Source organism: Heterodontus francisci, chromosome 20, assembly GCF_036365525.1.
Source record: "Heterodontus francisci isolate sHetFra1 chromosome 20, sHetFra1.hap1, whole genome shotgun sequence".
NCBI classification, from domain to species: Eukaryota; Metazoa; Chordata; class Chondrichthyes; order Heterodontiformes; family Heterodontidae; genus Heterodontus; species Heterodontus francisci.
Window position 1 is genome coordinate 57895463 of NC_090390.1, and position 101351 is coordinate 57996813.

The following is a 101351-nucleotide window of genomic DNA, read 5'->3' on the forward strand; positions in this document are numbered from 1 at the left end:
ATTCTTGGCTTGGGTCGAGGTTATAAAAATGCTCCCTGAGAGCCTGGGTGGATAAGGCCTCCTTTCAACAGCCCTTCTCCCCCTCCTCCTCCTCCATCTGCAAGCATCTCTGTGTTGCCTCTGCTTAATCCTCGTTTCATGCTGCAGGACAAGGGGGATGGCAACTACAGCACCCATGACTGGGAACAAGTGGTCTGACCAGAACCCTTGAGGTCAGAACCAAGGCCTTCAACACGTGTAGTATCACTCCCTGTTGACTTCACGAACTTCAAACAGCTGTAGAAAACTCACAGCACTTCTATAAACTCAGCAGAGCCAGTAGAAATCAATCAGCAACTAACCCTGAAAGTACTTGATGATCCCTTTAAATAGTGCTGGTTGCAAGGGGGTTGGTCCTTTCTGCTGCTGAATGCATGATCAGCTGTATGTATTTAAGAGGGAGAGTTAGCTGGAGCAGCGAGATTGAAAATGGCAGTACTAGTGTCAAATCAGCATTACATAGAGACTGACATCATGATCTGTCTACTCTGCTTACTTTTGGTGCATTCTCTCAATGCCCGTGCTAATGCCCTCACCAAAATGACATCTGGTGCAGGCTGTGCTGGAATGTGCATGTGCAATGTGGACACCATTTTGGATTGAAAACCAAAAATATAGGGGCTAGGGAGATGAATTTTGTGGCCTTTATCTCTGAACAACCAAAATTCAGCCAACATGAGATTTTAGTTGAGGTATAAAGCCAGCTCAGTGTTGATATTTTTGTCTGCAATCTTTGAACCCTTCTCAAAACACACAATAGGAAGATGACACAGTATTGAAGATTGGAGCAATCAAGAAGTCAGCAACACACAGAGCAGTCCTATTCTCCTGTGCAACTGTGTTCATACAGCGGAATTTTACTTGAGATGAAGTTTTTCACGAAGCACCTCCACGTACCATTTAACTAAAGTGTTCATACAATACAAGTGAAAAATAATCTTTAAAAAAATGATAGCTGAGATTATGTGGATGGATTGACTCAGCTCTTTCTCATATTTGTCCATTAGTTATTAATTTAGTTCTTTTGTAATACCTGCCAGAATCTTTGCCTGTTTGCAAAACTCTTGAATGAATAAAAACTAAAGTTTTTGTGAAATTACGATGACAAATCCAATATTTCTGGGATCAAGTATCAGTGTACGATTGCATGCTGTTAGAAAAAAAGATTGAGATAGAGGGCCAAGATATCAATTAGTCACAAAAATGACTTACTGTCAGCTTATCTAAACAGTATTTGAAGTTAATGGAAAGATTTTCTTAGGAAATGATGGGAGAAAATAGCAAATAATTCCACATGAAATATTCCTATTTGGATCAAAGTCAGTCTTTGTTTATAGATTGAACTCAATTTCCTCTTCCCCGTCATATGCTTACTGCTGCTATCTGTGATCATGTTGGATAGTCTAGACTGGAGTGTCAAAGCTTTTTGTCTTTCTGGGTCAGAGAGACATGTACCAAAGAGCCCTCAGGGTCTCATTTAGTCCATATTTCCATTAACTTGCATACATCAAGTTGCAGGTACTAACCTTGCTGTTCTGATTTAGGACTTATTTACCAGTGAGGCAACATTGCTAAAACAGCCTTTCTTAAAGTCTCAGGCCCACTAAATTCCAACAGCATAAACCAGCAAAGAGGAAATATAAGTGCAGAGGGGGTTGACCTGCCTGGGTTTTGACAGCTAGATTCCCAGGACCCAAGGGCTACATGTGATCAGAATACATTCAGTTTGGAAATCCCTGATCCAGACCACATGTATCTCCTCAACCGTTGACAATGTTTCTATATCATTGGCTTCAATATTGGCCCTTGTTAGCTTTTCTTTCCCAGTAAGGTGAAGTGGCTCACCATATTGAAGTCTTTCATCCAGGGCCAGACTGAAATTATAACCGTTCAGGAGATTCAAGATTGAATGATATTTGAGACTGAGATTTAAATTGAGCCCTCTGAATGGGAGCAACTGGATCACTGCACAGTTTAACAGTGGAATTATATATTAGCTGTTATCTAGCACCATTGTCATGCAAAGGTTTGCAAAGTCTTCCAGTATCAACAGAGTTAAACAGCCAGCAATAGTTACACAGCTTGGCTGAGTTTTTAGGACTCCTTCTGGAAGCCAGTTGCTTTTTTGGCACAAAAAGTTAAAAACAGATCCGTTCTTTAAGATGTTTTCAATTCTTTACCACTTTGTATGGTAATACCTTTTCATAGCCTTCCTGTTATTTTGCAAGATGGAAATCTACTTATACAGTCAACTCACCAAAATCTTTATTTTGCATATAGCAAAACTTGATCCCTCATATGGCATTATATCAATTTACTTTTAAAATAAATGGTATATACTTTTTGGTAATTATAAATCTTTGGAATCATTCCTTACTTTCCTTGTCTGTTGGTTCCTTTTTTTATTAAAAGTTGAAAACTGCATGACTTAATACCACAAGCTTGTTCACAGTTACTGAATCACAACTGAGTCATATAGCAGCAGGCAAGAAAAACCATATCATCAGTTTGGTCGGATGGAACTTTTAAACAATTTCAGTGTTTGCAATGCTGGGAAAAATGTCATGAAAAGTTATTTCTTTCACGAATTAATGTATGTTGGCTGACTGACAGGAAAGAGAAAAATGGTAAACAGTTGTTTTCCACGGTCAATACAAGAACCATTGCTTTTCTTGATATATATTAATGTCTTAGATTTAAGCGTACAGGGCACAATTTCAAAATTTGCAGATGACACAAAACTTGGAAGTATTGTGAACTGTGAGGAGGATAGTGATAAACGTCAAGAGGACATAGACAGGAATGGGCAGACGGGTGGCAGATGTAATTTCATGCAGAGAAATGTGAAACGATACATTTTGGTGAGAAGAACGAGGAGAGGCAATATAAAATAAAGGGGACAATTCTAAAGGGGTGCAGGAACAGAGAGACCTGAGAATATACCTTCCATGACGGTGCTTCTGATATGACCTCCTTTTTCCTCAACCGAGGATTTCCCCCCATTCTGGTTGACAGGGCCCTCAACCGTGTCCGGCCCATTCCCCGCACCTCTACCCTCACCCCTTCCCCTCCCTCACAGAACCGCGACAGGGTTCCCCTTGTCCTCACTTTTCACCCCATCAGCCTCCATATCCAAAGGATCATCCTCCGCCATTTCCGCCACCTCCAGCGTGATGCCACTACCAGTCGCATCTTCCCCTCCCTTACCCTGTCAGCATTCCAAAGGGATTGTTCCCTCCGCGGCACCCTGGTCCACTCCTCCATTACCCCCACCACCTCGTCCCCGTCCCAGGGCACCTTCCCCTGCAATCGCAGGAGGTGTAATACCTGCCCATTTACCTCCTCTCTCCTCACTATCCCAGGCCCCAAACACTCCTTTCAGGTGATGCAGTGATTTACTTGGACTTCTTTCAATGTAGTATACTGTATTCGCTGCTCACAGTGTGGTCTCCTCTACATTGGGGAGACCAAGCGCAGACTGGGTGACCACTTTGCGGAACATCTCCACTCAGTCCGCAAGCAGGACCCTGAGCTTCCGGTTGCTTGCCATTTCAACACTCCCCCCTGCTCTCATGCTCACATCTCTGTCCTGGGGTTGCTGCAGTGTTCCAGTGAACATCAACGCAAGCTCGAGGAACAGCATCTCATCTACCGATTAGGCACACTACAGCCTGCCGGACTGAACATTGAGTTCAATAATTTCAGAGCATGACAGCCCCCCATTTTACTTTCATTTTTAGTTATTTTTTCTTCCTTGTTTTTACATTCTTTTTTACATTTTTTACAATCTTTTTTTGCATTTATTTCATTTCATCTTAGTTTGTTCAGTTTGCTTACCCAGTTTTTTTTCAGGTTTTCACTTGCTGCTGTTCGATATTCAGTGTATTAACACCTAATCTGTACTAATTTTGTCTTTCAACACACCATTAACATATTGTTTGCCTTTGCTCCGTGACCTTTTGGTCAGCTATGTGGCCTTGTCCAATCTACACCTTCTCCTTTGTTATCTCTTGCCCCACCCCCACCTCACTTGCTTATAACCTGTGACTTTTCTAAAATTTGTCAGTTCCGATGAAGGGTCACTGACCCGAAACGTTAACTCTGCTTCTCTTTTCACAGATGCTGCCAGACCTGCTGAGTGGTTCCAGCATTTCTTGTTTTTATACCTGAGAATATATATGCACAAATCATTGAAGTTGACAGGGCGGGTTGAGAAAGTGGTTAAAAAGGGCATAAGGGATCCTGGCTTTATAAATAGAGGCAAAAAGTACAAAAGCAAAGAAGCTATGATGAAGCTTTATAAAAGACTTTATCAGCCTTAACTAGAGTATTGTACCCAATTCTGGGCACACCACTTTAGGAAGGATGTGAAGGCTTTGGAGAGGGTGCAGAAAAGATTTACAAGAGTGGTTCCAGGGATGAGGGACTTCAGTTACAAGGATAGATTGGAGAAGCTGGTGTCCTTACAGAAGAGAAGGTTAAGAGATTTGATAGAGGCTTGCAAAATCATGAGGCATGAGGGGTCTAGACAGATTAAATAGGCAGAAACTGTTCCCTTTGGCAGAAGGGTCAAGAATTAGATGATACAGATTTAAGGTGGTTGGCAAAAGAACAAAAGGCGACATGAGAAAACATTTTTTTACACAGCAGGTGATTAGGATTTGGAATGCACTATCTGAGAGTGTGGTGAAGGTGGATTCAGTTGTGGCTTTCAAAAGGGAATTGGGTAAGTGCCTGAAGATAAAATAAAAATTGCAGAGTTACAGTGAAAGCTGGGCGAGTGGGATTAGCTGAATTGCTCTTGCAGAGAGCCAGTGCAGACTTGACGGGCCAAATGGCCTGCTTCTGTGTTGTAACCATTCTATGACTCTATTTCTCTTTCACATGTAAATAAAAGCAGTCTACAATTTTCCAACCCAACCTCAACTATTTTTGCTTATTTATGATAGTGTTCAATATGAATGTACAGCAATACAAAATTTACATTTAGAAAAGCTTTTGAAAATAACTGTTAATCCCTCCAATGGATAAAAAGGATTAGTTTCCTTTAGTGGTGTCCAAAACTGCTATTAATGCATTAGCAGTTTTGTTTACACATCTGGATCTTACTGTTTAATTACTTTGAAGACAAAAAAATGACTGCATGATGATAATTTGTAGACTTGATAATTAACAGATAAACAGTGACTTTATTTCATGATTCTGATATGATTAATATCCCATTTTCATTCTTACTGATATAATATTAGAAGTGCAAGGTGAAGTAGCTGCAGTGATAACCCTTTCTTTTTTTTAATTATTATACCTATAAAGTCCGTAAACAACAAATTTTGAACAAAAGATTATTTTTATGCTCCGCATAGTTGTAGATTGGGAATGAGGCTGTAAACATTCTTCAGTCAGTGTTACAATGAATTTCTAGAATGCTTCAAGTTCTGAAAAAAGCTTCTAATATTGTTAGATTCACAACTTAAAATCTACTCTGTGGAAAGGAACTTCATGCATCAATTGCCATTTTAAAAAGCTGTTACTGGCTTCTGTAGTGAGCATGCTACATAATTTCAAAACTGTCCAAGGATACTAAACAACATGGTAAATTCTTGGCAAATCTCAGACTAAAGGTTGCGTGAGGACATTTTAAGTTGCGGTGTAGATAATGATAGGGACCCTTCTGGAGGACTGAGACCATGATCCCTTGAAAATAATGATCAGAAATTGTATATTAAATATGGAGAGACAACACATAAAAAATAACCTCCATATCCACATGTCATAACGTTTTGGAAAAGAAAGTGCAGGCATGTATTTACACTGCTACAGGCAAGTTCCCACTCCCACCACCAGCACCCCCCCACCCCCCTCACCAATCCATCAATTAGCTAAACAAAATGTCCTGGAAAAGAGCCATACATGAGGGTGTGGAATTGCTATTAAATTACCGACGCCAAAATTGTTGAAACTAGTTAGAACTCTCAGCATTCTTTCTGCATGTCCCAAAATAACCAACATAAGATATTACTAGAAAAAGGAAACTCTCCTGAAAATATTAGTAAATTATAATTAATATGCATGCCAGTGCCTTTAGGGATTTTCATTCAGAATTATTTTAACACTAAGACTATCAGATTCAACAAGAAACTGTTCATTTGAATGTTTATAACAGTATTAATGGATACTGTCTGACAGGAGGGCACTGTGCCTCTCTGCACTCTGTTTGAAATGTTAAACGAGCAATACGGGTAGAAATTACTGATGAATTACTTGTCCATGTTTAGTGTTGCTTTCGGGATTGTCACGGTCCAAAGCAGAATTTAAGGAAATTAGCTGAAATTAAATAGCTTGTTTTTTTTGTTTTTTGTGAAGTCTACTGTCTAGACACTTGGATTTTCCGATCAGATGCCAGCCTGACCAGAACTGGAGCAGAATGAGTTTCACACCCATTCTATGTAATGTGTGTTGATCTCACAATAATTCCTAGGGTTGGCAAGCTCATCTATTGTCAAGTGGAAAATTTAAAGGGTTAGCTGTTAACTCAGCAGGGCAGAGATGTCTTAAAGATCAGGTGCAGAGCAGAAAGACACCTGCATGTTGGATTCTGCTGTGAAAGTACTGCAGCATTGAGATCGAACAGAGGAGAAAAGCTCTTTTTGCAACTGGGGCACAGGGCCTCAAAGAGATCTCTTCAGTCCTAGTGATGGGAAGTGGCCAAGGCAGTCAGTGCCAACTCCAACATCCCATGCACTGCAATTGAATGCCCCCAAAACATTTAATGATTAGACCACATCAGGAAAGGTAAGAGAAGTTAGCAGCAGCTTATTGCTTCTAATAAGCATGCCTGCCACCTACTAGACTCCTTACACTATTAAAGTGTCTGAATTGATTGCCATGAATGTTCATAAGGTAGTGCACTACCTTTGCCCCAGCCTGCACCTGAAATGTTCCTTCATTCACATTCTTACTTGCACTCACTCCTGACCTGAAACATAGGGCTGAATTCTATAAGCCCGCCGCCGCAATAAAAATGGCGGCCCACCTGTGCAGACCACATGCCAAAGAACCGCCGTGATTCCAAGTACGGCTGCTCATTTAATAGCTGGGGTGGGCGCACCCCTCGTGGAAGGCGCAGGCTGTCCGTCCCCAGCAATGGCGTCAGCTGCCTGTGCGCAGGCGCTGACGCCATTTTTAAAGTACTGACTGTTCCACTGGGACATTTAAATATTTAAAGTGAAATTGAATTAAACTAAATACATTTCTTTTGCCCCTCTCCCACCCCCTCAATATCAATATCAATTGAATTAATTATTTGCCCTTTCCCCCAAAACACTTACCTTCACAATCTGACCTTAGCCCCCAAACTGCACAAACTTTAAACAATAACCCTTCCCACCATCCCCTACTCCCCTGATGTCCATTTAACCCCATTTCCCCCTCCCGCACTGATAAACTTACCTCCTCCACCTTCCCCACCAGTGTTGTGCCTCAGGATGGGGATCCAAAGGCGCAGCAGTGCTGGCCGCCAGGGTGAAGATTGGGGTGGGACATCAGGAGGCAACGGGAGAGTAATCAATTCAGGTAATTTAATTTAGTTTTAAAGTGGGTGGTGTTTCAACAAAGCAGAATCCCCACCCTTAGTTCGGCATAAAAGATTCTCAATGATCTTATAAAACAGAACTATGGTCTGGCCTTCCTCCAGCAGACCCATTTAACAGCTGATGAAACTAAAAAGCTATGGAGCGAGTTGATAAAAGGTCATGGGAGTTTCATTCCACAAGGAATAATTAAATGGCGGTCCCATTGCCGAGCGGACATCAGGCCGGGCCCTGCCAGCATCAATGTCCGTGGCAGGGCATCTTCATGCCCCACCCAACCACCCCCCCCACCCCCCGACCATGGATCCTGGTGGCGAGGCCTCTATAGAATCCAGACCATAATTGCTTGTTGGATTCTCTTATCATTACACCCATTATGGGATGCATGTTGTCACTTGGATTTGACTGCAATGTTATGGGAGCAGAAGATAATTCCCACCCTTTGGATTCTTTTTCAAGGAAAAAGACAGCCCATAATGGTTGAAAGAGAGGTGCAATTCAAGAACACCCTTCACCCAAACCTCAGTTCTCTCATTTTGTATGAGGAATAAGTATTATTAATCCTGGAGAGGAATACAATAGGACGGGACGGGGGGTGTCGGGTCAGAGGTAGGAGTGTAAGAAAGCATCTGTTGTCTAAATGTTTATCATGCCATTGTGCTGCTCTACGCATTGTACTCAGTCTATTGTCAGTGAACCATATTATAATCCTCAAGTCACTCCAACTGAAGGTGAAGTGAGCTGCATTCCTCGGGGAAGCATTCTAATCTTTCTTCCTGCTTTCCACTTCTAATTGTGCTGAGGTGAGAACATACAGGCTCCCTCAACCCCAGGCAATATCAGAGAATGTACCTTCACTCCAACTCCCTCAAGCACCAGTGCAGAGGCAGTTAGCCCAGAGCCGTTAGCGAGTGACCCAGAGAGATGTGCACTGAATGACATGCTAAGCTGGAATAAATATGAACAGCTGGTGGTGGTACACAAGGAGGAAAACATTGTTGACCAAAAGATGAGGAGATGTTGCCCCATGGCTGAAGAAAGTGGGAATCTGGCAATTGTGGGTTCTAGTTAAAAAGAGCGTTGCTAGCAAAGCAACATACAGATGGCAGCCCATCGGAGGAACCTACTAACAGGATGTGTCATACATTGGAGGGTGGTTTAACACCATTGTAAGCCATCGCAGGACATGTGGCATTTCCAGGGATATCTGCTGCGCTGGACCTTTTGTTTCATTCATTCATGGGATGGGGGCGTCGCTGGCCAGGCCAGCATTTATTGCCCATCCCTAATTGCCCTTGAGAAGGTGGTGGTGAGCTGCCTTCCTGAACCGCTGCAGTCCATTTGGGATAGGTATACCCACAGTGTTGTTAGGAAGGGAGTTCCAAGATTTTGACCCAGCGACAGTGAAGGAACGGCGATATAGTTCCAAGTCAGGATGGTGTGTGACTTGGAGGGGAACTTGCAGGTGGTGGTGTTCCTATGCATTTGCTGCCCTTGTCCTTCTAGTTGGTAGAGGTCGCAGGTTTGGAAGGTGCTGTCTGAGGAGCTTTAGTGCGTTGCTGCAGTGCATCTTGTAGATGGTACATACTGCTGCCACTGTGCATCGGTGGTGGAGGGAGTGAATGTTTGTGGATGAGGTGCCAATCAAGCAGGCTGCTTTGTCCTGGATGGTGTCGAGCTTCTTGAGTGTTGTTGGAGCTGCATCCATCCAGGACATCTAGAGTGACAGACGCTTCCACAGGCGCTGCAGATAAAATTGGTTGTTGGGGCTGTTACACAGTTGGCTCTCTCCTTGTACTTCTTTCTTCTTTCCTGCCAACTGCTGAGTCTCTTCAACTCGCCACTCTTTGGCCCCGCCTTTATGGCTGTCCAGCAGCTCTGGCGATCACTGGCAACTGACTCCCATGACTTGTGGTCAATGTCACAGGACATTGGAGGGAGTGAATGTTTGTAGATGGGGTGCCAATCAAACGGGCTGCTTTGTCCTGGATGGTGTCAAGCTTCTTGAGTGTTGTTGGAGCTGCAATCATCCAGGCAAGTGGAGAGTATTCCATCACACTCCTGACTTGTACCTGCTGACAGAGGCACTGTGGAGTCTTGCTGCTCATGTCATTAAGGCCAGGAGCGCCAGATTGGAGAGGGTTGGCTCGTCTGATTTCAACAGGCCACCAACTCCTTCAGATATCTGCATGTATGGCGTGTGCTGGGGCTGGGCTGTACATAGCTTTGCAGCATGTCATATAACTCAGTGATGGCTTCCTTCGTAAACCATTGCTCCTGGAGGTGGAAGCAGCTCTGATGTCTATTCTGGTGTGGTGCCAGCAGGTGGGTGTCTTGTGTCTGCTATGTGCCGGACCAGCCTGGGGCCCTTCTCCTTTACTTCCGAAAAGTAGCAATATATGGTAATTCTCAATGGGAAGCCCATGGTGCTCAGACTGAAATGGTGTGGGGCAGCAGGAAAATGGCAGGCCCACAGTAAATGGCATGAAGTCAGATGTAAAAGTAGTTTGCCAGCAGCAAAAAACAAAAACAAATACCAAAATGAAATAAGAAAGTTTCTGAAAATCCTCCTACTTTAGCTGCTGGCTTGTGTAAATTGTCTTCTACACCTAACAAATCAGGACATGCCTTTTACTCAAATGAAAACATGAACTGCCACTAAAGAGGCAGAAAGGATGGCACATGCAATGTCACCTTGTTTTTACTGCTTCACTTTCATCCATCTGTTTTTCCCAGTTATTAGAAATGATGACAGAAAATGTGGCAGGTTTTAAAATGAGTGGTGTTTCGACAAAGCAGAATCCCCACCCATTTTGTGCTCCTGGTCAAACGATTAACACCAGCAGAATGGACCACCAACAATCGGAAATCCTGGGTACATTTTCAAAACTTTCCAGAAACATTCATAGTAAGAAAAGTGACAATGGACTTGTATTTTCACCACCATTATTGATGCTCCAAGGTGATCCATTTTATATATTCCAGAATTGTAATGTCTCAAATGATAATTATAACTTCATATGATGTAAAGGAATATTTCTAATAAATGTGCAAATGTTATAAATTACTTTAAACTTGCCTTGGGTTTTAAGGAAGAAAACTGCTTAGTTCGGCATAAAAGATTCTCAATGATTTTATAAAACAGAACTATGGTCTGGCCTTCCTCCAGCAGACCCATTTAACGGCTGGTGAAACTAAAAAGCTATGGAGAGAGTTGATAAAAGGTCATGGGAGTTTCACTCTCAAGTGGGATACAAGAGCTGGCTATTTTGGTACATAAAGATTTCCCAGGAAAACTATTTAAATTACAATTAACTAGGAGACAGACATGTCTTAGCCCATATATAATTATGTAAAATTATATTGGCAAGAGGAGGAAAGGGAAGTGATGAAGCTCATTAAGCAATTTGAAATAACTCAAACACCCTTATTGCAACATAGAAATGAATAAGTGACCCTCCATAGGGTCCCTGCAGCTATTAAAAGCAGCTAATAATCAATCACTTTAACGAAGTTTCACTTGAGATTATATACCTTACAGTGAATCACTTTGAGACTGAAATAGACGGTTCTTTAAATAATTGTCTCCTCCTTAATTGTTAGAAGAAAGAAAACAACCATAATTGTGCTAACTATAGGTTTACCTCTTTGTTTAATGTGGATCACAAAATATCAGGCTAAATACTTATAAGATTAAAATTAAAATTACAAACATGTTCTGCTTTCCATTCACAATGATAGACAATTTTTTTTCTCCTGGGTGAAACAAAAGGCTTTCCTCCACTGTGTTTCACTAAAATTTGGCTTGGATCCTGCAGTTACAAAATGACTTATACGTGCAGATAGACATATTAGTTACTTAAAATGATTCAATTTCATCTTTCATTTATGCCATGGAACCAGACATGAAAGTGCTCATTCTTCATTGCTATTTATTCTGGCATTGGAAGTTTCATTGGAAACCAGTAGAACTCTCCAAGATACTGAAGAACCACATGCAAGAAACCAGATGGACAGAATTGTACAGTTTGCCGAAGATTATTTATTATCGATTATCAAACTCAACAACTAGGTGATTAGCTTCCTCGAAGATGATAGTCAGGATTGAGGTGGGGGTAAGTGGGATGTTTTAAGGAACAAGGTGACTTCATGATGACCTGCTAGGCAATGGAAGTTCTGAACCAGCCAACCCTCTGTGGCAGACTTGGTAATCTGATGACTCAGCCAGGCAGATCCACAGTATTGCAAGACTTGCAGGTTGATAGGTAAATTGATATTGGCCATTGGCCATTATAAATTGCCCCTAGTATAGGTAGGTGGTAGGGGAATATAGGAACAGGTGAGGATGTGGTAGGAATATGGGATTAGTGTAGGATTAGTATAAATGGGTGGTTAATGGTCGGCACAGACTCGATGGGTCGAAGGGCCTGTTTCAGTGCTGTATCTCTAAATCAAATAAATCAAAAAAATGTTGCTGATTGACAAGGTAGCCCAACACACAAATGGAACCTGGAGCATTGGACCTGTGACTAGAGGCTGGATTTTTTTCCATTCAGCTCCAAATAACTCTGGAGATCAAAACAGTAATGAGCAGGGCAGTCCTGGACAAGCAATGGGAGGTTGCACATGTTCTGTGCTGGTTCAGTTTTAACCGGTTATATATATTTAAAAACGTTTCTCATGCTAACTTACCTATTGATGCATTAGGAGTCTAAAACCAGGAAATTCAGGGCTGCAGTACTAAGGTTTCTCATTATAAAATACAGCCCACTGCAATCTCTCACATTCTTCCTTTCAGTTTGCTATGCTATCTAATTTGGTATCAGCAGCATAGTTTTTTTTAATCATTCCTTTTGCACCTATGACCAAATCAAATATAAATGGAAAGCAAAGGAGATTCCAGTAACAATATCGGGGGCAGATCATGTGCCATATCCTACATGCATTCATTTATCTTTATTCTTCCTCAGTTGGACATTAAAGGTTACATGGCACTACTCAAAAAGCAGGGTACTCTGCTGATCTTCTGACCAACATTCCTCCGTCAACAAATACCAGCAAAAATAGATTAACTGGTGATTCATCTTATTGCTCTTTGTGGGACACTGATGGAACAGAATGACTGTTGAGTTTCCGTACAGAACAACAGTCACTGCACTCCAAGAGAGGAATTTAATGGGGCCCCAGGAGATGGGCTATGAGGTGGGGGCGCGAAGGGCACATCACCTTCCTGTCAACCTACAATTAAGTCGGGGGTGTGAAAGGCTGAAGACGGCTTTCCTGCCCAGAGGATAATTCTGGCCCTTAAGTTGCAAATCACTGTAATTACACCAGCGGCAGGGGGAGCCTCCGTCATGCGGAGATGTTGCCCAATAAAACAAGGTGGCTTCCCTGAGGGGTTGAGAGGGGCCTCCACTATGAGTAATCTGTGTCCCATGGAGGGCCCCCGGTGGCAAAGGGCCTGCTGGACTGACCTTGGTGACCCTACTATTCTCACCTTGGGTCCAGGGTTCCAGTACTGGGCCTGGCCCCAGGCCCGATGTGGTACCAGCAGTGGCCCTCTGATTGGCCAGCAGCTCTTGGAGGCAGGATTCCCATCCTTAAAGGGATGGTGACTCCAGCACCGGGCAGGTAAGTGCCCGAGCACTGTTTGTGACAGGAGTTGGTGGGATCCGAAGGGCCAAGGTGGGGTTCCCCTCACCTTTTCTGCCCAGCCTTGGGACCCCTGCCAGCTCCATTAGATTCAGCCCCAAAAGTGTGAACTGCTTGCAGCTGTTCCAATGGTAAAGTAATTATAGAAGTGTAAGTCAGAAGTTCCATTTTATTGTCATCATAACTCCAACAGAAGTCTGGCAGAAACCACCAAAAATGCACCAGGCCCTTGCAGTTTTCACGATTCTCTGGGTGGCCACATAAGTGGTGAAGCCTTCAACCCATTTCAGGGCCAGTCTGGCATCAGGGGTGGCCCCAGAGCTGAGGCAGGAACTTCCTATCCTAGAAGTTCCTATTTCTCTGCCTCAGCCAGGACCCAGTGCAGGACTGGAGGCTGGAACAAGGGCTGTAGCCTCCAGATGGGTAAAAGTCAGGCCCACTCCAGGAGGAATGGACCCAGGCAAGGAGAGTGTCTTGGACCCAAAGACATGGTGATAATATTTAAAGAAATATTTATTAAATTGGTCCACTTGCCGGAGGGCCGAGGGGAGATTGCTCATATCTTGGGGTGAAGGCCTCGGCCTGGGAAACCCCACCCTCCCTGAATGAGAGATGGGCATTGGACAAGACTCTGTTGCAGCATCCCAGCCACATGTAAATAAGGTGCACTGGCAACTCCGGTAGGGTCAATAGTGAAGTGCACCAGTGGACAGAAACTAAGCACAACTGCTGGGTTTGCAGCCTCCAAATTTTAGGGTCTCATAGCTCTCAAAGTCTACAAGGGAGAATGGAAATCCAACAAGCCTCTTTGCTAAAGCATCCCATTTCTTCAGAAGAAAGAAGAGCAATATTATAAGATTAACTGGTTTTAAGTCTTATTTCAGATCAAAGTTCAAGTTCCTTTACAAGTTTAATATATTAAAGAAAGACTCAATCAATTTTGCATTTTTGGATTCTTTTTATTCATTGAACTAGTCGTAGTCACTTAGAGGAAATGAAATATTACTTTTTATATACAACTCACAGAGGACACACGCCAGATTCAGAGTAATATTCCATTCCCTTTGACTCAGTAGAGGAGAGAATATTTTCTCTGTCCACCATTTGTAAAAAAAATAGCGAACATTCTCTTTTCCAAATGTGTTTACAATTTCACTACACATAGCGTACAAAGGAAAGCTTTACCCATATGCCTTAACCACAATTGCAATTTCAACACTCCCACCCGCTCCCCTCCCCCCTGCTCTCATGCTCACATCTCTGTCCTGGGATTGCTGCAGTGTTCCAGTGAACATCAACGCAAGCTCGAGGAACAGCATCTCATTCACCGATTAGGCACACTACAGCCTGCCGGACTGAACATTGAGTTCAATAATTTCAGAGCATGACGGGCCCCCCATTTTACTTTTATTTTTAGTTCTTTTTTCTTTTTTCTTTTTTATATTTTTTTGTGTTTATTTTATTTTATTTCATCTTAGTTTGTTCAGTTTGCCTACCCACTGTTTTTTTTCCAAGTTTGTGCTTGTGGCTGTTCAGTTTTCAATCCATTAACACCCTATCTATACAAATGCTTTGTCTTTCAACGCACCATTAACATATTGTTTGCCTTTGCTCCTTCTGGTCGGTTATTCTCTGTGACCTTGTCCTATCTACACCTTCTCCTTTGTTATCTCTTGCCCCAGCCCCGCTTTACTTGCTTAAAACCTTTCACATTTCTAATATCTGCTAGTTCTGAAGAAGGGTCACTGACCTGAAACGTTAACTCTGCTTCCCTCTCCACAGATGCTGCCAGACCTATTGAGTATTACAAGCATTTCTTGTTTTTATTTCAGATTTCCAGCACTGCAGTATTTTGCTTTTATTTGCCTTAACCACAACTTCATCAAAACATCCCCTACTGCACCACTGTTTATTTTTTAGTGAGCGTGAAACATTTTGACGCATGTCAGCCATAATTAGGATCTCTCTGAGTGCAACTTCCAATCAAGCGTTAATCTGTTTATAATTATAGCCTGTTTTGTGCTGTTGACTCATATTACAGCACTTTAAGACTCCAATAGTCAAGAGAGGACAGACTCTCAGACTATCAATTTGATTTATTGTACAATCTTCTAAAAATGCAGGACACCTTCTAAACAACTTTATCTGTATTTTCTTCCCAGGGGCTTTCTATCTTCTCAACTGGGCCCTGAAAAGTCCCCATGTACACACCACTCCAAACTGGTGTCATGCTAGGCCCCCACCTGCCAAGAATGAGACACATTAATTTTGTCATGAACATTGATTTTAAACCAAGTGAAGAAAGGACTTGTTAAACAGAAAAGATATTTGCATATTAACAGACGGTGCTTAGAAGGACCATTCCCACCACAGTCAACCCACAATGGACCTTGATCACCAGGTATTGTGTGTAAGAGGAGCATTCTGGAGACTGCTAAGGTGATACAATCCAAGACGTGGTCAGACCAGTTAGTCACATGACTAACCTGCTTGGCAACCTGGGTTTTTCTGAATTGTACAAACAGTTTGAACTCAGAGTGTCTGCTTGCTCCTGGACTAAAAGACATCTCCAGGCTGGCTCGCCACAGCCTCTCCTGTCTGCTCCCATCTCTTTCGCACAGAACTCCAAATCCACTGAAGACACATGAACCCCAAGAAAGAAAAGTTTCCTGCAGTGAACAAGGTTTAAGAAGAATACTGGGCCCCAATGAAAAGCAATATCTACCTACAATCAAGGACTCTACAGTGAGCTTGAAGAACCATAACAAAAACTGTACAGATATTGCCTCAAACTTTTCCACTTTATTTTTCTTCCGCTCTTTTCTGTCTCTATTTGCATGTGTGTATCGCGTATGCATGCTAGGGTGGGTGCATCGTGTATCCGTAGGCATCAACCGAATTAGAGTTTAAGTTCAAGTTTAATAAATTTCAACTTTTCTTCTTTAAACCTAAGAAAACCTGTTTGTGCTGGTTGTTTTGCCTTATAATTGAAAAGCGGTAAACAAGGATTCACCAAGGGGGAGCTAAAAACAGTGTGTTTAAAAATAAAACCCTGTTACGATAAGACCAAGTGAAGGCTGAGAGGGAACCCTAGACACCTTTCTCACTGGGTCAGAACACTGGATTATACCTACCCAGATGTCCACCTCACATGCCCCATCAGTCCTAAATTTGTATTTTGTTACCTTGAACATATGGGCTGCAAAACTTGTCCCTGTAGCACTGCTGGAGTTAACGCTACAGTAGCCGGAGCAGCTAAAAGTCATGGGTGCACTTCTGGGCATTTCCAGCATGACCATGCTTCTGAGAACACTAGCGTGGATATGTCATGCATGCGCCAGAAACACATAGAGTGGGCGGAAACATTAGAGTGTTGTAAAACAACCTCTAAGGCTGATTTGATGCATGTGCAGGTCCAGTTAATGCCCTCTCCTAATCCCTCCAGCCAATCATACATTCAGCTGAACGAGAATCTCGTCAGTAGCATTATTTGAGCGGCCACCGATCCAACTTGCAGGTGAGGTGCTTTTGACTTACTTTTGCTCTGGCAAAGTTTGTAGAAGTACTGTGTTGTGTTCTTGGAGTAGTTTTGGTGACTTGCTGGCTTATAAGGGAGCTTTGCTGCATCCTGACAGGGAAGCCAGAGGAGTTTTCTGACCTGTCAACAGAAAGCCTGCTGGGGTTATGGGGTCTATAGTTGCAGTCCCTCTTGGGCTGCAACACAGCAGGAACATGGAGCACAGGCAACAGAGATGGGAAGCTGTGCACAGACAGAGGAGGACAAGGGCTCTCAATAGAAGGCCATACCAATCAAGAGTCTTCAGGGAGAACTTCTCCTAACTTCACCTCAACCAAGAACAATGTCTGAGGTGCCTATGATTGAGCAAGCAGCTAGGCATTGAACTGTGACACCTCCTTCAACATGGCCTACAACTGCACAGAAGGATGAGGACAGTGCTGCTAATGACTGTAAAGGGCCTTCAATTTTGATGCAAGTGGATCCTTCCAGGCAGGAGCAGGCGAAATAGCCAACATTTCACAGTTCCCTCTCCATTGCTGTATCAGGTAACAGAGGCCCTGTATCCCAGGGGAGAGGACTGCATCATATTCTCACTAACCAGACAGAAGCAGAAGGAGCGAGCATCTGGCTTTGTGGGTGTAGCAGGGTTCCCAATTGTCCAGAGTGCAATCGACTGCATGGATGTGGCTCTGCATACCCCACATGTAAGCGGGGAGAAGTACCAGAACCGCAAGGGTTACCACTCCATCAAGGTGCAGTTGGTGGGTAACCATGTGCAGAACATCACATCAGTGAATGCCCGCTATCCTGGCAGCAGCTAAGATGCCTTCATTCTGAGGCAGTCAGCTGTACCCTCCATCTTTGGGCCCGTACAAAGAAACAGAGGCTGGTTGCTTGGTGATAGGGATATCTACTGTACACCTGACGCATGACCCCCAACCGCACCCCCCTCCTCCAGCTGAACACATGAGGACATTGCACCTATAACAAGAGCCATACAGCAACAAGTAACTTCATGGAGCAACCTATTGGCTTCCTGAAGCAATGGTTATGTTGTCCAGACCTCTTGGTGGGGGGAAGCCCTCCAGTGCTCACCAAAACTGGTGTCCAAGTTCATGGTCATCGAGTCATAGAGTTATACAGCACAGAAACAGGCCCTTCGGCCCATCGTGCCTGTGCCAGCCATCCAGCACCCAACTATTCTAATCCCATATTCCTGCACTTGGCCCGTAGCCTTGTATGCTATGGCATTTCAAGTGCTCATCTAAATACTTCTTAAATGTTGTGAGAGTTCCTGCCTCCACCACCTCTTCAGGCAGTGCGTTCCAGATTCCAACCACCAGCTGGATGAAAATTTTTTCCTCAAATCCCCCCTAAACCTCCTACCTCTTACCCTAAATCTATGCCCCCTGGTTCTTGACACCTCCGCTAAGGGAAAAAGTTTCTTCCTATCTAACCTATCAATGCCCCTCATTATCTTGTATACCTCAATTATGTCCCCCCTCAGCCTTCTCAGCTCCAAGGAAAACAACCCTAGCCTTTTCAGTCTCTCTTCATAGCTGAAATGCTCCAGCCCAGGCAACATCCTGGTGAATCTCCTCTGCACCCTCTCCAGTGCAATCACATCCTTCCTATAGTGTGGTGACCAGAACTGTACACAATACTCCAGCTGTGGCCTAACTAACGTTTTGTACAGCTCCATCATAACCTCCCTGCTCTTATATTCTATGCCTTGGCTAATAAAGGCAAGTATCCCATATGCCTTCCTAACCACCTTGTTTACCTGTGCTGCTGCCTTCAGTGATCTATGAACAAGTACACCAAGGCCCCTCTGACCTTCTGTACTTTCTAGGGTCCTACCATCCATTGTATATTCCCTTGCCTTGTTAGTCCTCCCAAAATGCATTACCTCACACTTTTCAGGATTAAATTCCATTTGCCACTGCTCCACCCATCTTACCAGCCCATCAATATCTCCCTGTAATCTAAGGATTTCCTCCTCACTATTTACAACAACACCAATTTTCGTGTCATCTGCGAACTTACTGATCATACCTCCTATATTCATGTATAAATCATTAATGTACAGTATGAACAGCAAGGGTCCCAGCACTGATCCCTGTGGTACACCACTGGTCACAGGCTTCCAATCGCAAAAACAGCCCTCTGCCTCCTGCCACTAAGCCAATTTTGGATCCAATTTGCCAAATTGCTCTGGATCCCATGGGTTCTTACCTTCTTAACCAATCTCCCATGCAGGACCTTATCAAAAGCCTTACCGAAATCCATGTATACTACATCTACTGCCTTACCCTCATCAACACATCTAGTCACTTTCTCGAAAAATTCAATCAAGTTAGTTACACATGATCTCCCCCTGACAAAGCCATGCTGACTATCCCTGATTAATCCCTGTCTACAGCATCGCCATCATGAGGGTGCAGTCCTTGTCAGAAGGATTCGGAGGCCACATTGGGAGACGAGGCAGAGGGGGAGGAAAAGGAGGGAGAGGAGGCAGGAAACAGGCAACCGGGACCCCTTTACTCCACACAGGATGACCACGAGTGGCTACTGAGACTCCAGTTCCCCAAAGACATCATCCTATCATCATTGAGTTCCGAAGAAGGGTCACTGACCCGAAACGTTAACTCTGCTTCTCTTTCCACAGATGCTGCCAGACCTACTGAGTGGTTCCAGCATCCTATCGTCACCATTGTTTCACAATTCCTCACCTTTCAATCCACCTGCTATGCACTATCGCATGTCCTTTTGGTTGAAATTCTGAAATCGAAGTCACCAGCAAAAAAAAATTCCATTTTTACTTTATCCAATAACACATCTCATAGTACATACAAAACTGAATTATCCACCCTTGTGCATTATCTTAGTGCCTGTTTTGCAGGTGCCTTTACCTGTCCTAGTGTTCCTATGCAATGTTACCTCAGTGACAGCAGCACAGCTGGTGGAAGTTGCTGACTTTCAGTGGGGGAGACTGCAGATGGCCTTGCAGGATGATTTTGAAAAACTCTGGGTCTTGATGGCCCAGCTTCAGACTGAATCATCTCAGCATGAGTGGCAGCAGTCTGAGCTGGCTGACTGACAGGCAACAGCAAGGATAAAGGCAGTGTGGTAGTGGTGGGAGCATGAATGCTGTCATCCCAACAGTATTCTGTTGGAGAACGGGTTGCTGAACTATGGTGGGACCCTTTGAGCACTGACATTTGCAGCCATGATGCTAGCAGTCTGAGCCTGCATGGCAGAAAACAGGGATCTCATGACCTCAGTCTGAGCCTGCATAGCAGCACTGAGATATTGGGTGGCTTCTGTTTCTCCCACTCCTGCTCTGCTCTGCTCCTTCCTAGTGTGGGCCACTTTGTCCTGCAAGAGAGAGGGAAGAATGTCAGTTGTTGTGTAATGCTGTGTTTGGGTGACAAGCCTACCATTGGGTGAATAGCTGGAGGTATGTGGAAGCAGTGAGAGGCAGGTGTGAGGCTGTCAGCATTGGAAGGTGCTTGAGGGGGAGGTGGGGTATCTGAATGTTAATCTTGAATCCTGAGTGCCAGGGAGTGCTGAGGGGTGAGTGATTGGGGTTTTGTGTATTTAGTGGTAAGTGAGGTTGCTGGTGGGTACGAGATGCCCTTTGAAGATGCATTCGCTGATCTTGACCATTGTTAAGGAGCAACACACTGTCAATTCAGTTCCGTCACTCCACAGGTCATAGCATATTCAAAAAGTTGGGTTTTTTGACCCAACTGGAAAACAGACAAATTAAACACTCTAGTAACTCCTGGAATAAAACAGACCAAACCAGGTATCTTTAGACAGCAACAAATTAACTATTTATTGAAACTAAATCTTAAACACTATTAAGATAAACCTATGTCTAAAGATCTTATAACTTCTTATTACAATCTAACTCCCCATTCTCACACATACACTCAAAAATAACAGTAGTTAACTGGTTTTTTAAAGTGCTGTTTTTAAAAATTAGCTGTTTCTTAAGAATAAATAAGTAAGTCTTTGTGGGTTACATTCCTGATGGATGAGGTATTCTAATGTGGAAATAGTCAAAGGCCACTCGAAATCTTCACATGGATTTGATGCAGTAGTCGATTCTTAATAGGCATTCAACTCTTTGGCTGCAGCAGACATCAAACACTGGTTAATTCCAAAAAAATACAATCGGTCAAGAGAGATTCGATCTTGAAGCAAATACTTTCTGGCTTGGAAGTAAAGAAAAGGAGTTCTGCAATACAAACGGTCTCTTAAAAGAAAAGGCTTTTTTTTCTTTCCTTAGGAAATTAACTTGGCCTGTAGCTCCTTGTAAAATTTCTGTTGAGAGAGAATAAACAGCTCCTTTCTCTTCAGTACGCTTCGCTGGTGAGTCTGGTTTAGACCAGTTTTTGCCAGTTTTGCACAGTTAAGTGGAAACATTATACCATGTGACCTCTCTCTCCTACTGTCACCTAGGGTAACAAGTGCAGCTGCAGGCATACTGTTCCTTAGAAATTCCAGAACTTTCCCTTAAAGGTGCATTGTTTTTAACAGAGTCTTAAAGGCACACATTGTTTTAATCTGAAGAGAAAAAAAAGATACAGTTCCGTGACACCACCATGTCAGGTCATTGGACTTTTGGTGGCACAGATGCCAGTTTCCCAGGGCCAGACTCTGGGAATTGATCTCCCTAGCAACCTGTTCCCATTCCCTTCTCCAGAGAGTGTCTTGACCCTGGCAAAAACATGACATCCTTCTCTTGATCTGTTGTACTAATACCGCCTGTGCTGCATTAGAAAAACCGACAGTCCTTTCTTTTGCATGTTGCTTTATTTGGTGTGCTTCTCATTGTAACCAATTCCTCCACACAGTCAGCAGCAATTCTGTATAATGAGTGCAGCTCCCCTGTAAGAGGGACAGGCTGCCTTTAAGACAAACAAATGAAACGAAACACATGCTAGCCACGCAAACTGCTGTGCCCCTTTCAAGTGTGAAGCCATTCAGCAGAGCATTCTGTGCTGAACTGCATGTTGATGTCATTTAAATGAGGAGGCAGCATGATGTTTGTGTGCTGCCTACATCAACAGAACCAGGCACAGGGTAATTGCGCATTGTGACTCCCATGCCTGAAAATAGGCCTAATCCAATCTTTCACCCATTTCCTCTTGTCATAATGTCATGATTTACTTTGAAGTATTTTCCAAAATGTACCTTTCCTGTATTGTTTATTATTTTGTATAGCTCTCTATCTGCTCTCAGTGGCCTATTTTCAAGGCTAAAAAGCCTAAGCTTTTCCAATCTTTTCCCTAACTTAGTCCTCTAATGCTCGAGATCAATGTCATGGCTCTACTCTGAGCTGTCTCCAAAGCTTGAATAGCTCCCTTGTGCCTTAGAGACCAGAACTAGACATAGTTCTCAAAGTGTACACTGCACTTCAAAAAGTAATTTAGTGTGTGGGAAACATTTTGACATAAAGATTACGAAATAAGTGCAGGAAGATATTACTCACTGCACTACAGATTACACAGCATGTCTGTACATTATCCTACTGTGAAAGAAAACTGTTTAAAATTATTTTTGTGAGGCCGGAAAGAGCAAATGTAAATAATCTGGGCTGCCACGGCACCGAGCATCCTCCGTCCACCAACACGATCCCCCATCAACTTACCTTTCCATTGTCCAGGTGTCCTCCAAGCTGCCAATATTGCAGCAGCCTGAACTGCATTGGGATCCCCATTTGGTGCCCACAGCTCACTGGTTTAATTAAATGAGGCCCAGACCTCAAAATGACTCCCCTGGAATGGGCGGGCTGCTGGTGCACTCTGCTGTCACCCATTCAAAAATTAAAATCAACTGTAGTGTGCACCTTGAAAAGTATTCCTCACTGGAGATTTTCTGAGGTGGTGGGGTGGTATTAAACTGTGTGATCTAAGAGTTTGCAGATTCAGTCCCAGGTATGCAATGAATTACCTCATGATTGAAACACTTAAATTGACCTCAGTATCCCCAGTCTAGGAAAAAGAAGAAAAATCACTGTTACTTTTCAGTAATCCCTATTAGAAAGTCCATACACATGGTGAACAGACAGATCTGTATTCAACTGTGATAGTCCCTACAAGTGAATGAACTGCCAATATGCTAATTGCAGAGTCGCACAAGAAGAATTGTCAGGTGAGTAAGCTATTAGAGGACAGCAAATATAGGAACATAGGAAATAGGAGGAGGACAATGCCATTCGGCCCTTCAAGCCTGCTCCACCATTCAACTAAATCATGGCTGGTCTTCTATCTCAACACCATTTACCCACATTATCCCCATATCCCTTGATATCTTTAATATCTAGAAACCTATCGTCCTTTGTCTTGAACATAGTGACTGAACCTCCACAGCCCTCTGGGGTGGAGAATTCCAAAGATTCACCACCCTCTGAGTGAAGAAGTTTCTCCTCATCTCAGTCCTAAATGGACTACCCCTTATTCTGAGGCAGTGTCCCCTGGTTCTAGATCCCCCTCCCAGCCAGGGGAAACATTCTTCCTGCAACCAGCCTGTCGAGCCCTGTACGAATTTTGTAAGTTTCAATGAGGTTCTTTTCTTTTTCATTGTATTTTCACTCACTATCTCTTCTCCAATGTCCTCCTCCAGCCTTACATCATCCCCTCCCTCAGCATCCCTCACCCTGCACCCCAAATCTCTGTTCCTCCGACTCTGGTCTCTTGTACATCCTGCTGCCCCTTTCATTACCACACCATTGGTAGCCATGCCATCAACCACACAAGCCCTAAGCATATATACAACTACACAGTTAGCTTTCGAGGAGAACATTGAAAAAGAGTATAAGCGCGTGTAGCACTTTTTACAAGCTTAGGGTGTCTCGAAGTGCTTTACAGCCAACAAAGTTTGTATTATCAGTAGTCACTGTTATAATGCAGGAAACACAACAGCCAAATTTTGCACAGCAAGACCCTACAAGCAATGAGGTAATGACCACATTATCTGTCTCAGGTTTTGCTTGAGGGTTAAGTATTGGTGAGGACACTGAGGAGAACTTCACAGCTCTTCCTTAAATAATACAATGGAGCCTTTCACCTGTGAGGACAAATGAGGCTTCAGCTTAACGTCTCAACCTACAGATGATACCTCCGGCATTGCAACACTCCCTTAGTATTTCACTGGAGTGCCAAACCTAGATTATGCGTTCAAGTCTCTGAAATGGGACTTGAACCCACAACCTTTTGACTCAGAGACAAGAGTGCTACCACTGAGCCAAGGCTGACATCAAAAACAAAACACTGGTGTTTAAAAGATTTATTGAGTGTGCAAGATAACTTGATCCATCTCGTGAAAAGTGATTTCAGGTTGAGCCCTGTGAACCCATCACGATGATGAGATGTGATCACAAAGAAGTTGGATACACTTACTCAACACGTAAAGCAAGTGTATTAAATAATCTCCTGCCAAATTCAAATTCATCAGGGCATGTTTTTTCAGCTGCAATGGTTCAATGTAATGTCCACATGCTATTTTGTATGTCATTCATCACGGAAATGAGAATTACAACATTGGAAAACACTTAGAAAAACAAAATATTTTCAGTGTTGCCTTTCCAAGAAGGCAAATGATTTTCATGTCTTCCGCTTTTCATTTCCTACCCAAGAGGGCAGGCTTCTGAAAGTGTGTGAGAGTAGTCTCGCTTGACTTGTTTTCCAATTTCCCATCTCTTCTGTCATCTAGGAAACATCTGACTTTTTCTTACAGCCTTTCTTCAAAAGCATTACATCATTTGTGAAATTATTAAGCTTTCTTCCATTGTTTATAGAGGCATGGCACAATTTCATTAAGCATAATGAAATGTATCACTGCATTAAGAAGGTTATTTTGTTCCATGAAAATGGAACAAAAACAGAAATGATTGGAAACACACAACAGGTTAGTCAACATATATATATCTATATATATATATATATATATATATAGAGAGAGAGAGAGAGAGAGAGAGAGAGAGAGAATGGGAACAGAATAAGAGAGATTGGCCCATTGATCATCTCTCCTCTCCATTTATGCTGAATGGCCTGCTGTGTTTTTCTAACATTACAGTTTTTGCTTTTTATTTATGGTAAAATGACTTTTTTTTAAATAGGTTTGGAAAATATTCATATTGTTTAAACATATTAACTATATCAAGGGAAAGATATCAAATTTCTAGGTTAACTGTCTGATGTGGGTCACCTTATTTGGGGAGAATGGAGATTCTCCTGCAAACAATGTTCAGTAGAAACACCTGAAGAAGGCTGGGAACCAAATAATCCTACTTCCTAAACCTTCTGCTGCACTCCCAACTCTCAGTGGGAGGGCATCAGGAAACCCAACAGAAATTTGAGGCCACTGCTACCACCACCCTCCCTGGCATATTATCACAACCATTTGCCATCCATTGAATGAAGAAATTATCTCGAATATCAAATTGAAATTTACTTACCACTATGTCCTCTGGTCCTACTCTCATGGTTTACTTTAAAATAGAATTCTGGTTCACCTTGTGTATATTTCATATAACTCAACTTCGTGAAATATTTTGACTATTTATACAAAATGTTAGCTCTTTAAATATATATAATATTTAAAAATGTTTAAATTACCATCTCATGAAGTACTGTATTTTAATTAACCTTAATTTACTACATTTCCCATTATAGCCTAAGTATTATGCCTGGAAATTCTGTGTTCTCGCAGATTCTCACTGTAGCTTCAGTGGAGGAATAAAAGACCTCCCAAACAGCATAAATGATAAAAAAATGACTGCCTTTACCATTTCTCTGGACATCTATCTCATGTCCTGCTGATGTTATGGTGGGAGAGCAAAGGAACTGTTACAAAACTGCAGGTTGGAAGAATCATTCTCTTGTGCTCATCCTGGCAAGAAATTATATAATTGACTCTAATAATTTTAACAAGAGTCGTCTGGTGCTAATTCTATTTTTCCTATAATTGAAAGAAAATTGTGGTCCACTTATGTTTGAATTGGGTAAGTGATACTAATCAGATGGTCCATTATTCCTGTGACCTTCATGGATGAGATTGCTATTTAATGGGCTACATCTAAAAGGTAATCACTCATTCAACACCGTGTACAAGAACTTTTGTTCACTTTTTCTCCATCTCCCTGTTCCATATATCATTATCGGGCATTATCTTCTGCTGTTTCTCATTCAACTACTGGAGTGTGAATTCTAGATCACTTTTGCTTGTGCGACTTCACTGAAAATGAAAATTGGGAGGGACATAAAACGGGCTGCTGACGCACTATCACCCATTTTATGCTGTGACGCAAAGTCAAAATATGCTCCCATGAATGGTTCAAATTATATGTGAAACATATAATCAAAAGCAATATTTCCAACAACATTGGCTGGAAAAGTGTCGTGAAAATCAGCATTTTTGTTGAGTCTTCAGAATAATTTTCATTAATGTGTTGGAAGGAGTTCAATAACAGAAATGATTTTGTTGCACTTTAAGAAGCATTAATATGACAGACACTCTTGAGTTGAGTCGAAGACATCATCTACAGCATGTGACCTTTGTCCATTCTGATTGTTGTTCAGCCACAGCAATGGGTCCTGTTCTAAAGCACACAAGAAGTAAAAAGGAATTTTTGGGGGGGAATTTTATGCTCCTCCACAGTGGGTTTGGAAGTGTGGGAAGCATGTAATCAGATGGGATGGTGGTGGGGGTTGCCCCGCCGCCAATTGAAGTCCTTAAGTGGGCAATTAATGTCCAATTAAGGGTCTCATCCCACTGCTGCCACAATTAGTCCACCGGCGGATGGGCCTGTTGCCGCATGGGAAGCTGCAAAGAAAAACTGTGCAGGTCGCTTGCCGGCTCTGGGGAATTGGGGGCTCCCACTTAGTGCCTGAACAAGGGAGCCGGCCTCAGGAAGGGGGTAGCCCACTGAAAACCACACCCCTGCCCTTGTTGCTGACCCCCCTACAACCCCCTCCTCTGTGACCCCACCCTGTGAGACCCCTCCCGTCCAGACCTACCTGTGGACTGCGTCCAGTGCTGTGCCTAAGTGTCGGGTAGGAGCTTCACCGGCAGCAGCCACCGCCTCCACGGTGATGCTACTTAGTTAAACAGCTGCCAACCTCCGAATGGCTGGCAACTCTCAAAGGATGGGACTTCCATTGCCACTGTTCTAATTGGCACTTGATTCGCCTGGCTTCCCACAGAAGGGGCGACGCGGGTTTCTCACCAGCACTTTTGCCAAAGGTCGAAACCCTTGTCGCCCGGATAAAATGACGGCCTAGGAATGACACAAATATCCATGATGTTAGGAAGCACAGGCAAAAATGAAAAGGAGGTGGTGGTGTGCTGATAATAAGGGATGGGATCAGTACATTAGTAAGGGAGGATCTCAGATTGTCAGAACAAAATGTGGAATCTGTTTGGGTGGAGCTAAGAAACAGCAAGGGGCAGCAAATATTGGTAGGAGCTGTTGAAAGGCCACCAAATAGTAGTGGTAATGTGGGGCATGGTATTAATCAGGTAATTAGAGAAGCATGTGGCATGGGTAATACAGTAATCATGGGTGACTTAAATCTGCATATAGACTGGGTAAACCTAATGAGCACTTATGCTGTGGAGGACGAGTTTCTGGAATGTGTTAGGGATTGTTTTCTAGAGCAGTATGTTGAGGAACCGACTACAGAACAGGCCATTTTAGATCTAATATTATGTAATGAGAAAGGGCTAATTAATAATCTTGTTGTAAAAGAACCTTTAGGGATGAGTGACCATAATATGATAGAATTTTACATTATGTTTGAAAGTGAGGTAATTCAATCTGAAGTCAGGATGTTAAGTTTGAACAAAGGAAATTATGAAGGTATGAGGGGCAAATTGGCTGAGGTGGATTGGGAAAATACATTAAAAGGTATGACAGTACATAGGCAATGGATAGTCTTGAAAGAAATGTTACATAGTTTGTAGCAACTATACATTCCTTCAAGGCACAAAATGCCAAAGCAAAGGCAGTCAACCATGGATAACAAAGGGATTTAAGGATTGTACAAGATTAAAAGAAAAAGCCTATAAAGTTGCCAAAAATAGTAGTGAACCTGAGGACTGGGAGGATTTTAGAATACAGCAAAGGAGGACGAATAAACTGATAATAGAATATGAATTTAAGCTAGCAAAAAATATAAAAACGGACTGTAAAAGCTTATACAGGTACGTAAAAAGGAAACGTTTGGCTAAGACAAATGTGAGTCCATTACAGGCAGAGTCAGGAGAATTTATGATGGGGAATAAAGAAATGGCATAGAAGCTAAATGATTACTTTGTGTCTGTCTTCACTGAGGAAGATACAAGAAATCTCCTAGAATTAGAGATCCAAGGGATTAGGGGGAATGAGAAATTGAAGAAAATTGGTATTAGTAAGAAGGTTGTATTGGAGAAATTAATAGGGCTGTAGGTTGATAAGTCCCCAGGACCTGATATTCTACATCCCAGAGTGTTGAAAGAGGTAGCTGTGGAGGTAGTGGATGCATTGGTGATCATCTTCCAAAATGCTATACCTTCTGAAGCAGTTCCTGCAGATTGGAAGTTCGCAAATGCCACCCTACTATTTAAGAAGGGAGTGAGAGAGAAAACAAGGAATTACGGCCTTACATCAGTCATTGGGAAAATGCTAGAATCTATTCTAAAGGATGTGATAAATGGACACTTGGGTAATAATGATCTGATTGGACATTGTCAACATGCTTTTATGAATGGGAAATCATGTTTGACAAACCTGTTGGAATTTTTTGAGGACATTACTAACAGAATTGAAAAAGGCGAGTCAGTGGATGTGGTATACTTGGATTTTCAGAAGGCTTTTGATAAAGTCCCCTGCAGGAGGTTGGTTAGCAAAATTAAAGCATGAGATAGGAGGTAATGTATGGGCATGGATTAAGGATTGGTTAACAGGCAGAAAGCAGAGAGTAGGAATAAACGGGTCATTGGCAGGCTGTGACTAGTGAGGTACCGCAGGGATCAGTGCTTGGGCCCCAGCTGTTCACAATATATATCAATGATTTGGATGTAGAGACCAAATGTAGTATTTCTAAGTTTGCGGATGACACAAAACTAGGTTGGAATGTGTGTTGTGAGGAAGATGCAAAGCGGCTCCAAGGGGATTTGGACAGACTGAGTGAGTGGGCAAGAACGTGGCAGATGGAATATAATGTGGAAAAATGTGAGGTTATCCACTTTGGGAGGAGGAACAGATGTGCAGAACATTTCTTAAATGGTAATTGATTAGAAAGTATAGATGTACAAAGGGACCTGGGTGTCCTCGTCAATTAGTCACTGAAAGCTAACATGCAGGCGCAGCAAGCAATTAGAAAGACTAATGATATGTTAGCCTTTATCGCAAGAGGATTTTAGTACAGGAGTCATGAAGTCTTGCTTCAATTGTATAGAACCTTGGTTAGACCGCACTTGGAGTACTGTGTGCAGGTTTGGTCCCCTTACTTTGGCAAGGATATTATTGCGATAGAGGGAGTACAACAAAGTTACACCAGACTTGTTCACGGGATGGCGGGACTGTCCTTTGAGGAAAGATTGGGAAACTGGGCCTGTATTCTCGAGAGTTTCGAAGAATGAGAGGTGATTTCATTGAAACCTACAAAATACTTAAAGGGATAGACAGGTAGATGCAGCTAAGATGTTTCCCCTGGATGGGGAGACGAGAATCAGGGGACAATTTCAAAATAAGGGGGAAGCCACTTAGGACAGAGATGAGGAGAAATTTCGTTACTCAGAGGGTTGTGAATCTTTGGAATTCTCTACCTCCAGAGGGCTGTGGAAGCTCAGTCACTGAGTATGTTTAAAGCAGAGATTTAACATATTTCTAAATACAAATGACATAAGGGGATATGAGGATAGTGTGGGAAAAAGGCATTGAAGTGTATGATCAGCCATGATCATATTGAATGGCGGGGCAGGCTCGATGGGCTGAATGGCCTACTCCTATCCCAATGTTCTTATGTTCCTGTGAAGAGGGCCCTTTGTTAGCTTTAGGCTGATAATATACACAGGTGTCTGAAACATTGATGGAGATTTGTCCTGAAACCAACTTAGGGGTTAAGAAAAATTCGTTACCCAGTAAATGACACCCCCACATCCACCCCGCCCCTTGTCATCCATTTCAGGTGGAAACTGTGAGCAGGACACAACACTGCAGTAAGTTGCAAAGAGAAAGGAACAAGATAAAAGTTACATATCCTGTTGGCTGAAACAAAGAACCAGCCTTCCACAGAAGTGAGTGGATTTTAGCACACGATGGGGAAGCTGTGGCCTATTTTAATAGTGGGGCCTCATTTCCATCCTCCTCGCCATGGGCAAACAGAAACAGCTGCCTGTCTTCGGACTGGTCTGAATCACAGGGCGCCTGGAAGCTACCCACCAGCACCAAGGTAAGTTGCGGAGCATGATTGGAGCCATTTTTCAGGTGGCAAAGGTGTGGGAGGCAGCCCAGGGCATCAAAGGCCCAGACTGACTTGAAGGGACCAGAGCAGCACTCTTGCTCTTCCTGGCCTCACTAAAGAAAGTTTTGACTTACCTTAGAGGGCCTCCTCTTGTTCCTCACCAGATTTTACTACTGTAGGCAGCCCGCTCATTGGGCCATTGAAATGTCATCAGGGTCCTAAGGATATCATAGGATTCCAAATAGTATTCAGCAGCTGCACAGGACCACCACCAGCAGCACGTTCCCCTGCAAGTCACACCCGATCCTGTTTTGGAAATATTTCGCCGTTCCCTGGTCATCACTGGATGAAAATCCTGGAACTCCCTCCATAACAGCACTGTGGTTGTAGCTGCACCACATGGACTGAAACGGTTCAAGAAGGTGGCTCACCACCACCTTCTCAAAGGGCAATTAGTAATGGGCAGTAAATGCTGGCCTTGCCAGTGACGTCCACATCCCATGAACAAATTTTTAAAAAGAGGTGCCTGCTTGAGTCAGACAGCTGCTGTGAGGAGGATAGTGATAAACTTCAAGAGGACATAGACAGGCTGGTGGAATGGGCAGACAAGTGGTGGATGAAATTTAATGCAGAGAAGTGTGACGTGATTCATTTCGATAGGAAGAACGAGGAGAGGCAATATAAATTAAAAGGCACCATTTTAAAGGGGTTGCAGGAGCAGAGGAACCTGGGGTATATGTACACAAGTCACTGAAGGTTGAGGGCAGGTTGAGAAAGCGGTTGATAAAGCATATGGGATCTTGGACTTTATAAACAGTGGCATAGAGTACAAAAGCAAGGATGTTGTGATATAACTCAAAAAGACTGCTTCAGTGTCATATGGAGTATTGCATCCAGTTCTGGGCACCACATTTTAGGATGAGAAGGCATTAGAGAGGGTGCTGTTGTGGTGTATAACTTTTAAGGGGTGTGTCTAAAACTACTGTGCACCACCAGACAGGATGTATTGGAAATACTCATGTAACCATCAGGCAGAAGATAGGAGCAGTCCTAGAGACCAGACGTGTTAACTGACCTCCCAGTTATTTTTGTATATAGAGTCATAGAGAGATACAGCACTGAAACAGGCCCTTCGGCCCACCGAGTCTGTGCCGACCATCAACCACCCATTTACACTAATCCTACATTAATCCCTACCACATCCCCACCTTCCCTCAATTCTCCTACCTACACTAGGGGCAATTTACAATGGCCAATTTACCTATCAACCTGCAAGTCTTTGGCTGTGGCAGTTTCATCTCTTCAAATAAAGAATCCACCTAATTGGATTACCAATCGTCTTTGTGTGTTTGTGTAAAGCAGAGAAAAACACAACAGGTGCAGAAAGATTCACAAGAATGGTTCCAGGGATGAGGAACTTCAGCTATGTGGATAGATTGGAGAAGCTGGTTCTGTCCCCCTTGGAGAAGAGAAGATTAAGAGGAGATTTGATAGAGGTGTTCAAAATCATGAGGGGTCCAGATAGAGTGGATAGGGAGAAGCTGTTCCCATTGGCTGAAGGATCCAGAACCAGAGGACACCAATTTAAGATGATTGGCAAAAGAAGCAACATGAGGAAAAAAATCTTTTTCTTTACACAGCGAGTGGTTAGGATCTGGAATGCACTGCCTGAGAGTGTGGTGGAGGTAGATTCAATCGAGGCTTTCAAAAGAGAATTGGATAATTATCTAAAGAGAAACAATTTGCAGGGCTACTGGGAAAAGGTGGGGAGTGGGACTAGGTGAGTTGACCTTGCAGAGACCCAGCATAGGCACAATGGACCAAATGGCCTCCTTCTGTGCTGTAACCATTCTATGATTATAAGTGGAGCCCACTGGAGGACCCAGATTGTGATCAGGGGAGAAAATCATAAGAGCTCAAAAATATTTCAAATAACTATTTTCTCTGAGGCAATAAATGTGAGGCCTGTACCAGCTCTGTTACTGGGATTGTTTCTAAAATAGCTTGACATTCCTCTCCTGATGTTGCTCTTGCAGGCAACAACAACCTTTAAAGTTAAGGTCAAATTGAAGCCTCATGATTGAAGCCTGCAGGATTTATAATTTGACAGGTAATGCAAACAGGATTTGAGTGAACAGCTTCTGAAGACTAATGGGAAGTTTTTTAATCCACTTATGCCTGCTCGAAGCTGCGAGCTATCTGCCAATGGTCTTCACATCTATTTAAAGGTGTTGTCTTGTGAATGGGTTTGTGCTGCTGCACCATGGCTAGGTCAGCAGCAGCAGCCCAGATGTCCCTGCAGTCGGCCTCAAGGGTGGGTGGGAAAAGGGCAACACCCTAATGCCAAGCTGTAAGTGCAGAAACAGGAAAAGCAAATGCGGGTATGATGAATGATGGAGCACAGGAATAGCAGGAAGCTGCTTGATTGATGGTGAAGCTTCTCTTTTTGCACAGTACTGAACACTGTCTCTACCACAAAGTGTAAAAGACGAACAGCATTCTGTAACAAGCACTGACGCAGAAATTTATTCAAAGAATCGACAAAGACCTTTCTTGACAATACAGGTATGACCCTTAAGCTAGACATCATCTGAACAGCAGATTAGAAGGCAGTAGCACCTTGTTTTAATGGGACAGCATTCCCCTGATTCGCTTCCAACACAATTAAAGAAATTCTTTGTGCAGAACTTTCTGACATTCATTTAGATGCAATTCACATTTCTGCACACTTTTTAGATAGAGTCAGGTGCAGCCACCTGAAACACCAGAGAGGAAGTTCAGTTGTAGTGTTGTTCAGGATAAAATGTGGAAAAGAATTAGCACCTATTTTTTCTGTGTTGCATGCATTTTTGAGATGCTGTTTGAGAGCAGGATAGAGAAAAATAATAGAAAGATGTTTTCCTTTCAAATATTTAATGGCATAAAACCTTGGCCAGATAAAGCCCAGCTTCAGCTATGATATTCCCAGTTACTCCTGGTCTTGGTCTTAGCTCTGGCCCTTTTCCCAATCTGTGCATCAAACGTCACCTTAAATTTTCTTTAACTAGGGATTGGCAGTGTACACACACTACCCAGGCTCAGAGAATCTCCCAGCAGAAGTAGGAAATAGTATGTAAAATCACTAAGTGGCTGAATGGGGCCCATTGGATGGACAATCTCCCTACCTCCCCACTCTATGAATGTAACCCCTGCAGAACAATACTCCAATATGTGTCAAGTATACCTGCTGACATCCATGGGTGCAAAAGCAAGTGCTCATCTAAAATGGGAGAGAAAAATCAGAGGCAAGTTCACCCTCCAGCCACTCTCATGCAAATTGCTAAAATTGCTGGAGCTCTGGACTAATTTGCCTCCTTAATAGCTCAGCCTCATGCAATATCTGGTCTGGAGAAAACAGACTGGTGGGGGGAGGGGGGGGGGAGTGGAGGGGGCATTGGAAAGAAGAATGTTTTTATGTGTATTCCCACATTTATTTTACAATCCACCTACCCATATTGTGGACAGCCTGGTCACTGCACTCTGGTGTCTTGCAGCAAAAAAAAAATGTGCCAATACTTAAAACCTGCTAGGCCCACACCAACAAAGTTACACTTCTTATTTGCTGTCACAGGGTGAAAATTAAGTAACTGCTTTTGAAGAGATTTGGTGCCAATATCAATAATGATAATCCCCAATCTTATGAAGTAGAAATACTAGCTGAGTAAATTATTGTTCACACTGACATTTTAAGGAAAGTAGATTGCAATAAAATGAAGTTGAAAAAAGATGAATGAAGGAAATGCAAGAAGGAAACCAATTTCTAATTTACAATAGCTTCAGGATCATCTCAGCTTGTAACCCGACACAGAATTATATCCAAGCTGCAGATATCTCCTGATGGTGTTGTGCAGTAGAAATACCAACAGGTTGATAAGCTGTTATCTAGGGACTGCGTTCATTCAGTAAACATCAAATTCTTTGTTGTTTTATTCACATAGGCAAGGAGACCCAGCTCACTTTAAGGTTCAATTTCTTCAGTCACAACATTTATTATCACATCTTCATTGCTTCGACGAACCACTATTGACAGGGATGAATCCTTTTTAATGGCTTCGCTGACATCACTGGACGAAGTTACCAATTGATTATTGATACTAATAATCACATCATTGTCCTTCAGACCTCCACTGGAAAGAAAATAAGTAGAGAATAGTTCATTATTCTGGATGCACACTGCATACATACAGCTTCAGTGACATGTGACTGTACCCCACACACATATTTTTGTATCTGCTTACACCACATAATCTTTCGCGAGCCAGTGGAAGGAGGAGGTGCATAAGATAAATATAGATGAGGAAGACCATTCGGCCCATCTTAGCTCATCCTTCCTAAGAGGCTCTACAGGTCTCCCCATCATGACTTTCAACAGTTCCCTAAAGGATTCTTGAGGTTTTTTTTTTAACTTCACTACTCTACTGAGAAATTCATTCCAAATGTTGATCACTCATTGCATGAGTAAGAATTTTCTAGCATCAGTCCAACATGGATAGAGTTGAAAAGAAATTTCTGCTCCTTTTCCTAGTTTGAACCTGTATCTAATTTACATTAATGTTTTGGATTGAGAAGCTTAGTGTAAATTTACAAATAATACCAAACTAGGAGGGTAGCTGGCAATGAATGAGCTGAAGAGCAGCAGCGACTTAACACGGTGGAGGTGCACTGCCAGCATTAACTGTGATGCCCATAGACAGCAAGCTAATGGGAAGAAAGATCAGGCAACCTACAGATTCCTAAGGGCCTGCAGCACATATTGGAGGTGCTATTTTTGCTGACAAAAGAAAAAGCCAACGTCATGAAGCTGCAGGAGGCTGTCTGTGGATAACGTGTTCCAGCAGAGTCAATGGATTTTTGGAGGCAGCTGTGGAGATGTTGGTAAAGCAGGTGAACAACAGAGAGGAGATCCTTTTTTCTATGGATGATGAGCAGCTATTGTGGCAAATTGGTGAATGGGTCGGGTGAGAGGAGGCACATACATTAATGCCATCAACTGTCGTGCCATGGGAATTCTTACTAAGAGTTCTAGGGAAGAGTCACTTTCCCATCTCTGGTACTTGCTCCCCAGCCTATCAAGACCCGTTGCATCAACACTATGAATCCTTCCTTTGCCCACTTGCCTTGAATCTCCCTCTCAGCAGGAACACTTCTCTGCACACCCCTTCAGCTTGCATGCAAATCCCTCAAAAGTTTCTACTACTCTTGAAACTACTTCTCCCTCTTGGACTCCTTTGTTGCTTCTTCCTGTTGTCATGCACATAATAAGTTGGCTGGTAAATGTTGAAAACTCTTGGCAAGGAAACTTGCATTTTTTCACAGAAGAAACTGGCACACAACAAGAGGAGGCCCTTCCACTCTGCAATACTGTTGTGAAAGTGCTTACATTTTTAAAAATATTTTATTTTTTGAAGACTTGCGTTAAAACTGAAAATATTCCATGGATGTGTTTTTTTTACCAAGTTCACCAACAGGACAAGATGTTGTTTGAAAGCCACCTGTGCTGGAGACCACCTGTGATTTGGGCTCAGAAAACAGCAGAACCCTTGGTGATCTGGGGGAAAATGGCTACAGAGAAGCCTTATGTCAAAGTTTATGAAGGTCAGGAGGTGACTCACTTTTGGGGTTTGGTCATTGTATTTCAGTTAGTTGGAGTGTAAATGATTTGAAGACAGCTGGTGTTTTCCTGCCAAGGAGAAAGAAACCACTCAGTTCACCACCTCCTCTACCTTTTTGAAGAAATCCTGCCAAGATCCAGTGCGGGAAGAAGGGAAAAATTCCTGGTGCCATATAGCTCCTTATAAGCTGGAAAAAAACTCCTGCCATTCACATGTGCGTTGGTGGAAAAACCTCGATGCCACATTTCTCCTAGAAAGCCTATTAGAATAATTTTCAACATCTCCAGAAGGGACTGCTTCTGAAACGATCCAAGTGACCCACCTCCATTTACCCAGATGCCAGACCAAAAAAGGGACAACTGACTTCCTTCCATATCTTCTTTCTTTTTTCGTCAAGGATTAGCAAGTATTTGGCCAAAGTTGTTTTTTTGTCTTTTTTTTTGTAACAGATCTCTGCAAAGTGAATTTCTGTATCTGTGTGTGTGTGTGTAATTGGGGAATTTTTAGAAAGGGAACTTTCAAATTTTAATCAGCGTGTTAATGCTTTGTTTCATAATAAACTGATAATTTTGTTGTTTATTAAAGAAACCTGGTTGGTGTATTTTGTTCTGGAATAAAGAAAGTAGGATATATGATTGGCTGTATCGGTAACCGGGTAAACATTTAAATAGATGTTGCGAACTGTGGAGAAGTGGAACTAGAAAAGACGGTGCACGCCTTGGCTGTAACAATGCTGACATCTATAGTAGAGGTTACCATCAAAATCAATGGAAGATGCAGCATTGGTAATGGCGAGACTGGAGGCCTAGCATAGCATCTTCCCTTCCTTTTCTCTTGCTGCATAACCCTTTAAATCACACATTCAGTCACACATTGAGCATGTCCACTTGGTGGTGAATGCACTACCACCGATCTGCTGTTGCTTACCCAAGCAAACTACATCTTAAAGCTCATCTCTTTCCAGTTTTTCTAGGTCAATCAGATGACTTGGAACACTTCAGTGGCACTTGAGCAAGATGGCTCCAAATGTAAGGGTCCAGGTGAAGACAAAAATCTACCCTATTCACAGGAGCTGGTAACTAAATAACTAAATAGGCAATTGTTAATAAGCTTTTTGTCCAATTTTATTTATTTTATTTTGGTTAGCTATATTTATTTTCAGTTACCTTTTAGTCTTAAATCTTAAAATATGCTTCGTTGGACTTCTGCACATTAGAAACGTTTCACAAGACTTTCTTGAATAGATGAATACAGAAGATATTAAAAAATGGCTAACATTGAGAAAGATTGCACTCTTAAGGCATTCCAAGCATGCCAACTTGTTTTGATAGGTTTCAAGGGTACTTATTGTAACATCCAAACTAAAGTGGAAGTAGATATCATTCCAATCTTGTTGGGAAAGAAAAGTGATTCCATCACAAAAGGTGAATTTTAAATTAATATTTACAGCCTATTAATTATAATTAAAGTTATTACATCTACTCCACAGAAAGCATAATGACCTCATGGAAATTAGGATTCATATATTTGCTTTAGAACTTATTAGAATCATAGAACATTAAGCACAGAAACAGGCCAGTTGGCCCATCAACTCTGCCAATGTTTGCCTATACTTGATCTAATCCCAGTTTCCTGCTCTCTCCCCATTCTTTATATTCCCCATTTTCAAAGAAACATTGAATTCTCTCTTAAAAATAGTTATGGGCTCTGCTTTAACAATGGCTTACAGCAGAGAGTTCCAGTTTGTAACCACCCTCTAAAGAAATTTCTTCCAACTTCCATTTAATTCTTCATGATTATCTTAAGTTTGTACCCTCTTGTTACCATCTTGTTGACCTGTGAAATGAATTTATCACTAGTTGCCTGATTATAACCCTTTATAATTTTGAAGACCTCTATCAGCTCTAATAGAAAAAAAAACTCTCATTTCTCTTTTAACTGTAACCCCACGTGATAATATTACAGTAAATCTATGAAAAGTTGCACTCACTATTACAACTGTGACCTAACTAAGGTCTAGTACAAGTTCAATGTCACCACCCAGTTTTTGTATTCTTCATCTCTCAATACAAAACTAAATATTCAATTGTTCTTTTTTATCCACTCACAGTGCCACCTTTAATGACCTGTGTTTTTGCACTCCAATGTCCCCTCAGCACCTCTATTCCATTTAAAATCTTAACATTAAAAGTGTGTCTTGTTTTTCAAATCTTAGCTGCAAAACATATAACATTACCCCTTTCTACACTGAACTGTATCTGCCAATGCTACAAGCCTATGTCCTCCTGGAGTCTTTAACAATGCTGATCATAATTTGACATATACACACCCATCACCCCTCAAACCCTCTCCATCCAGTTTGGTGTCAAGAGCAAATTTCAATCTTGCTTTCTGAATTCCTGTTTAAATCATTTATATACATAGTAAATGACAATGGCCACAACTCTGACTTCTACTGAGACACTACTCACCACCTCATTCGAGTCTGAGAAACTTCCTTTTACCCTAACCTTTGCTTTCTGCCTGCCAACCATCTCTCTATCTATGTGGCTACAATTCATTTAATCCCATGTGCTATTATCTTTGTCATTAGTCTGTTACTATTTTTAAATGTTTAAAAAGAGTATTTAAATATGTGGCTTGAAATATCACACAATAACATAATCTTCTAGATCAAACACATTGGCTCCAGAGACTATTTAGCTCATGTTTTACAGTTCACTTAAATTAGAAGAAAAATCTGTGCCCTAATTACTGACTCCATCCAATTCCCTGGCAACTGTCTGAGACTGAACCAGGCTATTTGCAATCTTGATGTTGTATTTGACCCGAGCTGAGCTTCCAATTACGTATCTGCTCCAAAACCAAACTTCCACCTCCATAACATCATACGACTCCACCCCTGCCTCAGATCATCTGCTGAAACCCTCACCCATGTCTTTGATATCTCTAAACTGTATTATTCCATGCTCTCCTAGCCTACCATCTTCCACATTCCACAAACTCAAGCTCATCCAAAACTCTGCTACCCATATCCTAACTCACAGCAGGTCTTGTTCACCCATCAACCCAAAGCTCATTGACCGTCAATGGCCCAATTTTAAAATTCTAATCTTTGTTGTCAAATCCCTTCATGGCCTCGGCCCTCCCTATCTCAGTAACCAACTCTTGCCCTACAACTGACCGAGATCTCTGCAATCCTCCAATTCTGGCCTCTTGTACCATCCCGATTTTAAGTGCTCCACCATTGACAGGCGTGCTTACAGCTGCCTAGTTTCCAAACTCTGGAATTCCCTCCCAAAACCTTTTTCCTCTCTCCCTTTCCTTCTTTAAGACCCTGCTTAAAACCTACCTGTTTGACCAAGCTTTTGGTTATTTGCCTTAACATCTCCTTATGTAGCTTGGTGTCAAATTCTGTTTGACAATACTCCTGTGAAGTTCGGACATTTTACTACGTTAAACGTGCTATATAAATAGAAGATATTGTTGTTGAATCATTTTATCCAATATGTCCTGTCTGATTGCCACACACTTGGGAATACAAATAAAATACACCGACCGCTGTAATCCTTCCCAGAATATGCTACAGGACAAAAGGGAATGAGTGTCAGAAGCTGGGTATGCTCACAAAACAGCAAGTGGTTTTCATTTCTTACTATTATTGAATATGATAGCATTCATTTTTAATTTATACCGGTATTTAAAACTGACTTAAGTGTGTGTGTCTACTTAGAAATGAAAAAAAAAGATATGGGATTAGAGTATGAGGAAGTGCTGTATAATAGGGATGGGCAATAAATGCTGGCCTGGCCAGCGACGCCCACATCCCATGAATGAATAAAAAAAAAATAATAGGTACGCTGTGTTGTTCCTAAACAGGCAAATCAACCCCCACAATACAAGATAAATTCTACACAGCAAAAAACTTTTTAAAAAATTCCTTTATACAATGTCCAAGAAGTAACTGGCAATATGTACCAAATATACCTCTGCTCAACTATTTCTTAATATTTTCATGCTGACCTTTCGATATGACACAAATGGCTTTTACTGAAAGTGTAATGTTGTACATAAGATTGGGTAGTTAAAATATCCAACCTCAAATTCCTACACACTCCCTGATATATAAATGAGATAATTTTTTCAGTATGAGTTTAATTTTCAACAGTTCGTAGGAGACACCAAGATAATTTGTTGGCATTTCAACAATAAAATCTTTGCTCAGCATTAGTCTAGTTTTAAACGGCTCCCCATATTTTAGCTCCATCTGTTTCATTTTAATCTAACTCCTTTGAGTTATTTTCAAAAATGTTGGTTGGGGTGATGGAATCCATCTGTCACCATGTCAGTCTGATATACCATTGAGCAACAGTTAGAAAAAATCTGGAAGCTCAGGTTATGTTAAAGCTGCAGCAATATGAGAATAATTGATTTGGTCACTACTTCATACGACACCTAAATGTAGTAGAAATATCTTTGCATTGTCATTCCATATAGTGCTCAGAACAATTATTCCCTTTTACCTTTCCAAACAGTGTCACAAAATTCCTACAGTGTAGAATTTTTAATCTATACATTCTCAAATTTGGACCAGAGGCTGGTCAATTTAGTGACAGGTGTGTAAAAGAATTTACTCTACTTTTAACAAAGGCTGATTTCGGACTGCTGGAACTGATTTGTCTTAAAGCCTTTGAAGATCACTGAAATAGTACCATAAGGCTGGATCAGGTCTTCAGAGATAAGCTGCAGTTTTTTAGAACTGGGTAAATACATTATGCCATCCTTCCCCTGGCTTTTCATGTAAAGTATCATACTTCAATCTGAAACCCTTTCTGTTCCAAATACAAGTGTGCACCATATAACATTGACCTGATTGGTGCAAAGGCATCAAGTCCTTGAGTAATTTCCACATTTGATTTATTTTAACTTTAAACTTAAGGAACATTGTGCAAATGAATTAAGAATGTTTCTGGCTTGAAGTATATTTGAACCTAATACCAATCATTATTGGATAAAAGTTAATGTAATTTCATAGTTTTCACATTGAATAGCTTTCTAGAAGGATTCAAAACAAGGACTCAGAAATACTGTGTGTGTATATATATATATATATATATATATAGAAGTTATTTCCTTCACTTACTTGGAAGCTGGCGTTCGTGGAAGGACCTCGATGATATAGGCTCCAGCATTGACATCAGGGAAATCTTTCTGGCGCTCTTTCAGTTCTTTTGCAAGGCTGAAAAACAACTAAGGCTCAGCAAAACTTGTACAAATCCAAATAGAAATCTGCACTAAATTTCCTGAGTTTAGTAACAACCTTATCTTTCCATGACCACAAAATAATTTTCTACCATTATGATACTGAATCCAGATGCTGAGATAGATGGGTTACTATGTTTGAAGTTTTTTTGTATGCTATACATTATATTTGTGGTAATAGTCTGGATCAAGTTGTTTCATAAATTTTAAAGTGAAAAGCCATTGAATATAATGCTAATGATTCTATGCTTGCTATTAACATACCACTAAGTTTGATTGGCCTGCCACATATACTTCTCTGATGTGTCATGGCTCCATTCCTACATATTCAATCGTAGACAGAACATATTAGTAATGATTGTTTTCTCACCCCTCTCCTCTTCATCCACACACTTCCCCTCAGCCCTGTCATCTGCAGACACAGAGTCAGGTCCCACACATACATCGTAGACACCCTATTTCTACCTCTCCACTACTGCCTCTGGTTTGTTGGCCTACTGGTTGGATATCCAGATTTGGACAAGCAACAATTTCGTCCTGTTTTAACACTGGGACGACGAAAGCCCCGCAAACTCTGCACCCTCACAACTGATTCCCATCCCACTCTCTGGCCACTGCTCAAGTTGAACCAAGTTGTTCACAACTTTGGCATCCTATTCAACGCTGAGCTGAGCCTTCCGCCCCATATCACCTCCATTAAGATTGTTTACTTTCATCTCTTGAACCTTCTTCATCTCGTCTGCTGAAACCCTCATCCATGCCTTTACCATCTCCAAACTTGATTAATCCAATGTTCTTTCCACCAGATACCTCCAACTTCCCTAAACTTCAGTTCATCCAAAGCTCCGCTATGCATATCCTATTCTGCAGCAAATTCCACTAGTCCACCACTCCTGTCCTCAAGGACCTACATTGGCTCCCAGTCCCCTAACTACCATAAAATTATCATCCTTCTGCTTAGATCCCCTTACTGCCTCGCCATTTGTATAACCTCCTATAATGCTGCAAGCCCACCTCCCAAATACCACAAGGAGACATCTGCATTTATTCAAGTCTTGCTTCTAATGAATGCCTATTACAATCCATTACAATATATAGCAAAAATATATTAAGAAGGTCAGTCATCTCTTTGCTTTCCTGAACTCAATAAACTGACTGCAGCCCAAAAACAAGAGCCAGGATTTTCCAGGTAAAAATTACTTTTGGATGGTTCTAGGTCATATATAGCTTTTTTCTGCAAGAACCACCTAAAATTTTTTTTGAAAGAACAGACCAAGTTAAACAAAGCTCCATCTTCGCATCTCAACATCACAAACATGCTCAAGATGTTCCATGGGAATTGCCACCCAGTGATTAGTTAATGTGTAATATTTTTATCCATTTTACGTTCTATTACCATGATTTTCTGTTTCCCATCAGCCACCAATATAAATTGGGCTGAATTAGCACACTGCAGCAACTATGAAGCACAATTTAATCGCTCCATTTCTTTTTCCACAAAACTTGTTTTGAAATTTTGTTCATTCAATTGCAAGCATTCATCACATCCTAACACTCTGCAGTTAATTGCAGTTGTGTTGGGCAAATCATATGGTGTGCCTGTTTATACAGCAGAGCAAGGGTTAACTAACAAAACTCAATGCACAACCAAACTAGCAGACTTCAGTGTCAGCCACTACTGGGAGGTGAAATCCTGGCAGTACGATAGGAATGCTGAGTGGCTATTTGACCCGATAATGACAAGCTTACCACCTTGCCAAAAGGAAATAACCTATCAATGACAAGTATTCATATTTTGTTACACCAACCATCAGGATGTTAAGTGGCTTGTAGCTGTGTATTCCAGAACACAATTATATTCTGTGTCTTGTTGACAAGAAAGCAGCAGTAGTACAAAATACCACAGGATTCATATTATTAAAACGCTTTAAAAACTAGCTCATTGCAACCTCTATACAGATAAAGTCTATGGTTTACTTACCCAGGGGTAAGTGTAATCATTCTAACTCCCAGGTACCTCTTTTTTGTTGGAGTTTGTCCTGCAAAAAAATAAGTCAAAATTATTTGGAAAAGAAAATTTCTCTGGGAAACATAATTAGCTTTCTGAACACATTTCACATGACTATTATCTGCCTGGATTTTTAATGTACCTATATTACTGGGGCATCAGAAAATAAATATGTTCCTTTGAAATATGCTTACAATTTCACTAGAAACACTAAACAATGAAAATTCTCACAAAAATATTTATGATCTTGCTAGACATAGCAACTGAAGGAATTCTGACACAATAATATTTAGTGTGCAATTGAAAATGGAATTGTGTAACTATTTCCCAAATCGTTCCAGCCTAAACTTGGCAATCTTTGAGGTTAATATTAAAGATAATGTTTGATCTGTTCAAGGTCTGCATTACGAACACAGCCCTTAATGAAAGGATCTGAGCCAGAATATATCTTGGAGTTTTTCCGCAGGGTAAACATGGTGCTGATTGGGACATGTTCTTGATTGCAAAGCTATGATTTAATACATCTCTATACTGTCATTTTCAGCATCACTATTACAGTTATGAAATAGGGGACAATGTGGCTACCTGCTCTTAATGAATATCTGACAGCAATTTCATTGCAAATGGCCAGAACCCTTATCTACAAGTCTAGGCCCATTCTTTCAATTTATCTGTGGAAGTGTTAGAAATCTGAGCCATTGGGAACCAGATTTATTTGGAGGCACTTTGTTTAAATTGGCAATGGGTAGCATAGTGCCCCTAAAGGTGATCTAAAGTTCTGTTTATAATATCCTATGAAATGCAAGTAGCATTGTGCTCAAGTATTGGTTATTGCACTCTGGCATAAAACACAAGCTCTGACTCTAGACCCGATAGCAATATCTCAGCTTAACCAGTTTTCAAACAACAATTGCTCCAAATAAAATACAACTTAGTGCCTGTCAGCACTTGCAGGTGACAAATAATCTCAGTAAACATTTAATGTTCTGAGTGTAGTTTATGAATGCATTAAAACAGAAAGGTGCTTCAATTTAAAGGAGCTATCCTTTGCATTTGTTTGTTAATATAATTCTAGATGTTATCTAACCACTCAACCCAAGTAATAGATAATTACCTTTGCAGCACATTGTGAATCCCAACTAGGGCTGTATAACATGTACAGAGTCGAGGGCCCTTATGCATAGCTCGCTACGATCCATTAAAATACGAATCTTAAGACTCTGGGCAGGAAGGGAGCATTTTACGGAGGTGAACGGGCACAAAATTTCCTGCCTCCAGCTGTCATGCCAGTTTGTTGGCACCATGCCGCCCAGGACAATTTCTCTAGAGGCGGGACGGCGGCCGAAGGTCTACTCGCTCGCAAGCGATGGTAGCCAATTAAGGGGAGTAAAAGGCCAATTAAAGCCCATTGTCAGAGGACAACTGGGATTTTCCAGTCAGCCTGTGAGGCCCCCTGTAGGCCCAGGACAGCTGCCTGGAGATATGCTCCTGGCAGCAGACTGGGCAGCCAGCGCACCAGGCAGACTTTGAGGCCCTCCTTGCCTTGCTGGCCACAGCTGCGGCTGCAGGTCACCCTTTAGCAGGGCTCCCCCTGCACATGATCCGGCTGCTGAAGCCGTTTTTCTATTTCAGAGGTTTCGAAAGTTGCTGAGACGGCACCTCAAAATGAAGGTACCCTCTCTCTCCCTCTTACCTGAACTGCAGGCTGCAGCCTCCTATTGGCCCTCCAGCTTCAAGAGCCTACCCACAATCCTTAATTGGAAGGCGAGCCTGCCCTGTGGCCACTAATTGGCCAATTTGGAGAAAATCCACTACCAGGTGACTGTTTCCCACACAGGACCCCTATTTGACCCCGACCTAAAAGGCAAAATCCTGCCATCTGACTCACCCGCCTCTGGGGTTTTGAAATGGTGGCTTACAGCTACTTATTACACTATAACAGCTCCTGCTAATTACACTGATACAGCTCCCACTTCACTGTTGCACTGTTACTGTCCATGCTTCCTTCACATTATTATTGCCTCCATTTCTGTCACACTGTTACTGCTGCCACTCCACTGCCCTTACCTCATATGATTACTGCCATCACCTCACTGTCACACCATCTTGAAGCCTGCTCTACTGTCTAATTGTCACAACTGTCACATCACTATCACAGTATTACAACTGTTAAGAACTTCCACTTTTATATTAATCTCATTTATTCTTTTATGCATCAAAAGTAATGCATAAAAGAAGTTACTTTGTAAGAAAAAGAATTTACAGTCAGGTCTGAACCTTGACATAAAAAAGAACTCCATTCATAGCCCAGATGTGCCCAGGAATGCCTCCCCTGACGTTCATGCACTGACCTTTACAACTTAAACCGCATATCAAGTTTACACAGAGTCTCCAGTACCCAGTTTCTTCTTTGGCATCAGTGTGTAAATATAATTTTGTGCCAGTCTGGAAGGAAAGTTTTCTGGAGGTGTTGATGCAGGTGGAGTATTAGTGCCAATATCAGCACCCAGTTACAATTCTTTCTTTCCAAGCATTGGCACTGTCTAAAAAAAACAGTGTGGGATCATTTTCAACAAACAGCCCAGCAGGGTGGATTGCTTTTTCATGGTAGAACCCAACATGCCAACAAAATCTGCTGCTTTCTCAACAGAACATTGGGGTTGCTATTTCTTCCAGTGATGCTGGACAACAAGTGGTTGTAAAATCGGGCAGGGTGCATTCTGCCAGTTCCACCCCCACCTGCTGTAAGTGAAGTTCTCCTCAATCTTTTTTGTTATTCAATTCTTTAAATATTTGCACTCCTGTCCATGTAGAAAACAGTGCCTAGTCACATAATGTTTGAAATTTAGAAGTGTAGGTAATTCAATTAAATTGGTCATTCACAACAAAACTAAGTTCCTAATCACAGCAGCATTGCTTCTACAAATAAAGAAAAAACATAAAATAAGCACTGCTTGTAAATTTCACTTGAAATTGAACAGGGAACGATAAGTGGGCCTTTCTCAATCTTGTGTTCTAATGTTGTGCAGTTAAACTCTGTGGGTTGGATTTTGTTCTCCCCCAGGCATCAGGTTCCGTGGCGGGGGGGGGGGGGGGGGGTTGGGGGCCTGAAGATGGCTCCATATGAGGCCCACCACAGACCTCGACGCTGTGAGGGACCACAATTTAAATATACAAATGAATAAAATTATTCAATTTAAATTTAAAATAGACCTACCTGCTATCTTGAGGGCCCGCCGGGATCTTTGGCGTGGCGGTCAGCATTCCCGCGCCTTCAGATCCCCGTCTGGGGAAATGCGACACCAAACTGGTGGGGAGGGGGGAGGAGGTAAGTTTTTCAGTGCAGGAGGGGGTCAAATATACGAAATGGGTATCGAGGATGGTGGGAAGGGTTGAACCTTAAGCTTTGTGCAATTTGGTGGGGGGAAGGTCAGATGTAAAAGGTAAGTGTTTTTTTGGTGGGGGGAGGGAAAATAATTATTGTAATTGTTATGAGGGGGTTGGGAAAGGGGTGTTAGAATTTTATTTGTTTAATTTTGGGGGGTTAGGACTTTAAAAATTTAAAATGGGCGGCAGGCCTTTAAAAATGGCACCAGTGCCTGCGCACAGGCAGCTGACACAATTGCCAAGAGGTTGGGGGGCAGGCCGCCTCGGCTATTTAAACAAGCTGCCACGGTTGAGATTGCGGCAGCTCTTTGACGTGCAGCCTTTTTTGAGCTCGCTGCCAACATCGGCGGTGGGCTCTTATAATCCAGCCCTGTGTTTCCCTCTCTCTTTAAATCAACCAATCAGTTTTCCATTTTGGGCATGGTTATCATCAACCAGTCCATAAGTGTCGGTCAGATAAACAACAAAACTGGCTCCATTCTGCCCAGCAACGTATAATCTCCCAAGTCCTCATCTGCTACCAATGTGTATCAGAAAATTATAGGTATGCTACTAATACCCCTGGAAGGAGGTGAGGAGTTGAAAAATCTACCTCTATGGCTCAATCCCAGACACTGAAGAGCACAGATACTACGCAGATGAGATTTTTTCCTTTTCTTACACAATGCATCAAAGCGGTCTGCTTGGGTGACATTGATGCCAACTTTGCCCAAATAAGACTACAGCCATAGAAGTTTACAACACAAAAGAAGGTCATTTATGCCAAGGGGCATCTGTATCAGCTCTTTGACAGCACAATCCAAAATGATTCCCACTTCCCTGCTTTTTGCCCATATCTCTGTATATTCCTCTGCTTCAAATGGTTACCTGCTTAAAAGGTGCAAAAGTCTCTCCTTCAGCTACTCAAAGGTAAACACCCTTATGCCAACTAGAAACTGGCTTGAGACTGGCCAGACTCATTGTATGGAGGAAAACTCACAAATGACAGAAAGAAATGGTTTTAATCCCATCAGTCCAGGCTGAATTCAAATTGCAGATGGGAAGAGCCAATGTGATAACCCACTGAGCCCTCAGAAAGTATCCAATTTCAGTACCAATTTGTATTCTAGGGGTGGAACTGTCTTAATATTTCCCAATGCTTTGCTATGGTTTCTTCACTGTACCCTACCATATACCCTCCTCTGCCCCATTGGACAAGCAGTGAGAGCTTCCCAGATCCCAGCAATGGCAGTTTGCAACTAGTTGGTGGACTAGAATAACACATGCTAACACTTGTTTCTAATTTTCCTTCAGGAAAGGTCTCCCTATGGGGAATCTCAGCTACCAATTATTTCACAGATCTCACAATAACTACATTGATGCTGCAACAACTTCGATTTTAGATTTTGCAACATCCAGTATTTAGTAGAAAATTTTAAAATGACACTCCACTGCTGCACAAAAGGCCTAATACAATTTATTAAAACAACAAAGTAAAGATTGAAAAGTCTGAGCTATACTTTACTTACCTTTAGCTTGTCGGTCATGAGATTCAACAAGAAACTGCCGAATTTTGTCTGATGGAATTGCAAATGATATTCCAGCAGTCACCTTCAGAGTGTTAATTCCTACAACCTCACCATCCTAAATGAAACAATGTACAAAACTGCAGTTATCCGCTCATTTTGTCAAAATAGAGAATACATAATGTTTAAAAGTAATCTGAATTAGACAATAACCCACACAACGTTCATAGACAGTGAGAAATATGAACTGGTTTGAGATAACTTCCCTTGTATGTCATTACATTTATTAAAAATGACAGCATACAGAATGTATAGTACCAAGTAACCACATTCAACATTCATAAGATATTACAGTAGCAACCCTTCAGACTCAAGACTGTAGCTTTGAACAGGTGGTGCTCAGGCACATTCTGCTGTTGGTGTGTTAGTTCAGGGTTAGGTTTGAACTTATTTAAAAAAAGCTACTTGTGGATAAAATTAACAGAAAACTAGAACTAAAGAGAAAAATAAAGTTTTCTGAAGATTAGGCTATTATCACAGAGAGCGGATAAAACATTCTTACCAAATTCACCAATGGACCTCCTGAGTTTCCATACTATGAAAAAAAACAAATTATTTTTAGTTCAAAATATGGACAATGGCAATATTTAAGGAAAAAAAATGAACTCACGACAAGCGCATCTGTGTCGAACATACATTGATAATAGCATCCGTCTGAATGTAATCGATATCTGAGTTGCGAAGTCCCAGTTCCTTTCCGCCTCGCTGAGTGGTGCTCACAATTCCTGTGGTCACAGTGTTTTGTAGGGAAAATGGACTTCCAATGGCAACTACAAACTCTCCCGGTCTCAGGTCTGTGGACCGGCCTAGCAGCAGCACTGGCAGTTTACCCTAGCAACAGACGGCAAAATCGTTATAATGGAAGATTGGTAATATTGCAATGCAAATACTGCAAGCTATTAAGAGAGAAATATATGATTAATTATGACTAGTTAAAAATGGTGGAACTTTTCCAAGAGAATTTTATGTCTAATAGTCTTTGAACTCTTCTTCAGTTTCTCAAAGTTAATAAACTAGAAGAGGTAACTCTACACAAAATGCTCTAAACATGCTATGCCGCAGAACGGTAGTACACGTGTTCCTGTCTCAATGGTAAATTCCTGACATTGCCCACAGTGTCAGAGTTGGGGTAGAGGCCCTATAATGTGAGCAGAAAAATTAAGAGGTGAATCACTCAAATCGGTTTTGTTCAGCGCACAAGTGGCAAAGGCAAAAGCTGGGATGCAGTTCACCTCTCTGTCCTCTTGGCCAGGCGTCTTTCTAGGAATGGTGAAGGAGAAATAAGGCTGGGATGGGGGAGTACACATGCAATAACCAAACTGAACCTTTCTACATACTTGGTCACCTGGTTTTAGAAATGTCTCAAAATAATTAGAATAGAAAAATATAAATGTAACACAAGCAGGGAAAATTCCAAAATTACAAGATTAAAATATGCAATATCATGAATGACTTTCTAATGTACAATATTAAATTCTAAATTTCCATAGTTTTTTCTCCTGGTTTTTCCTTGACTTTACACTGCAGCTGAGAGGGAATAGCAATTTTCACTTCTATAACGTTTCACACATACAGGAAGACATTTCAAAATGTAACATTAAGTAATGAAAACTGTGGATGCTGAGCATTTTATGATTTTACAAAGGTTTCTTAAAGCACCGAGAGAGATTACAAGCAGAGCCAAAAGACAGGAGCACAGAGGGTAAACGAGCAGCCACGAATGGTGAAAGAGAGACAGCAGGGGACAAAAAGTAAACAAGCAACAAAAATTCTAATTTAACTGCTCTTGGCATGCACTGGGAGTACATATTGCAAAAGCTTTCACTGCTAGCTCGTGCCTCCGTATGGCTTTTCCAAAGGATAACATATATAAAAAGGAGGAAAAGGGACCAATAGCTAAAAGCATGGGTGGAACTGTGAGAAAACAGTATCATAAAAGTGGACTGCAGATGAAAGACATGAATTGATAAATCTGGAATTAAAAAGCTAGTTTAGTGGTAATCATGAAACCATTGTCGACTGTTGTAAAAACCTATCTAGTTCACTAATGTCGTTTAGGGAAGGAAATCTGCTGTCCTTACCTAGTCTGGCCTAGATATGACTCCAGACCCACAGCAATGTGGTTGACTCTTAAATGCCCTTTGAAATGGCGTAGCAAGCCACAAAGTTGTATCAAACCACTACAAAGTCTAAGAAAATGAATGAAACCAGATGGACTACCTGGCATTGATCTAGGCACTGGAAACGAGAATGGCAAACCCAGCAGTGTCGAACTTGCAAAATCCTCCTTACTAACCTCTGGGGGCTTGTGCCAAAGTTGGGAGAGCTGGCCCACAGACGAGTCAAGCAACAGCCTAACATCGTCATACTCAAAGAATCATACCTTGCAGACAATGTCCCAAAAACCACAATCACCATCCCGGGGTATGTCCTGTCCCACCAGCAAGACAGACCCAGCAGATGTGGCAGCACAGTGGTATATAGTCAGAAGGGAGTTGCCCTGGGAGTCCTCAACATCGACTCCAGACCCCATGATGTCTCACGGCATCAGGTCAAACACGGGCAAGGAAACCTCCTGCTGATTACCACCTACCGCGCCCCCTCAGCTGATGAATCAATGCTTCGCCATGTTGAACACTAATTGGAAGAAACACCGAGGGTATCAAGGGCACAAAATGTACTCTGGATGGAGGACTTCAATGCCCATCACCAGAGTGGCACCACTACTGACTGAGCTGGCCAAGTCCTAAAGGACATAGCTGTTAGATTGGGTCTGCGGCAGGTGGTGAGGGAACCAACAAGAGGGAAAAACCTACTTGACCTATTCCTCACCAATCTATCTGTCGCAGATGCATCTGTCCATGACAGTATTGGTAGGAGTGACCACCGCACGTTATTCTGGAGACGAAGTCCCATCTTCACACTGAGGGTACCACCATCATGTTGTGTGGCACTACCACTGTGCTAAATAGGATAGATTTCAAACAGATCTAGCAACTCAAAACTGGCCATCCATGAAGCACTGTGGGCTATCAGCACATTCTCGTAATCTCATGGCCCGGCATATCCCCCACTCTACCATTAAAATCAAGCCTGGGGACAAACCTGGTTCAATGAAGAGTGCAGGAGGGCATGCCAGGAACAGCACCAGGCATACCAAAAAATGAGATGTCAGCCTGGTGAAGCTAGGACACAGGACTACTTATATACCAAACAGCGGAAGCAGCATGCAATAGACAGGCCTAAGCGATCCCACAACCAATTGATCAGATCTAAGCTCTGAAGTCCTGCCACATCCAGTCATGAATGGTGGTGGACAATTAAACAACTGACAGGAGGAGGAAGCTGCACAAACACCCCATCCTCAACAATGGGAGAGTCCAGCACATCAGTGCAAAAGACAAGGCTGGAGTATTTACATCCATCTTCAGCCAGAATTGTCAAGTGGATGCTCCATCTCAGCCTCCTCCTGAGGTCCCCAGCATCTCAGATGCCAGTCTTCAGCCAATCCAATTCACTCCATGTGACATCAAGAAACTGCTGAATACACTGGATATTGCAAAGGCTATGGGTACTGACAACAGACTGGCAAAAGTACTGAAGACCTGTGCTCCTGAACTAGCTGCGCCCCTAGCCAGGCTGTTCCAGGACAGCGACACCACCGGCATCTACCCGGCAATGTGGAAAATTGCACAAAAAGCAGGACAAATCCGACCCGACCAATTACCGCCCTATCAGTCTACTCCCGATCATCAAAGTGATGGAAGGATTTGTCAACACTGCTACCAAGCAGGACTTGCTCAGCAATAATCTGCTCACTGATGCTCAGTTTGGGTTCTGCCAGGGCCACTCAGCTCCTGACCTCTTTACAGCCTTCGTTCAAACATGGGCAAAAGAGCTGAAATCCAGATGGGAGGTGAGAATGACTGCCCTTGACATCAAGGCAGCATTTGACTGAATATGGCATCAAGGAGCCCTAACAAAACTTGAGTCAATGGGAATCAGGGGAGAAAACTCTCCACTGGTTAGAGTCATACCTAGCACAAAGGAAGGTGGCTGTGGTTGTTGGAGGTCAATCATCTCAGTCCCAGGACATCACTGCAGGAGTTCCTCAGGGTAGTGTCCTAGGCCCAACCATCTTCAGCTGCTTCATCAATGACATTTCCTCTATCATAAGGTCAGAAGTGGGGATGTTTGCTGATGATTGCACAGTGTTCAGCACCATTTTCAACTCCTCAGATACTGAAGCAGCCCATATAGAAATGCAGCAAGACCTGGACAACATCCAGGCATGGGCTGATAAGTGTCAAGTAAGATTCATTTCACACAAGTGCCAGACAATAACCATCTCAAATGAGAGAATCTAACCATCTCCCCTTGACTTTCAATGGCATTACCATTGCTGAATCTCCCACTACCAAAGTCCTGGGGGTTACCATTGACCAGAAACTGAACTGGACCGGAAACATAAATGCTGTGGCTACAAGAGCGGGCCAGATAGTGGGAATTCTGCGGCGAGTAACTCACTTCCTGACTCCCCAATGCCTGTCCATCAGCGACAAGGCAGAAGTCAGGAGTGTGATGGAATACTCTCCACTTGCCTGGATGGTTGCAGCTCCAAAACTCAAGAAGCTCGACACCATCCAGCACAAAGCCCGTTTGATTGGCACCCCACCCCATCCACAAACATTCACTCCCTCTACCACCAATGCACAGTGGCAGCAGTGTGTACCATCTACAAGATGTACTGTACCCACTCACCAAAGCTCCTTCGACAGCACCTTCCAAACCCACGACCTCTACCACCTAGGGCAACAGATGCCTGGGAACACCGCCACCTGCAAGTTCCCCTCCAAGACACACACTGTCCTGACTTGGAACTATATCGCCGTTCCTTCACTGTCGCTGTGTCAAAATCCTGGAACTCCCTTCCTAACAGCACTGTTGGTGTACCTACACCCCAAGGACTGCAGCAGTTCAAGGCAGCAGCTCACCACCACCTTCTCAAGGGCAATTAGGGATGGGAAATAAATGCTGGCATAGCCAGCGATGCCCACATCTCCAAAACGAATAAAAAAAGGGAATGGAGTGTTTGACAACGTTGAAGGTGGTAGACAAGTCAAGAAGGAAGAAAGTCATAGTCATGGTCTTGCAGGATGTCATTAGTGACTGGAACCATTGTAGTCACAGTGCTGTGGATGAGATGGAAGCTAGATTAGAGGATCTCAAATAGGAAGAAGTGGGAGCACAACTGCAAAACGAGCAAATTCCAAGACTTTGAAGAGGGAATGTTGGAGATGCAGCAGTAATCCGACAGGATGTAGGGGTTCAATCTGTTCTCTGACCTTTCATGCCATCCTGAACATTCTGCTAGGAAGGATACAAGACTGTGCAACTCTCCTGTGCTCAGAAGCTCCTCACACTGCTTAGCACATACCCACAGCAATGCAGCTGAGCTCCATAAATCTGCTGGGTGCGGGCCCAAATTTCTCTATCATTTTAAGACTCCTGATATTATGCAACGTGAAATCTTACAGTGGCCCTTACAGTACACCTAAATCAGTCCTCATTACCTTAACTAAAAATCTGATGTACAGGAACTGGGTATTGTAGTTAGAATATTCTCTTTTCATTTGTGAGACTGCACAGTTTTCTGTCTTGGACAGCTGCAAAGATTCTATGTAAGTTTCGGAAGTCTCAATCCAGTTTCTTGTTAGTGCAAGAAGGCATTATAAAACTGCTTATAATTTGATAGTAAAATCTAGTCTAATTTTGAGAGGTTACAACATTGGATAATGTAGATAAATGAAATGTTATTCCGACACCACAGGAGATGCTCTTCTGAAATTTTAGTTGAAGTACATTGTTGGGATGCAGTAGACCGATGTTAACTGTCATCTAAGCAATACTATGCCAAATTGAATCAGATACTGAGAACTGAATATGGGGTCAAGAATGGAGCATGTAGCCGCATAATTTAGTGCCGCCAGCTGTCGTGCTTGTTTAGTGTCAGGAGGGGGAATGGCGCGAACTGGAAACCCAGCTGATTCAGATGAATAGACAATTAAACTTGTTAATGAGCTTGTTGTCAGCTTGTTAAGGGCCAGTTTGGAATTTTTGTTTGGGTGCACAGGTTACATGATGGATCAGGGACAGTCCAAGTGAAAGGAGGCAGCAACACAATGGGAGCCAGTCATGGCCGCACCACTCAATTAGGTGGACCCATAAAAGGGCTGAGAGTGGCACTCATCCATTGGCACACAGGTGCCATCGTGTGAGTAAAGAGTTAGTGGAACAAGTGGTCAGTGGAGAGGGTTATGACCTACCAGAAATCATGGGGCCATCAGGTTGGGGGAGGGGGGTGGTCCAGTAAGTATTGTGAATGCAGCTGACTGCAAGGAAACAGATGGACATGGCTTTAGGAACTTGGAGGTAGGGATGAGAAGTGATGATGATCAACATCCTCAGGAGCAGAAGCAAAGCCCTGGGCACCAGGAAGGCAGAGGAGAGGAATGAGGGGCAGGAAGGTAACAAAGGTCATACCCTCAGCAGCGAGCGTACATCCGAAGAAGCAGCTACCTGGACATGTTAGAGAATCATTGTGACAAGAGGCTGCACCCATCTAGGCAGATGGTCACTGATATTTGTGTCCTCATTACAGAAGACCTCAGACCTCACCACACTGGTCACCATGCCCTGCCATTGGCCGTCAAAGTCACTGTGGCCTTGAACTTCTTCACCTTTGGTTCATTTCAGGATCAGCAGCAGACCTTGGTGGCATCTCACAAGTAGCAATTTTGCTCAGGAATTGCATCTCGCAGGTCACTGATGCCCTATTTGTGAGAGCTGGGCAGTACTGTTTCAAAAAGATGGGGCCTCACAGGCACAAAGGGCAGTGGCACTCACCTCCATCGCAGGATTCCCCCAGGTGCAGGACATCTTCAGTTGCACCCATGTGGCCATTAAGAGCTAAATAAGCAACCAGTGAGATTCAGCAACAGGAAGGGCTTCCACTCCTTCAACATTCAGCTGGTCTGCAACCAAAGCAAGAGCTGGCTCCATGTGTGTGCTCACTATCCTGGGAGTTACCATGACTCTTTCATCCTCCAGTAGTCCAGGGTACTGCAGTTCTTCATTCCACCCTGCCAAGCTATGTGGATGGATTCTGGGGTACATGGGATATCCTTTGAAGAGATGGCTACTCACCCTTTTATGTGACCCTGAGATGGAGACAAAGAGGTGCTGCAACCACAGCAATCTGCTGACAAAGACCACCACTGAGCAGGCCATTGGGCTTCTGAAGATGCGGTTCAGGTGCATGGACCAGTCGGGTGGTGGCCTGCAATACACTGCTGCAAAGGTCTCACGCATTGTGGTGGTCTGCTGCACTCTCCATAACATGGCCCTCCAGTGAGGAATGGACCTTGAAGAGGGTGACGCGCTAGACTGACATAATTCATCAGAGGAGGAGGAAGATGCAGGGCAGAACGGCGAGTACGCTCTGCAGGGAGGTGGCCGGGGCTGGGTCAGGAGTCAAAGCTCTCATCAGGATGGCATGAATGTCAGGGCATGTCTGATCCAAACATGTTTTGCGTGAATGCTATACATCTAGTAGACCTGACACAGACCTGAAATGTTAACTATATTTGTCTCCACAGATGATGCCAGACCTGCTGTGTATTTTCAGCACTTTCTGTTTTATTTCAGATTTCCAGTATCCACAGTATTTTGCTTTTAATTTTATGTTTAACTAATTTGCTTGAGTTTTTTGATGAGGTAAGAGAGGGTAGATGAAGGTAATGCGGTTGCTATGGTGCACATGGACTTCCAAAAGGCATTTGATAAAGGCTTGTCAGCATAGTTAGAGCCCATGGAATAAAAGCAGTAGTAGCATGGGTACAAAATTAGCTGAGTGACAGGAAACTAGTTGTGAACAGTTGTTTTTCAACTGGAGGAAGGTATATATTGAGATTCCCTAGGGCTCGGTGTTAAGTCCTCTGCTTTTGTTGATCTCTCTTAATGATCTAGAGATCAGGTGTACAGGGCAGAATTTCAAAACTTGCAGATGACACAAAACTATTGTGAAATGTGAGGAGGTTAGGGATAAACTTCAAGAGGACATAGACAGGCTAGTGGAATGGACAGACAAGTGGCAGATCAAATTTAATGCAGAAAAGTGTGAAGTGATTCATTTTGGTAGGAAGAGCAAGGAGTGGCAATATAAATTAAATGGTACAATTCTAAAGTGGGTGCAGGAGCAAAGGGACGTGGGGGTGTATGCGCACAAATTACTGAAGGTTGCAGGGCAAGTTGAGAAAGCGGTTAATAAAGCATATGGGATACTGGGCTTTATAAATAGGGGCATAGAGAACAAAAACGAAAAAGTTATGATAAACCTGTATAAAACATTAGACTGGCCTCAACTGAAGTATTGTGTCCAGTTCTGGGCATCAGACTTTGGGAAGGAAGTGAAGGCATTAGAGAGGGTACAGAAAAAATTCACAAGAATGGTTCCAGGGATGCAGAACTTCAGTTACATGGATAGATTGGCGAAGCTGGCGCTGTTCTCCTTGAAGAGTAGATTAAGAGGAGATTTAATAGACGTGTTCAAAATGATGTGGGGTCTGGACAGAGTATTTAGGGAGAAACTGTTCCCGTTGGTGAAAGGATCCTGAACCAGAGGACACCAATTTAGGGTGAATGGCAAAAGCAGCAACGGCGACATGAGGAGAAACATTGTTTTACGCAATGAGTGGTTAGGATCTGGAATGCACTGCCTGAGTGTGTGGTGGAGGCAGATTCAATCAAGACCATTAAAAGAAAATTGGATAATTATCTAAAGAGAAAAAAATTGCAGGGCTACGGAGAAAAGGTGGGGGAGTCGGACTATATGAGTTGCTCTTGCAGAGAGCTGGCTCAGACATGATGGGCCAAATGGCCTCCTTTGTCCTATAACCATTCCATGATTCTGTGAGGTGGAGGCAGCATGCCATGTGTGTCTGCCTGTGGCTGAAGTGCGTGTAGTGGTCTTCCTTGCCATGGAGGTGCCAGTGGGGGCACTTCCAGAGGCCGCTGCACCAACGGCAGTGCAGGGGCAGCCTCCATCTGCTGCATAGATGGTCCCTTAGTCAGAGGGACCAAGGAGGGCAATGATGAAGACGGTGCCCATGAGCAATGGCACTCTCATCCTTATCGGTAACTGCAACAGCCCTTGGATGGTGCTCTGGGTCGCTGGAGGTGACCAGCAGCCGGGGTGCAACTGACATCCACTCCATGCATCTTTGCACCAACATCACCACTGATCAGTCAATGCTACAGGGTGTTGCATGCATTCTGTGCATGTCAGTGCGCTGTTCCTGCATCCACTCAGAGTACTGCTGCATATGGCTCTTCATGAGGTTTATTTATTTATTTAGAGATACAGCACTGAAACAGGCCCTTCGGCCCACCGAGTCTGTGCTGACCAACAACCACCCATTTGTACTAATCCTACATTAACCCCATATTCCCTACCACATCCCCACCATTCTCCTACCACCTACCTACACTAGGGGCAATTTACACCAGCCAATTTACCTATCAACCTGCAAGTCTTTGGCTGTGTGAGGAAACTGGAGTACACGGTGGAAACCCACGCGATCACAGGAAGAACTTGCAAACTCCGCACAGATAGTACCCAGAACTGAACCACTGAACCACTGTGCCGCTCTCTCATGGAGAAGCTCATGTGTTCAAAGCCCTGATCCATGGCGGCGCACATGAGCTGGATGCACTCCTCCATTCTCAGCCAATGACCCCGCACTGCCTCGGGGAACTCTGACATGTGGATACACATCTCTCACTGCTGGTCTAACTAGAGCCTCCTTGATTGTGACTCCCGAGGCCCTGCAATTGTCCCCAGCTGAGCGGGGCTGTGTCTGTCCTCCATCCTCTGAGGATGACTGCCCACAGCTGCCTCTGTCTCTCTAACCTCTTTCTGCTCATTATAGTCATGCTCTTCACCCAGTGCTACCCATTCTAACCAAGTGAGGACCTAACGATGTGAGTGTATCTGCACTTGTGGAGGGTGCACTTGTAAGATGTGACTGTGCCAGCTCTGCTGGTTCGGTTTGTCATCCGCCCCCAGTGATGGTGCTGCACTGTCACACGTCACCTCCACAACTGTCCCTGTGGGAGACACAAGGAGATCATGAGAAGTCGGTTCTGACAGCACATACCTGTCAGCAGAGCTGAGCCTTCCCAGTGCAGCTGAGGCTTTGTCATGTTTCTCGGACAGGCAGCAGTACACTCTATCCCCTTCATCTACAGAATTCAATGTCTTTTCACCCTCTCCTCCAGTTATTCCCATTTCTCAATGCCAACTTCGTCATGCAGTGCCACCCTCGTTATTTTCATTGCCTCCTGCTCCGTAGCTGTGAAGATGGCAAGCTGGGACACTCCTCCTGCTATGCATGCCCTCTCCCTGGCATTCTGCTCCCCACTCCTGCAAGGACAAAAGCGATAGAGATAAGGCAATGCTGACTTCTCTTACCAATGCCAGTGCTCTTTTAAATAAGAAGCTGCATGTATCAGTACTGCCAGGTCCTCAGCAGCTTTCAACCTTGCTGACAGGTAAGTTATTACCCTGGCACTCAACTCTTCCATCTTCAGGAGCGCCATGCATGTCAAGTGGTCAACTGCTGGTGGCTGCAGACCTGGCGGCCTGCCATCTCGGTGTCGCACTACACTTACCTTGCCAGAGTGAAGGTGGTCAGTAAACCTTTTACAGCACTGCACTCAGGTCCTCCGGATAACACTGCAGCTACTGACATGTTCTGCAACCTCCAGCCCGGTCTGCTTAGCTTGGCTGGGTGGCCTTCTGCTGCCTCTGGGAAAAAGACCCCTCGCTTCTCGCATACCAGCTCCAAAATAACCTCAAGGGCTGCAGTGAGACAGCCCTGCCTAGGACTCCCATTGCTATGCAAGACGGCTATCACTGTAATGGCTGCCGTCATGCCTCTGAATCAGGCCCGTACTTAAAGAGTCACGCCTCCCTCTCGCGCCCGCCACTGCTAATTGGCCACCTAACCCGCTCTCAAGCTAATTAGCTGCCGCCCTCAGGCGGCACAGTGGCGCAGTGGTTAGCACCGCAGCCTCACAGCTCCAGCGACCCAGGTTCAATTCTGGGTACTGCCTGTGTGGAGTTTGCAAGTTCTCCCTGTGTCTACGTGGGTTTTCACCGGGTGCTCCAGTTTCCTCTCACCACCAAAAGACTTGCAGGTTGATAGGTAAATTGGCCATTATAAATTGCCCCTAGTATAGATTGGTGGTAGGGGAATAGAGGGACAGGTGGGGATGTGGTAGGAATATGGGATTAGTGTAGGATTAGTATAAATGGGTGGTTGATGGTCGTCATAGACTCGGTGGGCCGAAGGGGCTGTTTCAGTGCTGTATCTCTAAATAAAAAATAAAATAAATAAATAAAATCAGGCCACCACTTGAGTACTGTGTGCAGTTCTGGTCACCTCATTACAGAAAGGATGCAAATGCAGTAAAGAGGGTACAGAGGAGATTTACGAGAATGTTGCCAGGACTGGAAAAATGCAGCTATGAGGAAAGATTGGATAGGCTGCGGTTGTTCTCCTTGGAACAGAGAAGACTGAGGGGAGATCTGATTGAAATGTACAAAATTTTGAAGGGCCTAGATAGAGTGGAGATGAAGGGTCTATTCACCTTAGCAGAGGGGTCAGTAACAAGGAGGCATAGATTTAAAGTGATTGGTCGAAAAATTAGAGGGGAGATGAAGAAAAACCTTTTCACCCAGAGGGTGGTGGGGGTCTGGAACTCACTGCCTGAAAGGGTGGTTGAGGCAGAAACCCTCAACTCATTCAAAAAGAGTCTAGATATGCACCTCAAGTGCCGTAATCTGCAGGGCTACGGACCAAATGCTGGAAAGTGGGATTAGAATAGGTGGACCATTCTTCAGCCAGCACCGACACGATGGGCCAAGTGACCTCTTTCTGTGCCTTAAATTTTCTACGATTCTATGAAAATCGCAGGCTGTGCCTACTGCTCCCTCGGCATGGGGTCGGGACCTGGAAATGATTCCAACGTCGGGTTCCTGATCCCAACACAATATTCTATCCCGAGTACAAAAAGTAAATCTCCCTTATAAAACAATAGAAATTTGTAATTAGAACAATCCCTGTTCAGTTCAAATCAAGTGTTCATCAGGATTTCCACTGTACCGACAGATGCAATGACTAATGTATTAGTCAAGTGGAAAGCCTCAAACTTCCAGAAAGTGGATTAACTACTTTCAGCCACTGGCATCCAGGATTACACAAGCACAAGCATGAACTAAACTGAAAAGCTGAGACAAAGCATTTATATCTAAAATTTAAAGTCCACCATTGATGGAAGCATTCAAAAGTCTGTAGCCTGGGGCGACTCTGAAAAAGCTCAGCTGGCACTTCCTGGTTTACTTAGTGATTTTGTCTTTCATAATGTTTTCAATCATCTAAATCAGAAGCTCAGTGATAAGAACCAAGCCTTTTCTGTCAAGGCATTTTTGTAAATCCAACGTCATGAGGGAAAGACTCTTCTGTCAGCTGATTTAATAAAAATGTCAACTCAAACCTTCTACGTGTCTGGAGTTTTTTATTGCTAAAGCTAGCAAGTGGAGAAAAAATCCTCCCCTGGTGTCTGTACTTTCCTATGAATTGAATAAAGGATAGGTTTCATGATGTTACGATTATTTATGATGATTATTGTCAGTAATTGGTATGAGGAATTGTAGTGAAACAATTAACCTGCCATTGTGAAATTAACTCCAGTTTTCACAATATCTTTGTTATATAACAGATAATTTAATTATTGGTGCATTAGGTTTAACTCTGCTCATAATCTGCTGCAAAACTGCAATGTCTGTGCTTTATTTTGTGGAACCCTTGGTGTTTGTATTGATCACTTTAGTTTAATTTCAAGGTCTCTCTATGTCACTTCTATTTTGTTCATTTTGAGTCGCTTCCTCTTTCAGTGCCTCGTGCCATCCTGTAACTAAAGATTGGAAAGACAAGGAGAAGAGCCAAGGAAGCAATTTAAAGAAAGGTCGAACAATAACTGAGCATGGGACATAGAGACAGCACTATATCACGTTGTCACAGAAAGTACCTGAAGTAGCTGGAAAGGGTCAAGCTATTTTAGTAGCTGAACATTACACGCTCTAGATCCTGAGCAATCTCATAGGATGTCATAATGAAGAACAGACCAATTGTCGTTACCATTAGATCCAGGATTGCCAGTACTCCATATCAGTTTGGCAAGTGCATGTGCTGAAACCATTTGTCAAAACAAATTATTGGCAACAAAGATAGAACATGTTTCAAATACTAACAAAAAGTGCCTATGAAAAACAGACTTTGAAGTGTGCTTAGCCTACACTGCAGAATTCTAGCTGTGGAAACAAATAAATGTAGCCATAAAATCAACTTTATAAAGAACTGCAAAACCATGCATAATGATTAGACAATCATTGAAATGGTTTTCTTTTAGTTTTTAAATGTTACTTTTAGCATGCTCCAACTTGATCTGTATACCAACTGAATCAAAGACCATTAAATTTAACTCTCATTGACAGAGACTAAAGTTAAGCTACAATTAAATACAACTAAATCTCTGATGTAGAAAATCATAATTAGGTAACCGTCCACTTTCATATAAAATTACTTGAAAGATGTGCATAGGAATCAAACAATTTTCTAAAAACGTTAATACAACCGCGAAGAATGATTCAGCATAACCAATCTGTAATAATCCCTCGTGACAACCAGACCACAGGTATAGAATGACTAGAATAGGTAGACTGAGAGCTCAAGCTATTTATACATTATCAAAACATACATTGAAAGAGGCTTCTCAATAACTCAGCTGTTTGGTGAGGCATAGACACTAGAGAGATTTCAGGTTCAATCCCTAGTTTGTGTTGAGTTAGCTACTGTCAACGAGGGTGGGAGTAACAGTGCAATAATTGCGCCATGCTCCAGTGTTGGGGTGGGGAAAATTGACAAAACTCCTGCTCCCGATTGCTATTGAGTGACTACTGCTGAGTAAGGACAGAATAGCTTCAACTGTGTCATAGAACAATAGAACCATAGAAAAATTTCAGCACAGAAGGAGGCCATTCAGCCCATTGTGTCTACAGCGGCCGAAAAAACTAGCTGCCCAATCTAATCCCACCTTCCAGCACCTGGTCCATAGCCTTGCAGGTTACAGCACTTCAGGTGCATGCCCAGGTACATTTTAATTGAGTTGAGGGTTTATGCCTCCACCACCATTCCTGGCAGTGAATTCCAGACACCCACCACTCTCTGGGTGAAAAGGTTTTCCTCACGTCCCCTCTAATCCTTCTACCAATCACCTTAAATCTGTGCCCCCTGGTTGACCTCTCCGCCAGGAAAAACAGGTCCTTCCTGTCTACTCTATCTAACCCCTCATAATTTTGTACACCTCAATTAAGTCACCCCTCAGCATACAAGGCTACGGGCCAATTGCTCGAAAATGGGATTAGAATAGGTAGGTGCTTGATGGCCGGCACAGACAGGATGGGCCAAAGGGCCTGTTTCTGTGCTGTATGATTCTATGACTCCTCTGTTCTAAGGAAGACAACCCTAGCCGATCCAATCTTTCCTCATAGCTGCAACTTTCAAGCCCTGGCAACATTCTTGCAAATCTCCTCTGTACTCTCTCCGAAGCAATTATGTCCTTCCTGTAATGTGGTGAACAGAACTGTACACAATACTCCAGCTGTGGCTTAACCAGCATTTTATACAGTTCCAGCATTATATCCTTGCTTTTGTATTCTATACCTCGACCAAGAAAGGAAAGGATTCCATATGCCTTCTTCATCACTCTATCTACCTGTCCTGACACCTTCAGGGACCTGTGGACATGCACTTCTTCTACCACTCTCAATATCCTCCCATTTATTGTGTAAATATTTGGACATGTCCCATGGTCAAATAGCCTGCCACTACTCACTGCGTGGACACACACACATTAAGTGAGTTGCTGGAGAGTGACTGGCACCTGTGGAACCATCCACCAGCTAGCAATCAATGTTCTTCAAGTTAGGAAGGAAGAGGATTAAATGCAGATAGAAGAGAATTGAAAAGAACTAATTAAAGGAATATGCTTATGGAAGTCTCTTTAATGGCCTTATCCTTTATTATTCCCTGGTACAATACTTTACTGAAAGTTATTTAACATCTATATTTTAATTTTCATTTTGCTTTAGAGTAAAAACTTCAGCACCTGCTAAAATACAGGGATTTTAGTTAGAGGATGATCAAGAATACCCAAGCTTGGAGCTGTTTTTATTTTGTTCAAGAGCTACACTAATTCTTCCAATTTCCAAAATGCAGTTCTTGGGCAGCTAGCTGGAGGCTCATTATAAAACCAAAGGGACTCACTAATTCTGCGGACCTTTTGAGATCCACAAAAGACAATCATTAATCATAGCCAATCTTCGCAAATCCTAGCAGATTTATAATTGGCCTGTATCCAGCTGCGTGACACCTGGCTGATAAAAGCTGGTTGTCTCGGCCAAAGAACGAAGACAAGACAAAAACGTAAATTGAAATGTAATCTTTTTCCTGTTGATTTATGTCAGAAATTTATGTTATCTGGCCTTGCAATGAAGCAACATCTTGATCAATATTTCCTCCTGTGAAAAATCTGAAAGATATGGCAGATATTCAGAGCAGCAGAGAATTGGAATGCAGATAACGAAAGCACCACTGTAAACATATACTTGCATATAGCTGACCAATCACAGTAGCATTTCGATGTGTTTCTGCAGCTTCTCTGATGAAGCAAAAGGAGATTCCCTCTCAAACATGGTAACATAAACCTATTCTCTGGTGGCCATTTGAACCATAAACTAAAGTGGATATATTTGGAAGATGTGAAGTAATAAAATGTGGAGGGCACATTTTTAATCATCAGTCATCAGGCCCATACTTCCATTACCATTTCCTGAATTCTTCATTTCTGATATGGATGAAACCTGGAAAATGCTAAATTATTTTTCCGACACATGTTTTTGATCTGAATCATTCTAAATTCAGGATATGTTGAAATTATAAATAGAAAAATAGCAATTTCACTTTATTTGGGTGATTTGACTATTTAATCAAAGCAAATAAATCACTTATTAAAACATTATAACAGAAATTGAAAAGAAGTTCCCTGTCAGACTTCTACATGAAGCAGTACAAATGTAGCAAGGCTCTTCTTGAAAGAGTTTGAGGGTAATTAAGCACAGTCCTGTAAGCCACAAGAGAGTTTAAATAATTGGCTCTCTCAGTAGTAACTTTAAAATGAAACAGAATGTGTGATTATCAAAACTGATATCAGCATTGGGTCTTGTATGTCAAAGTTGCGTGCCTTGTGGTGGTGATGACACTAACAGCATCACATAGCAGTAATAAAGGTAATTCTGCTTAATTTATCCATAATCAGTGTAATTCAATGACCATGTGTCAATTTAAGTAACCATCGCAGGTGAAATATCCATTATTTTCAGCCAGCTGAAATGAGAGAATTATAGTCACATCTGTCTAGCATCTAAACTGTTGATCACCCTTTGTGCTGTACTTACTGTTGTGAAATGTTAAATTGCTCATTGTAAAAATAGTAAATTCAACTAGCTCCAAAGTGCCTGTTTAATTAATTTTACAGACAAAATGCATAAGTATTTAGTTTCAGCTAGCGTACAATTTTCCCATCAAAAGGAAGCTTGTACATTTAATGAAAGCCAAATGCACACATCTATTGCATAACACCTAGTGTAGGGATGGCAGCTTTTGAAATTCATACCCAGAAACATAATCATGACAACATTATATCGCTATTTAGCCACTCAATGACTGCAATTTGTCTGAACCTGTCCTTGAACATGATCAGAGTCAGGTATGTGAGAGATGTGAGATTGTGGCTTGGTGATTCAATGCAGCACAATTTTCTTAAAGACATACATGATCAAATCTGCCTTATGTTGTGCAATTATTCTGGAGGCTGCTGAGCTGGTGGCCCTGAGTAGGCCAGCAGCTCTTGCGTGTGGACTACCATCCTTAATTGTATGGCAGCCCCAAAGGCAGCCTGTTAATTGGCTGCTGTCGGCAATATGCCGCCCGCCAAAGCAAGACTACCTCCTGCTTTTGGCCCCAGTGGCGGGACTTGCTGATAATTGGCAAAATTCAGCCCATTAATTAGTCCTCTCTCCACAGATGCTGTCTAATCTGTTGAGTGTTTTACAACATGTTCTGTTTTTAAATCTTGCGCCACATTATTTTGCTTTTGTTTTTATCTTTCTCCTTATTGGAGAGAACTGATGAAAATATCTTGTATATTATAATAAATATCTATAACACCTAAATCTGCCCAGACTGTAATCACAGTGCAGTGCAGCCTTTTCACTGTTATTTCTAAAGGTAACAAATGTAAAGTGACAATTATACAACTTTACTCCAAAATTTCTTTCTGAAAGGAAAATTCAACCAAGATAACCTAATACCTTATTCAGACAAAAGGATTTTTTTTATTTCACAGGCTGCTCTGAGACTGGAGACAGAGTTAGAGAGAGAGGAGCACGGCGGGAGCAGAGGTTTAAAAAGTGCGTCAAAAGCCCAGAGTCAGAGACCGATCGAGAAAGAGAGGAGCACAGCGGAAGCAAATGTTCAAAAAGTGCACCAAAAGCCCAAAGTCGGAGACCAGAGACAGGGAGAGAGAGAAGCACAACGGGAGCGGAGAGAGAGAGAGGAGAACGTTGGGAGCAGAGAGAAAGAGGAGCATGGCGGGAGAAGCAGGAGCGAAGCAGGGAAAAATCGAAAAGTGACATCAGAGTGGCGTCACAATCAATAGTGAGAGCAGGGAAACAAAAAGCCGCTGGGGTGAGTACACAGGTAAGATTTTAATTTAATTTAATTTAAATCAAACAAAGCAACAAACGTCACAGGCAAGCAGGTAGGTGATTGGTTTGGGAAGAAGCTACCTATCTGGTGAGTATCTGGTAAGTGATTAAGGTCCATTCTCATCCTAAAGTTTAAAATGGTAAAAGAATTAGTGGTAAGCTTAATAAATACAAAAAAAGGAAAAAAATAATTGAATAAAATAATTAAGTAGTTAATTAAAACACATTAAGGATGGCAGGACAGGTGATGTGTCACGGCTGCAGCATGTGGGAGCTCCTCGATGCCAGTGTGATCCAGGGCAAACACGTCTGCAGTAAGTGTATACCAAGCGAACAGCTTTGGCTCAGAGTCATTGAACTGGTGTCTGAGCTGCAGACACTGCAACACATCAGGGAGGGGAAAGTTACCTGGACATTTTGTACTAGGAGGCAGTCACACCCCTTAGGATAGGGTCTTCTGATTTGGTCAGTGGCCAGGGACAGGAGAGTGTGGCTGCAGCTGAGGCAGGTAAAGGGACCCAGAGGGCTGGAGTGCAGGAGCCTCAGCCTTTGTGATTGCCCAACTGGTATGAGGTTCTTTCAGCTTGTTTGGATGTGAGTGGGGGCTGCAAGGTGGATGAGCAACCTGACCATGACACCATTGTACAGGAAGCCATTCAAGCGGAGGGAGAAAAAAGGAATGTAGTGCTGGTAGGGGATAGTATAGTTAGGGGAATTGCAGCAAAGAACAAGAGTCCAGGTGGCTGCGTTGCCTGCCCAGTGTCAGGGTTCGGGACATCTGCTCAGGGTTGGAGAGGAACTTACAGTGAGAGGGGGAGGATCCAGTCGCTGTGGTAGGTACCAACAACATAGGCAGGACAGGAAAGAGGGTCTGCATAGTCAGTATGAGAAAATAGGCACCAAATTAAGAAGCAAAACCTCAAAGGTAATAATCTCTGGATTATTACCTGAGCCACATGCAAATTGGCATAAGGAAAATATGACTAGAGAAATTAATGCATGGCTCAAAGACTGGTGTGGTAGAAGTGGGTTCCGGTTCATGGGGCACTGGCACCAGTACTGGGGGAAAGTGGTGGCTGTACCATTGGGAGTATGCTGGGGCCGGTGTTCTAGCAAGCCGTATAACTAGGAAAGTGGAGAGGGTTTTAAACTGAATAGTGGGGGCAAGGGATCAAATTTGGGAAGATATGGTAAATCAAGGAGTAGAGACAAGGCAAGAGAGAAATGTATTAATATGGGAAATGATAAACAGACTGTGACAAGGACAGAGTATACAAATCTAAGAGTAAATCAACAGATAAGGCTATAGGTTACAAAAATAATAAAAAGGACAAAACTAAAGGTTCTGTATCTGAATGCATGTAACAATTGAAACAAAACAGATGAACTGAGAGCTCAAATAGAAATAAATAAATACAATCTGATAGCCATTACAGAGACATGGCTGCAGGACAACATAGACTGGGACATGAATATTGAAGGGTACATGGCACTTAGGAAGGACAGGAAGCTAGGGAAAGGTCGAGGGGTAGCTCTGTTAATTAATGATGGTATTAGCGTAATAGAGAGGGATGACCTAAGTTCAGGAAACCAGGAAGTCGAAGCAGTTTGGGTAGAGATGAGAAATTATAAAGGCAAGAAGTCACTTGTGGGAGTGGGGTACAGGCCACCTAACATTAACCACACTGTAGGATGCGGTATAAAGAAAGAAATAATGGCAGCTTGTCAGAAAGGTACAGCGACAATTATGGGGGATTTTAACCTACATATATACTGGAAAAATCAGATGGGCAGAGGTTGCCCAGATGAGGTGTACATAAAATATTTTTGGGATAATTTCTTGGAACAATACATTCTGGAGTCAACCAGAGAGCAGGCTATACTAGACCTGGTATTGTGCAACAAGGTAGGATTAATTAATGGCTTCATAGTTAAAGTTCCTCTAGGTAGCAGCAATCATAATATGATTGAATTTTACATTCAGTTTGAGGGAGAGAAGAGCTGGTCCAAGATAGGTATTTTAAACTTAAATAAGGGCAATTATGAGGGCATGAAAGCAGAGCTAGTGAAAGTAAACTGGCAAATTAGGTTAAGGGATAGGTCAATAGAGATGCAGTTGCACACATTTAAGGGGATATTTCAGAATACACAGAATAGATACATTTCAACAAGAAATAAAAATTCCAAGGGTGGGACCCACCATCCGTGGTTAACTAAAACAGTTAAAGATAGTATCAAACTTAAAGAAAAAGCCTATAATTGTGCAAAGATAGGAGGCAGGTCAGAAGATTGGACAGAATATATAAAAAAAGCAAAGAATGACAAAGTTTGATAAGGAAGGTAAACTTAGAGTACAAGAGAAAGCTTGCTAGAAATATAAAGATAGATGGTCAGAGTTTCTATAGATATTTTAAAAAGAAAAGTTAACAAAGTGAGCGTTGGTCCTATAGAAAACAAGTCTGGGGAATTAATAATGGATAATAAGGAGATGGCAGATGAATTGAACAGATATTTTGCACTGGTCTTCACTATTGAGGATACAAGTAAGATCCCAGTATTAGCTATAAGTCAGGAAATGGGAGGGAGGAACTCAAAAAAACTACAAACACCAGCGAAGTGGTGAACAAATTATTGGAGCTGCAGGCTGACAAGTCTCTGGGTCCTGATGGACTTCATCCTAGGGTGTTAAAAGAAGTGGCTAGTGAGGTAATTGATGCATTAGTTTTAATTTTCCAAAATTCCCTAGATTCAGGGAAAGTTCCATTAGATTGGAAAATAGCGAATATAACTCCTTTATTCAAAAAGGGAGGGAGATAGAAAGCAGGAAACTACAGGCCAGTTAGCTTAACATCTGGCTTAGGGAAAATGTTAGAAGCTATTATTAAATATGTTATAGCAGAGCATTTAGAAAAATTCAAGGTAATCAGGCAGAGTCAACATGGTTTTGTGAAAGGGAAATCATGTTTAACCAATTCAGTGGAGTTCTTTGAGGGAATTACATGTGCTGTGGATAAAGGGGAACTTGTACTTAGATTTCCAGAAGGCATTTGATAAGGTGTCACGTCAAAGGTTCGTGCAGAAAATAAAAGCTCATGGTGTAGGGGGTAACATATTGGCATGGATAGAAGATTGGCTAGCTAACAGGAAACAGAGAGTAGGCATAAATGGGTCATTTCCTGGTTGGCAAGATGTTATGAGTGGTGTGCCACAGGGATCTGTGCTGGGGCCTCAACTTTTTACAATTTATATAAATGACTTAGATGAAGGGACTGAAGATATGGTTGCTAAATTTGCTGATGATACACAGATAGGTAGGAAAGTAACTTGTGAAGAGGACATAAGGGGGCTACAAAGGGAAATAGGTTAAGTGAGTGGGTAAAGACCTGGCAAATGAAGTATAATGTGGGAAAAGTGAAATTGTACACTTTGGCAGGAAGAATAAAAAAGAAGCATATTATCTAAATGGTGAGAGATTGCAGAGCTCTGAGATGTAGAAGGATCTGAGTGTCCTAGTGCATGAATTGCAAAAGGTTAGTATGCAGGGCTTTCAAGATGGCTCCTGGGCTGGAAGCTCCCTAGGAAGCTCCCTTGCTGTTCAACTCTATCCATGGCCATCTGCTCCCATCCCTAACGTTTTCTCCCCCAATCTGCCCTCTTAAACTGTTTAAATTCCCCTGGCTCTTTAAATCAGTTCATTTTAGCCCTATCTAAAAGTTAACAGTTAGTTTAGTGTATGTTACCTGGGCCCACTGCCCTCCCCCAGCCACACCTGCTCTTTGTTTTCTCAATGAAATTGATCCGGATGAAACTGACGAGAACAGCTGCCGATACTTTAATCTCCGATCCTGCTGTCTTCACAGCCCAGAGTGTCTGCAGCCACGGCATGCGGTAAGTCCATTGAGGTGAAGAAGGAGCTGCGGGACCCGAGAGAAGTCCTGTGAAAAGGTGCCCCGAACACCCAAAACATCCACGAACGGCCCCCCCGGCCGCAACTTCAAAGCGCCCGCGGGAGATGGCTCGGAGAGCATCTGCAGCGCACTGTCGGCAATGCTGCATGCCTTTATTTAAACCACTGCAAAAAAAAAACCCTTAACAAATGTAATCACCTCTAAGTCTGCCAAATGATGCTTCACCTCCCGAAGGACGTGGATGAGCTTTCCGGACGTCGATGGTGGGCACTGAGGAAATGGCTTATTACCTGCACCAGATTCCACCCCCCCTCCCCCCCCCCCTTTACCCCCCTTCCACCCCCCCCCCCCACCCCCGTCCCCTTCCCTGCTCCACCCTCTCAGCTCACCCCCTCACAACCCCGTCCCAGCCCGCCCCCCCCTCGCACCATCTTCACCCCGCACCCCCTTCCCCTGCACCCCCCCCCCACCCCCTCCCTCTACCCCTCCCCCTTGCATCCCCTCCTCCCACCGGCACCATCCTACACCTGTGTAGGGGCCCCAACAACCCCACTGCCTTGTGGGCGTCTCGGGAGAGACCAAGGCTAAGGGAGTAAACCCTAACAGAAAATCCGGAGCGGAACCCCGTAGGCGGTCATGTGTCACCTTTGGCATGTTTCCGGCAGTTCCTGCAGCCATACTGGTGCCAAACGTCGTGTCCTGCACTCCTTTGGACCCCACCAGAAAGGCCGAGAGGGGGGTTTTGACGACTGGGCAACTCTCAACCTCCATAAATTTGCCCAGGCATGCGCCATGGAGAGGTCACTCCATAGTTGCCTCACAGCGACTGAAACAACACGGAAGGCAGCAGTTACGGGTTATAAGTCCAGATAAATTGGCGTAGAAACTGGGCGCCACGGGTTGCCTTTGTCGGTGGGAGAGGTCATTGCACCTCACTGGACAGCTACCGCCCGCCTCAAACCGGGCAGCCCCCGGTCAATAAGGTTCTGTCCCGCCACAGTCTGCCTGCTTCAATGGGTGCTTGGAGCTCAGGGTCATTGCCTGAAAGGTGGACTGATACACCGCACCAAACAACATGAAAAAAGGAAAGAAGGTACCAGCCCTTCGCTTTGCAAGCTGGAACGTCAGAACTATGTGTCCTGGCCTGTCGGAAGACCTTACACAAATCAACGATTCTCGGAAGACCGCCATCATTAACAACGAGCTCAGTAGACTCAATGTGGACATTGCAGCACTTCAGGAGACTCGCCTCCCCGCGAGTGGCTCTCTAGCAGAGCAAGACTACACCTTCTTCTGGCAGGGCAGGGATCCTGAAGAACCAAGACAGCATGGAGTGGGCTTCGCCATCAGAAACTCCTTGCTCAGCATGATAGAGCCTCCCTCAAATGGCTCGGAACGCATACTGTCCATCCGACTGCTCACCACCTCTGGTCCAGTACACCTACTCAGCATCTATGCTCCAACACTCTGTTCCGCACCTGAAGCTAAAGACCAGTTCTATGAACAACTCCATAACATCATTAGCAGCATCCCCAACACCGAACACCTATTCCTGCTGGGGGACTTTAATGCCAGGGTTGGGGCCGACCATGACTCATGGCCCTCCTGCCTTGGGCGCTATGGCGTTGGAAGGATGAATGAGAACGGGCAGAGACTGCTTGAGTTGTGTACCTATCATAACCTCTGCATCACCAACTCGTTCTTTCACACTAAACCCTGTCACCAGGTTTCATGGAGGCACCCAAGATCACGTCGTTGGCACCAGCTGGACCTCATTGTCACAAGGCGAGCCGCCTTAAACAGTGTTCAAATCACACGCAGCTTCCACAGTGCGGACTGCGACACCGACCACTCCCTGGTGTGCAGCAAGGTTAGACTCAGACCAAAGAAGTTGCATCATTCCAAGCAGAAGGGCCACCCGCGCATCAACACGAGCAGAATTTCTCACCCACAGCTGTTACAAAAATTTCTAAGTTCACTTGTAACAGCCCTTCAAAACACTCCCACAGGGGATGCTGAGACCAAGTGGGCCCACATCAGAGACGCCATCTATGAGTCAGCTTTGACCACCTACGGCAAAAGTGCGAAGAGAAATGCAGACTGGTTTCAATCTCATAATGAAGAGCTGGAACCTGTCATAGCCGCTAAGCGCATTGCACTTTTGAACTACAAGAAAGCCCCCAGCGATTTAACATCCGCAGCACTTAAAGCAGCCAGAAGTACTGCACAAAGAACAGCTAGGCGTTGCGCAAACGACTACTGGCAACACCTATGCAGTCATATTCAGCTGGCCTCAGACACCGGAAACATCAGAGGAATGTATGATGGCATGAAGAGAGCTCTTGGGCCAACCATCAAGAAGATCGCCCCCCTCAAATCTAAATCGGGGGACATAATCACTGACCAACGCAAACAGATGGACCGCTGGGTTGAGCACTACCTAGAACTGTACTCCAGGGAGAATGCTGTCACTGAGACTGCCCTCAATGCAGCCCAGCCTCTACCAGTCATGGATGAGCTGGACATACAGCCAACCAAATCGGAACTCAGTGATGCCATTGATTCCCTAGCCAGCGGAAAAGCCCCTGGGAAGGACAGCATTACCCCTGAAATAATCAAGAGTGCCAAGCCTGCTATACTCTCAGCACTACATGAACTGCTATGCCTGTGCTGGGACGAGGGAGCAGTACCCCAGGACATGCGCGATGCCAACATCATCACCCTCTATAAAAACAAAGGTGACCGCGGTGACTGCAACAACTACCGTGGAATCTCCCTGCTCAGCATAGTGGGGAAAGTCTTTGCTCGAGTCGCTCTGAACAGGCTCCAGAAGCTGGCCGAGCGCGTCTACCCTGAGGCACAGTGTGGCTTTCGTGCAGAGAGATCGACTATTGACATGCTGTTCTCCCTTCGTCAGATACAGGAGAAATGCCGTGAACAACAGATGCCCCTCTACATTGCTTTCATTGATCTCACCAAAGCCTTTGACCTCGTCAGCAGACGTGGTCTCTTCAGACTACTAGAAAAGATCGGATGTCCACCAAAGCTACTAAGTATCATCACCTCATTCCATGACAATATGAAAGGCACAATTCAACATGGTGGCTCCTCATCAGAGCCCTTTCCTATCCTGAGTGGTGTGAAACAGGGCTGTGTTCTCGCACCCACACTTTTTGGGATTTTCTTCTCCCTGCTGCTTTCACATGCGTTCAAATCCTCTGAAGAAGGAATTTTCCTCCACACAAGATCAGGGGGCAGGTTGTTCAACCTTGCCCGTCTAAGAGCGAAGTCCAAAGTACAGAAAGTCCTCATCAGAGAACTCCTCTTTGCTGACGATGCTGCTTTAACATCTCACACTGAAGAATGCCTGCAGAGTCTCATCGACAGGTTTGCGTCTGCCTGCAATGAATTTGGCCTAACCATCAGCCTCAAGAAAACGAACATCATGGGGCAGGATGTCAGAAATGCTCCATCCATCAATATTGGCGACCACGCTCTGGAAGTGGTTCAAGAGTTCACCTACCTAGGCTCAACTATCACCAGTAACCTGTCTCTAGATGCAGAAATCAACAAGCGCATGGGTAAGGCTTCCACTGCTATGTTCAGACTGGCCAAGAGAGTGTGGGAAAATGGCGCACTGACACGGAACACAAAAGTCCGAGTGTATCAGGCCTGTGTCCTCAGTACCTTGCTCTACGGCAGCGAGGCCTGGACAACGTATGCCAGCCAAGAGCGACGTCTCAATTCATTCCATCTTCGCTGCCTTCGGAGAATACTTGGCATCAGGTGGCAGGACTATATCTCCAACACAGAAGTCCTTGAAGCGGCCAACATCCCCAGCTTATACACACTACTGAGTCAGCGGCGCTTGAGATGGCTTGGCCATGTGAGCCGCATGGAAGATGGCAGGATCCCCAAAGACACATTGTACAGCGAGCTCGCCACTGGTATCAGACCCACCGGCCGTCCATGTCTCCGTTATAAAGACGTCTGCAAACGCGACATGAAATCGTGTGACATTGATCACAAGTCGTGGGAGTCAGTTGCCAGCATTCGCCAGAGCTGGCGGGCAGCCATAAAGACAGGGCTAAATTGTGGCGAGTCGAAGAGACTTAGTAGTTGGCAGGAAAAAAGACAGAGGCGCAAGGGGAGAGCCAACTGTGCAACAGCCCCAACAAACAAATTTCTCTGCAGCACCTGTGGAAGAGCCTGTCACTCCAGAATTGGCCTTTATAGCCACTCCAGGCGCTGCTTCACAAACCACTGACCACCTCCAGGCGCGTATCCATTGTCTCTCGAGATAAGGAGGCCCAAAAGAAGTATGCAGGTACAGCACATAATTAGGAAAGCTAATAGAAAGTTATTGTTTATCGCAAGGGGAATTGAATACAAAAATGGGGAGGTTATGCTTCAGCTTTACAGTGCATTGGTGAGACCACATCTGGAGTACTGTGTACTGTACTGGTCTCCTTATTTAAGGAACGATGTAAATGAGTTGGAGGCAGTACAGAGAAGGTTTGCTAGACTTTTACCTGGAATGGGCAGGCTGTCTTACGAAGAAAGATTAGACAGGCTAGGCTTGTATCCGCTGGAATTTAGAAGAGTAAGAGGCGACTTGATTGAAACATATAAGGGGTCTCGACAGGGTGGATTAGAAGGAATGTTTCCCCTTGTGGGAGAATCTAGAACTAGGGGTCACTGCTTAAAAATAAGGGGTTGCCCATTTAAGATAGAGATGATGAGAAATTTTTTCTCTCAGAGGGTCATGAGTCTTTGGAATTGTCTTCCTGAAAAGGCAGTGGAAGCAGAGTCTTTGAATATTTTTAAGGCAGAGGTAGATAGATTCTTGATAAGCAAGGGGGTGGAAGGTTAGCAGGGGTAGGTGGAAATGTGGAGTAATCAGTTCAACCATGAACTTATTGAATGGCAGAGCAGGCTCAAAGGGCCGAGTGGCCTACTCCTGCTCCTAATTTGTATGTTCATCTGATTTATGGGCCATTTAATTACATTGGCTATTTTGAAAGAAATTGTGAACTCTCGTGGTTGATGCGTCAACCTTCAGGAAAAGCCAAAAAAGCAAAAAGTACAGACCATGTTCACATTATACAAAAAATATCTAACAGTTCTAAATATTATTCTGTACTCTAGTATCTGTTATAATCTGTTAATTGGGAGATCTTTTATTTGTAAATTCCTTCAGGTGTTTGAGAAAAATTATGTCACTGTAAAATTCCCAAACAGTAAACAGAACTAATTACTTCAGCTAAAGCCCTTTAAACCTAATGCCCTCGGGTGATAAGTTAATTTGAAAAAAGTGAGAAATATAAAGCAGTTACTATGCACACAACTGGCATTATTTCTATTGTAGTTATACTCGCCATTTTTCATTGCGGCATTAACAAACCAGTTTATTAACTCATTAACTCAAAGCATGTAATTCACCACAAAAATCTAATTTTATCAGATGAAAATTGGGTACTGATTTATGGAAAAGATTTGGGCCAACTGAGAAAAAACACCAATACAGAAGATGCAAAGTTGAAAGACATTACAACAACAAAGCTTCACTAAGTGCTCTACATTAGAAAGCAGTGTGGAAATGTCACAAAAACAGAAAACACTGGAGAACCAGCAGGTCAGGCAGCACCTGTTGAGAAAGCACCTATCAGTTGACCTTTCAGGTATAAACTATTTCTCAGAACTGAAGGATATTACAGATGAACAGCATTTAAGAAGGAACAGCACAAGAGGAAGGAGGGAGGAGAGAAAAGGAAAAAAAACACACAACGACCACATGTAGGAAAATATATAGATTGAGCTGTAAAGGGCTAGGGTGGGGGATAGGAAATTGCAAGAGCAAAAGTGATAATGCAAAAAGTCTACGTAATCAAGACGCTAAAGTATCAGAAGAGTTCAAAGGGATAGGTAAGTGGGATGGGAAGCATGAAAAACTGACAAAGTGGAGCAGGCTCCACAACTCAGAAGACTGATGAAAGAAAGTAATAGGTCGAGACCAAGGATGCAGACAGCCCGGCCAGCGCAGTGTTCCTACAAGGGGATGGTGGCTCCTAGCCATTGCACCAACACACTTGCCTCTCCCAAAAATTCCACAGCTGTTTTACAAACGGGAATATAGAAAAAATGAACGGGTGTCATATTGAAACTGCAAACATAATTTGAAGTACAGCTAAGTAACAGAGAAGAGTAAAGGAGATAGAGAGATGGATCCACATCATTCAGCAGAAGTAATCACTCAACAGCACTCACTTCAGTGAAATCAGCCATTAGGGGGTCTCTAATGAAAGAACATCTGTTCGCTTTCACCACAAATCAACACTTTTGAGCAAAGGCAGTGTGCTGTTTCCCAACATGGATTTCTATTCGTTCAATGACAAGTAGAAATAGTTGAACAGTAGGTTTCATGGCCAGCTCCAAAATTTATTTGCACAGATGTTAAGTAGACAGATACACTAGTTGCTGACTGAATGTTGGAGCGAGTCCTAATGCTCCAGGGGTTACTTTGTGCTGTCCATTTATACTGTTGACAATCAATTTCACTATGTTCTCAGCTGCTTTTAAATCAAGGTCACCAAAACATAGAGGTTAAAAAATCCATCCAGTACATTGGTAGGAAATCTATCCAATCTAATTATTTCACAGTCAAGCATGAAGCAGCACAGTGGTAAGTAAGAAGTGAAGATTATCCTCATCCCTGAAAATATAAAGACAAGTAGCACAGTGACTAATTAAGTAATTCCAATATTGACTCATACTTAATAAACTATTTTGGAATTCACACATCCTGTCCAAACAAGCCATATGCGTTAAATTAAAGACACCACATTTCCAAAACAGAAATACGTGGTTAATAATCACTAATATTAGTGTTCTTTAATATGACAAATGGTCTCTGATGTTAAAGTTCTCACTACTGGGACTACCCTCATGGCTCAGTTGGTAAAATGTCAATCAGCAGGAGACTTTTCAAAATTATTTCTGTTACATAAGGAACTTTAATTAACTTTTATTCAAAAGATAATTTAAAAATTCCAACCAAATTACCTAGCAAACACATCTAAGCATGTTTGAAATTAGCTGTCTAACCAACCACTCAGGACTTGCAAGAACCCATCAATCTGTGCAGAAAGCTGACTGTGGTTCTTCCAATACAGACTTTTGTCCACCCAAGCCAGAGTTCCAACTTCAATGAATAGTTCCCTATCTTTATTATGCTAAAAGGTACATGATAAAAGAGGCCTGAATAATAATGAAGAGTTCTAAACGGTGGGTGTTAAGTTGGTGTTTATATATAAGGGTCCTTTTAAGGGGATGTTTGTCCATATTATCCAAACAATATGATAGTAATAGGAAATAGGAGCAGGAATAGGACATTTGGCCCCTCGACCCTGCTCCGCCATTCAACTAGATCATTGCTGATCTTCTACCTCAATGCCATTTTTCTGCACTATCCCCATATCCCTTGATATCTTTAATATCTAGAAATTTATCGATCTCTGTCTTGAACATACTCAATGACTAAGCCTCTACAGTCCTCTGGGGTAAAGAATTCCAAAGATTCACCACCCTCTAAGTGAAGAAATACCTCCTCATCTCAGTCCTATTCTGAGACTCTGACCCCTGGTTCTAGACGCCCCCCAGCCAGGGGAAACATCCTTCCTACATCTACCCTGTCGAGCCCTGTAAGAATTTTGTATGCTTCAATGAGATCACTTCTCATTCTTCTAAACTCTAGAGAATATAGGCCCAGTCTCCCAATCTCTCCTCATAGGACAATCCCACCATCCCAGGGATCAGTCTGGTGAACCTTAATTGCTTTCCCTCTATGGAATAATAACAGAACCCTGATCATCTAAGATCAAGTTACAAGTTTACTCAAGTACCTACAAATATTTGAAATATCAATTTTGTATTACTTTGCTTAATAATGGATCAGTGTCAGTTTGAATTGGTTGGTTGTACTCTGGAGTTGGAAGGTTGAGAGCTCAAGCTCTTACAGAAATTGAGCAATTAATTTAAGTGAACACTTAAAGACAATACAAAGAGAGTACTGCCTTGTCAAGTGTGCCATCCTTTGGGCATTATATTAAGTTGGGGTGCCATCTGGCTGTTGCAGTGGTTCAGGTGGGCATTAAAGATCCTACGGCACCAGTCAAGTAAGAGTAGGGAATTTCCCTAGTGTCTTGGCCAACATTCCTCCCGCATCTAACATTATCAAAAACAAATTAACTGGTCATTCATTGCTTTTCTGTCAATGGAACCTTATTGTGAACAAATGGCTGACAACTTTCACTGCATTTCAATGTGCTTTGACATGTTTCAGCAACATGGCAAGAACTATATAAATACAATTTCACCAATAAAGTGCAATGTTTTCCCATTGTGGAAATGGCATCTTTGTTTTAAAAAATAATATGTCTGCAACACTGCAAAACAATCACAAGTTATAATATAGTAAGCAAATCCTTAAACATATGTTTAACCATACCACAATGGTAGTCTTAAAAGGTTGCCTCAATTACACAACCCCTGACCTAATTTCTAAATTACAGATCCTTTTTGCTTTTGGCATCCAGATAGATATCTTAGTTTCTAAATCCTACATTCAGCAATGAGTATAACTTGCAGAAAATGATTAGAAAGTAAATGTTTGGATCATATTTATCCAAATGTCATTGTTTTGCCGTCTGCTTATAAATGTATACAAAAATCATATTACAGAATCATAAAATGGTTACCGCACAGGAGGAGGCCATTCAGCCCATCATTACCATGCTAGTCCCACTCCTGCGCCCTTTCTCCGTAACCTTGCATTTTTTTCTCTTCAGGTGCATATCTAATTTTATTTTGAAAGCCACAATTGAATCTGCCTCCACCACACTCTCAGACAGTGCATTCCAGATCCTAACCATTTGCTGCATAAAAAAAGTTTTTCCTCATGTCCCAGTTGGTTCTTTTGCCAACCACCTTAAATCAGTGTCCTCTGGTTCTCGACCCTTCTGCCAATTTCCCCTTATCTACTCTGTCTAGACCCCTCATGATTTTGAACACCTCTGTCAAATCTCATCTCAAACTTCTCTGCTCTATGAAGAGCAACGACAGCTTCTCCAATCTATTCACATGACAGAAGTCCCTCATCCCTGAAAACATTCTCGGAAATCTTTTCTGCACCTTTCCCAAAGCCTTCACATCATTCCTAAAATGTGGTGCCCAGAACAAGACACAATACTCCAGTTGAGGCCCAAGCAATGTTTTATACAGGTTCATCATAACTTTGGTGCTTTTGTACTTTATGCCTCTATTTATAAAGCCCAGGATCCCTTCGGACCTATTTAACCACTTTCGCAACCTCTCCTGTCACCAGCAATTTGTGAACATACACCCCCAGGTCTCCCTGTTCCTGTACCCCCTTTAGAATTGTACCCTTTAATTAATATCATCACTCCTCATTCCTCCTACTAAAATGTAACACTTCACAGTACTCTGCATTAAATTTCATCTGCCACGTCTCCACCCAATCCACCAGCCTGTCTATTTACTCTTGAAATCTATCACTATCCTCCTCACAGTTCACAATGCTTCCAAGTTTATATCACCTGCAAATTTCAAAATTGCTCCCTGTAACCCAAGTCTAGGTCACTAACATATCATGAAAAGCAATGGTCCTAGTACCAACTCTTGGGGAATCCCACTGTATACCTTCCTCCAGACTGAAAAATATCTGTTCACCACTATTCTCTGTTTCCTACCACTCAGTGAACTTCTTATCCATGCTGCCACTGTCCCTTTTATTCCATGGGCTTCATCTTTGCTGGCAAGCCTATTATGTGACACTTTATCAAACACCTTTTGGAAGTCTATGTACACCATATCAACCACATTACCCTCATTAATCCTTTCTCAGCAAAAAACTCCATCAAATTAGTTAAATACGATTTGCCTTTAACAAATCCATGCTGGCTTTCCTTAATTAATCCCCGCTTGTCCAAGTGACAGTTAAACGTGTCCCGGATTATCACTTCTAAAAGCTTTCCCACTACTGACGTTCAACTGACTGGCATGTAGTTGATGAATTTATCCTTAACCCCTTTTTTAAACAAAGATGTAACATTTGTAATTCTCTAGTCCTCTGGCACCACCACTGTTCCACCCTCACTTCCCTCAGCATCCTTAGGAACATAGGAACTTTGGAAATAGGAGCAGGAGTATGCCCTTCGGCCCCTCGAGCCTGCTTTGCCATTCAACTGGATATGGCAGATCTTCTACCTCAATACCATTTTCCCGCATTATCCCCATATCCCTTGATATCTTTAATATCTGGAAATCTATCAATTTCCGTCTTGAACATACTCAGTGACTAAGCCTCCACAGTCCTTTGGGGTAGAGAATTCCAAAGATTCACCACCCTCTGAATGAAGAAATACCTCCGCATCTCAGTTCTAATTGGCCTATGTCTTATTATGAGACTGCATCCCCTGGTTTTAGAACCCTCCAGCCAGGGGAAACATCCTTCCTGCATCTACCCTGTCGAGCCCCGTAAGAATTTTGTAAGTTTTAATAAGATCACCTCTCATTCTTCTAAACTCTAGAGAATACATGCCCAGCCTCCTCAATCTCTCCTCACAGAACAATCCCATCATCCTAGTAATTAGTCTGTTGAACTTTGCTGCATTCCCTCTATGGCAGGTCAATCCTTCCTTAGGTAAGGAGACCAAAACTGTATACAATACTCCAGGTGTGGTCTCACCAAGACTTTATACAATTGCAGCAAGACATCTTCATTATGTACTCAAATTCTTGCAATATCCCAACCGGTCCTGGTGACTTATCAGCTTTAAATACAGCCAGCCTTTCTAATATCTTCTTCATCAAGCTTTAGCCAATCCAGAGTCACAACTACCTCCTCTTTCACTGTGACTTTGGCAGCAGCTTCTTCCTTGGTAAATACAGATACAAAGTACTCACTTAGTACCTCAGCCAAGCCCGCTGCCTATATGTGCAGATCCCCTTTTGGTCCCTAATCAGCTTCATCCCTCCTCTTACCATCCTTTTACTATTTGTATGCCTATAGAAGACTTCTGGATTTTTTTTAAGCTGCCAGTCTCTTCTCATACTCTCGCTTTGCCTCTCTTATAGCCTTCCTCATGTCCCCTCTGAACTTTTTTTGTTTTACTTAGCCTGGTTCCTGCTGTGTTATCAAACTGATGCCTGTCAAGTGCATCCTCTTCCTGCTTCACCTTAGTTTCTGTCGCTTTTGTCATCAGGAGAGCTCATTGTTCTGCTTCAGTTTTGCCTGCTAATCTTTGATTCCAATTTACCTGAGGCAGGTCTGTTCTCACCCCACTGAAATTGGTCTCCCTCCAATTAAGTATGCAGCTTCAACAACACTCAGGAAGCTTGACACCCATCCAGGACAAAGCAGCCCACTTGATCAGCACCCTACCCACCACCTTAAACATACATTCCCTCCATCACTGACGCAGAGTGGCAGCAGTGTGTACTATATACAAGATGCACTGCAACAACTCACCATGCCTCCTTCAACAGCACCTTCCAGTCTGGAACCCATCTGGTTCACTAATGTCCTTTCGGGAAAGAAATCTGCTGTCCTTACCTGCATGTGACTCCAGATCCACAGCGATGTGGTTGACTCTTAAATGCCCTCTGAAATGGCCTAGCATGCCACTCAGTTGTATCTAACCGCTACGAAGTGAATAAAACAGAATGAAACCGGACGGAACGCCCAGCATCGACTTAGGCACTGGAAACGACAACGGCAAACCAAGCACTGTTGACCCTGCAAAGTCCTCCTTACTAACATCTGGGGATTTGTGCCAAAGTTGGGAGAGCTGTCCCACAGACTAGTCAAGCAACAGTCTGACATAGCCATACTCACGGAATCATACCTTACAGACAATGTCCCAGACAACGCCATCACCATCCCCGGATATGTCCTGTCCCACTGGCAGGACAGACCTAGCAGAGGTGGCAGCACAGTGATATACTGTCGGGATGGAGTTGCCCTGGGAGTCCTCAACATCAGCTCCGGACCCCATGAAGTATCATGGCATCAGGTCAAACATGGGCAAAGAAAACTCCTGCTGATTACCACCTACCGCCCTCCCTCAGCTGATGAATCAGTACTCCTCCATGTTGAACACCACTTGGAGGAAGCACTGAGGGTGGCAACGGGGCAGCAAGTACTCTGGGTGGGGGACCACTACTGACCGAGCTGGCCAAGTCCTAAAGGACATAGCTGCTAGACTGGGTATGCGGCAGGTGGTGAGGGAACCAACAAGAAGGAAAAACATACTTGACCTCACCCTCACCAATTTAACTGCTGCAGATGCATCTGTCCATGACAGTATTGGTAGGAGTGACCACTGCACAGTCCTTGGGGAGAGGAAGTCCTGCCTTCACATTGAGGACACCCTCCATCGTGTTATGCGGCACTACCACCGTACTAAATGGGATAGATTTTGAACAGATCTAGCAATGCAAAACCGGGCATCCATGAGGCACTGTGGGTCATCAGCAGCAGCAGAATTGTACTCAACCACAATCTGTAACCTCATGGCCCGGCATATTCCCCACTCCACCGTTACCATCAAGCTGACCAACCCTGGTTCAATGAAGAGTGCAGGAGGGCATGCCAGGAGCAGCACCAGGCATACCTCAAAATGAGGTATCAACCTAGTGAAGCTACAACACAGGACTACTTGCATGCCAAACTGCATAAGCAGCATGCGATAGACAGAGCTAAGCGATCCCATAACCAACGGATTAGATCAAAGCTCTGCCGTCCTGCCACATCCAGCCATGAGTAGTGGTGGACAATTAAACAACCAACTGGAGGAGGAGGATCCACAAATATCCCCATCCTCAATGATGGGGGAGCCCAGCCCAGTGCGAAAGATAAGGCTGAAGCATTTGCAACAATCTTCAGCCAGACGTTCTACTGAAGTACCCAGTATCACAGATGCCAGACTTCAGCCAATTCGAGTCACTCCGCATGATATCAAGAAACGACTGAAGGCACTGGATACTGCAAAAGCTATGGGCCCTGACAATATTCCGGCAATAGTACTGAAGACCTGTGCTCCAGAATTTGCCGCGCCCCTAGCCTAGCTGTTGCAGTACAGCTACAACACTGGCAACTACCCGGCAATGTGGAAAATTGCCCAGGTATGTCCTGTACACAAAAAGCAAGTCCAACCCAGCCAATTACTATCCTAAAGTCTACTCTCAATCATCAGTAAAGTGATAGAAGGTGTCATCAACAGTGCTATCAATCGGCACTTGCTTAGCAATAACCTGCTCAGTGACGCTCAGTTTGGGTTTCGCCAGGGCCACTCAGCTCCTGACCTCATTACAGCCTTCATTCAAACATGGACAAAAGAGCTGAACTCAAGAGGTGAGGTGAGAGTGACTGCCCTTGACATCAAGGCAGCATTTGACCGAGTATGGCATCAAGGAGCCCTAGCAAAACTGAAGTCAATGGGATTCAGGGGGAAAACTCTATGCTGGTTGGAGACATACCTAGCGCAAAGGAAGATGGTTGTGGTTGTTGGAGGTCAATCATCTCAGCTCCAGGACATTACTGCAGGAGCTCCTCAGGGTAGTGTCCTAGGGTCAACCATCTTCAGCTGCTTCATCAATGACCTTCCTTCAGTCATAAGGTCAGATGCGGTGATATTCGCTGATGATTGAACAATGTTTAGCACCATTCACGACTCCTCAGATACTGAAGCAGTCCGTGTAGAACTGCAGCAACACCTGGACAATATCCAGGCTTGGGCTGATAAGTGGCAAATAACATTCGTGCCGCACAAGTGCCAGGCAATGACCATCTCCAACAAGAGAAAATCTAACCATCTCCCCTTGACATTCAATGGCATTACGAATGTTGAATCCCCCACTATCAACATCCTCGGGGTTACCATTGACCAGAAACTGAACAGGAGTAGCCATATAAATGCCGTGGCTACAAGAGCAGATCAGAGGCTAGGAATCCTGCGGCAAGTAACTCACCACCCGACTCCCCAAAGCCTGTCCACAATCTACAAGACGCAAGTCAGGAGTGTTTGATGGAATACTCTCCACTTGCCTGGATGGATGCAGCTACAAGATGCACTGCAGCAACATACCAAGGCTCCTTAGACAGCACCTTCCAAACCTGTGACCTCTACCAACTAGAAGGACAAGGGAGCAAATGCATTGGAACACCACCACCTGCAAGATCCCCTCCAAGTCCTGACATGGAACTATATATCACCGTTCCTTCACTATCGCTTGATCAAAATCCTGGAACTCCCTTCCTAACAGCACTGTGGGTGTACCTACCTCACATGGACTGCAATGATTCAAGAAGGCAGCTCACCACCACCGTCTCAAGGGAAATTAGGGATGGGCAATAAATGCTGGCCTAGCCAGTGACGCCCACATCCCATGAATGAATTTTTAAAAAACCCGCGTTCTCTTCCACCTAAAGGACAAGAACAGCAGATGCATGGGAACACCACCACCTGCATGTTCCCCTCCAAGGCACACACCATCCTGACTTGGAAATATATCACCATTCCTTCACTGTCGCTGGGTCAAAATCCTGGAACTCCTTCTCTAAAAGCACTGTGTGTGTACTCGCACTAGATGGATTGCAGTGGTTCAAGACGGTAGCTCACCACCACCTTCTCAAGAGTAATTAGGGATGGGCAACAATTGCTGGCCTAGCCAGTGATGCCCACATCCCATGAAAGACTTTTTAAAAAGTTGTCTCAGATCATGGTAAAAAATAATCTCTAAGAAATAGGAAATAATATTTATTATTAGACTATGTGTCAACTAGAATACCACAGTACGGAAAACTTACCGGAGGGTCAATTTTAATTAAAGCGAGATCTGCTTTTTCATCTATGTCCTTTATTTTGGCATTGAATGTGGCTCCACTCTTAAGCTCCACTTTCACTCTATGCTTGTTCGTAACCACATGTGCATTAGTCACTATCAATCCATCCTCAGAGACAATGAAGCCTGAGCCACTTGCAACAGACAGTTCACGGTTGGAATAAGTTGCCCTAAAATAAATAAACAAATTACTTACAGAACTATATCGGGTTTACTGTGTACATTGTTTACCCTTTATACCTTAAGTGTCATAAAATCATAGAGTTATACAGCACAGAAACAGGCCCTCCGGCCCATCGTGTCCATGCCAGCCATCAAGCACTTATCTATTCTAATCCCATTTTCCAGCACTTGGCCCGTAGCCTTGCATGCTATGGCGTTTCAAGTGCTCATCTAAATACAAGTGTGTCTGGACTGAAAACCTAACAGTGGCACAGTGGTTAGCACCACAGCCTCACAGCTCCAGCGACCCGGGTTCAATTCTGGGTACTGCCTGTGTGGAGTTTGCAGGTTCTCCCTGTGTCTGCGTGGGTTTCCTCCGGGTGCTCCAGTTTCCTCCCACATGCCAAAGACTTGCAGGTTGATAGGTCAGTTGGCCATTATAAATTGCCCCTAGTATAGGTAGGTGGTAGGGATAGGTGGGGATATGGTAGGAATATGGGATTAGTGTAGGATTAGTATAAATGGGTGGTTGATGGTCGGCACAGACTCGGTGGGCTGAAGGGCCTGTTTCAGTGCTGTATCTCTAAAAAAAAAGGCTCTGTACAAACATGTATCTTCACTAAATATACAACAAACTTGTGAAAAGCACTGTTAAATGTGTTACTGGTTCTAATATAGTAAAATATTGAACTGCAAAACTCATTTAATTGCATTTGCTCAGAAATTACCAATTTCCTCATGATAACTTTTTACACAAGTTTCTCCTGCTTTACTGAATGCAATTAACTATTTAAACTACTTATTTACATGACAGTTTATATCTGCTTCTTGTCCATTTATTTTTATACAAATGTGAATTCCACCAATTAAATTATTCGCTGCAGTCAATACTACAATTAAAAGCACACTGAATCAACAGCCTGTTTACTTTGAGTGCTATTGGTCTATTGCCACGGTCTGTCTAGATTAGTGGGAAGGAATAGCAACAACTTGGATTTATATAACAACTTTAATGTACAAAATGCCCCAAGGCACTTATTCCAGGAGAGGCATACCACTGATATCAACAGAGGAATTTAAATAATATAAGCCTGTGGTTCTTAACCAGTGGAATATGCGCCACTGGTAGGAGTATGAGGGTTGTGTGGGTGGAGTATGACATGAAGGGATAGTGGTGGGGGGAGGGGTGCGGGGGGAAAGCTGTCCATGAAGGATGCTCACTGCTAGCTCAATGGTTCTTTAGATTTCAGAAATGAAGAGATGAATAAAGTAGAACGTCTTTGTACAGTCTGCTTTTGGTTGTGCACTGTGTATCTCATTTAATTTCAAAACCCTTCCCCCTGTGATGGATATTTGCAAGTGACGTTTACAACTGATTGAAAGAATTGTATGGGGACTCATCAACATAACCAGATTTATTATGCTTGATGGAATATTGAGTTAGAATTTGATGGCTTGCAAATGAATCTTTCACATTTTTCTAGGAAGGGATCACTGAATAAAAGATTTTTAAAAATTCACATTGAAATATTAGCTACCTTACATTCATATGAAATATATATGTTTTATACAATAAATAAAAGCACCCACAGCCTGTGGTATTCATAATTCTAAAGCCCAGCCTAAAGAGTAAGAATTCTTTTTCTGTAAATTGTATATAGAGATTAAATGTGGCAGATTAAAAGCTGTTCTGTGCTAATTTTAGTTTTAGTTGAATCTGATAACAAAAAAGAATAATTTTTCCAGTCATCGTGGTGCAAAGGAATGAGTAATGTAGCTGAGGGTGCAGATATCCTAGGTTTACTTTTCTTGCTATCTGGGAGACCCAAAGTGCCAATCAAATGGTGTTGGGTAAAATAGGCTGTGCTGTGATGAGTCTTGGAACCGCATGCAGGTGACAACATTCGCTTCATACAGAGGAGGGGAAGGGAAGAAGTGAAAAAGAGCAAAGAACAAGCCTGTTTGACCAACAAGTAGTAAATGCAAAAACACAAGTGACTAGTGTGAGTAAAACTGGTTTCCAATTTTTTCAAGTAAATTCAGTAATTTCTCCATGTTGCATTTTTCTAAGCTTAGTGTGGTGAACTATATCCAACATTGGCTTTGGAGATTTTTTGGTCCAAATGTGTTTTATCTGTTGTAATATGTATTATATCTTCAGTGGCATTTGGGTGGAAATTCAAGGAGATACTTCTTACATCTCAAAATAATATATAATTTGGGTGATATGTTCTAATTTGTCTTCTGGCTATATTGTCCCTTAGTTTTACTTTTCTTGTTGTCTCTATTGCAAGCCACCTGCAGAGATTTACTTATACAAATCAGATCCTTGATGCAATAGCCCTGTGGTATACATACGCATATAGAAACTCAAAACCCAAGAACGTGATTTTGTGATGGACTATTACTGATGTGAGAACATGACCAATTAAATCTTTCAGAACCAGAAGCAATGCTTCTCCCATCTCTGTCATTTAACCTTTTTTAATATTGAGTTTAACTAATATACAGATAAAATGCGTATAACAAAACATAGTTTAGTAAAAGATCTTCGCGCTCTGCTGCATTACCATCTTTGGCTTAGAAAACTTTTCTCACTAAATGACAGCATATCTTTTTCTTGTCTGCAGAAATGCTATTAACAAACTGAACTATCGAGCAAGTGAAAAAACAACTCAATGAGGGGCTTGCATACCTACGGAAAAGTTCAATGTGAACCACAGCAGGAGCAATCTTATCCACCACATCTGCAATAAAATTATATTTGTGTCGCAGGCTGTTTGGATCATTCTGACCTGCAAGCAAAAATTTAAACAAATGAATAAGACAATTATCCTTAAGTAATATTTAAAGCTAGGTATGTGATATACATTTGTACAAGATTAATGATGCCAGGCAAGAATTCTTGCCATTATTAACTATGGAAGGTATTCCACTGAAGTGCAAGTAGTGTTGATAAAACAGCTCCATTTCTGTTTACATAGAACAAGCATTACATTGAAGGCTTAATGAAACCAAATGTGTTCAAGAATATTGCATTCATTAAAATTAAAACTCACGCCAAGTTCTTTCATGTTTTGTTATGGAGACATTGAGTTTGCTAAAGTAATATAACAGATCAAAAAAAACATTCTCTGCAATATGTAACATTGGATCCAGAATTATACTTTATTTTAAGGGCACAAAAAATAAGCCCACTTGGTCTGCCAGCATTACCTTGCCTCAAGCTTTTGTCCCTGGCTAAACTCACTGTAAAAACAAAACCACTTCCTCAAGTGACTCAAAAGTAATTCAGCTCAATGTAAATGTATCAGGACAATCCCTGCTCTGATTGAAAAGAACAAACCCTGACTACTACAATCATTGCCCTTTACCAGCTTGTCAGACTGCTTGGTTCTGATTATACCATAGAGGAACTTCATGATAAAATTCTTCAAAAAAATGCATCAGTACAAACTATATAGTGCAACTAACCTCTAAGACAGGTCAAGATGACAACAGATGAGGAAATTGTAAACACATCTGTGTTCAAAGTTTAGAACTGAAGATGATAGGATTGAGAGAGTTTAATCTATGCGATAGCTGATCTGGGAATTTGTTGTGGTACAACCAGCAAAGAGAAAGAACTTGCATTTTATATAGCACTATCCACATTCTCCTCAGGACATCTCAAGATGTGTTGCAGCTTATGAAGTACTTTTGAAGTATCATTACTATTGTTATGTGGGAAAATGTAGAAACCAATTTGTGCACAGCAATGTCCCACAATAGGCAATGTTTTGGTGGGGTTAGATGAGGAATAATTATTGGTAAAGACAATGGGAGCTATATTAGTGATCACAATATTATTAGATTTAGAGTAGTTATCGAAAGGAACATTATCTCTAGACATTATCTCTATCCAACGTTGCGCTTATAATCTGATGAAGAACAGCTGAGAGCTGAAGTCAGAAAAATGTCCATCTCTCCCTAAAAAGAAAAGAAATGTGAGATATCTGGCTGCCATCCTGCCTGGCTGTGTTTCCAATCCTCATCCTGCCTTCATTCTTACTGCCAGGAAAGTTCAACACTTCTAAAAGTTGTTGCCTCCCTCTCATTATCAAATCAGAACTGTTGCCTAACCCTGCAAAGTACCAAGTTATCTTGTTGTAGGGGTGGGTTTTAACAAAAATTAGATATGTGATATTTGAAGCAGTTTATTTTAAAATTTACAAAATAATCTGGAAAATACACAGCGTCAATTTGGTCCCTTTGAAGTTTTTCAACAAAACTTAATTTTTAGTTACTATTCCAAGTTAATGTATTATTTGAACTTGGGCTAGATAAAATGAATTTTGTTGCTGCGGAGTTTTAGCTTTTGTTTTCTAGTATGTATTCCTTTTTAGCCAACATTCCTAATGAAAATATGAGCAACCAGGGAATTTTTTTCTTCAAATGCAGAATGGGTAGGTACAATTTACACCTTTTTGATCATACACAACAGTAATTATGAAACCTGAGCACAGCAGAATGCAAGGTTACTAATTTACAGAAAAATGTCAGACAGCACTGCACTTTACATCAACTAACTGACCGCAGTGATAGGTGAAACTGCGCTTGACGTTTTATTACATTAAAGGTGCTATTTAAATGCACAGTTCTGTTGTAGTAGAGGTGGCAATGGTGAGGACTTTAAATAATGTGATGTGCATGATTAGTCAGTATAAGCACATCCTACTGGATAACCATGGATTGTAGTTGTGAAGACATCGATTGTTAACATCCCAGTTGAAAGTGCCAGCTGATCCAGAGTGTTGAGGAGATATTAGAAATTAATTGTTTTTGGAAGTTGTATGGTTCTGTCGTCCTGCTTGTTGTAGACTTAAATCAATTCTTTTTGATTTCCAAATGGAACATCATTGACTCCTCTTTGCTGTGTTGTTTTTCATCAGTCTCAACAATGACCCCCTGACGTGAATAATCCCACAGCTGACAATGAGTGGAAGGGATAAAGATTTACACTGGAACAAGAGTACAAAGTAATTTGATCCAAAGCATGGAATAAGCACAAGATTAAATGGTAAACAGACATTTTCACCAAGGCTGCACACTTCATCCACCCATTAAAAACAAACTAATCTTCAGAGCAATATCAGCTATAGTCTTAACAGAAAAAAACATGCTTATACTAAAAGCTGCATGAAATTTAGTACTGAAAACACTGCTTATACTCTGTTACTTAATGTATTTTTATTCACTCCAGCTTTGTAACTTTTGGTTGGCAGTAACATTGCTTCAACATGTATTATCCTCATGATCTTTGGGCTGAGTACAGAAGTTCACCATGCCTAAACACTGATATTATCTTAAAAAGGATTCAAAATTACTCCAATTATTGCATTTAAAAAAACATGAGGGGTTTTGTAAACAAGGCTTCTTGTAATCTGTAACAACAACAATGTAGCCATTCAGATTAAATAACAGCTATCTTACTGAAAAAGTGCTAGAACATAGCCCAATACTGGGTTTCATAAGAGAGGGTGAGGTTTGCCTGAACAACAACACTATGACACAGAAGATGAGCAATTACTAGCCTCCAAAGCATGTTTCCAAACAGCTCTAAGCCTCCATCCAGCCATTGCAAAGAGCAGAGGTTTTTTTTTTGTCTATTGGATTGTTTCCACCTCACCATTTTCCATTGACTCCTATCCAACAGTAGTCATTTTAAATTAGAATACTGCTGAATCAGTCTGCAGATAATTCACGGTCATTTAGTATTTGGCAAATCTACCAAATTACACTCAGACATCCCATATTCAGTATTCATGAGTAATCAACCAAAATGTAGATTGTACTTTGTACTTGTACTTTTGTGCATTAAATATTTCTGATATTGCCCAGTACGTCTGAGATGAATCCATGTGGATCAAATCATTTACAAACTGGGGGAATGATTGCCTCTGTACGTTAGATGCAGCAAAATCATAAACCATTTATACATATCAGGCTTACAATGTCACAAAATATAGTGAACACAGAAGATCTTCCCTTAGATTTCCAGGATACCAGTGACTTGTCTAACTGGTTGACGTTTTGCTGTATTATGTTTTTGCACAGCTGCTTATCAGATGTCTGTAAAGAAAGCCTGTGAAAAATATGTACCCTCTCAACAATTTGGCAGTTTCCCGATTCCTTTTGAAAATGCATTCCTTCAAGTTATAACAACGCGTACTGCAAATCAAGCCCAGTGCTTTCTACAAAAATATATTTAAAGAAACTTTTTTATTGAATGAAATAATGTTTGCATACTTAGCTAAATTGTGGTACATTGCCAGTTACATGCAATATATTTCTAAAAGTTGTTTGAAGGTTTTCACGGTAATGATGAATAAGGCGATTTTATAGTTTTTACACCATGTGAATTTGGTCCGACAAGAGCAGTTGTTTCCTTAAAGAAGTTCGTAGAAGAACTGGCCTCGACCTTTCAGTCAGCGTACTCTGCCCGTCATCTGGAGAAATAACTGTTTCCACCCATTTCAGCTTTTTCTCCAGACGACAAGCAGAGGACACTGCCCAAAATGTTGAGGCATGCCAGTTCTTCTAAGAACTCCCTTTTTAAGGAAGTAACTGCTTTTTACAGAGAAAATTCACATGGTGTAGAAAGCGTAAAATCATCTTACTCGATATATTTATAGATTCATGCAGTCAGGGTTTTACTTGGTTTTGTATATTTTATTAACACAACATATTGAGGGTCAAACAAGCGATTGTGCATCCTTGGTAGTCACAGGGCTTAGATCAGGTAGGGGTGAGTGGGTCAGGGGGATCGCTGGGTGTGATCTAATGTGTAGTCTCTTGGGGGCATCACGTGGGTAGTGAAACAGGCGCTATCGTCTCCCCAGTCAGCTATCGAGGTCCAAAAGACTATGATTGGGGATGCAATTAGGGAGATCATGGGAATAATGATGATGGTATGAGTCTCTGGAAAGAAGTCACATGTGATAATGTTTCTCTAGTTCCATGTAAAGCTCATGTTGTCACTCAGATTGGTAAATATCCCACGTAATGCATCCATATGTTGATTATTAGCATATTTGATGAAGTCATCTTCTTACTGATAAAAGTGTAAAAGTCAGCAGGTTACAGGGAACCTTCCTCTATTTGGAAGGAGTACATGCAGAGAAAGATTTGGGGGAATGATGATGCCTTCAGGACCCCGAGCAGCAACACTCAAGACAGGGACATGACCAGAACATGTGGATAGAGTGCCTGATTGTCAGGACAAGGTACATCCAATTCTAAGATGAGAATGTGTGCTTCAATCTGGGTAGATGATTATCATAAAACAGGTGCCAAAACGTCAAGTCGCATACACAATCTGTTCATTCAGCAATTATATTTCAGTGGCACTGAGTTTTCTCTCTCTCTCACAACAGCCCATCGTAAATTGCAAATAAACGCATAAATTATACTGTATTTTATAATTTTGAGCAAGTTGATTAATGAATTTGGGGAGAAGCCTAATGCAAGACATGCAAATAACAGACAGAAGTTTCACTTTATCTAGTCAGTAAATTTACTATTTCAAGGTCCAGCTTAAAAAATTCCAGTTAAGACTGAATAGATGCTTTCTATCTGAAACTGACTTGGAGCTTATTGCCTTATTTATCTGCACCTCATTAATTTTAGGCCAGATGTATACAGCTCTAACTCTGATATATTTGGTAGATTTTCATCCTCACCATCTCAGGAGTAATCTAGTGGAGAGAATCATCACCCTGTTATAATTCTATTGAAATCAGTGGAATGAAATTACATAGAAATACATAGAATGTAAAGCACAGAAACAGGCCATTCAGCCCAACAGGTCTATGGTGATGTTTATGTTCCATACAAGCCTGCTCCCACCTTACATAATGTCGCCCTATCGACATAGCCTTCTATGCCTTTCTCCCATATGTACTTATCTAGCTTGCCCCTTAGGCAGGTTATATAATGGACAGGGAATCCATTCTGCCAGATTACCATCCAGGCAGTGAAGACAAAATTCAACCGTTCTTTGTGTGCATTTATATCTCAATACTAAACATATTGAACACAAAATTCCAAAAACAATGCTGCAAATAAACGGAGAAAATACATAAGCTGTAAATAGACATCATTTCATTGTGCATTTCTTCTGTGCACACTGGTACCAGGGCACTTATTCTCAATTTAAGCACTGTAAAGTACTGGGATTTGGAAATAGGAGTAGGCTCATTTCCATTGTTACGATCAAGGCGGGAGGAGCGCACTGTTTATTCTAGTTCCACTTCTCCATGGGTCACGACATATATTTAAAAATTTCCCACTTACCGATACGGCCAATCATAGGCTCTATTTTTATCCCAGAATAAAACACACTAGCCAGGTTTCTTTAAAAAACAAAATTATCAGTTTATTATAAAATAAGTCTTAGCCAGTAATGAAGTAAAGCATAAACACACAGATTGAAATATTAAAGTTCCCTTGTTACCTTAGCCACTCACTCACACACACACTGGTTAAAATGGATTTTTGTTTTTTTGAGCTCGATTTACAGACAAAAAAAAAACACTTGAGCTGATTACTTGTTCATTCTTGAAGAAACAGTAGATATGTTGTATTTCAAAACTGGCATACAGTCTGGCCCCCGAGTACACGTAGACAGGTCCTTGGGATCTTTTAGAACAGTTCTTTTCAGGTGGCATTGAGAATTAATTTAGCAGGCTTTTCTTCAAAGACAGGAGACAAGATGAGTTGACACAATGGACTTCTCAGGCTCTTTTATAGAGATGCTGGAAAGCTGAGCTGGGTTGTGGTCTTTTCTCCTTCCTTGGGAATGCTCTTTTTTTGGAGGTTCTCATCTCTCCTTGGAAGTTCTCTCCCTTTTTATATACAGATCAACCCTAATTCAGTGGTTACCACCGCAGCCTCACAGCTCCATCGACCCAGGTTCAGTTCTGGGTACTGCCTGTACGGAGTTGGCAAGTTCTCCCTGTGACTGCGTGGGTTTCCGCCAGGTGCTCCGGTTTCCTCCCACAGCCAAAGACTTGCAGGTTGATAGGTAAATTGGCCATTGTAAATTGCCCCTAGTGTAGGTAGGTGGTAGGAGAATGGTGGGGATGTGGTAGGGAATATGGGATTAATGTAGAATTAGTATAAATGGGTGGTTGTTGGTTGGCATGGACTCAGTGGGCCAAAGGGCCTGTTTCAGTGCTGTATCTCTTAAATAAATAAATTAAAAAGCCAAACTGAGAACAGGAGGTCAACCTTTTGACCTCCATCAATTTTGACCTGTCACTTCTTTGTAAACAACTTCTCCAGGTGTCCAAAGTTCTCTGTTGTTTATTGGGATGGAAGACAGGTGGTTTCCCAGAAAGGCTTGTTGTTGTAGCTGGAAGTCAAGTGGTTTCCCGGAAAGGCTTGTTTTCCTCACAAGACCTCTCCATGCCCCTTCCAAAAAGCATTTCAAGGGACTGTTTTTCAAAGTCAAGTGGCCTTGACACGACCCCCTTTGAACACCCCAAAGATTGATATTTCTTCAACCTTTCAAAAATGAATCCTCAAAAATATATTTAAAAACAGAGGCACTTTAGTAACATCATAGAAAATGTTTATGTACCTGACTTTGTGAATAAAACAGGTTTTAGAAAGGACACTCACCCTTAAGAAGTTTTTATCTGGAAGTGTAACACAAACATGCCAAATAACTTGCAAATGAAGGCCATACACACATCCAGGCTACTTCTCTTAATTCAAATTACTGGATAATTCGATTTTTAGCTCAAAAATGACTGAATTAGCAGGGATAATCTACATTGCTCATGCTCCAAGACCGTTGCTACAAGTAATCACTTACAAATTTATACACAAAGCTGACCACAATACAGTACACATATCCGAATATAATTTCGTTTCATTTATCAGGTCATGGCACACTAAGCAGAATATGGTCTTATTCTTAAATCTATACCAATTGTGCATTCATCATTCATCACTAACTCGAGATAATAATTGTAAACATAAAATACATGGTAAGAGATTAGTTCATGCATTAAGTAACTAATGGTTAAATATATATATACTATTTACTTATATGCAGACAATATTGTGCACAGGTCCATATACTTATCGTGTATATATGCACAGTAATCATTCTGCATTTTTTCAGATATGTGATTGTGAAATATAAACACAACTGCACACAGCCGTGGTCTATCAGTGGTGTTCTTACCCAGTCCACATGCTCCTCTCTGAATGAAGATGACGGACGGTTGTTGGAGTCTCTGTGCCCGCCGGCTCACCGCCTTCAGTTCGCACACGTTGCGGTAGGTGCTGCCATCGCTGCCGCACACCGGCTCGCTGTTGACGCACACACACACGCCTTTGATCCGCCGCTTGGCCGGGTTGGACGCCGGCGGCACCGAGCACTTGAGCCCTTCGCCACATCTGGCCTCGTCCCAGCGGCCGCCGCACGACTCGCCCTCAGCCGCGCCGCACAGCTGGCAGCAGCCGCAGGAGTCCTGCACCAGGCCGGCCCAGCAGTCAGGGGGCAGCTCGGGGCATCTGGACACATCGCACATCTGGGAACAGCTGGGGGAGCGCCTGGTGATCCTGCCACCCGCTGGGAGCAGGCAGCTACACAGCACCGCAAACCAGAGCAGCATCTTCAACTTCAGAACCGGCTTCCCAAACACTGCAAGGCAAAGTGCATTCAAAATAATTCCTTATATTAATAAAGTTTCTTCCAGACGCTTGTAAATCAGCAGCAAAGCAAAAACTGCTCAAAAACTCATTGCCGTATTGGGGGGAAATAAGTTTGCAGTTAGCCCTGAAAACAAAAAGTTATTTCCCGTTGTCTCCGACTCAGACAATGGACCGTCCCCTTTATCCGCAGATCCAATTTCATAACAGCGAAGCGGCTTCATTATAAAAGCCCGTGGGATCAAGCTCTCCAGCTGTCAGCCACAAGACCCGCCCGCATTCATTGGTCTGCTCTGGGTGACGAGCTCGCCCCTTCCATCACCGCCCTAACCCGCCTCTTCCACATAGGTTTGGCGGCGCTACTGGGGTCGGCTGATTTGTTCCCTTTTTACTGTTCCCGTTACAGGATCGATCCGCAAACTGCAGCTCATCCAGTTGTCATCAAGCAACCCTAAAACACTGTCAGATCGCAAAGAGAATAAACCTGTTACTGAGCAGCATTTTGCTTAAATTCGCCTGAAGTGGTTCACGTTCAGCGACAGAAAGGCAAAGTAAGATTTATTAACTATTCATAAAGCACCTTTTAACGTAATAAAACAGTCCAAGGTGTTTCACAGGAGCGTTCCAAAATATATGACACCAAACCACATAAGGAGATACTAGATGATCAAAAGCTTGGTCAAAGAGGTTTCAACATAGGTTGAATGGCTGAATGGTCTCTTTCTGTGCCCGAACTTTTCTACGGTAGGTTTTGAGGGTCTAAAAAGGAAGAAAGGAAGGAAACAAGGATGAGAATATTAAAATCAAGCTGTTGCTTCATTGGGAGCCAATGTAGGTCAGCGAGCACAGGGGTGATAGGTGACCGGGACTTGGTGTGGGTTAGTACACAAGCAGCAGAGTTTTGGACCAGCCGGGAGTGTATTCGAATAGTAAAGGCTCGAGGTAATGAAGGCATGAATGAGGATTTCAGCAGCAGATGATCTGAAATAGGGACAAAATCAGGCGATATTAGCAAGATGCAAATAGGCGGTCTTAGTGATGGCTCGAATATGTGGCTGGAAGCTCATCGCAGGGTCAAATGTGACACCAAGTTTACGAAGACAGGTTTATTTTCTGACAGTTGCCAGGGAGAAGGATGGAGTCGGTGGCTAGGGAACAGAGTTTGGAGTGGGGACCAAAAACAGCAATTAATTCCCGACATTTAATTGGAGAAAAGTTCTGCTCATCCAGTACTGGATATCTGATAAGCAGTTGGTTTAGTAACATTGGAGGAATGAAGAGAGGTGGTAGTGAGGTTAAGCTGAGTGTCAGTCACAGAGAGATACAGCACTGAAACAGGCCCTTCGGCCCACCGAGTCTGTGCCGACCATCAACCACCCATTTATACCAATTCCACATTAATCCCTATCACATCCCCACCTTCCCTCAATTCCCCTACCACCTACCTATACTAGGGGTAATTTATAATGGCCAATTTACCTATCAACCTGCAAGTCTTTGGCTGTGGGAGGAAACTGGAGCACCCGGCGAAAACCCACGCAGTCACAGGGAAAACGTGCAAACTCCACACAGGCAGTACCCAGAACTGAAGCCAGGTCGCTGGAGCTGTGAGGCTGCGGTGCTAACCACTGCGCCACTGTGCCACCAGTGTACATGTGAAAACTACCACTATGTTTTCGAATAATGTCGCCAAGGGGCAGCAGCCAGATAGGAGGCGGGCCAATGATATTTTCAGTCCCATTTTCTGTCATAACCGCTGAAGATAAATGCTATGATTTCCACTGGCGAAATTTGAAGTTTTGCATGAATGTACATTGCAGACACATCTAATCTCGAATCAGCTGTCACTGACTGATTTAGCCCAAAGTATTCCAATAGTTATAATCATACATTTTATTAATGAAACTCAAAATATATTTTACATTTGGCATAAACACATGAAACAAATGTAATTGGGAGATGAGAGAATATTTCCATCCACAAAGCATTAGTTATATAATTCAGATGCAAGCTTCTAACTTGCGTCCAAGTCCTCCTCCATTTATTCTCCTTTGCTCCCTAGTAATTAAGTGCAACCAATGCCAAGATCTACTTCAGCTTATGAAGGGTTCGAGTGATTGATTATTGAACATACCTTCACGTAGACTTCAAATGTTCACTGTGATAGTAATTGGGTGACATCTTATTTGTGGGCAGAATTCCAGCTTTTTTGCCTGTCAGTTAACATGTCTGACTGTTCTTCAAAATAAAAGGAATGCATATAGATAACTAACCAATTTTATATAATATTGTAATTATTCATATATGCTACTAGATCCCAAGTACGCCGGTGACTAATTTTTATGCCGTTTAATTTTCTTTTCTAGTTTGGGAAAATAAATTCCTCCACAAGTAATCCTATTACCTTGCCCTGAAACCTGCACTGCACAGCATAATATTCAAGAACTTTGTTATAGATGCAAATTAATTAACTGCATAAGATAATGCCAAGAAATTTCTGTACATTTCTTGCACTACTCTCTTAAAAAATCACATCCCTTTTGTGCTACAGAAAAGGCTCACTGCATAATACTTCAGCAGAACTGGCTAATTCCAGGATGATATGTTTGAAAATAAATTGTCATCCTTACTAAAAATGAATGCAATATTTGCAGTAGAACTTGCACCATGTGCCAGCATGTTCCAGCAACTGTGCCAGCCTCCTCTTGTGAATGGTTCCTTTTGAACATATTTTGCAAGTTGACAATACTTAATTGTGTTTCCTCTTCTCATATTTCAAAATTACTAACAGCCCTCCCAACTTAAATGGCAGTGCCAGCCTGTACTGTTTGCAACAGCTATGCTCTGAAATATTAACCCTTGCTGCATATGCAGCTCGTATCCAATATATCTGATTCAACAATAATTGCAAGGAGCTCATGGACCTCTGAATCACTAAGACAGAGACCACTTGATTAGCTTCCTCTCCCTTCCACTAGAGCACTGGGTAAACTTCCTCTAAAGTTACTCCTGCCCTAGCCCTAAACCAACATCTTTCTCCAGTTTCTTTATCTCCCGTCATGCCATCTCCAAGGTCACCTTGTCCATGAGACCCACCTTCTGCTCCCCCGACCTTATTCCCACTAAACTGCTGACCACCCAACTTCCCCTCCTGGTCCCCATGTTAGTCAATATTGTTAATTTTTTTTCTCTCTTCGGCTGTTCTTCCTCTCTCCTTTAAATCTGCTGTCATCACCCCCTCCTCCAAAAAACAACCCTCGATCCCACTGTCCTTGTAAATTATTGCCCCATCTCCAACCTCCCTTTCCTCTCCAAAGTCCTTAAGCATGTTGTTGCCTCTCAAATTTGTGCCAATCTTTCCCAAAACTCCATGTTTGAAACCCTCCAATCAGGCTTCCACCCTGCCACAGCACCAAAATGGCTATCAAAGTTACAAATGACATCCTATGTGACAGTGACAAGGGTAAACTATTCCTGGTCCTTCTCAACCTGTCTGCAGCCTTAGACATGGTTAACCACACCATCCTCTCCCAACACTTCTCCACTGTCGTCCAGCTGGGTGGGACTACTCCCACCTGGTTCCATTCTTATCTATCTAATCATAACCCGAGTATCACTTGCAATGGCTTCTCTTCTTTCTTCTGCACCAACATCTCTGATGTCCCCCAAGGATCCATCCTTGGCCCCTCCTATTTCTCATCATGCGCTGCCCTTCTGCGACATCATTCAAAAGTACAGCATTAGTTTTCACACACATAGACCCAGCTCTACCTCACCACTACCTCCCTTCACTCCTCCACTGTTGCTCAATTATCAGGCTGCTTATCTGACATCCACTACTGGATGAGCAGAATTTTTCTCCAATAAGATATTGGGAAGACTGAAACCATTGTTTTTGGTCCCCACTCCAAACTCTGTTCCCTAGGTTCAGACACCATCCCTCTCCCTGGCGACTAAACCAGTCTGTTCGCAAACTTGGTGTCACATTTGATCCAAGTGAGCTTCCAGCCACATATTTGTGCCATCACCAAGACTGCCTATTTCCGCCTCAGTGACATCGCCCAACTTTGCCCGTTTCAGCTCATCTGCTGCTAAAACCCTCACTCATGCCTTTGTTACCTCTAGACTTGACTATTCCAATGTACTCCTGGCTGGTCTCCCATATTCTACCCTTAGTAAACTTGAGGTCATCCAAAACTCTGCTGCCCGTATCTTAACTCGCAACAAGTCCCGTTCACCTATCACCCCTGTACTCACTGACATTTGTTGGCTCCTGGTCAAGCAGCACCTTGATTTTAAAATTCTCATCCTTGTTTTCAAATCACCCCATCGCCCATCCCTCCCTCCCTATCTCTGTAATCTCCTCCAGCCCCCAAGTCTGAGATATCTGCGCTCAGCTAATTCTGGCCTCCTGAGCATCTCTGATTTTAATCGCTTTACCATTCATGGCTGTGCCTTCAGATTAGAGATACAGCACTGAAACAGGCCCTTCGACCCACCGAGTCTGTGCCAAACATCAACCACCCATTTATACTAATTCTACACTAATCCCATATTCCTACCAAACATCCCCACCTGTTCTTATATTTCCCTACCACCTACCTATACTAGTGACAATTTATAATGGCCAATTTACCTATCAACCTGCAAGTCTTTTTGGCTTGTGGGAGGAAACCGGAGCACCCGGAGAAAACCCACGCAGACACAGGGAGAACTTGCAAACTCCACACAGGCAGTACCTGGAATCGAACCCAGGTCCCTGGAGCTGTGAGGCTGCGGTGCTAACCACTGCGCCACTGTGCCGCCCTCAGTTGCCTAGGACCTCAGCTCTGGAATTCCCTCCCTACACCTCTCTGCCTTTCTACCTCACTTTCCTCCTTTAAACTTACTTCTTTGATCAAGCCTTTGGTCATCTAACCTAACACCTCCTTATGTGGCACAATGCCATATTTTGTTTTAAAATGCTCCTTTGAAGCACCATGGGACATTTTATTACATTAAAGATGCTATATAAATGTTATTTGTTCCATTCACTGTAAATGCCTTTTTTAACAACGTCAGAAAATGAATTTACCTTTTATTTTCAAATGAGATGGAAGTTATTGCAGCCTATGTGCTGTTTGTTTTGTCAGGAAATTTGCATGCTTCAAGCGTTCTGATCTTGCCCAGCAGAAGTTTAACTGGACGTACCTCTCCAGATTAAAAGAAGTGCAATATGGCTTTATTGTAGAAGACTGTGGAAACTGGTGAGATTTGTTTCTAAAAGACAACATCAATGCTCAAGTGAGCTTATATATCGCCTACTCTTACGTCCTCATTAACATGTGTAATGCATACAAAGTTAATGGAGAGATATTTCACTTTTATTTAAAATTCTAGTTATACTTGAGAAAATTGCTTTTTATTACACAAACAGTCCATCAAATTTGAAAGGAGGAAAAGGTACAAATAGATATCCAAAGAGATAAAAGGTGTAAACTCTGAACCCAATGCTAACCCTAAGCACAAGATATGAAGTTGAACATTGAGGAGCAGTTGGGGATGAATGGTGTGAATCTTTTGATGTTTCCAA

The 101351-nt window shown here is 42.6% G+C and overlaps 1 protein-coding gene across 1 annotated transcript; it reads right to left on the reverse strand.

The window, feature by feature from the left end:
• Positions 1-32758: 32758 nt before the first annotated feature.
• htra1b (HtrA serine peptidase 1b) lies at positions 32759-95976 on the reverse strand. Its single transcript, XM_068053359.1, has 9 exons — positions 95310-95976; positions 87771-87870; positions 84879-85083; positions 48770-48964; positions 48636-48668; positions 48077-48191; positions 43155-43212; positions 41055-41150; positions 32759-34426 (listed from the first exon to the last, which is right to left on the reverse strand). Exons 1-9 carry the CDS (start codon positions 95740-95742, stop codon positions 34258-34260), a joined length of 1404 nt encoding a protein of 467 aa, XP_067909460.1. The 5' UTR covers positions 95743-95976; the 3' UTR covers positions 32759-34257.
• Between the last annotated feature and the right edge of the window lie 5375 nt (positions 95977-101351).

Excerpts from the sequence above, each read along its gene's own strand:
- htra1b (XM_068053359.1), bottom strand. The coding sequence starts at position 95,742 with ATGCTGCTCTGGTTTGCGGTGCTGTGTAGCTGCCTGCTCCCAGCGGGT. Across the intron at positions 48,669-48,769 it reads AGACGGATGCTATTATCAAT|TATGGAAACTCAGGAGGTCC; the intron begins GTATGTTCGACA and ends TTTTTTTCATAG. Across the intron at positions 48,192-48,635 it reads GAGGTCCATTGGTGAATTTG|GATGGTGAGGTTGTAGGAAT; the intron begins GTAAGAATGTTT and ends TGTTTCATTTAG.